This window comes from Anomaloglossus baeobatrachus, chromosome 3, assembly GCF_048569485.1.
Source record: "Anomaloglossus baeobatrachus isolate aAnoBae1 chromosome 3, aAnoBae1.hap1, whole genome shotgun sequence".
Taxonomy (NCBI): domain Eukaryota; kingdom Metazoa; phylum Chordata; class Amphibia; order Anura; family Aromobatidae; genus Anomaloglossus; species Anomaloglossus baeobatrachus.
The window spans coordinates 667,138,724-667,282,902 of record NC_134355.1 but is presented as its reverse complement, the minus strand read 5'-3'; positions in this window follow the sequence as shown (position 1 = coordinate 667,282,902).

Sequence of the window (144,179 nt, the reverse complement as noted above, 5' to 3'; positions counted from 1 at the left end):
AGGACTCCAAGACGGGACTCCAAGCTGTATCTTGTTTGTACCGGCAGAGGCGTGGGAGCAAGAGGCCTAATCCTGCAGGCATTCTCTGTTTTATTTTTAAAATTGAAGTGCCAGGCCATATCCTGTGTGTTTCATGAACCATACCTCACTGCTGTGCAAAGACACTATGGGGGAATGGGGGAGGAAAGCCTGCTTAATATATGGGATGCATGTCTCCAGAAGCATAAGCTGGTCGCAATCTATGGGCACAACATCGTACTGGCCACTACAATGTACTGGGGACTACAATGGCAGATATGCAATTTTCACTAAGCAACATCCATTGCTGCTTGTTTCTGAAAAACACTCATGATGCCAAGATCATCACTACACCTGTAGATAAATTCCTAGAAGGGTAAATTTCCAAACTGAGGTCATTTGAGGGAAATTCTGGTCTCCTGGCACTTTGCGGCTTTGTATGTGGAATCCGTAAACGTTTGTATGAAAATTTGTACTCGAATAGCATTCCTTCCCTCTTGAGTCTCACCGTGTGGCTAAGCAGTACTGTACAGCAACGTGTGGGGTATTGCCACATTCAGCAGAAATTGTGTATCAAATTTCTCGGCCATTTTTACTAATTTTCCTGTGTATAAATGTAAAATCTGGGGGTAAAACAAATTTTTGCGGGTAAAAATGTAATTTTTCCTTTGCCGCCTTGTGGTAAAAAATTCTTTGACACATCTATGGTGTCTATATTACCACTACATCCCTAGTGAATTCAATGAAAGGTGTAGTTTGCAAAAGGAGGTCACTTATGGGGGGTTCTGCTGTTATGGCACCTCAGAGGCTCTACCAATTTGACATGGCACACACAAGCAATGACAGCAAAATCTGTACTCTAATATAGCTTCTTTTCCCTTTTGATCTATGCATTGTGTCTGAAAAGTTGTTTTTGAACACATTGGGTTTTTACATACTTCAGAGAAATTGCAAAACAAATTAAAAATTAAAAATATAGGCCAAAGCAACATTTTAGTGGAAAAAAATTGTACCCTTCATTTACCAAGTCCAATCAATTTTATACTATTCTGTGAATTGACTCAGGATTAAAAATGCACACTAATCCACTAGATTAATTCAAGGAGAGGCATAGTTACCAAAATAGGGTTACTTGTGGGGGTTTCTACTGTTTTGGAATGTCAGGGACTCTTCAAAAGTGACATGGCATTTGCAAGCCAAAATTGTGCTCCATCCCTATTGAGCTGTACCATGCAGCCAAACAGTAGTTTTCCATCACATATGGGGTATGGGCATATTCAGGAGAATTGGCACAAACATTGCATGCTACATTTTCTCCTAATACCCTTGTAACATTGCAAACTTTTGGGCTAAAACATCATTTTTTTAATTTCACGGCTCAACGATATAAAATTCTGTGAAGCACCTGAGGGTTCAAGGTGCTCACCACACATCTATATAAGTTCCTTTAGGGTTTTAGTATCCAAAATGAGGTCACTGCTGGGGGTTTTCCACTGTTTGGACACATCACAGACTGCAAAAGAATCTATCGATTCCAACCAATTTTACGTTTCAAAATTCAAATAATGCTCCTTCCATTCTGAGCACTGCCTTGAGCCCAAACAGTAGTTTTCCACCACATATGGGTTATCTCTGTACTCAGGAGTAGGGATGAGTGAACTCAAACGGTAAAGTTTGGGGTCCATACCAGACACCATTTGTTTTGTGCTGAACCCCAAACACAGACTTTTTACTGTACAGTTCCTGTTCGGGATTGTCACCGAAATAAACCTGTCGAAAGGTTGCAGAGCAGCCAATCAGCAAGTTTTTAGGCTGTGAGCACTTCCGGAGCCATTGCAGCTATCCCAAGTATTGTCAGGGATATTACTGTAAAAAATGACTTGGGCTAAAAATGGAAGTTAAATGGTAGTAAGAACAGAATAGTTACACAGTACATACCGTGTTTCCCAAAGGATCACCCTGCAGTCAGGCTCTCTTCTGAACCCAGTAATTAGCTGCAGGCTGGTAATCTTAGGCTGAGAAAAGCCAATATCCATGGTTTCCTCCAACCTAACAATAATAGCCCCCACCCATCTGCTTTACCACGGCTGGTAATCAAAAATGGAGAGAACCCTATGACTTTCTTTTTAGTTACTTATTTAAATAGTAAAAAATGCCTTAGGATCCCATCTGTTTTGATATTTAGCCATGGTAAAGCTCACAACACTGGCTATCAAAATATGGTGGGAGCCTGCACCATTTTTTTAAACTATTTATTTTTACACTACTATACAGCAAATTGACTGCAACCAATCAGAGACATGAACACGGGGTTGGGGGGCGTGTTTAGCAGTCTGCAACCAATCACAAACACTTCACTGAAGGAGGGCGTGGAAGCAGTGAATATTGATGAACCTTAATTAGTGGCTTGGAACAATGTCTGACTGCAGTGTGATCCTCCAGGAAACACGGAATGTATAACTATCCTGTTCTTATTACCTTTTAACTTCCATTTGTAGCCCCAAAGTGCTTACTACGACCATTTTAAAGCCCAGAACTTTTCGTCTCCATTGACTTGATTTGTATGGGGTTCGTTGTCCAGGATCAAGTTTGGTTGCTGAACCCTTTTTTTAGTCTGTGCTGGTTTGGTGAAGCCGAATATTCATGGGTTTGCTCATCACTACTGAGGAGCAATTGCACAATTGCATGGCGAAAATTCTCTTATTACCCTTGTGAAAATGCAAAATTTAGGGCCAAAGTAAATTTTTCCTTCCACATTGTTTTAGCCTCTATAAGCACCTGAAGGGTTAATAAACTTTGTGAATGTGATTTTGAGGAGTTTGAGGTGTATAGTTTTTAGAATGGTGTCACTCTGGGTATTTTCTGTCATATAAGCCCCTCGAAGTCACTTCAAATGGGATGTGATCCTTAAAAAAATGGTTTTGTAAATTTTTGGAACAAATGAAAAATTGCTGCTAAACAGTTTTAACCTTTATTACAGATGGGCATCTAGTTAAATATTCAGGTTTTCATTTTCAGTGCTGAATAATTTTAATTATTCGTAAATAACAAATCTAATGCAACTCTGACAATATTTTGGGGCTGTTTTAAAAAGATTTTGACCCCCTACTCTAGTAAAGACTATACACTCAGTTTAAGTCCCAGGTTAACCACCTTCATGAGCTTGAACGTAACCAATTTGCGCAATCATCGTCTAGCGTTTTACCAAATCAAGTCCATGTTAGCATCAGATAGTTGATAGATCTAGATTAGGTACAGTAAAAATATACTGTTATAATCACTGTCTGCTACCGTATTTTTTACTGAATCAAGTCAGAGATATAGATGAGCGAACCTTTCAAAGTTTTATTTGCCAACCTTTGGCGAACTTCCTGATGTTCACCGAATGGTTCGACAAACAATTTTGAACTCCTTTAGATTCAATAGGAGGCCAAACCTAAGGCAGAGAAAACACCATTTGGGGGGTTAAACAGCTCCCAAATCATTAAAAATACATTTTATAGTGCATACCCACTGTTTTGCATTGCCATTAGCTTCCTAGACTATTGACATAAGATATATTGCTGGGCATTAGAGACAGATGTAGGGCTTATTCTCCCATACCCCTGCCAGTACAGTCAAGACACAACTTGGAGACCAATATTGTATTTGTGGTATTTAAACACATTTCAGGAAGAGAGCAGGACAGTGGTATCAATTCCCCCCCCCCACACACAACATTTCCCCATAGTGTCTTTACACAGCAGTGAGGTATGGTTCATGCAACACCCAGGATGTGGACTGTCATTTCCATTTTTAAAAGTGAGCACAGAGCGAACGTGTCTTCTGCAGCATAGCATCCAAGCTGGGATAGTGGCATATAAATTGCTTTACAACCAGATTGAGGACATGAGCCGTGCAAGGCACTTGTGTGATATCGCCCCGACATAGGGCCGCCACCAAGTTTGCACCATTATTGTACACAGCATTCCCTGGCTCCAGGTTCAGTTGAAACAGCCATTGATCAAATTCACCTGAATAGTGGTCCACAAGTCTGCAGCTGTGTGACTGCATTCTCCAATGCATATTATTTTCAGCAATGTCTGTCTAATTGCATTGAGCCCTGGCTGAGCTGTACAGAGGTGGTGGGTTTCTCTCTGCATTTTTGGAATGCGTGTTACATTAAGGGAATGATTGAGGGTGCAGGTGGAGGTCATAGAGGAAGTGGAGGAAGCAGAAGCAGTAAAGGAAGCAGTGGATCCAGAGGTTTGTTCCGGAAGCTTTGGGGATTTTAAGACTTGGGGAGCAGCCCTTTCCCCTCCTGCCCCCACAGCCACCAGAGTAACCCAGTGCCCAGTCAGTGAAATTGTAACGCTCCAGGCCATGCTTGCTTGTCCAGGTGTCAGTGGTGAAATGCACCATGAAAGAAAGAGTTTTCAAGCAAAAAGTGATGTTGTCTACAACACGATGGTGTAGTGCAAGTACAGCTTTATTAGGGAAGTAATGGCGACTGGGCAACTGGTACTGGGGGACTGCCACGGCCTTCAACTTTCAGAAACCCCCTGTATCCACGAGGTGAAAATGCCACATTTCCGTGGCCAACAGATTGGATATGGTGAAGTTCAAGTTCTTTCCATTGGCATGTGTTGGAGGAAATAATCTCCGTGTCTGTGTGGAAAGCACCTCATCTTCCTCCTCCATCTCCTCTGCTGATCTAATCAGCTGCGTGAATCTGGGTTCACACCAAGTGGCATCTACAACTTTATTGTCATTCTCTCTGTTGTCCCACTCCTCACCCTGACAGTCACCACCTCCTCTTCCTGACCTGACATCACAGTATAGTATGCGTGAGCCTCAGGTATGTGAGTCTCATCATTATCCCCTCCACCCCCGGGGGTTAACATGTGTTGACAAGGGTCTGGATCCTGCTCGGATTCAACTTCGTCCAGTCCTGGATCCAACTGACAAAGAATTTCTGCATCGGTGCAGATGCTTTCCTCCTCTAAAGTCTGTGAATCTGATGCCCATGGGATAGAATATATGAATAACTTGCTCATGTGTGATTCCTCACAGTCAGTTGGGTGGTTGGAGAATTGTAAAATGGGGCCAATAAGTTGTAATTGGGGTGGCACCTCAGAAGTATGAACTGTATATGATATTGAAGTGCAGGAAGAGGAGGAGAGGCTACTTGATGCAATGCTTGCCATCCACTCTAGCGCATGCTGTTTCTGGCCCTCATTTACAAGTTGAAGCAATGTGCAGCTGCCAGAGAAATGGAGTCAAGTAGATCGTCCAGTAATGGAAGTTGTTCCCAGTTCTCTTGGGATAGGACAAGCCGATGTTTGCTCACTAGAGCTTTGACTAACATTAGAACGTCTCCCATGTACAGTTTGAACACCCCACCTATTCCCCCTTCCACCATGACCTTGTGATTTACCACTCAGGTTTCATGTACTCTTCCTCTTTCAGACAGATGTTTTGCAAACCTTGGCCCACACCTGCCAGACACCTGACATAAAAGTAAAATTCTGTATTTCTTATCTGACATGACAATATTGGGATTGCCTACAGAAGTACAAATACCTAGTTAGATGGTTCACTGGCAAATTTTATCAGCCACTAACAAGTAGCAATACCTATTGAGATGGTTCACTGCCAAATTTGTAGCAGCCACTAGAAAGTAGTAATACATATAGGGATGGTTCACTACAAACTTTTAGCAGCCACTAAGAAGTAGCAATACCTATTGAGATGGTTTACTTGCAAATTTTTAGCAGGCATTACAAAGTAGTTATACTAATTGAGATGGTTGACCGTCAAATTTTTAGCAGCCACTAATATGCAGAAATACCTATTAAGATGGTTCACTGTCAAATTTTTATCAGACACTGAAAAGTAGCAATACCTATTGTGATGGTTCACTGTCAAATATTTAGCAGCCACTGAAAAGTAGCAATACCTATTGAGATGGTTCGCTATCAATTTTCAGCAGCAACTAAAAAGTAGCAATATCTATTTAGATTGTTCACATGCAACTCTTTAGTAGAGATGAGCGAACCGGTCGCGGTTCGGCTCGAGGTTGGTTCGCCGAACGGACCTCCCGTTCGAGTTCGGTTCGTCGAACGTTCGACGAACCGAACTCGAACTGCATAGGAAACAATGGCAGGCAATCACAAACACAGAAAAACACCTAGAAAACACCCTCAAAGGTGTCCTAAAGGTGACAAACAACTCAAACACATTGGAAAGTGACAAGGACATATACTCATGCGAAAACAAAACAGCTGGACAAGGAAAAAGAGGAGGACACACAGATATAGGCATGGCACGCCCTTCTAAAATCATGTAAAACACCGCAAGGTGACTCCAAGCGGAGTCTCCCTTTTTTCCAAAAATTGGGCCCCACACACACCCACCCCTTCAGTGGCAGCAGTTGTGCCCTAGTTGTACACTTCACAGCTACATTTGCATCAAGCACATTCAAAAATACGCCATTCTTATCCGTCCCCAGGATGACACCGGGGTAGGTAGCAAAGTCTTTCCTGATCCCAGCTCTGTTCATCTTGGCTTCTTTTAAAAACACAGCAAGCAAGGGTTACTCCAAGCGGAGTCTCCCTTTTTTTCCAAAAATTGGGCCCCACACACCCACCCATTCAGTGGCAGCAGTTGTGCCCCAGTTGTACACTTCACAGCTAGATTTGCATCAAGCACATTCAAAAATACGTCATTCTTATCCGTCCCCAGGATGACACCGGGGTAGGTAGCAAAGTCTTTCCTGATCCCAGCTCTGTTCATCTTGGCTTCTTTTAAAAACACAGCAAGCAAGGGTTACTCCAAGCGGAGTCTCCCTTTTTTTCCAAAAATTGGGCCCCACACACCCACCCATTCAGTGGCAGCAGTTGTGCCCCAGTTGTACACTTCACAGCTAGATTTGCATCAAGCACATTCAAAAATACGTCATTCTTATCCGTCCCCAGGATGACACCGGGGTAAGTAGCAAAGTCTTTCCTGATCCCAGCTCTGTTCATCTTGGCTTCTTTTAAAAACACATCAAGCAAGGGTTACTCCAAGCGGAGTCTCCCTTTTTTCCAAAAATTGGGCCCCACACACACCCACCCCTTCAGTGGCAGCAGTTGTGCCCTAGTTGTACACTTCACAGCTACATTTGCATCAAGCACATTCAAAAATACGCCATTCTTATCCGTCCCCAGGATGACACCGGGGTAGGTAGCAAAGTCTTTCCTGATCCCAGCTCTGTTCATCTTGGCTTCTTTTAAAAACACAGCAAGCAAGGGTTACTCCAAGCGGAGTCTCCCTTTTTTTCCAAAAATTGGGCCCCACACACCCACCCATTCAGTGGCAGCAGTTGTGCCCCAGTTGTACACTTCACAGCTAGATTTGCATCAAGCACATTCAAAAATACGTCATTCTTATCCGTCCCCAGGATGACACCGGGGTAGGTAGCAAAGTCTTTCCTGATCCCAGCTCTGTTCATCTTGGCTTCTTTTAAAAACACAGCAAGCAAGGGTTACTCCAAGCGGAGTCTCCCTTTTTTTCCAAAAATTGGGCCCCACACACCCACCCATTCAGTGGCAGCAGTTGTGCCCCAGTTGTACACTTCACAGCTAGATTTGCATCAAGCACATTCAAAAATACGTCATTCTTATCCGTCCCCAGGATGACACCGGGGTAAGTAGCAAAGTCTTTCCTGATCCCACCTCTGTTCATCTTGGCTTCTTTTAAAAACACATCAAGCAAGGGTTACTCCAAGCGGAGTCTCCCTTTTTTCCAAAAATTGGGCCCCACACACCCACCCATTCAGTGGCAGCAGTTGTGCCCCAGTTGTACACTTCACAGCTAGATTTGCATCAAGCACATTCAAAAATACGTCATTCTTATCCGTCCCCAGGATGACACCGGGGTAGGTAGCAAAGTCTTTCCTGATCCCAGCTCTGTTCATCTTGGCTTCTTTTAAAAACACAGCAAGCAAGGGTTACTCCAAGCGGAGTCTCCCTTTTTTTCCAAAAATTGGGCCCCACACACCCACCCATTCAGTGGCAGCAGTTGTGCCCCAGTTGTACACTTCACAGCTAGATTTGCATCAAGCACATTCAAAAATACGTCATTCTTATCCGTCCCCAGGATGACACCGGGGTAGGTAGCAAAGTCTTTCCTGATCCCAGCTCTGTTCATCTTGGCTTCTTTTAAAAACACAGCAAGCAAGGGTTACTCCAAGCGGAGTCTCCCTTTTTTTCCAAAAATTGGGCCCCACACACCCACCCATTCAGTGGCAGCAGTTGTGCCCCAGTTGTACACTTCACAGCTAGATTTGCATCAAGCACATTCAAAAATACGTCATTCTTATCCGTCCCCAGGATGACACCGGGGTAGGTAGCAAAGTCTTTCCTGATCCCAGCTCTGTTCATCTTGGCTTCTTTTAAAAACACAGCAAGCAAGGGTTACTCCAAGCGGAGTCTCCCTTTTTTTCCAAAAATTGGGCCCCACACACCCACCCATTCAGTGGCAGCAGTTGTGCCCCAGTTGTACACTTCACAGCTAGATTTGCATCAAGCACATTCAAAAATACGTCATTCTTATCCGTCCCCAGGATGACACCGGGGTAGGTAGCAAAGTCTTTCCTGATCCCAGCTCTGTTCATCTTGGCTTCTTTTAAAAACACAGCAAGCAAGGGTTACTCCAAGCGGAGTCTCCCTTTTTTTTCAAAAATTGGGCCCCACACACCCACCCATTCAGTGGCAGCAGTTGTGCCCCAGTTGTACACTTCACAGCTAGATTTGCATCAAGCACATTCAAAAACACGTCATTCTTATCCGTCCCCAGGATGACACCGGGGTAGGTAGCAAAGTCTTTCCTGATCCCAGCTCTGTTCATCTTGGCTTCTTTTAAAAACACAGCAAGCAAGGGTTACTCCAAGCGGAGTCTCCCTTTTTTTCCAAAAATTGGGCCCCACACACCCACCCATTCAGTGGCAGCAGTTGTGCCCCAGTTGTACACTTCACAGCTAGATTTGCATCAAGCACATTCAAAAATACGTCATTCTTATCCGTCCCCAGGATGACACCGGGGTAGGTAGCAAAGTCTTTCCTGATCCCAGCTCTGTTCATCTTGGCTTCTTTTAAAAACACAGCAAGCAAGGGTTACTCCAAGCGGAGTCTCCCTTTTTTTCCAAAAATTGGGCCCCACACACCCACCCATTCAGTGGCAGCAGTTGTGCCCCAGTTGTACACTTCACAGCTAGATTTGCATCAAGCACATTCAAAAATACGTCATTCTTATCCGTCCCCAGGATGACACCGGGGTAGGTAGCAAAGTCTTTCCTGATCCCAGCTCTGTTCATCTTGGCTTCTTTTAAAAACACAGCAAGCAAGGGTTACTCCAAGCGGAGTCTCCCTTTTTTTCCAAAAATTGGGCCCCACACACCCACCCATTCAGTGGCAGCAGTTGTGCCCCAGTTGTACACTTCACAGCTAGATTTGCATCAAGCACATTCAAAAATATGTCATTCTTATCCGTCCCCAGGATGACACCGGGGTAGGTAGCAAAGTCTTTCCTGATCCCAGCTCTGTTCATCTTGGCTTCTTTTAAAAACACAGCAAGCAAGGGTTACTCCAAGCGGAGTCTCCCTTTTTTTCCAAAAATTGGGCCCCACACACCCACCCATTCAGTGGCAGCAGTTGTGCCCCAGTTGTACACTTCACAGCTAGATTTGCATCAAGCACATTCAAAAATACGTCATTCTTATCCGTCCCCAGGATGACACCGGGGTAGGTAGCAAAGTCTTTCCTGATCCCAGCTCTGTTCATCTTGGCTTCTTTTAAAAACACATCAAGCAAGGGTTACTCCAAGCGGAGTCTCCCTTTTTTCCAAAAATTGGGCCCCACACACCCACCCATTCAGTGGCAGCAGTTGTGCCCCAGTTGTACACTTCACAGCTAGATTTGCATCAAGCACATTCAAAAATACGTCATTCTTATCCGTCCCCAGGATGACACCGGGGTAGGTAGCAAAGTCTTTCCTGATCCCAGCTCTGTTCATCTTGGCTTCTTTTAAAAACACAGCAAGCAAGGGTTACTCCAAGCGGAGTCTCCCTTTTTTTTCCAAAAATTGGGCCCCACACACCCACCCATTCAGTGGCAGCAGTTGTGCCCCAGTTGTACACTTCACAGCTAGATTTGCATCAAGCACATTCAAAAATACGTCATTCTTATCCGTCCCCAGGATGACACCGGGGTAGGTAGCAAAGTCTTTCCTGATCCCAGCTCTGTTCATCTTGGCTTCTTTTAAAAACAATGTAAGCAAGGGTTACTCCAAGCGGAGTCTCCCTTTTTTTCCAAAAATTGGGCCCCACACACCCACCCATTCAGTGGCAGCACTTGTGCCCTAGTTGCAAACAGGATGTTTTGATTTGCATCAAGCACATTCCAAATCAACAAGCATTTACTCTCCCCAGGATGACACAGGGGTAGTAAATTCCTTCTGGATCCATGACTTGTTCATTTTGATGAACGTCAGTCTGTCCACATTGTCACTGGACAGACGCGTGCGCTTATCTGTCAGCACACACCCAGCAGCACTGAATACACGTTCAGAGACAACGCTGGCAGCTGGACACGACAAAATCTCCAAGGCGTAAGTTGCGAGCTCTGGCCATTTTTCTAGGTTTGAAGCCCAAAAGGAGCAAGGCTCCAGTTGCACAGTCATGGCATCGATGTTCATTTGGAGATACTCCTGTATCATCCTCTCCAGCCGTTGACTATGTGTCAGACTTGTTGTCTCTGGTGGCCTTGCAAAAGAGGGTCTAAAAAAATTATGAAAAGATTCCATAAAATTGCTGTTACCGGCACCAGATACGGTCCTACTGGTACGGGTAGACTGTTGAAGATGACGAGACCGTCCCATGTTTGTCAAGTTACAACTGGGAGATTCACTCCCTGCACCTGCACGGTTGTTTGGTGGAAAAGCCGAGCTAAGATCTAGTAACAGCTTCTGCTGATACTCCTGCATACGTGCGTCCCTTTCTATGGCTGGAATTATGTCACAAAATTTGGACTTGTACCGGGGATCTAATAGTGTGGCAATCCAGTAGTCATCATCACTTCTAATTTTGACAATACGACTGTCATGTTGGAGGTAGTGCAACAAAAAGGCACTCATGTGTCTTGCGCAGCCATGCGGACCAAGTCCACGCTGTGTTTGTGGCATAGAGGTGCTACCCGTTCTTTCTTCCTCTGACATCTGACCCCAACCTCTTTCAACTGAAATTTGACCAAGGTCTCCCTCATCCGCTGAGTCTTCCATGTCCATGGACAGTTCGTCCTCCATTTCTTCATGTTCTCCTGCACCTTGCTCAACATTTCGCCTGCTACTATGCGCCCTTGTCGATCCCTGTCCCCCTTGGTCCCATGCCTGCTGCGTTGGTGATGATGAACGTCTGGACCTTGGTGATGTTGTTGTCCCTTGCGCATATGAATCCTCCTGTAGTTCCTCCCCTTCATGTTGTCCCACCCCCTGACTCCGAATAGTGTTTAGCGTGTGCTCCAGCATGTAAATGACTGGAATCGTCATGCTGATAATGGCATTGTCAGCGCTAAACATATTCGTCGCCATGTCGAAACTGTGCAGAAGGGTGCATAGGTCCTTGATCTGAGACCACTCCATCAGGGTGATCTGCCCCACCTCTGCATCTCGTTGGCCCAGGCTATACGTCATGACGTATTGCACCAGGGCTCTGCGGTGCTGCCACAGTCGCTGTAACATGTGGAGAGTTGAATTCCAGCGTGTCGCCACATCGCATTTCAGGCGATGAACCGGCAGGCCGAAAGACTTCTGGAGCGATGCAAGTCGCTCAGCTGCGGCGCTTGAACGGCGGAAGTGAGCAGACAGTTTTCGTGCCCTGTTCAGAAGGCCATCTAGGCCGGGATAGTGTGTTAAAAATTGCTGCACGACAAGGTTCAACACGTGAGCCATACAAGGTACGTGTGTCACCTTGCCCAGGCGAAGGGCCGTACCCAGGTTTGCAGCATTGTCGCACACGGCCTTACCAGGCTGCAGGTTGAGTGGAGACAACCATTTATTAAACTCGGACCGCAGAGCTGACCACAACTCCTCAGCTGTGTGACTCTTATTACCAAGACATGTCAAGCTAAAGACCGCCTGATGCCGTTGCGCTCTGCTGCCAGCATAGTAATGAGGGGTGCGTGATTCCTTCTGCGCAGTGAGAACGCTGGTGGCCTGACCAGGCAGGCTTGGGGCGGAGGTGGAGGACCCAGATGAGGTGGAGGATGCAGAAGCAGTGGCGGAACTTGGACAGACAGAGGATTGACACACAAGTCGTGGGGACGGCAAGACTTGTGCAGCAGACCCTTCAGCATCTATCACCATAGTTACCCAGTGCCCAGTCAGCGACATGTAACGTCCCTGTCCATGCTTACTGGTCCAAGTATCGGTGGTGAAATGCACCCGTTCACACACAGAGTTTCTCAAGGAAGCGGTGATGTTGTGTGCGACATGCTGGTGTAGCGCGGGCACACCTTTCTTAGAGAAGTAGTGGCGACTAGGCATCTGGTACTGGGGCACAGCGACAGACATAAGGTCTCTAAAATCCTGTGTGTCCACTAGGCGGAAAGGCAGCATTTCGGTAGCCAACAGCTTACAGAGGGATAGAGTCAACCTCTTAGCTTTGTCATGGGTCGGAGGAAGTGGCCTTTTATTTGACCACATCTGAGGGACAGAGATCTGGCTGCTGTGTGTAGACGGTGTTGAGTAGGGTGTCCCTGGAAAAATGCAGGTTTGTGAGGAAAGTGCAGGCGGAGACATGATGTTGCCGTCATCCAACATTGGTGCTATCGATGTCTGAGAGAGCTGTACACACTCACTTGTTTCCCCTTCCAAACCAACTGACGACCTTACAAGCAAACTGCCTGTTGCGGTTACAGTGGTGGAAGTTTTGCGTGGAAAAACAGGTGTGACAGCTGTCCCCACAGTCCTAGAAGATGAAGAGCGCGCGGATGCACTGGAAGGGGCGGGCGGTGGATGGTTCGCTCCGCTAGGCCGCATTGCAGCACGGTGAGCTTCCCACCGGGACTTATGATATTTAGTCATGTGACGATTCATGGAAGAAGTTGTCAAACTGCTGAGGTTTTGACCTCTACTAACAGAATCATGACAAATGTTACATATCACATGAGTTGGGCGATCTTTTTTCGATGTGAAAAAAGGACCAGGCTAGGCAAGGCTTAGAGGCCATGCGACCTGTTGATCCACCCCGAATAATGCTCATAGGCAGAGTGGTTGGCTGAGGATGCAGTTGTAGACGTGCTACCCAGTGCTCCGACTCTGTCCAGGAAGGCGCAAGGTAATTTCGTCGTCGGTTTGCATCCCTCCTCCACCGCCTCTGTTGACCTCCTCGAGTGCCTGACTGGGGGTTGACAGTAGGTGGGATCTAGAACGTCATCATCAATTGTTGTGTTTGCACTCCCCTCCCCCTCAGACCGAGCCTCTTCTTGCCCTGACCGAATATTTAAGTTGTCATCCCAATCGGGTATCTGCGTCTCATCTTCATCAGTATGTTCCTCATTGTCTATAACCACAGGTGTTACAGTTTGTGACAAAGGGTCAACATTATGCTCAGAAACTTGGTCCTCACGGCCTGAATCAGAGTCACAAAGGTTCTGGGCATCACTGCAGACCATTTCCTGTTCTGTACTCACTGTAGCTTGGGAGCAGACCTCTGATTCCCAGGCTATAGTGTGACTGAACAGCTCTGCAGACTCAGCCATCTCAGTTCCACCATACTGTGCAGGGCTGATGGAGACTTCAGAGCTGGGAGAAATCAAGTGTGATTGGGATGACAACTCAGAGGACTGGTGTTTTTTGGATGCGGTACTTGAAGTGGCTGAGAGGGCACTTGTTGGACCACTTGAGATCCATTCAAGCATTTTCCTTTTTTGCCCATCATCTACCTTTGTTCCTCTTGTTCGTGTCCGTAAAAAAGGGAGCACATCGGATTGTCCACAATAAGTAGTAGACATCTTACTTTTGCTAGTAGATGGTCTATCTGCAGCAGATGATAATGGAGCTTTGCCACCTTCCCCACTGACAAAACCTTTTTTGCCTTTTCCACCACGCCTCTTCCCCTTTCCACCAGCATCTGTCATTTTGCCACTCATGTTGATTGCGACAAGATTGTGGACTGAAAATGTGGTAGTAAAAATTGAGAGGTGGTGAAGATTGCAGTGGTGGTCTAGCTTTATTAACAGCAGAATAATAAAGAATAAATATCCCTGACAATGTAACTTAGTTATAATTAGTTGGAGTGTGCAACGCAGGCAGACGTGCTGCAAATGTCTTGGCACTAGTGGGACTATAGCAAAGTCCAATAGCCACGTATAGGATGCCACTAGGTACACTGAGTGTGTGCTAGTATAATGGCTTAGTTATAATTAGTTGGAGTGTGCAACGCAGGCAGATGCGCTCTGCAAATGTCTTGGCACTAGTGGGACTATAGCAAAGTCCAATAGCCACGTATAGGATGCCACTAGGTACACTAAGTGTTTGCTAGTATAATGGCTTAGTTATAATTAGTTGGAGTGTGCAACGCAGGCAGATGCGCTCTGCAAATGTCTTGGCACTAGTGGGACTATAGCAAAGTCCAATAGCCACGTATAGGATGCCACTAGGTACACTGAGTGTGTGCTAGTATAATGGCTTAGTTATAATTAGTTGGAGTGTGCAACGCAGGCAGATGCGCTCTGCAAATGTCTTGGCACTAGTGGGACTATAGCAAAGTCCAATAGCCACGTATAGGATGCCACTAGGTACACTGAGTGTGTGCTAGTATAATGGCTTAGTTATAATTAGTTGGAGTGTGCAACGCAGGCAGATGCGCTCTGCAAATGTCTTGGCACTAGTGGGACTATAGCAAAGTCCAATAGCCACGTATAGGATGCCACTAGTTACACTGAGTGTGTGCTAGTATAATGGCTTAGTTATAATTAGTTGGAGTGTGCAACGCAGGCAGATGCGCTCTGCAAATGTCTTGGCACTAGTGGGACTATAGCAAAGTCCAATAGCCACGTATAGGATGCCACTAGGTACACTAAGTGTTTGCTAGTATAATGGCTTAGTTATAATTAGTTGGAGTGTGCAACGCAGGCAGATGCGCTCTGCAAATGTCTTGGCACTAGTGGGACTATAGCAAAGTCCAATAGCCACGTATAGGATGCCACTAGGTACACTGAGTGTGTGCTAGTATAATGGCTTAGTTATAATTAGTTGGAGTGTGCAACGCAGGCAGATGCGCTCTGCAAATGTCTTGGCACTAGTGGGACTATAGCAAAGTCCAATAGCCACGTATAGGATGCCACTAGGTACACTAAGTGTTTGCTAGTATAATGGCTTAGTTATAATTAGTTGGAGTGTGCAACGCAGGCAGATGCGCTCTGCAAATGTCTTGGCACTAGTGGGACTATAGCAAAGTCCAATAGCCACGTATAGGATGCCACTAGGTACACTGAGTGTGTGCTAGTATAATGGCTTAGTTATAATTAGTTGGAGTGTGCAACGCAGGCAGATGCGCTCTGCAAATGTCTTGGCACTAGTGGGACTATAGCAAAGTCCAATAGCCACGTATAGGATGCCACTAGGTACACTAAGTGTTTGCTAGTATAATGGCTTAGTTATAATTAGTTGGAGTGTGCAACGCAGGCAGATGCGCTCTGCAAATGTCTTGGCACTAGTGGGACTATAGCAAAGTCCAATAGCCACGTATAGGATGCCACTAGGTACACTGAGTGTGTGCTAGTATAATGGCTTAGTTATAATTAGTTGGAGTGTGCAACGCAGGCAGATGCGCTCTGCAAATGTCTTGGCACTAGTGGGACTATAGCAAAGTCCAATAGCCACGTATAGGATGCCACTAGGTACACTGAGTGTGTGCTAGTATAATGGCTTAGTTATAATTAGTTGGAGTGTGCAACGCAGGCAGATGCGCTCTGCAAATGTCTTGGCACTAGTGGGACTATAACAAAGTCCAATAGCCACGTATAGGATGCCACTAGGTACACTGAGTGTGTGCTAGTATAATGGCTTAGTTATAATTAGTTGGAGTGTGCAACGCAGGCAGATGCGCTCTGCAAATGTCTTGGCACTAGTGGGACTATAGCAAAGTCCAATAGCCACGTATAGGATGCCACTAGGTACACTAAGTGTTTGCTAGTATAATGGCTTAGTTATAATTAGTTGGAGTGTGCAACGCAGGCAGATGCGCTCTGCAAATGTCTTGGCACTAGTGGGACTATAGCAAAGTCCAATAGCCACGTATAGGATGCCACTAGGTACACTGAGTGTGTGCTAGTATAATGGCTTAGTTATAATTAGTTGGAGTGTGCAACGCAGGCAGATGCGCTCTGCAAATGTCTTGGCACTAGTGGGACTATAGCAAAGTCCAATAGCCACGTATAGGATGCCACTAGGTACACTGAGTGTGTGCTAGTATAATGGCTTAGTTATAATTAGTTGGAGTGTGCAACGCAGGCAGATGCGCTCTGCAAATGTCTTGGCACTAGTGGGACTATAGCAAAGTCCAATAGCCACGTATAGGATGCCACTAGGTACACTGAGTGTGTGCTAGTATAATGGCTTAGTTATAATTAGTTGGAGTGTGCAACGCAGGCAGATGCGCTCTGCAAATGTCTTGGCACTAGTGGGACTATAGCAAAGTCCAATAGCCACGTGTAGGATGCCACTAGGTACACTAAGTGTTTGCTAGTATAATGGCTTAGTTATAATTAGTTGGAGTGTGCAACGCAGGCAGATGCGCTCTGCAAATGTCTTGGCACTAGTGGGACTATAGCAAAGTCCAATAGCCACGTATAGGATGCCACTAGGTACACTGAGTGTGTGCTAGTATAATGGCTTAGTTATAATTAGTTGGAGTGTGCAACGCAGGCAGATGCGCTCTGCAAATGTCTTGGCACTAGTGGGACTATAGCAAAGTCCAATAGCCACGTATAGGATGCCACTAGGTACACTGAGTGTGTGCTAGTATAATGGCTTAGTTATAATTAGTTGGAGTGTGCAACGCAGGCAGATGCGCTCTGCAAATGTCTTGGCACTAGTGGGACTATAGCAAAGTCCAATAGCCACGTATAGGATGCCACTAGGTACACTGAGTGTGTGCTAGTATAATGGCTTAGTTATAATTAGTTGGAGTGTGCAACGCAGGCAGATGCGCTCTGCAAATGTCTTGGCACTAGTGGGACTATAGCAAAGTCCAATAGCCACGTGTAGGATGCCACTAGGTACACTAAGTGTTTGCTAGTATAATGGCTTAGTTATAATTAGTTGGAGTGTGCAACGCAGGCAGATGCGCTCTGCAAATGTCTTGGCACTAGTGGGACTATAGCAAAGTCCAATAGCCACGTATAGGATGCCACTAGGTACACTGAGTGTGTGCTAGTATAATGGCTTAGTTATAATTAGTTGGAGTGTGCAACGCAGGCAGATGCGCTCTGCAAATGTCTTGGCACTAGTGGGACTATAGCAAAGTCCAATAGCCACGTATAGGATGCCACTAGGTACACTGAGTGTGTGCTAGTATAATGGCTTAGTTATAATTAGTTGGAGTGTGCAACGCAGGCAGATGCGCTCTGCAAATGTCTTGGCACTAGTGGGACTATAGCAAAGTCCAATAGCCACGTGTAGGATGCCACTAGGTACACTAAGTGTTTGCTAGTATAATGGCTTAGTTATAATTAGTTGGAGTGTGCAACGCAGGCAGATGCGCTCTGCAAATGTCTTGGCACTAGTGGGACTATAGCAAAGTCCAATAGCCACGTATAGGATGCCACTAGGTACACTGAGTGTGTGCTAGTATAATGGCTTAGTTATAATTAGTTGGAGTGTGCAACGCAGGCAGATGCGCTCTGCAAATGTCTTGGCACTAGTGGGACTATAGCAAAGTCCAATAGCCACGTATAGGATGCCACTAGGTACACTGAGTGTGTGCTAGTATAATGGCTTAGTTATAATTAGTTGGAGTGTGCAACGCAGGCAGATGCGCTCTGCAAATGTCTTGGCACTAGTGGGACTATAGCAAAGTCCAATAGCCACGTATAGGATGCCACTAGGTACACTGAGTGTGTGCTAGTATAATGGCTTAGTTATAATTAGTTGGAGTGTGCAACGCAGGCAGATGCGCTCTGCAAATGTCTTGGCACTAGTGGGACTATAGCAAAGTCCAATAGCCACAGATAGGATGCCACTAGGTACACTGAGTGTGTGCTAGTATAATGGCTTAGTTATAATGAGTTGGAGTGTGCAATGCAGGCAGACGTGCTCTGCAAATGTCTTTGCACTAGTGGGACTATAGCAAAGTCCAATAGCCACGTTTAAGATGCCACTAGGTACACTGAGTGTTTGCTAGTATAATGGCTTAGTTATGAGTTGGAGTGTGCAGAGGACAAGAGGGTACAGTGGCAGGATTGTGGTGCTCTGGGTAGAGGAATGGAAGCCTGCCTTTCTATTCCCTCCTAATGGTGAAATGCAGGGAGGAAATCCCTGACCTTGGCTGCACAGACGCTGGCGCTGTTTTCAGGACCTGTCACCTTAACTCTGACCCTGCCGGTTTGAGCCCTTAAAAGGACTGCTATAAAGTGCTCTCCCTATGCTGTCTAACGCTGTGTATGGAGCACATACAGCTGTATCGGCTATAGGACTCAGGAGGACGGAGCTGCGACAGTGATGTCTGACACCAAAGACGCAGAAGGCAGATAATGGCGTCCGTGAAGAAAATGTCCGGTTTTATAATGCAGGGACATGTGACATGCAGATCCTATCACACATGCCGTTGCTTCTCTGGCTCAAAGTCCACTTAGCTGTGTGTGTGTCTGTGATTGGCTGACATGCTGGCCCGCCCCACAAGACGCGCGCGCTTAGGGAAGGAAGACAAGAAAAAAAAAAAAAAATGGCGATCGCCATTATAGAAACAGCAGTGATCTGAAGGCGCTGTTCACGCACACTATACACTGAAATGTGATAATAGTTTGATTCACAGAGTGACTTACACTATTACAGCAGAAACCAAGCTAGGATTTAGCTGTTTTTTGGCTGCTAGAACCGTTCTCGAACGTTTCTAGAACTATCGAGCTTTTGCAAAAAGCTCGAGTTCTAGTTCGATCTAGAACATGCCCCAAAATCACTCGAGCCTAGAACTGGAGAACCACGAACCACGAACCGCGCTCAACTCTACTCTTTAGTAGGCACTCAAAAGTACCAATACCTATTTATATAATTAAATGCCAATTTGTGGCACACAACAAGTCCCTATTCTACACTATTGCTCTCCTATCCATCTCAACAACCTATGATTACACCCCTAGCTAAGCTGTGTAGCAGCAGTGGAAGCACCACCTTCCGTAAGCTTTAACCTTCACAAAATGGCGCCAACACCACATGTCCTCATTTTATATACAGAGGAACATGTGACTTAGGCAGCCAATGACACAAGCCCTTATGTATTAACCTTGTGGATGTTTTCTGCACAGTGATTGGCTGCAGGAACATCCACAAATAAGGTTAAGAAAAAAAAAGGTTTGCTGCTCCTCTGGCCGCTCCTCACCTCCTCCTGTTATGAAACACATCCCCCCATTCACTATACAACACCACAATCCTATCCAAAAGCATCATATGTTATTAGAAAAGCATTTTAGAAAATGAACATAGTGGTTCATTACTGGTTTTTCCCAAAAATGCTGGGGCACTTGACCTAGAACCAGATAGGGAAATACTCATAATGAATTTGAAATTGGTGAATACGAACCAAACAAGTTTGCTCATCTCTACTTAGCAACACTAGTATACGGAATGCAACCACAGTAACCTTTCCACAGTATAATTCCTTCCACTAGGCAATGGTTCCTGTCTACATGTAAACTTAACCCATCTATCAGGGAGGCCTCAGTGTCACTCCACTCATCACTATTGTCGGTTTATCTAAACAATACTGTTTGGGAAAGGAATTAATCACAAATATCTGCCTGGATGTCAATCCTCATATAAGTCTATGGGGACCCAAATAATGCTTTTTAAAATCGTGGTATAAAAAGCTAGGGGGAGTAGAGCAGTCACATTATACTTACCTAGTCTTCTGCCTGGTGGTAACACTACTTTCGAGGCCGCTCATTAACCTTCATACGTATTCACTGCTTCCCTGACCAACCAGCAGTCCCAGCGTCTGTAATTGGTTGCAGTCAGACTGCGCCTCCACCCTGTATGACAGCGTGTCTGATTGCTTGGAATCATACACGCTGTCTATGTATCTATAGTGGTGTAAATATAAATAAATAAATTGGCATGGCCCCCCCATATTATGATACCCAGCTCAGATGAAGTAGACGGCTAAAGCTTCCACAAGCTCCCAATTTGTGAACTGAGAACAAAAAACACATGTTCTGTGCCCAAGTGCTGTGACTTTGGTATGTATGCAGCAGACCCGGTATTGTCGTGGGACCTTGTATGGATTATGTAAGAACTGGATGTTTGGGGTTAATAAAAGGGTGAAATAGGGTGTTTCTTTTGTTTGTTTTGGGTTTTTTTTTCAAATAAAGGATTTTTTCGGTGTTTGTGTTGATTTCTTGTCACTTACAGATAAGTAATGAGGAGCTCTTATTGACACCTCCCATTACTAATCTAGTGCTTAGTGGCAGGAATGTTTCGGAGCTCAGGGATCAGTTACAGGTGAGTATGTGGTGGTGACCCTTGTCCCTATCACCAGGGTATTCCTCTAAATCTTTCCTGGCTTTCACCCTTGCCGGACATTCCCTTGCCCCAGTGTGACAACAATTCTTTTTATAAAAAGGAGGATAATTATTTAAAAATAGAAAAGGAAATGATCCAAAATCAAGAAATTCAACTGTGACTGCCTCTTTCACAAAAGAGGGGAGGGGGGGCATTTTTTTTTTGTTTGATAGTTTTGAACCTATCCAGCACTTTTTAGCACATCTTTTTGGAAAAGGGTTGAACTTTGTAAAATAGAAAACAAAAAAGTTTAAAAAAATGTAGACAATTTATCATGCCTGTAAATGTTTGCACAACTCTTTTACTAATCTAATTTTACAACGATACATGTTATACTTATACTGTGGCCTGCTGCCATGTTCTGCTTTCTCTATGTGTACTGTATAAATGACATTTCTTGTTGGGTCCTTTTTGGCAAGAGTTAAGTTTTTGGGTTGAAAAAATTGCCATAAGCTATAGTGTTGTACAAAATATACAGTAAAAGAAAAAGTGGCAATGGCAATCGACTGGCCAACTGGTTAATGTAAAGGAAAAAAAAACCAAAAAGAACATGGGAGCTGCCAGCAGCAGTAGAAGCACCACTAACAACCACTGGTACCTGTGTCCTCAGGCACCTCTACTACCATACTATTAAAGCACATTAATTACCAGGATATTCCTACATAACCTAGAGCCAGTGCTATATCGTACACTATCAGGCTGATTCTATACATACCTGTAGTGGTCAGCTCGGATGTATAAGTTTTGAATTCTATAAAGTAAAGTTTATAAAATCTGCAGCTGCTTGAGTGACAACAGCTGAGGATCAAATAATATCTGGGGGGGGAGTATTCATAGTCCCCTTCCCCTATTAGAATTAGCATAAGTATTATACAATCGATGTAACTTTTCTCTTTCAGGACCTGTGGTGAGGTCATACCCATGTTACTAGAAAGGGCGAGGCCTCAGCCAATAGGAAACTGTTGCTTTGGGGTATCAGCTTTGCTGGCTGAGGCCCTGACCCTTCTGGTCACATGGATATGACCTCACACAAGTCCTGGAAGAGAAAAGTTACATCGATTGTACAATACTTGTTCTAATTCTAATAGGGGGAGGGGATAAGTATGACTACCCCCCTAGCAATTATCTGAGCCTCAGCTACTGTCACTCAACAAGCTGATGATTTAATAAACTTTACTTTCTTGGATTTCAAAACCTATACATCCGAGCTGACCACTAAAGGTATGTAGATGATCAGCCTGATAGTGCCAGTATAGCACTGGCTTTAGGTTGTATACGAAAATCCTGGTGATTGGTTCCCTTTAAGTGCAGATGGCATTATGAAATATATGGCACATCACTCATCTCATTCACAGCAGAATGATGTTACCTCTGACAGCGACACTGTCTGTTGGAGCCAGTGTTCTGCATAGAAGGTCTGCCTGAGCCATAATTTAGAACCACTCTTTAGTTATGAAAGATAAAAAGTTGATCAGTGCACTTTGTTACTAAATGGTCCACTTAATGATTGTAGTTTTTGATCTACTTTAAATTACATATCTATGTGTCAGTCTATTATTCCATCCATCTTACATGCCCAGCTCTAGCGCCGGGGGTACTGGGGACTGGGTCGGACTAGTCCGGTGATGTTGCGTCGACGTGGTCCGTTTCCGTGACCCTGGCAGTGTCTTTCAATAATAAAGGGATGATGATTATGATGATGGAGTTGTAGTTAAAAGTAAAGGTTCGTGACACCACCTGTGGTACTGCGGCTATATGGGCCACCTCTGCGCTGTGTTTTCCTTGGGGCAGATGATGATGGCACATCTGAATTGATCTTGCTCCCCACAGGTGGAGCAGGACCCCGGGGCAACTGTTGGAGAGTCTATTTTTGGGCAACTGGTGGGCTTCAGGGTGCAGGGCCAGGAGTGTGGACAATAACGGACAAGGATTGCAGTTTTTTTACCTTTCACTTTACTTGTTAACCGGTGAGGGTGTCTTGGGAGACTGGTACAGGTGGTGATGATGGTAGTCCGAATAGCCTGGAAGCAGTTGGGGAAGCTTCCTTGGCCAGGTGTGTGTGAGACCTACCTACCCGCTACGCTCTTTCCTGGTTTTCAGGGCCCCCGCTGTGTTAGCTAGGCTGAGGCCCTCTCCTCTGTCACTTGTGGTAATTCTACCACCCGTATGGCAGGCTGCGCGAGCCATCGCAGGTACCGCTTTACTGACAGCGGCTCCCGGTCCCTAATCTGTGGCTTTGCCTTCAGGTGGTCGGTGGGGCCAAGGGGACTTGTAATCCTCCTGCCCTCTAGATTTAGCTACCGGGGTTCGAGTACCCGAGCAGCCACGGACTCTGGAGTCCGGTTTCTAGCATGCCCTTCTGGGGTGAGCCGGCTTAGCTCGAATCCCAGGAGTCTTCCTCCTTTTTGCCTTTCTGTCAGACTCCATTTTCCTGGGCCAAGCTTCTCTCAGCTCCCTGAACTCAGGAGAAACGAGTCTGCTCTCCTCAAACTCCTGGCTCCAACTCCAACAGTCAACTCCCAACTGTCACTCCTCTAATTCCTCCCCCCAGGTCAGAGCTCGGGGAAGCTCCCCAGAACACCAGGTTTGGAGCTCCCTCTGCTGGCCCGGAGTAGCAACTGTGTTGAATGGGAGTACTTACTGACCAAGGGACCCTTTGCTTGCTTCCAGGCTTAGTATTAACCCCTATGTAGGGGCAACACTACTGTGACAACCAGGCCACTGGGGTGCCACACATCTATTTCAATCATTGAGTTTTCTTACAAATAACATAATGCACAAAATAAATTCATCACTCTTTAAAATGAAAAATATGTAAAAGTGATTGTGAGGTAAATCCTGGGATATGAAGAGGAATTATGACTAGAAGTCATAATTGCTCTCATCACTCCCTGGCAGTGCCCCCCTCCCTTCTTGTGCTCAAATGTCCAGCATCTGTGAAGGTGTCACATCCCACTTACACCTCCAACAGCCATCTCCTCTGATATGGAGATGAGATGATGTGAGGACAATGGACCCAGGATGACTCCCTGCCGTCACCCTGTAACAAGAGTTGTATCTCATTAGCAAGGCTTGGAAGTAGCCAGACAGAACGACTCCAGTAAAAAATGGTTCATATCTCGCAAGCCATATCTCCGATAAATATGGCAACCATAAAAATGGTGTTTGCGCAGGCGGACGATGCTGGCACACCTTTTTTATGGAAGGGGGAGCTTGGGAAATGCCCCAGGCGTGATATCAGCCATATGGGAACTCGTAGACAGGTCATGAGTCCCCTCGTTCTGTAGCTAAATTCATAACTGTCACAATGAGAGCATTGGCGTCCGCCTACGACGCTCCCAGGCAAAGTTATGGCCAATATCCCCTTTGCTGGATAATTCTGATCCATGCAGGGGGAGTGGCAGTGCTTCCCTGTGAGGTCACTAAGGTAGGAGGGGACCTGGATCTGCCCAGGTTGATAACCCTACTTCGGCCATTTTCCAGTGTTCTTCTGCTCGGGGGCCTGGTTGGGAAACATCTGTGGGAAGAATCCTAGAAACCTGGTCTACAGCGCCCCCCTGTGGCCAGACACACAAGGTAACTGATGTAATTGTATACCTGTTTGTAACCCATGCTTTATCTGTAACTGTACTCTGACATATGTATATTCTGTAGATTCCCTATTGTATATATTGTAGTTCTAGTGTGCTTTAGGCTGATTAAAGTATATAATTAATCTTGAGCTGTTCTGTTATCTCGATCTCGAATCCCACGTCTGTGTGTTCGGCTAATAGTTACCGTAAATCGGTTGGTGGCAGCGAGTTGTGCCAAGGATTATTGTGGGGAGGCCAGTGAGATTCGGGAAGATATTATATATTCCGCCCGCGGAGGTCGGGGGAATATATACCTTACTCTCACCGGGGACCCTTCAATAATCGGCATAAGTAGTATAGCGGCCTCCTTTCTTATTGTCGGGCAATTCCATAATTGGCCTGACTATAAGAGGGGCGCTAGAGAGCGCGTCACGTGCTCTGTCTGTCGGTCGGGAGGTATAAAGTAGGGGTGACCCCCACTTGTTACCCCCCGATTGTGACGTACTGGTAGCCAGCGCGGGGGATTTCTGAGTGACCCCCCCCCGGTGGTTTGTGACATATTGGTGGCAAGCGGTGGGATCGAGATAATAGTGTGTGTGAGTGTGAGACCCATACTCCCAGACACTAAAGACTGCCTGCAGCAGCTGTGGCTGCTGGGGTCTTCAGACCAGCTCAACACTAGAGTGTCAGAGTGCAGATACTGTAAGGTGTGTGGAGGCATCAGGTGTCAGTTCTGTGTCAGTGACCAAAGTCTGCAACAATGGCTGATAGCACCAGGAGCAAAGCCAAAGGAATGGCCGATGCTCAGGCCAGAGACGATGAGGAGGTTGTCCACGAGCCCTCCAGGAGCTCGACGCCAGAAAGCCGTTCTGCCGAGGACATTGCACAACCTGGCACTGCTGGACAAGATGAGGAGGAGCTCGCCCAAGGTTCCTCAACGAGCCAGATGCCAGCCCTCCGCTCTGCAATGGACAGTGAAGCACCAGGCTCCGCAGCGGGCCGCCGATCACCACGTGCCATTCCACCGAGCCTGGGAGGCTCGGATAGCCTTCTTCAAATGGCTATGGCCCTTCTCCAGGCTGGAGACCGGGATACCTACGAGATACTCATGGCAGAGCGCAGGGCAGAGCGGCAGGCAGCGCGTGAAGAGCGCCAGGCAGAGCGTGAGGCTGCGGAGCGACGGCAACAGGCAGACCGTGACCACCAGCTGCAGCTAGCTCAGCTCCGGCCCTCATCAGCCACACGTGACCTTCAAGACACCAAACTTCCAAAGGTCCGTGTTGAGGACTTCCCAGTGCTGGAGAAGGATGGAGACTTGGACTCTTTCTTGACTGCTTTTGAGCGGACTTGCTTGCAGCACCATCTGAACAAGGACCAGTGGGCCAAATACCTGACCCCCCGTTTAAGGGGTAAGGCCCTGGATATCCTTGGGGACTTGCCTGCTGAGGCAGATCAGGGCTACGACACCATCAAGCGGGCCCTGATCCAACAGTACAACCTCACCCCGGAGTCCTACCGCAAGAAGTTCCGGAGCCTACAGAAGGGACCAAAGGACTCCTGGGCTGACCACAGGCGGGCACTTGCCCGAGCTGCCGACCACTGGACCCAAGGCCTGCAGCTTTCCACCGGACCGGAGATCCTGGACTTGTTCATCACGGAGCAACTCTTGTGGAACTGCCCTGAGGATCTCCGCCAGTTCATCCGAGACCAGAAGCCAAAGGGGTCCACGGCTACAGCTGCCCTTGCCGATGACTACACCAACAACCGGGCCCCTGAGGCCAGGAGAGCGGCCACCAGCAGCACCTGGAGAGGGGGTAAGATGAATTCTGCGACTGCCCCACCTGCCCCTAGACTGCAGGGGGTGTCCCCCTCAACTCCCCTCTCCAGGCCCGTGGCAGAACCAAGACGGTGCCACCAGTGCAACCTACCTGGACACTTCAAGGCCATGTGCCCTCAGCGTCCCAAGACCCCGGCTCCGTCCCCGTCCCAAGGGCCGCCCAAGGTGTATTGTGTGGGTGGGGGTGGTGGTAGGTCCCTGGACAGCTTCCAACCTGTCACCGTCGGCCAGTCTGTGACCATAGGACTGCGAGACAGCGCCTCGGAGGTGACTCTGGTGCGGCCTGAGATGGTGTCCCCCCAAGACTTGATCCCTGGAAAAACCCTCGCTGTCTCCGGGATTGGAGGCACTGACCCGGCGCTGCCTGTTGCTGACATTTATGTGGACTGGGGCGCAGGGCGAGGGGTGAGGGAGGTGGGGGTAACTGATCGGATCCCTGCAAACGTGCTACTTGGGACAGATTTGGGGCAAATAACCTCCCAGTTTGGCCCCGCCCCAAAGGCTGAACCTTCAGCCAGTGCTGACGTGCCTCCGGACAATGTTAATGTGTTATCTATGAATGATGTAAGGGAGGAGGGAGTGAACTCTGATATTTCTGCTTGCATAGACACCATAGACACACACTCAGCTGCAGCTGTGACAGGGGAGGGGGTCAGAGGAAGGTGTGACCATGCCTCTACAAGTAACCAGCCTGTGAGCTGGGATCTGTTGCCCTCTGCAGGGATAAGCAGAGAGCAGGGTGCTGCAGGGGGAGGACCAGTGTGTGGGGTGGGGGCTACCACAGCAAATGTGGGGTCCCCAGAGATTTCACAGCGGGGTTCTGTTGCTGCAGAGGGGGAACAGGCAGGTGAGATTGGGGCCGGTCCAGGAGCGGAAGTGCTCCCAGGTAAGATCTCGGTGCAGGGTTCCCCCACAACCGGGGTGTCAGGAAGCCAGGTAGGTCTGCCTGAACCGGCGACTTGGTCAGGAACGGAGGAGGAGCAGGCACGACCCACGGTCGCAGCGGCTGTGGCCGCTGTCACCCGCAGTGGGAGTGCTGGAAGCCAAGGGGCCTCCCGGAGGTCCGATAGCTCTTCCCCTTCTGACCAAGTGGCAGCCGAGTCAGGTGGAGGCCAGGACACAGGTCCCGGGGTACTGACCGAAGATGTGACAGTCTCGTCGATTCTGGCCACATCTGGTCAGGGGTTTCAGGCAGCGTTAGAAGCTGACGACAGCCTGAAAGCTCTAAAGGAGCAGGCGGCACAGCCTCCCTCGGACTCGGACCCGGAGCGAGTGGTCTGGGACCAAGGACGGCTGTACCGGGCCACGGTCCAGCAGGGTTCACCGGAGGCGTGGCCCAGGGACCGACAGTTGGTGGTACCCTATCCGTTCCGGACGGAGTTGTTGCGGATCGCACATGAGATTCCGATGGCCGGACACCTAGGGATCGCTAAGACCAAGGCCAGGTTAAACCAGCATTTCTACTGGCCAAAAATGGGGGCCGATGTGGCTGCCTACTGCCGTTCGTGTGAAACCTGTCAGAGAGTGGGGAAGGCGGGGCCACACCCCAAAGCCCCACTAGTATCTCTGCCAATCATCGATGAGCCTTTCAGGAGGGTGGCTGTGGATCTGGTCGGCCCGCTGGCCATCCCCAGCAGCTCCGGGAAACGCTTCATACTGACGGTAGTTGACTATGCCACCCGGTACCCAGAAGCAGTGGCCTTGTCGTCCATTCGGGCTGACAAGGTGGCCACCGCATTGCTGGAGATTTTCTCCCGAGTGGGTTTTCCCCAGGAAATGCTCACCGACCGGGGGACCCAATTCATGTCCCAGCTGATGGAGACCCTCTGTAAGCAAGTCCAGGTGCGACATCTGGTGGCCAGCCCGTACCATCCACAGACTAATGGCCTGTGCGAGCGGTTCAATGGCACCTTAAAGCAGATGCTTAAGATGTTGGTCGACTCCCATGGGCGTGACTGGGAGCGGTATCTCCCACACCTGTTATTTGCTTACCGGGAGGTTCCACAGGCCTCAACAGGATTCTCACCGTTTGAGCTCCTGTACGGGCGACGTGTGCGGGGCCCCCTGGCTCTGGTGAAAGAGGCTTGGGAAGGGGATTTGGCCACCCCTGGAGTGTCGGTTATCGAGTATGTCATGCGCTTCCGGGACAAAATGCAGGCCTTGACGCAACTGGTACACGACAATATGGCTCAAGCCCAGGCCGATCAGAAGCGTTGGTACGACCAGAACGCTTGTGAGAGGACCTACCAAGTGGGTCAAAAGGTGTGGGTACTGGTCCCCGTACCACAGGACAAGCTTCAGGCAGCCTGGGAAGGCCCATACCTCGTGTACCAGCAGCTCAACCCTGTAACGTACCTGGTCACCCTGGACCCTGCCCGTGGAAGGCGGAAGCCCTTCCATGTGAACATGATGAAGGCACATCATGAGCGGGAGGCATGTGCGCTCCCCGTGTGCAACCTGCCCGAGGAGGGAGAAGCGGAAACCCTCTTGGATATGCTAGCCCAGGTTAGGGCAGGCGGATCCATTGAGGATGTGGAGGTTGGCCACCAGCTCTTGGAGGACCAACGGTCCCAGCTGTGGGCCACCCTACACCCCTTCCGGGGGTTGTTTACCAACCAGCCCGGAAGGACTGACTTGGCTGTCCATCACGTGGACACTGGGGATCATCCCCCGATCCGGCGTTCAGCATATCGGGTCTCCCTGGAGGTGCAGCAACACATGCGCCAGGAGATTGACGAGATGCTGAACCTGGGGGTGATCCAGGCATCCAACAGCGCTTGGGCCTCGCCTGTAGTCCTCGTCCCTAAGAAGGACCGAACCACTCGGTTCTGCGTGGACTACAGGGGGCTCAATGCTGTCACGGTCGCCGATGCGTACCCAATGCCACGCATCGATGACCTGCTCGATCAGTTGGCCGGGGCTCAGTACCTGACCATCATGGACCTGAGCCGGGGATATTGGCAGATCCCCCTGACTCGCAAGGCCAGGGAACGCTCTGCCTTTATTACCCCATTTGGACTGTACGAGTCCACGGTGATGCCATTCGGGATGAGGAATGCCCCTGCCACTTTCCAGCGGATGGTCAACACCCTGCTCAAGGGACTTGAAGGGTACGCGGCCGCGTACCTGGATGACAGTGCCGTCTTCAGTCCCACCTGGGAGGACCACCTAGAGCATCTAGCACAGGTGCTCAGGCGGATCCACCGGGCAGGTTTGACCATCAAGCCGGGAAAGTGTCAGCTGGCCATGAGCGAGGTCCAGTACCTCGGTCACCGGGTAGGTGGGGGAACGCTGAAGCCCGAGCCTGAGAAAGTGGGGGCCATCGCATCCTGGCCCACCCCCAGGACCAAGAAGCAGGTGATGTCCTTCTTGGGGACCGCTGGGTACTATAGGAGGTTTGTTCCACGCTATAGTAGCCTGGCAAAGCCCTTGACGGACCTCACCAAGAAGAAGCTGCCCTCTGCAGTCGATTGGACAGTGGACTGCGAGACAGCCTTCCGGGCCCTAAAGGACGCCCTGTCCAGCCCGCCCGTGCTACAGGCAGCCGACTTCACGCGGCCGTTTGTAGTACAGACCGACGCCAGTGACTTCGGCCTCGGTGCGGTGCTCAGCCAGGTGGACTCTGCGAGCCAAGAGCACCCAGTCCTGTACCTGAGCAGGAAGCTGTTACCAAGGGAAGTGGCCTATTCTACAATGGAGAAGGAGTGCCTGGCCATAGTGTGGGCCCTGCAGTGTCTGCAACCCTATCTATACGGGCGCCACTTCATCGTGGAGACGGACCACAATCCCCTCAGCTGGTTGCGCACCGTCTCTGGGACGAATGGGCGATTGTTGCGATGGAGCCTTGCGCTCCAGCAATACGACTTCACCATTCGCCACAAAAGGGGCCGTGACCACGGTAACGCAGACGGGCTGTCCCGACAAGGAGAGGTCGCGGACGGGCGCACGGGGGAACACCGGAGTGTGCTGCCCCCTAGCGCCCTCAAAAGGGGGGAGGTGTGAGGTAAATCCTGGGATATGAAGAGGAATTATGACTAGAAGTCATAATTGCTCTCATCACTCCCTGGCAGTGCCCCCCTCCCTTCTTGTGCTCAAATGTCCAGCATCTGTGAAGGTGTCACATCCCACTTACACCTCCAACAGCCATCTCCTCTGATATGGAGATGAGATGATGTGAGGACAATGGACCCAGGATGACTCCCTGCCGTCACCCTGTAACAAGAGTTGTATCTCATTAGCAAGGCTTGGAAGTAGCCAGACAGAACGACTCCAGTAAAAAATGGTTCATATCTCGCAAGCCATATCTCCGATAAATATGGCAACCATAAAAATGGTGTTTGCGCAGGCGGACGATGCTGGCACACCTTTTTTATGGAAGGGGGAGCTTGGGAAATGCCCCAGGCGTGATATCAGCCATATGGGAACTCGTAGACAGGTCATGAGTCCCCTCGTTCTGTAGCTAAATTCATAACTGTCACAATGAGAGCATTGGCGTCCGCCTACGACGCTCCCAGGCAAAGTTATGGCCAATATCCCCTTTGCTGGATAATTCTGATCCATGCAGGGGGAGTGGCAGTGCTTCCCTGTGAGGTCACTAAGGTAGGAGGGGACCTGGATCTGCCCAGGTTGATAACCCTACTTCGGCCATTTTCCAGTGTTCTTCTGCTCGGGGGCCTGGTTGGGAAAGACCTGTGAGGGAGTTCCTGGAAACCTGGTCTACAGCGCCCCCCTGTGGCCAGACGCACAAGGTAACTGATGTAATTGTATACCTGTTTGTAACCCATGCTTTATCTGTAACTGTACTCTGACATATGTATATTCTGTAGATTCCCTATTGTATATATTGTAGTTCTAGTGTGCTTTAGGCTGATTAAAGTATATAATTAATCTTGAGCTGTTCTGTTATCTCGATCTCGAATCCCACGTCTGTGTGTTCGGCTAATAGTTACCGTAAATCGGTTGGTGGCAGCGAGTTGTGCCAAGGATTATTGTGGGGAGGCCAGTGAGATTCGGGGAGATTTTATATATTCCGCCCGCGGAGGTCGGGGGAATATATACCTTACTCTCACCGGGGACCCTTCAATAATCGGCATAAGTAGTATAGCGGCCTCCTTTCTTATTGTCGGGCAATTCCATAATTGGCCTGACTATAAGAGGGGCGCTAGAGAGCGCGTCACGTGCTCTGTCTGTCGGTCGGGAGGTATAAAGTAGGGGTGACCCCCACTTGTTACCCCCCGATTGTGACGTACTGGTAGCCAGCGCGGGGGATTTCTGAGTGACCCCCCCGGTGGTTTGTGACAGTGATATAATATCTGCATTTTATACATTCTCTAAGTGACATAGAAATCTTTATTAAAATAAGCAATGAGGATCACGGTAAAGGAAAGCTGTTGAAATTCCATTTACAATCTAGTATTTAATTTTTCTTTCAACTGATGCCTCTGTGGCGGATTGTGGCAAAGTGGTAAAAATATATGTTTATGGAAAAAAACCCTAATATATATATATATATATATATATATATATATATATATAGCACCTAAGCAGCCTACAAAAGTTAGTTTTTGTCGAAAAAACTGCAAAGCAATGTATCATGAAATATAAAGTGGCGATACCAGAGAGCTGTCAGTCAGCCCATCCATCTATCTGACTAATTGGCTTCTTACCATCTTCCCATCCTGTATTTTTTCTATTACTGGTCGCCTCTGGCTAAAATGCAAATTCCGAACAATAGACACCTAAAAAAAAAAACGTTCCTGCTTTCTTAATTATCTGTCAGACCGTAAGGACCAGTGGACCCTCGGCCTTCACAGTAGCGGTATGCTAAGCAGCGCGGCATCCTGGGAATACCGGTGACAGCTCATTCTCTCGCTGCGGTTTTTCTAGGTACGAATGACAATGCAGAAATCTGGGTTTTCCCACAGTTCTTCAGAACACCTGGGCTATTGCTCCTGGGAGCACAAAGCCCGAACTGTCACTCTCCAAGACATGGCCTTATTGCCGCCACTGTGACAGGATTGTTGACAAATGCCAGCAGTCATCTCTGTATCTGGGGAAATGTCTGCCATGATTGTGTCAACAGACTGACAGGAATAGTTAATGTTTAAACTTTCCGCAGCGGCAGAATCCTGTCTCGCTGATGGTATTTGTCATATGAGACTCAATCTTTGTCAAACTTACTTAAAAATTAACACTTCGTCTCTTTCCTTTAGCGGGGAACGGGCTGGCGGTGTATTTTTAACGCCACCAATTCCAGGTAATGTCACCTATAAGTGGTGGCTGTAAACAAGCCTTAATGTAAAGGACATTACAAATTTATGACATTTTTGTCCTTTTGACCTTTTGCTACAGCGATAATTATGGTTTTACTTTTCGGACCAGTTTTTTTGCCCTAGGTGTCAAAATCTTGAATAATTCAAGTCATGTAAGGAAGGAATATTTCACCCTGGAATAAGGGATGGATAGATAGATAGATAGATAGATAGAGGGATAGATAGATAGATAGATAGATAGATAGATAGATAGATAGAGGGATAGATTGATAGATAGATAGATAGATAGATAGATAGATAGATAGATAGATAGAGGGATAGATTGATAGATAGATAGATAGATAGATAGATAGATAGATAGATAGATAGATAGATAGATAGATAGATAGATAGATAGATAGAGGGATAGATTGATAGATAGAGGGATAGATAGATAGAGGGATAGATAGATAGATAGATAGATAGAGGGATAGATAGATAGATAGAAAGAGGGATAGATAGATAGATAGAAAGAGGGATAGATAGATAGATAGATAGATAGATAGATAAATAGATAGAGATAGATAGATAGATAGATAGATAGATAGATAGATAGAGGGATAGATAGATAGATAGAGGGATAGATAGATAGATAGAGGGATAGATAGATAGATAGAGGGATAGATAGATAGATAGATAGATAGATAGATAGATAAATAGATAGAGATAGATAGATAGATAGATAGAGGGATAGATAGATAGAGGGATAGATAGATAGAGGGATAGATAGATAGATAGATAGAGGGATAGATAGATAGATAGATAGAGGGATAGATAGATAGAGGGATAGATAGATAGATGATAGATAGATAGATAGAGGAATAGATAGATAGATAGATAGATAGGTAGAGGGATAGATAGAGGGATAGATGATAGATAGATAGAGGGATAGATGATAGATAGATAGAGGGATAGATGATAGATAGATAGAGGGATAGATAGATAGGTAGATAGATAGATAGATAGATAGAGGGATAGATGATAGATAGATAGAGGGATAGATAGATAGGTAGATAGATAGATAGAGGAATAGATAGATAGAGGGATAGATAGATAGATAGATAGATAGATAGATAGATAGAGGGATAGATAGATAGATAGATAGATAGAGGAATAGATAGATAGAGGGATAGATAGAGGAATATAGATAGAGGGATATATAGAGGGATAGATGATAGATAGATAGAGGGATAGATAGATAGGTAGATAGATAGATAGAGGGATAGATAGATAGATAGATAGATAGAGGGATAGATAGATAGATAGATAGACAGATAGAGGAATAGATAGATAGAGGGATAGATAGAGGAATATAGATAGAGGGATAGATAGAGGGATAGATAGTTAGAAAAGATAGATAGATAGATAGATAGATACTAGTGATGAGCGAGCATGCTTGTCACTACTCGGTACTCGCACGAGTATCACTGTACTCGGGCTGCTCGGCGGGGACCGAGTAATCTCGCGATACTCGTGCTTTACTCGTGGTCTTCATTTCTGCATGTTGGCGCTCTTTTGAGAGCCAGCCCTCATGCAGGGATTGGCTGGCAGACCACTGCAATGCCACAGCCCTGTTAGTTGTGGAATTGCAGTGATTGGCCGGCCTGCACAGCGTCACCGAGCCTTTATATCGGCCGGCGCGCTGTGCTCTGCTCACAGCTATTCTGACAGTGAGTGTAGGGAGAGTGTCGCTGATTCAGGGAAAGCTTTGCGGCCCTTTATAGCTTTTTCAGTTGCAGGGCTGCAAACAGTGTGACCAAAAGTCCTTCTCAGGACTATTCTAGTTGTATACAGGCAGGCAGGGTATAGCCAGGTCGGCGTACAGTAGCAGAGTCCTTCTCAGGACTATTGTTGCTATATACAGGCAGGGTATAGCCAGGTCTGAATACAGGCTAGTGACCAAAAGAGTCCTTGTCAGGACTATTGTAGCAGTATACAGGCAGGCAGGCAGGCAGGGTAGTGGTGACCGTATACCAGCCTTCATATCTGGGGCTGGTGTACACAGTGTAAAACAGTCCAGATAGTGTCTGACTTGTCTGTACTGTAATTGTCGCTCCCCAAAAAAACCTGTTAGTAGGTTATTATTGCGTCCGTGCTTGGTTTTTAAAACCGCACGTGTGTGCCTGTTGGTGGCAGCGTACAGGTGCACTGGTGTGCGTTTACCAAACTATTATATAACGCACAAGTGTAGTGTATAATACACGTCAGTCAGCAGTGGCTGATAGTGTCAGAGTTCTTAATTTTTGCTCCTAAAACCTGTGTTAGGTTATTATTGCGTCCGTGCTTGGTTTTTAAAACCGCACGTGTGTGCCTGTTGGTGGCAGCGTACAGGTGCACTGGTGTGCGTTTACCAAACTATTATATAACGCACAAGTGTAGTGTATAATACACGTCAGTCAGCAGTGGCTGATAGTGTCAGAGTTCTTAATTTTTGCTCCTAAAACCTGTGTTAGGTTATTATTGCGTCCGTGCTTGGTTTTTAAAACCGCACGTGTGTGCCTGTTGGTGGCAGCGTACAGGTGCACTGGTGTGCGTTTACCAAACTATTATATAACGCACAAGTGTAGTGTATAATACACGTCAGTCAACAGTGGCTGATAGTGTCAGAGTTCTTAATTTTTGCTCCTAAAACCTGTGTTAGGTTATTATTGCGTCCGTGCTTGGTTTTTAAAACCGCACATGTGTGCCTGTTGGTGGCAGCGTACAGGTGCACTGGTGTGCGTTTACCAAACTATTATATAACGCACAAGTGTAGTGTATAATACACGTCAGTCAGCAGTGGCTGATAGTGTCAGAGTTCTTAATTTTTGCTCCTAAAACCTGTGTTAGGTTATTATTGCGTCCGTGCTTGGTTTTTAAAACCGCACGTGTGTGCCTGTTGGTGGCAGCGTACAGGTGCACTGGTGTGCGTTTACCAAACTATTATATAACGCACAAGTGTAGTGTATAATACACGTCAGTCAGCAGTGGCTGATAGTGTCAGAGTTCTTAATTTTTGCTCCTAAAACCTGTGTTAGGTTATTATTGCGTCCGTGCTTGGTTTTTAAAACCGCACGTGTGTGCCTGTTGGTGGCAGCGTACAGGTGCACTGGTGTGCGTTTACCAAACTATTATATAACGCACAAGTGTAGTGTATAATACACGTCAGTCAGCAGTGGCTGATAGTGTCAGAGTTCTTAATTTTTGCTCCTAAAACCTGTGTTAGGTTATTATTGCGTCCGTGCTTGGTTTTTAAAACCGCACGTGTGTGCCTGTTGGTGGCAGCGTACAGGTGCACTGGTGTGCAATTTCCAGAAACTTTGATATAACGCACAAGTGTAGTGTATAATACACGTCAGTCAGCAGTGGCTGATAGTGTCAGAGTTCTTAATTTTTGCTCCTAAAACCTGTGTTAGGTTATTATTGCGTCCGTGCTTGGTTTTTAAAACCGCACGTGTGTGCCTGTTGGTGGCAGCGTACAGGTGCACTGGTGTGCGTTTACCAAACTATTATATAACGCACAAGTGTAGTGTATAATACACGTCAGTCAGCAGTGGCTGATAGTGTCAGAGTTCTTAATTTTTGCTCCTAAAACCTGTGTTAGGTTATTATTGCGTCCGTGCTTGGTTTTTAAAACCGCACGTGTGTGCCTGTTGGTGGCAGCGTACAGGTGCACTGGTGTGCGTTTACCAAACTATTATATAACGCACAAGTGTAGTGTATAATACACGTCAGTCAGCAGTGGCTGATAGTGTCAGAGTTCTTAATTTTTGCTCCTAAAACCTGTGTTAGGTTATTATTGCGTCCGTGCTTGGTTTTTAAAACCGCACGTGTGTGCCTGTTGGTGGCAGCGTACAGGTGCACTGGTGTGCGTTTACCAAACTATTATATAACGCACAAGTGTAGTGTATAATACACGTCAGTCAGCAGTGGCTGATAGTGTCAGAGTTCTTAATTTTTGCTCCTAAAACCTGTGTTAGGTTATTATTGCGTCCGTGCTTGGTTTTTAAAACCGCACGTGTGTGCCTGTTGGTGGCAGCGTACAGGTGCACTGGTGTGCGTTTACCAAACTATTATATAACGCACAAGTGTAGTGTATAATACACGTCAGTCAGCAGTGGCTGATAGTGTCAGAGTTCTTAATTTTTGCTCCTAAAACCTGTGTTAGGTTATTATTGCGTCCGTGCTTGGTTTTTAAAACCGCACGTGTGTGCCTGTTGGTGGCAGCGTACAGGTGCACTGGTGTGCGTTTACCAAACTATTATATAACGCACAAGTGTAGTGTATAATACACGTCAGTCAGCAGTGGCTGATAGTGTCAGAGTTCTTAATTTTTGCTCCTAAAACCTGTGTTAGGTTATTATTGCGTCCGTGCTTGGTTTTTAAAACCGCACGTGTGTGCCTGTTGGTGGCAGCGTACAGGTGCACTGGTGTGCAATTTCCAGAAACTTTGATATAACGCACAAGTAGTGAATATACACGTCAGCAGTGCACAGCATTGCAAAATGCGCAAGGGCATTGGCAAGGAACAAGGAAGTGGACGTGATGGTGGTGCAGGCAGAGGCCGAGGTCGTGGGCAAGCTCTAATTTCGCCACAACAAAGGGCCACATCTAGTCGCTCGCACGTCCTGTCCCAAATTCTTGGGGACCGCAGCAGTACACCGCTCTTGAACCAAGACCAGTGTCAACAGGTTGTTAGTTGGATAGCGGATAATGCTTCCAGTCAGATTGGCACCACCACAAACACTCTGTCTTCCACACGGTCAAGTGTCAGTAGCCGTGATACTGCACCGCACATTTCTGAACCTGATCCTCCTTCCTACCACCAGGCTGAGTACACGTCCTCCTCGGACATTAATGATCCCACACTTGGACACTCGGAAGAGCTGTTCACGTTTCCATTCACACATTCTGGCCTCTCGCCAGCTCATATTGAAGTGGGTCATGAGGAGATCGTCTGTACAGATAGCCAAATATTTGAGCAGCCACGTTCTCACGAAGTTGGCAACGTGTCTCAACAAGTGGTGGACGATGATGAGACACAATTGTCAGCAAGTCAGGAGGAGGAGCAGGGTGCGGAAGAGGAAGACGACGTGGTGGATGATCCAGTAACTGACCCAACCTGGCAGGAGGATATGCAGAGCGAGGACAGCAGTGCACAGGGGGAGGGAGGCGTAGCATCACAACAGGCAGTAAGAAGCAGGGTGGTGGCCCCAGGCAGAAGTCAGGCAACCGTTCCCCGTAACAACACGACGACACCAGGTGCCTGTACAAATGTTAGGTCTTCACGAGTCTGGCAGTTTTTTAAGTTGGATCCAGATGATTCAAAAAAGGCCATTTGCAACACCTGCCGTGCCAGCATCAGCAGGGGTACCAAAACTAGCAGCCTGACCACCACCAGCATGATCAGGCACATGTCAGCCAAGCACCCGACTTTGTGGGAAGTACAACAGAGTCGAGGAGCAGTGCTTGCTGATGTCACTGCTACGTCTTCGCTGGTTGTGCATGCGAGCCAATCCTCTGTCCATGCTGCCTGCGAACAAGCCTCCTCCACTCCTGCACCTGCAGTTGCCTACGCAGAAAGAACACCATCATCAAGCACGTCCTTGTCCCAGCGCAGCGTTCAGTTATCCATTGAGCAAACCTTTGAACGCAGGCGCAAATACACTGCCAACACCCCACATGCCACAGTTCTAAATGCTAACATTTCGCGACTGCTTGCGCTGGAAATGTTGCCTTTTAGGCTGGTGGAGACAGAAGCATTCCGTGACCTGATGGCGGCAGCTGTCCCACGTTACTCGGTCCCCAGCCGCCACTATTTCTCCCGGTGTGCCGTCCCCGCGTTGCATAACCACGTGTCACAAAACATCACACGTGCCCTGAACAACGCTGTTTCACCCAAAGTCCACCTAACCACAGACACGTGGACAAGTGCTTGTGGGCAAGGCCGCTACATCTCGTTGACGGCACACTGGGTTAATATTGTGGAAGCTGGGACCCAGTCTGAGCGAGGGACGGAACACGTCCTTCCCACACCAAGGTTTGCAGGCCCTACCTCAGTCAGTGTTTCACCCACACTCTACAGCTCCGGAATGTCATGCTCTTCAGCCTCCTCCTCCTCCTGCGCATCCTCATCCACTGTGCCCTCCACACCAGTCACAAGCTGGAAGCACTGCAGCACTGCCTCGGCGAAGCGGCAACAGGCTGTGCTGAAGCTAATCTGCATAGGTGACAAACCCCACAATGCAGAAGAGCTGTGGACAGCTCTGAAACAGCAGGCAGATCACTGGCTCACACCTCTGAACCTAAAGCCAGGAAAGGTCGTTTGTGACAATGGCCGGAACCTGGTGGCGGCTTTGAGGCGAGGCCAGCTGACACATGTTCCATGCGTGGCCCATGTGCTCAACCTCGTGGTTCAGCGGTTTATAAAGTCATACCCAGAGCTGTCTGATCTGCTGGTAAAAGTTCGCCGCCTGTCTGCACATTTTCGAAAGTCACCTACTGCTTCAGCCGGCCTTGCCGGCTTTCAGCGCCGTTTGCATCTTCCGGCTCACAGACTGGTGTGTGATGTCCCCACGCGTTGGAATTCAACTCTGCACATGTTGGTCAGGATATGTGAGCAGAAGAGGGCAGTTGTTGAGTACCTGCATCACCTAAGCCGTCGGGAAATGGGTCAAACTCCACACATAACACCTGAGGAGTGGAGATGGATGTCAGACCTATGTACCATCCTCCAAAACTTTGAGGACTCCACCAAGATGGTGAGTGGTGATGACGCCATTATTAGCGTCACCATACCGCTACTCTGCCTTCTAAAACGGTCCCTGCTGAAAAACAAACATGATGCATTGCAGGCGGAGCGCGATGAGTTGCAGCAAGAAACAGTAGTGGGTGTGGGTGATAACACACAGCCCAGCCTCGTCTCATCACAACGTGCAGTGGAGGACTATGACGAGGAGGAGGATGAAGACATGGAGCAACTCTCCGGCCAAATTGAGGATATGACATGCACACCAGTCATATCCTCGATTCAGCGTGGCTGGCCAGAGGACAGGGTAGATGAGGAGGAGGAGGAGGAGGAGGAGGAGGAGGAGGACAGCATGTTCAGTCATCTTGTTGGTCAGGCTACTGAAGTCCTGGCTGTTAAGAGTCTGGCGCACATGGCTGACTTTATGGTAAGCTGCCTGTCTCGTGACCCTCGCGTTAAGAACATCTTGGCCGACAATCATTACTGGTTGGTAACACTGTTAGACCCACGCTACAAGGAGAACTTTTTGTCTCTTATTCCCGTGGATGAGAGGTCAACCAAAATGCAGCAGTTTCGGAAGGCCATACTCACGGAAGTAGGCAAAGCATTCCCCTCACAAAACGCTAGCGGCATAGGTCAGGAATCAGTGGACAACCGAGGCGTACAGCCGAGAGAGGCACAAGTCCAATCCGCCAGAGGTAGGGGAACAGTCTTTAAGATGTGGGACAGTTTTCTCAGCCCCTCACGTACCACAGCCCCTGAGGTGCGGGGTAGTGCCACAAGAAATCCTAAGTTTGCCCAGATGCTGAAGGAGTACCTTGCAGATCGAACAACTGTACTCCGACATTCCGCTGTGCCTTACAATTATTGGGTATCCAAGCTGGACACGTGGCATGAATTGGCTCTCTACGCCTTGGAAGTCCTGGCCTGCCCTGCTGCTAGCGTTTTGTCAGAGCGTGTTTTTAGTGCCGCAGGTGGAATCATTACAGATAAACGCACCCGCCTGTCAACTGAAAATGCTGACAGGCTGACTCTGATAAAGATGAACAAGGGTTGGATTGGGCCAGACTTCACCACACCACCAGCAAATGAGAGCGGAATTTAAAGTTTGCCATGTACCTCCACTCACCCATGGGTACACTTCTCGACTTTGGATAATCGCTGGACTGCTCCTCCTTCTCCTCATGCGCCATCATGCTGACCGTTACAATAGTTAGGTCTTTGTTTCAGGTATACCCCCAGTGGTAAATTTTTTCGCCCATTCTTTGCAGAATGGACATTACAACGACAGGAGACCCGCTCCTTTGCAATGGGAACAATGTTTTGAGGCCCTCATGCACGTCTCTACCCAGGGACAACGTGTAGCCTCCCAATTTTTGGCTGCCCTGCCTAAGGGCTATACTGAAATACACCCACTTCCTTAAAATGGACACTTAATGTTTTGAGGCCCTCATGCACGTCTCTACCCAGGGACAATGTGGAGCCTCCCAATTTTTGGCTGCCCTGGCAAAGGGCTATACTGAAATAGACCCACTTCCTTACAATGGGCACTTCAGGTTTAAAGGCCATCATGCACGTCTCTATCCAGGGACAATGTGGAGCCTCCCAATTTTTGGCTGCCCTGCCTAAGGGCTATACTATAATACACCCACTTCCTTAAAATGGACACTTAATGTTTTGAGGCCCTCATGCACGTCTCTACCCAGGGACAATGTGGAGCCTCCCAATTTTTGGCTGCCCTGGCAAAGGGCTATACTGAAATAGACCCACTTCCTTACAATGGGCACTTCAGGTTTAAAGGCCATCATGCACGTCTCTATCCAGGGACAATGTGGAGCCTCCCAATTTTTGGCTGCCCTGCCTAAGGGCTATACTATAATACACCCACTTCCTTAAAATGGACACTTAATGTTTTGAGGCCCTCATGCACGTCTCTACCCAGGGACAATGTGGAGCCTCCCAATTTTTGGCTGCCCTGGCAAAGGGCTATACTGAAATAGACCCACTTCCTTACAATGGGCACTTCAGGTTTAAAGGCCATCATGCACGTCTCTATCCAGGGACAATGTGGAGCCTCCCAATTTTTGGCTGCCCTGCCTAAGGGCTATACTATAATACACCCACTTCCTTAAAATGGACACTTAATGTTTTGAGGCCCTCATGCACGTCTCTACCCAGGGACAATGTGGAGCCTCCCAATTTTTGGCTGCCCTGGCAAAGGGCTATACTGAAATAGACCCACTTCCTTACAATGGGCACTTCAGGTTTAAAGGCCATCATGCACGTCTCTATCCAGGGACAATGTGGAGCCTCCCAATTTTTGGCTGCCCTGCCTAAGGGCTATACTATAATACACCCACTTCCTTAAAATGGACACTTAATGTTTTGAGGCCCTCATGCACGTCTCTACCCAGGGACAATGTGGAGCCTCCCAATTTTTGGCTGCCCTGGCAAAGGGCTATACTGAAATAGACCCACTTCCTTACAATGGGCACTTCAGGTTTAAAGGCCATCATGCACGTCTCTATCCAGGGACAATGTGGAGCCTCCCAATTTTTGGCTGCCCTGCCTAAGGGCTATACTATAATACACCCACTTCCTTAAAATGGACACTTAATGTTTTGAGGCCCTCATGCACGTCTCTACCCAGGGACAATGTGGAGCCTCCCAATTTTTGGCTGCCCTGGCAAAGGGCTATACTGAAATAGACCCACTTCCTTACAATGGGCACTTCAGGTTTAAAGGCCATCATGCACGTCTCTATCCAGGGACAATGTGGAGCCTCCCAATTTTTGGCTGCCCTGCCTAAGGGCTATACTGAAATACACCCACTTCCTTAAAATGGACACTTAATGTTTTGAGGCCCTCATGCACGTCTCTACCCAGGGACAATGTGGAGCCTCCCAATTTTTGGCTGCCCTGGCAAAGGGCTATACTGAAATAGACCCACTTCCTTACAATGGGCACTTCAGGTTTAAAGGCCATCATGCACGTCTCTATCCAGGGACAATGTGGAGCCTCCCAATTTTTGGCTGCCCTGCCTAAGGGCTATACTATAATACACCCACTTCCTGACAATGGACACTTAATGTTTTGAGGCCCTTATGCACGTCTGTATGCAGGGGCATTGGTGAACCTCACAATTTAGGACTGCCCTGGCAAAGGAAAATACTACAAAGACTCACTTCCTCAAAATGGGCACATTAGACTCAAGAGGCCTTCATGTACGTCTCTTCTCAGGGACATCGGAGTGCCACACAATGTTTTCACGTAAAATCTTTCATGTATTGATCTCAAAAAGTAACATACACCAGCTCTATCTCACTATTGGGTATGTGCCCTTAACATTTCCGCCATGAAAATTCATTTTGGTGTCATTTTGGAAGGTTTTCTGGTGAGTCCGTAAAAATGGCGTAAAACGCGGACAAAATTGTTCACAGCTGTGACTTTTGAGTGATAAATGCTTCAAGGGGTCTTCCCCATGCTGTTGCCATGTCATTTGAGCACTCTTCTGAGACTTTTGTGACATTTTTAGGGTTTCTCCATGCTGCCGGGAGGTCATTTCACAAAAATACTCGGGTCTCCCATAGGATAACATTGGGCTCGTTGCTCGGGCCGAGTACACGAGTATCTTGGGAGGCTCGGCCCGAGCTTCGAGCACCCGAGCTTTTTAGTACTCGCTCATCACTAATAGATACGCAAAGATAGATAGACAGATAGATAAATACATACATAGATATATACGCCAAGATGGATAGATAGATAGATAGATAGATAGAGGAATAGATACATAGATAGATAGGTGGATAGATAGATAGATAAGCAAAGATAGATGGATAGATAATAGATAGATAGATTAGATAGATAGATAGATAGAGGGATAGATAGATAGATAGATAGATAGAGGGATAGATAATTGATGATAGATAAATAGATCATAGATAGATAATAGAAAGGAGATAGATAGACAGATAGAAAATAGATGGACAGATAGATTAAAAGGCAAAGATAGATTGATAATGTGACTCATTAGTGTTACAAGATGTCAGGTATGAATGAAGGGGGGGCAGGTGTGTTATGTCGCGGGCGGGGAGGAGGGTGTCAGCACTGCGCTCACCCCTCTGCTCGGGTCCGACTGCTGCTGCTCAGTGGTGGCTCGAGCGGTGGGCCGGATCCCGGGGGTTCTCGAGCGGCACTCCTCGCCCGTGAGTGAAAGGGGATTGGGTTTTGGGATATAGTCTATTGTCCGTGACGCCACCCACGGTTGTGGTGATTTGTTAACACCACCGCTGCTCGGTGTGGGGATCCCGGGAGTGATGGTGTGAAGCAGCAAGTTGTTGTGTTGCCCCTCCGTGGGTAGGGGTTGGTGATCCCGGGGCCCGGTGATGAGGTGAAAGATGCAGGGCTTGGTGGGCGCAGGGACGCGGGGGGCAGCGCTGTGCCTTGCGGCACTGTGGTACTCACTCAGCCTGAGACGATGACACAGTTCTCGGTAAAACACACGGCTGGAAAGACGGTTCCTACGGACGGCTGCACTTGCTTTCCCCAGTAGGTGACGGTGATGTCCCTTTGTCCTGCACCTATGTTGTTGGTGGTTTCGATGGGTTCCCACCGGTAACCCGCTCCCCGGCTTCAAGCTGGACCGGAGGAGCTCTACTCTTTGCCCGCAGGCGCTAGCCCTCAGAAACTGGGGCCCTGGCGGTGTCTCTGTTTTAATGGTTGGGCTGTTGCCTTCAATCGGGACTTGGTTGTTGGGAGACAGCTGTCCCCTTCACTGACGGATTTGGCAAATTATGGCGACTCCTAGCCTTGCCGGGGTCCGAGAGGCCCCTGCCCTGGTGCTGACTGTCCTTTGTACACTGCTCCAGACCGCCGGGTCACCACCCGTCCGCGGTCCTTCCAGGAACCTCCGAACAATCACCCCTCCAGACAGTCACCGCCGTCTGCTGACCTTGCTGTCTCAGTCCGGGGCACACACCCGGACCAGCTTCAGGCTTTCTTACTGTCACTTTTACTCCTTTACTCCAGTTTTCTCCTTTGCTCCTCTACCACTTCACTTCCTTCTACTTTCACTTGACTACTTGTTTACTCCTCCACGTCCCTCACTGGACTGTTCTCAAGCTCTTCCCTGAGCTGACTGCCTGGTTCTTCCTGCCTCCAGGGCTGTGAACTCCTCGGTGGGCGGAGCCAACCGCCTGGCCCACCCCCTGGTGTGAACATCAGCCCCTGGAGGAAGGCAGCAAGGATTTTAGTAGCTTTGGTGTTCCTAACTGGGGTGTAGGGTGTGGTGGTGTCATGACCTGTGACCCCTGGCTTGCCCAGGGCGTCACATTCCCCCTTAGCAAAATGCAGACCGTCCGCGGGCTGCCCGTCCAACACCGGTTTTATTTTTCTGAAAATATATAAAAGTAAAACGGTAACATATATACATTTTTATTACTTCTTCCCATAACGGGAGGCACTTTACTTAAACATTGCAAAACGGTTCACGGTTACGGTTTCCGCTCTCTCCCACCCAAGCAACCTGGCCCTGATGCTGCCCCTAAAGCCCAGGCAGCACCCCTTGTCCCCAAGTCCAGCACACGTTACCCGAGCGGGATCTGTCCTTCCCCTCCAGAGGGTAGCCACCGGTTCCTTTGGTGGCTGGGCCCCAGCCTGCTCTGCTGAGGGCCCTCCCTCCAACCTGCCTCTCCGGAGGCGGCATTGCGGAAAACGGTAACGGTAAACAACTTATTTACAAGCCACTAACGTTTGTGGTTGCCCTGCAAGTTCACGGGCTTGTCCATGGATAGTCCTCCATGCAACTTTTTAAACGGTCCCCACAGGGACAACGGTGCCGGCAACGGCCGGTTTTCCAAATCACGGTCAATCAGGTTACTTCTTCAGTTATCATTGCTTCCATCATTTTTACAAAACTTTCAAACTTTTCAAACATAAATTCACACAGTGGTGGTCCCAACGGGGACTGGACAACGGTGCTCCGCTGCCCTAGTCCGGATATGCAGCGTCATCCGAGGGAGGGGGTGCAGGACTCACTCGGCTCTCTTGGCTGCCCCTCAGTTTGGCATCCAGGGCGAACCACCCCCTCTCTCCACAGTGCCGGGTATACTGGACAATGTCACCCGGCATTAGGTTGCGGCCGGGATGCTCTTCAGGCAGGTGGGCATTTACATCCCGCCGGGCTACAAACACTTCGGCCTCCAGGCCCGGTTCATAAATAAACCCATAGCCCCGGCGGACATCAAACCGCCTCACCTGCCCCTCGTACAGCGGACCCCGGACACGGAACGTGGCCTGGCGGAGATTCTCCTTCTCCCTTATCGCTCGGGCCACCAGCTCGGCCTTCTTCCTTTCCCATTCACCGATCTCCAGGCCCAGCGGTACCGGCTCCCTATCCCAATACGGTGCTGCTGCGAGCTCCGGCGCATGGGTCGGGCCCCGCGGGACATTCTGGATGTTGCCCACTGTCAGGAATCTGGGCGGCGGGTCCCACGGTGTCTTGGCCTTGGGCGCTGCCTTACAGCTACAACCCGGCGCTACCTCAGCCGAGGTGTGGGGGATGGGCACAGGGGCTTTCCGCTGCTGGGCCTTCGGCTCGGAGCGGGTCATCAGCTCCGGCTCGGGGGACTTTTCAGGGGATGTCTCCGGTTCAGTCTTTGGGGCCTTCCATGGCAACACCTCCGGTCGACTACGGGCTCCGGCTACAGGTCGGCCCGCCTGGGCGGGGACGCTGGGTATTGCTACCGGTTGCGGTGGTAGCAGGCCTAGTGGCGGGGTCACGGCCTCCGAGACGGGTGGCGAGGGAGGCGGCGGGGGGGAGAGGGCTTGGACCGGGTCCCGCAGCCGCGATGACAGACCCTTCCAGGGCATCGGGGCGTGGGTCACTCACCCTCCCTTCCTCCGCTCCCTCCTCGCGTCTCCGCACGGCTGCTATAACGTCCGCCATGTCGGCCTCCCACTCCTCCATGAGGAGCTGCATCTTGACCTGCAGCCGTTGGTAGAGCTGCGCGGTCCGGATCTCCACCCACGCCGCGGTTTCATTCGCGGGGGCTACGGTGTCGCGGGACGGCATCCACATGATGACTTCTTCCAGGAACAGGGTCACTGCAGAGTCCTGGCGTCCCTGCTTTTATAGCTGCGCTTACATGCAGCAAGCCGCCATCGCGTCCCCCTTAGCTCTTTCCGGCCCCTCCTCTCTTGGGGCGGAGTTTTGGCCTTCGCGCCTCCACTACTCGAGAAGACGCTCGAGCGGGAACTTTTCACGCCAAAGATGGCGACTTCCGAAATTTTTCAGCCGGATACCTCCGGCGGTAACAAGGCGCACCTCTACCAGATGGCAGAGCGGTAAGATCCTGTTCGTGACGCCAAGTTGTCGTGGGCGGGGAGGAGGATGTCAGCACTGCGCTCACCCCTCTGCTCGGGTCCAGCTGCTGCTGTTCAGTGGTGGCTCGAGTGGTGGGCCGGATCCCGGGGGTTCTCGAGCGGCACTCCTCGCCCGTGAGTGAAAGGGGATTGGGTTTTGGGATATAGTCTATTGTCCGTGACGCCACCCACGGTTGTGGTGATTTGTTAACACCACCGCTGCTCGGTGTGGGGATCCCGGGAGTGATGGTGTGAAGCAGCAAGTTGTTGTGTTGCCCCTCCGTGGGTAGGGGTTGGTGATCCCGGGGCCCGGTGATGAGGTGAAAGATGCAGGGCTTGGTGGGCGCAGGGACACGGGGGGGCAGCGCTGTGCCTTGCGGCACTGTGGTACTCACTCAGCCTGAGACAATGACACAGTTCTCGGTAAAACACACGGCTGGAAAGACGGTTCCCACGGACGGCTGCACTTGCTTTCACCAGTAGGTGACGGTGATGTCCCTTTGTCCTGCACCTATGTTGTTGATGGTTTCGATGGGTTCCCACCGGTAACCCGCTCCCCGGCTTCAAGCTGGACCGGAGGAGCTCTACTCTTTGCTCGCAGGCGCTGGCCCTCAGAAACTGGTGCCCTGGCGGTGGCGGTGTCTCTGTTTTAATGGTTGGGCTGTTGCCTTCAATCGGGACTTGGTTGTTGGGAGACAGCTGTCCCCTTCACTGACGGATTTGGCAAATTATGGCGACTCCTAGCCTTGCCGGGGTCTGAGAGGCCCCTGCCCTGGTGCTGACTGTCCTTTGTACACTGCTCCAGACCGCCGGGTCACCACCCGTCCACGGTCCTTCCAGGAACCTCCGAACAATCACCCCTCCAGACAGTCACCGCCGTCTGCTGACCTTGCTGTCTCAGTCCGGGGCACACACCCGGACCAGCTTCAGGCTTTCTTACTGTCACTTTTACTCCTTTACTCCAGTTTTCTCCTTTGCTCCTCTACCACTTCACTTCCTTCTACTGTCACTTGACTACTTGTTTACTCCTCCACGTCCCTCACTGGATTGTTCTGAAGCTCTTCCCTGAGCTGACTGCCTGGTTCTTCCTGCCTCCAGGGCTGTGAACTCCTCGGTGGGCGGAGCCAACCGCCTGGCCCACCCCCTGGTGTGAACATCATCCCCTGGAGGAAGGCAACAAGGATTTTAGTAGCTTTGGTGTTCCTAACTGGGGTGTAGGGTGTGGTGGTGTGATGACCTGTGACCCCTGGCTTGCCCAGGGCGTCACATGTTACATTCGGTGTTATCGCTCACACACTCTCTCATACTGGTCATTGGAAGCTCCACATGGCTCTGTAGCGCCCCTGAGGCTTCCGTCGCCACAGAGACATTGCACCTCAGCCAGAGGTCTGATGTCCCATCCTAGGTGAGGACAAGGGTACATACCGGTTCACAGGCAAATCTGCACAACACTCATTGTTAGTCACATACAGGGACCAGAGTTAGTGGCAGCTACCCCCGTGCTGTAGTCCGGGGGGCCGTAAGACCCATCTCAACTCCCATAGGGTGGGGGCCTAGCAACAAGGAAAGTGGGAGGAGACAACTAGAAAGTAAGAGTAGAAACAGGAAGTTCAAGGTCAGTTAGTGAAGAGTCTAGTCAATAGGAGGGAGAAGGATAGGGAGGTAGTTACCTCAGCAGAGTGAAGAGAACGTGAAAGAGAGAGAAGGTTCCTGGTGGAGATCCTGGGGCCCGGCTAGGCCCAGGTGACACCACAGACAGAGAAGAGAGGATCCCAGGGCCACGGAAGGGCATATTTGTTCATGGCATGCTCCACAGGAAGATCGGGTGGAGGGATCTGGCTGCATTCGGGGACGGTCCCCAGACAGAGGGAAGAAAGACATTTCCTCAAGAAGTGACACGAGGCCCAGGGTGGTTGCAAGCGCCCAGGGCCACAACCTGCCGTAGATCCCCTGGGAAGAGGGCAAGATTCCAGTCAGGCAAGCCCCCTTGACCAGATTCTATGGTAGAGGCCAAGACAAGTTCATCTATCAAAGTCAAGGCTGTGAAGTCAGCCAAGGAAAGAGACATAAAAGTGGTGCACCGGTATTAACCCTAAGAATTACCTGGGATTGGCGGAGGCACTGGACAGTGGATCCCAGCTTACCATGGGCAACCGGACAGCTGCCGTGTTAAAGAATACAGTGAGTAAACATCTGAATTGCAATCTCTGGTGTCACAAACTTTATTATTGACCATTGCCCCCACAGCCGCCATATTAATTGACCCTGTCAGGGTCACAGAGTCGGGACCCTCCACCGCTGACTACCTGGGACTAGTCCGGCCCGGCACCGGGTCACCCAAAGCCCTGGGGTGGGTGAGTCAGCTCCTCCGGGCAAAGAATTCTCTGGGGATTTAAAAATAAGAATTGTTGCTCTACATAAAGATGGCCGAGGCTATAAGAAGATTGCCAACACTCTGAAACTAAGCTGCAGCACAGTGGCCAAGACCATACAGCCGTTTAGCAAGAGAGAGTCCACTCAGAACAGGCCTCGCCATCGCCGACCAAAGCAGTTGAGTGCACGGGATAAGGGTCATATCCAGAGGATGTCTTTTCAAAATAGACATATGAGTGCTGCCATCATTGTTGCAGAGGTTACAGCAGTGGGGGGGTCCGCCTGTCAGTCCTCCGCCCATATGCTGCACACTGCATCACATTGGTGTGGAAGGCAGAAGGAATCCTCTTCTAAAGGTAAATGAACAAGAAAGCTTGCAGACAGTTTGCTAAAGACAAGCAGAATAAAGATATGGATTTCTGGAACCTTGTCCTGTGGTCTAGTGAGACCAAGAAAAACGTACTTGTTTCAAATGGCATCATGTGTGTATGGCGTCAACCAGTTGAGGAGTACAAAGACAAGTGTGTTCTGCCTACAGTCAAGCATGGTGGTGGGAATGTCATGGTTTGGGGTTGCATGAGTGCTGCCGTCTGTGGGGGAAAAGATCATTGAGGGAACCATGAATGACAACATGTACTGTGATATAATAAAACAGAGCTTGATCCTCCCCCTTTTGAAACTGAGCCGCAGGGCAGTATTCCAACATGATAACGATTGCAAACACACCTCCAAGATGACTGCTGCCTTGCTAAAGAAAATGAGGGTAAATGTGCTTGACTGTCCAGGCAAGTCTCCAGACCTAAACCCTTTGGAGCATCTGTGGGGCCTCCTCAAATGGAAGATCATAGTATCATAGTATCATAGTATCATAGTTTTTAAGGTTGAAGGGAGACTCTAAGGGCGGCTTTGCACGTTGCGACATTGCACGTGCGATGTCGATGGGGTCAAATCGAAAGTGACGCACATCCGGCGTCGCAGTCGATATCGCAACGTGCAAATCCTTTTTGATACGATGAACGAGCGCAAAAGCGTTGTTATCGTATCATCGCTGCAGCCTCCGACATTTCCATAATGCTGGTGCAGCGACAGGTACGATGTTGTTCCTTGCTCCTGCGGCAGCACACATGTGTTTGAAGCCGCAGGAGCGAGGAACTTCACCTTACCTGCCGCCGGCTGCAATGAGAAGGACGGAGGGGGGCGGGATGTTTACATCCTGCTCATCTCCGCCCCTCTACTTCAATTGGCCGCCTGCCGTGTGACGTCGCTGTGATGCCGCACAACCCGCCCCCTTAGGAAGGAGGCGGGTCGCCGGCCAGAGGGACGTCGCACGGCAGGTATGTGCGTGTGAAACTGCCGTAGCGATAATAATCGCTACGGCAGCTTTCACTAGATATTGCACGTGCGACGGGGGCGGGACTATCGCTGCAGCATCGGTAACAGATTGTTACCGATGTCGCAGCGTGCAAAGCCCGCCTTAGTTCATCTACAGTTAGGTCCAGAAATATTTGGACAGTGACACAAGTTTTGTTATTTTAGCTGTTTACAAAAACATGTTCAGAATTACAATTATATATATAATATGGGCTGAAAGTGCACACTCCCAGCTGCAATATGAGAGTTTTCACATCCAAATCGGAGAAAGGGTTTAGGAATCATAGCTCTGTCATGCATAGCCTCCTCTTTTTCAAGGGACCAAAAGTAATTGGACAAGGGACTCTAAGGGCTGCAATTAACTCTGAAGGCGTCTCCCTCGTTAACCTGTAATCAATGAAGTAGTTAAAAGGTCTGGGGTTGATTACAGGTGTGTGGTTTTGCATTTGGAAGCTGTTGCTGGGACCAGACAACATGCGGTCTAAGGAACTCTCAATTGAGGTGAAGCAGAACATCCTGAGGCTGAAAAAAAAGAAAAAATCCATCAGAGAGATAGCAGACATGCTTGGAGTAGCAAAATCAACAGTCGGGTACATTCTGAGAAAAAAGGAATTGACTGATGAGCTTGGGAACTCAAAAAGGCCTGGGCGTCCACGGATGACAACAGTGGTGGATGATCGCCGCATACTTTCTTTGGTGAAGAAGAACCCGTTCACAACATCAACTGAAGTCCAGAACACTCTCAGTGAAGTAGGTGTATCTGTCTCTAAGTCAAAAGTAAAGAGAAGACTCCATGAAAGTAAATACAAAAGGTTCACATCTAGATGCAAACCATTCATCAATTCCAAAAATAGACAGGCCAGAGTTAAATTTGCTGAAAAACACCTCATGAAGCCAGCTCAGTTCTGGAAAAGTATTCTATGGACAGATGAGACAAAGATCAACCTGTACCAGAATGATAGGAAGAAAAAAGTTTGGAGAAGAAAGGGAACGGCACATGATCCAAGGCACACCACATCCTCTGTAAAACATGGTGGAGGCAACGTGATGGCATGGGCATGCATGGCTTTCAATGGCACTGGGTCACTTGTGTTTATTGATGACATAACAGCAGACAAGAGTAGCCGGATGAATTCTGAAGTGTACCGGGATATACTTTCAGCCCAGATTCAGCCAAATGCCACAAATATGATCGGACGGCGCTTCATAGTACAGATGGACAATGACCCCAAGCATACAGCCAAAGCTACCCAGGAGTTCATGAGTGCAAAAAAGTGGAACATTCTGCAATGGACAAGTCAATCACCAGATCTTAACCCAATTGAGCATGCATTTCACTTGCTCAAATCCAGACTTAAGATGGAAAGACCCACAAACAAGCAAGACCTGAACGCTGCGGCTGTAAAGGCCTGGCAAAGCATTAAGAAGGAGGAAACCCAGCGTTTGGTGATGTCCATGGGTTCCAGACTTAAGGCAGTGATTGCCTCCAAAGGATTCGCAACAAAATATTGAAAATAAAAATATTTTGTTTGGGTTTGGTTTATTTGTCCAATTACTTTTGACCTCCTAAAATGTGGAGTGTTTGTAAAGAAATGTGTACAATTCCTACAATTTCTATCAGATATTTTTGTTCAAACCTTCAAATTAAACGTTACAATCTGCACTTGAATTCTGTTGTAGAGTTTTCATTTCAAATCCAATGTGGTGGCATGCAGAGCCCAACTCGCGAAAATTGTGTCACTGTCCAAATATTTCTGGACCTAACTGTAGTTCAACCTGTAGCCTAACATGTTGATCCAGAGGAAGGCAAAAAAACCCCAATGTGGCAAACAAGTTCCAATGGGGAAAAAATTTCCTTCCTGACTCCACATCCGGCAATCAGACTAGTTCCCTGGATCAATACCCTGTCATAAAATCTAATATACATAACTGGTAATATTAAATTTTTCAAGAATGGCATCCAGGCTCTGCTTAAATGTTAGTAGTGAATCACTCATTACAACATCATGCGGCAGAGAGTTCCATAGTCTCACTGCTCGTACAGTAAAGAATCCTCGTCTGTGATTATGATTAAACCTTCTTTCCTCAAGACGTAGCGGATGCCCCCGTGTTCCAGTCGCAGGCCTAGGTGTAAAAAGATCTTTGGAAAGGTCTCTGTACTGTCCCCTCATATATTTATACATTGTGATTAGATCCCCCCTAAGCCTTCGTTTTTCCAAACTAAATAACCCCAAGTTTAATAACCTGTCTTGGTATTGCAGCCCCCCCATTCCTCTAATAATCTTCGTCGCTCTTCTCTGCACCCTCTCCAGTTCAGCTATGTCCTTCTTATATATCGGTGACCAGAATTGTACACAGTATTCTAAGTGCGGTCGCACTAGTGACTTGTACAGAGGTAGAACTATATTTTTTTCATGAACACTTATACCTCTTTTAATATATCCCATTATTTTATTAGCCCTGGCAGCAGTTGCCTGACACTGTCCACTAAAGTGAAGTTTACCATCCACCCATACACCCAAGTCTTTTTCTGTGTCTGTTTTACCCAGTGTTCTACAATTAAGTACATAATCATAAATGTTATTTCCTCTACCCAAGTGCATGACCTTACATTTATCTACATTAAACTTCAATTGCCACTTCTCAGCCCAATCCTCCAATTTACATAAATCTCCCTGTAATATAAAATTATCCTCCTCTGTATTGATTACCCTGCAGAGTTTAGTATCATCTGCAAATATTGAAATTCTACTCCGCATGCCCCCAACAAGGTCATTTATAAATATGTTGAAAAGAAGCGGGCCCAATACTGACCCCTGTGGTACCCCACTATGAACTGAGACCCAGTCCGAGTACGTACCATTAATAACCACCCTTTGTTTCCTATCACTGAGCCAGTTTCTAACCCAGTTACACATATTTTCCCCTATCCCCATTATTCTCATTTTATGTACCAACCTTTTGTGTGGCACCGTATCAAAAGCTTTTGAAAAGTCCATATACACAACATCCACTGCATTTCCCTGGTCCAGGCTTGAACTTACCTCTTCATAGAAGCTGATCAAATTAGTTTGACAGGATCGATCCCTCATAAACCCATGTTGATACTCTGTCATAAGGTTATTTTTGTTGAGATACTCCAGTATAGCATCTCTCAAGAAACCCTCAAGGATTTTACCAACCGTAGAGGTTAAACTTACCGGCCTATAATTTCCCGGCTCAGTTTTTGTCCCCTTTTTGAATATTGGCACCACATTTGCTATGCGCCAGTCCTGCGGTACCGACCCTGTTATTAAGGAATCTGAGAAGATTAAAAATAATGGTCTATCTATCACAGAACTCAATTCTTGTAGTACTCTGGGGTGTATGCCATCCGGGCCCGGAGATTTGTCAAGATGGAGGAGTGCAAGGTCTCTAACATCCACCAGCTCCGTGATGATGTCATGGAGGATGGAAGTGGATTCCAGTGACTGGACCATCACCTCCAGGAGTCCTGGTTGTTTTTTATACTGAAGATTGTTCTTAATGGCATTGGTTGTATGATTGTGGTTGTTGGCCTGCGACAGAATATGTTTGGAGCCAGACACCTTCTTGATGTTTTTTGCACGATAGATTTCATTAATCTTGCTCAAATCCCCAATTCCACAAATTTCCAGAAATTTAATTCCTAACTTCCCAGGAACCTTCATCATGTTTCACTGTTGCTTGTCTACATTATTGTACTATTCCTCAAGAAAAAAAGCTGCCTTTCTGTTATAGTCAAATTTTTCACCCACCCATCAGTCCAGAGCACCTGCTGCTATTTTCTGCACTCTAGTTTCTATGCTTCATACACAATTAGGTTGCTGCCCTTTTGTCCATGTTGAAGGTAAGAGTTGTTGGCCACAATCTTTCCACGAAGACCACTCCTCGCCAAACTTCTCCGAATAGTAGATATATGTGTTTCCAGTTCTGAGTTGATGGCACTGCTGGACATCGTCCCATCTCAAAGTAAATTAAGCATGATGTGTCTTTCTTTTGTTGCAATGAGTTTCCTTGTTTACTATCATCAATAGTTCCCATTTCTTGTTGCTTCTGAACATCTTAAAATCTAGACTGGTTGGAAATCTTTGCCTGCGAGAGACCTTGCTAGTGTAGTATAACTACCTAGTGTCTTGTTGCTATTCTCAGTCTTTCCATAGTGTATGGGATACTTTGCACACTACGACATCGCAGGTGCAATGTCAGTGGGGTCAAATCGAAAGTGACGCAAATCCGGCATCGCTGTCGATATCAGAGTGTGTAAATCGTTTTTGATACGATTAACGAGCGCGAAAGCATCGAAATCGTATCATCGGTGTAGCGTCGGTCATTACCATAATTTCGGAAAACCGATGTTACGATGTTGTTCCTCGTTCCTGCGGCAGCACACATCGCTGTGTGTGAAGCCACAGGAGCGAGGAACATCTCTTACCTGCTTCCTGCAGCTAACGGCGGCTATGCGGAAGGAAGGAGGTGGGCGGGATGTTTACGTCCCGCTCATCTCTGCCCCTCCGCTTCTATTGGCCGCCTGCCGTGTGACCTCGCTGTGACGCCGCACAACCCGCCCCCTTAGGAAGGAGGCGGGTCGCCGGCTAGAGCGACGTCGCAGGGCAGGTAAGTGCGTGTGAAGCTGCCGTAGCGATAATGTTCGCTACAGCAGCTATCACCATGATATCGCAGCTGCGACGGGGGCGGGGACTATCGCGCTCGGCATCGCAAGCATCGGCTTGCGATGTCGTAGTGTGCAAAGTACCCCTATGACCTGTGACATCAAACTGTCTTTACATCCTCACATTTGTAACAAAATATGTGTTTCATATCGCACTGAAGCCAATGGAGTGAAAAGAGGGAGAGATATTCGGTTTCATTCTATACTTGCTACAGTCTCTTTGACTGTGGTAATTATCACCCATGAATACCATTGTACAATAATCAAGAAATATCTCTCCAATCATCACATAAAAGTAACACAAAGTCCAACATAACCAATAATATAACCATAAAATGGCAAAATACCAGGACTACAAAGGAGCTTTGAAGAATATAATTATGCTGTAAATTTAGGACAATTAATATAATGCAAAATAAATCTAGTCTCTCACAAAGTACATCTTCGCTCAGTGTAGATTTTTGCTTAACTTTTTATCTCCATCCAACCCTGACCACCATGACAACTTTTCCAAACAAAAAAAATCATCTTTGCAGAATTTGCTATGCTCCAGATGTCTATAGTTTTTTACATTATTATCGTTCTACCTACCTTTACAAAAACTTTCTGCTGCCCCCCTTTATCTGTATCCTACTGCTGCAACAATAGTACCACACAGATAGCACCCATTAACATAATTTTGGAAAGGTACCACCAATATTGTCTGGACCACTTTTTGAGCTTTGTGTGAAATTATGTCCAATTTGTTTTTATTTTTCTCTGAATTTGTTGTGTAGTTCCAATGCACATAAAGGAAATAAATATGTGTGTAACAAAACATGTGTAATTGCAATAATTTTCTTGGAGAAATATTTCATTTTCTGGAACAATTTGAAGAATACCAACACTTTTGGCGATGACTGCTTATGTCCAGTAGGATGAGGTATCGGGATGTAGCGTTCTCCCAGGAGTGAATTCAGAACTAGCAACGTAGTTTTCCAACAGGATTTACTAAAAAAGTGATCCAAACCTTGGTGGATCAAAGCCAATGGAGGTTAAAATACATAGGTAATAAAATACAACACATTTCAGCCTTCTTCAGTTATACAATGATTCAGTTGCAAATAGAGGATCACATGCTACAGGTTTCCAATGCAGAAAAAGTAGTGAAAGGGCGTCTGCCAGTAAGTTCAACTTTCCTAAGTGGTTCATTTGGGCATCTAGGTCATAGAAAGCTGAATAAAATGAAACCTTGATATATAGTTACATACTTACATAGGTTTGAAAAAAGACCTAAGCCCATCTAGTTCAACCTTCCTCCACCAATCTAATATATAAAGCTCAGTGTATGTGTGTGTGTGTCTGTCCACTAAAGGAATCCACACCGTCACATGTACAATCACGAAATTTTGCACAGACGCCTCAAGTGACCCAGGGAGCATCATAGACTATGTTTTGACGGGAAAATATAACCCCACGCTTTACAGTTACACTCCAAAAAACATGCCTCCATTTAACTGAATGGAGGTGGGAGCTAAAGGTCATTATTAGCAACTGTCAGTGGTTGCTATAGAAACAAAATAAACTGTTAGTATAAGAAGCTTATGTGTGAAGTAATATGATGTCAGTGGTGAGACGGATAGAGAGAGACAGAGACAGACAGACAGAGACACAGACAGACAGCCCTGGAAAGAGACAGCCCTGGAAAGAGACAGCCCCTAAAAGAGACAGACCTGGACAGAGACAGCCCTGGAAAGAGACAGACCTGGAAAGAGACAGACCTGGAAAAGAGACAGACCGGGCAAAAAGACAGACCGGGCAAAAAGACAGACCGGGCAAAAAGACAGACCGGGCAAAGAGACAGCCTTGGAAAGAGACAGCCCTGGATAGAGACAGGCAGGCAAAGAGACAGCCGGGCAAAGAGACAGACCGGGCAAAGAGACAGACCGGGCAAAGAGTCAGACCGGGCAAAGAGACACACCTGGAAAGAGACAGACCTGGAAAGAGACAGCTCTGGAAAGAGACAGCCGGGCACAGAGACAGCCGGGCACAGAGACAGGCGGGGAAAAAGACAGCCGGGGAAAGAGACAGACCTGGAACGAGACTGACAGACATATAGAGAGAGACAGACACAGAGAAAGAGAGAGACACAGAGATAGAGAGAGACAGACAGAGAGACTGATACAGACACAGACAGAGAAACTGATACAGACAGAGACAGAAACTCGAAGAGAGACAGTTACTATCCCTGGCAACGCCCGGGTACTACAGCTAGTTCTACAATATATGTGACCCAATATTTTATTCCAGAGAAATCCACATTTTTTTTAAAAATATTTAAATGAGCTGTTAAGATCTATGGGACGAGATCTAACTGAGAATCTGCCTCCATAGCTTATATTAAATGAATGGTAGAATTACCAATGTGAGACATAAAAAGACTGACAGTCTGCTCTCCTGATCTACATGTCTAAAGCCTGCTTTACACCTTGCAATTAAGCATACGATATCATATGCGATCGTACCCGCCCCCATCGTATGTGCGGCATGTTCTTTTGTTGAATGTGTTGCACAAACGAAGAACACCCCCCGTCACACGTACTTACCCTTCCATACGACCTTGCTGTGGGCGGTGAACATACACTTCCCGGAGTGGGAGGGACGTTCGACGTTACATCGACGTCACGTGGCAGCTGGCCAATAGAAGCTGAGGGGCGGAGATGGGCGTAACGTATCCCGCCCACCTCCTTCCTTCCGCATTGCCGGCGGGAGCCGCAGGACGTATGTAAGATCTGTTCATCGTTCCCGTGGTGTCACACACTGCGATGTGTGCTACCCCGGGTACGATGAACAACCTGACGTTCAATTTTTAGGAATTGAACGACGTGCATGCGATGAACGTTTTACCGTTCAATCGCAATCGCACGTAGCTGTCACATGCTACAATGTAACTTATGATGCCGGATGTGCGTCACTTACGACTTGACCCCACCGACACATTGTAAGATATATTGTAGTGTGTAAAGCGCCCTTTACACTGGAAGGGCTCCCTTTCATTTATAGTAAACGCTGGACTAGATTCTCAGGGAGATATATGTCCGGCTCATTGTTCAATTAGTTTAATTACCGTATTTTTAATTACCGTATTCAGGAGGCAGAGGCTGTGCTGGCAGCGGCGGCATGTTAGTGCTCGCACCTGGCGGGTCAGTGCTCACAGTGGCAGCTCAATGCTCGCGGCGGTGGCGGGTCAGTGCTGGTAGCAGCGGCAATGGCGCGTCACTGCTGGCAGCGGTGGTGGCGGGTCACTGCTGGCAGCGGAAGCTGTTGCGAGTGTCCCAGATGCTCTGTCGGGGGTCCGGGCTTCAAAGAAATGGTGCCCAGAGCGGTGTGTGCACAGATGGAGCTCTCATCCAAGACCTCCATCTGCGCACGCACTGACTCCAGGTGCCATCATTTGAAGCCCGGACTGCAGGCAGATCATCTGGGACACTGTTACGGGGGGCTGTCTGATAATAACCTAAAGGAGTATCAGACAGTCAGGGTCCACCGTGCAAAGACTTTGCTGCAGACTATGGCAGAGTGCAATACCTCTGTTAACTCACAGAAGGATATAATAAGTAAGTAAAGCAATTCCTCCCTTACTTGGAGGGTGTGTGGAATGATCTCTGTTAATAATCACAGAGACAAAGGCAATGTGTGCGAAATGGCACCTACCTAGGTCCGCTCTTCTAGTGGTGCAAAAGAGACGAACAGCAGCGTAAGCCGCACAAAGCTCCTACCTGCGTTCGCTCCACTAGTGTGCGAGGACACGAACCACTAGATATGGCACCTGCCTAGGTCCGCTCTTCTAGTGGTGCAAAAGAGACGAACAGCAGCGTAAGCCGCACAAAGCTCCTACCTCTGTTCGCTCCCCTAGTGTGCGAGGATACGAACAACTGCCAGACGCAGTATAAGGAACGTTACCCTAGCGGCAACGTCCACCTACGAGTCGAATCACAAGGCCCAGCTAGACCATGTGCCTCAAGCACCTGCCTATGTCCACTCCCCTAAGAGGTAAGGATACGGACAGCAGCCGAAGCTGTAAGGTATAAGAACGCTACCCTGCCGGTAGCGCTCACCTAGCATAGACAGAGGAATGCCTAGAGGAACGCGCACAGAGCATCTACTCTTATGCATGAACCAAGAGGACTGAGCGCCATGCGGCGTGTGTCAGGGTCTTATATAGACTCTGTGCCTCATCCAATCCGCTGCCAGAATGACAGGAGTGACGTCATGCTGGCCTATCACCGAGCAAGGCGTCACAAGCACATGACCAGCGACCAATCGGCATAGAAGGTGTCAGAGACATGTGACCTCGTGTCAGCGATGATGTCACCCGCACATGTGCAATGGCTCCAAGATAGGACTTAGTCTCCGGCGCTCGCACATGTGCAGTAGCAAGAAATCTGGACTTAGTTTCCAGCGCTCGCACATGTGCAGTAGCAAGAAATCTGGACATAGTCTCCAGTGCTCGCAGCAACCGTAACAGACGCCCGCTGCACAGCCACCACAGTCCACACAGCCAGCTGGCCGCCTGCACAGAGTGGCAGCCAGCAGACCGACTGCCCACCCACACAGAGAGGCAGCCGGTCGTCAAAGACAAAGAGGCAGATGCCCGCATGCACCAATAAGCACCTGGCCGCCTGCACAGACAGTCACCTGGCCGCCTGCACAGAGAGCCGCACAGACAGGCACCCGGCCGCCTGCACAGAGAGCCGCACAGACAGCCACCACCAATACTTCACCTCCCGGTAAGCTATATTTGTATTTTAAGATGCACCTCTCATTTTCCTCCCTGTGATCTATATGCCCCAGCCCCTCCTGTAATGTATATGTCCTAGCCCGTACTATGATTGCTCCCAGCCCTTTCTGTGATGTATATGGCCCAGCCCCTCTTGTGATGTACATGCCCCAGCCCCTCCTGTAATGTATATGCATACCTCCCAACCGTCCCGGATACAGCGGGACATTCACGCTTTACGTTGTTTGTCCCGTTGCCACGGGCGGGACGGCCGGCTCCCGGGCTCCGCCCACCCACTCTCTCTCCGCCTCCCTGCTTTTCCCTCCTACCTCCCAGTAAGACGTGGCATAACACAGTCAGAGAGGAGCGCTGCTGCTGGTACAGTAACATCTCCTCCCCGGCGCTGATTTCCCAACCCTCCCCCCCCCCCCCCCTCACCCCCGGCCGGAGCCTGTCTGTGCGGTCGGCCGGCCGCCTGTCTGTGCGGTCGGCCGGCCGCCTGTCTGTGAGGGCGGCCCGCCGCCTCATTGTGCGGGCTGCCGGCCGCTTCTCTGTGCGGGCTGCCGGCCGCTTCTCTGTGCGGGCGGCCGGCCGCTTCTCTGTGCGGGCGGCCGGCCGCTTCTCTGTGCGGGCGGCCGGCCGCTTCTCTGTGCGTGCGGCCGGCCGCCTCTCTGTTCCGGCGGCCGGCCGCCTGTTCCCCCAGGCAGAGCATCTCACCCTCTCTCTCCCCCTCCCCATTCCCACAGGCAGAGCATCGCACCCTCTCTCTCCCCCGGCCCCTCCCCATTCCCCCAGGCAGAGCATCGCACCCTCTCTCTCCCCCTCCCCATTCCCCCATGCAGAGCATCGCACCCTCTCTCTCCCCCTCCCCATTCCCCCATGCAGAGCATCGCACCCTCTCTCTCCCCCTCCCCATTCCCCCATGCAGAGCATCGCACCCTCTCTCTCCCCCTCCCCATTCCCCCATGCAGAGCATCGCACCCTCTCTCTCCCCCTCCCCATTCCCCCAGGCAGAGCATCGCACCCTCTCTCTCCCCCTCCCCATTCCCCCAGGCAGAGCATCGCACCCTCTCTCTCCCCCGGCCCCTCCCCATTCCCCCAGGCAGAGCATCTCACCCTCTCTCTCCCCCTCCCCATTCCCACAGGCAGAGCATCGCACCCTCTCTCTCCCCCGGCCCCTCCCCATTCCCCCAGGCAGAGCATCTCACCCTCTCTCTCCCCCTCCCCATTCCCACAGGCAGAGCATCGCACCCTCTCTCTCCCCCGGCCCCTCCCCATTCCCCCAGGCAGAGCATCGCACCCTCTCTCCCCTACCAATAGGCAGAGCATTTCAAGTAGTGCTGCACACTATTGCACCCAGAGACGTTGACCTACAATCCCTTTTTATTTCCCTTGAAGCTCACACATACCTCCCAACCGTCCCGGATACAGCGGGACTTTCACGCTTTATGTTGTTTGTCCCGTTGCCACGGGCGGGACGGCCGGCTCCCGGGCTCCGCCCACCCACTCTCTCTGCCTCCCTGCTTTTCCCTCCTACCATCCCAGTAGACGTGGCATAACAGAGAGGAGCGCTGCCTGTGCTGCTGCTGGTACAGTAAAATCTCCCCAGCGCTGATTTCCCTCCCTCCCCCCCCCCTCACCCCCGGCCGGAGCCTGTCTGTGCGGTCGGCCGGCGGCCTGTCTGTGCGGTCGGCCGGTGGCCTGTCTGTGCGGTCGGCCGGCGGCCTGTCTGTGCGGGCGGCCGGCGGCCTGTCTGTGAGGGCGGCCCGCCGCCTCATTGTGCGGGCGGGCGGCCGCATCTCTGTGCGTGCGGCCGGCCGCCTCTCTGTTCCGGCGGACGGCCGCCTGTCTGTGCGTGCAGCCGGCCGCTTCTCTGTGCGGTCGGCCGGCGGCCTGTCTGTGCGGTCGGCCGGCGGCCTGTCTGTGCGGTCGGCCGGCGGCCTGTCTGTGCGGGCGGCCGGCCTCCTGTCTGTGAGGGCGGCCCGCCGCCTCATTGGGCGGGCGGCCGCTTCTCTGTGCGTGCGGCCGGCCGCCTCTCTGTTCCGGCGGACGACCGCCTGTCTGTGCGTGCAGCCGGCCGCTTCTCTGTGCGTGCGGCCCGCCGCCTGTCTGTGCGGTCGGCCGGCCGCCTGTCTGTGCGGGCGGCCGGCGGCCTGTCTGTGCGGGCGCCCCCCGCCGCCTGTCTGTGCGGGCGCCCCCCGCCGCCTGTCTATGCGGGCGCCCCCCGCCGCCTGTCTGTGCGGGCGCCCCCCGCCGCCTGTCTGTGCGGGCGCCCCCCGCCGCCTGTCTGTGCGGGCGCCCCCCGCCGCCTGTCTGTGCGGGCGCCCCCCGCCGCCTGTCTGTGCGGGCGCCCCCCGCCGCCTGTCTATGCGGGCGCCCCCCGCCGCCTGTCTGTGCGGGCGCCCCCCGCCGCCTGTCTGTGCGGGCGCCCCCCGCCGCCTGTCTGTGCGGGCGCCCCCCGCCGCCTGTCTGTGCGGGCGCCCCCCGCCGCCTGTCTGTGCGGGGGCCCCCCGCCGCCTGTCTGTGCGGGCGCCCCCCTGCCGCCTGTCTATGCGGGCGCCCCCCTGCCGCCTGTCTGTGCGGGCGCCCCCCTGCCGCCTGTCTGAGCGGGCGCCCCCCGCCGCCTGTCTGTGCGGGCGGCCCGCCGCCTCATTGTGCGGGCGGCCGGCCGCCTCTCTCTGCGGGCGGCTGGCCGCCTCTCTGTGCGGGCGGCCCGCCGCCTGTCTGTGAAGGCGGCCGGCCGCCTGTCTGTGAAGGCGACCGGCCGCCTCACTGTGGCTGCCTGCGTGTCCGTGCTGGAGGCCCGCCGGCTGCCTGCGTGTCCGTGCTGGAGGCCCGCCGGCTGCCTGCGTGTCCGTGCTGGAGGCCCGCCGGCCGCCTGCGTGTCCGTGCTTGAGGCCCGCCGGCTGCCTGCGTGTCCGTGCTGGAGGCCCGCCGGCTGCCTGCGTGTCCGTGCTGGAGGCCCGCCGGCTGCCTGCGTGTTTGTGCTGAATGGGTGTGGATGGGGAGTGGATATGGGCGTGACTGTGAAATGGGTGTGGTTAGGGGGCGTGGCCTAAAAATTTGCCGCGGCGCGCTGCGCGCGCCGCAAACTTTGTCCCTATTTTCCTTCTTTAAAAGTTGGGAGGTATGTATATGTCCTAACCCCTACTATGATTGATTTTCTCCCAGCCCCTTCTGTGATGTATATGGCCCAGCCCCTCCTGTGATTTATGTGCCCCAGCCCCTCCTATGGTGTATATATGCTCCCAGCCCCTTTGTGATGTATGTGCCCCCACTATCTCCTATGTGATGGGTATGATTTATCAATCTTATTATCACAAAGAGAATACTGAGCTGCACACAAAGACAAACCTGACAAAGCAGTCGTGAGTGGCAAAATGAACACAGTGGCACCAAAGAGAATCAGCTCCAGCCCCCACAGTAGGGGTGAGTTCATTAATTGTTTGACCAAATATAGCAGGGCAATATTAAAGTGGCCTCCGAAGGTGGGTGGAAATTTCCAAATAGCCCACAGCAGAAAAATGGTTCCTCACCCCTGGTGGACAGATTGTATATTTGTGTAAAAATCGTATGCCCTCTAAATTTCTCAACACAGTCATTAATGTCAAAATAGCTGGCACCAAACGTTAGTACACCCCTAACTGAAAATGGCCAAATTATGCCAAAAGTATCACTATTTTGTATGATCAATGTTCAAGCACCGCCTTAACTCTCTTGGGCATGAAGATCACAAGAGCTTTCCAGATTGCACCCGGCATGCTCTTCTAATGGATGTTAGAGACCTTGTGCCTCTCCACCTTCCATTTGAGGATGCCCCACGGATGTTCAAAAAGGTTTAGATCTGGAGATGCTTGGCCAGTCCAGCACCTTTACTCTCAGTTTTTTTAGGAAGGCAAAGGTAGTCTTGAAGTAGTGTTTGTGGTTTTTATCATGTTGGACTACTGCCCTGTGGCCAGGTTTCTCAAGGGAGGGGATCATGCTCTGCTTCAGTTTGTCACAGTAAATGTTAGCATTCATGGTTTCCTCAACGAACTGTAGACCCCCCACAACTGGCACCACTCCTACAGCCCCAAACCATGACATTCCCACCACCATGCCTGACTGTAGGCAGGTCACACTTGTCTTTGTTCTCCTCACATGGTTGTCACCACACATGCTTGACACTTTCTGAACCAAATAGGTTTATCTTGGTCTCAGTCATAAGCCCACAACACATGGTTCCAGTAATCAATGTCCTTAGTGTGCTTGTCTTCAGCAAACAGTTTGCAGATTTTCTTGTGCATCATCTTTAGAAGAAGCTTTCTTCTAGGATCACAGCCATAGAAACAAATTTGATACAGTTTGTGGCATATGGTCTGAGACTCAACAGGCTGACCTCTAACCTGTTTAAGCTCTGCAGCAATGCTGACAACAATCATATATCTTTTTTAAAAAAAATAACCTCTGGATATGACGCTGAGCAAGTGCATTCAAGTTTTTTGACTTCTACAAATGCATAAAGACCCTAAATACATGTGAAAAATCACAATAGACCTCAAAAGGAGGCACAAGCTGATGGTTTCACAATGACCCTCACAGTCCCCTGATCTGGGTATCAATGAAAATCTGTGGCTAGACCTCAAAAGAGCAGTGAATGCAAGACAACGCAGGAATCTCACAGAACTGGAAGACTTCTTCAAGGAAGATCAGTGCATGCAAGACAAGCCAGGAAACTCATAGAACTGGAAGACATCTCCAAGGAAGAGCAGTGCATGCAAAATGAGCCAGGATTCTCACAGAACTGTAAGACTTCTCCAAGGAAGAGCAGTGAATGCAAGACAACCGAGGAATCTCACAGAACTGTAAGACTTCTCCAAGGAAGAGCAGTGCATGTAAGACAAGCCAGGAATCTCACAAAACTGGAAGACGTCTCCAAGGAAGAGCAGTGCATGCAAAATGAGCCAGGAATCTCACAAACTGAAAGACTTCTCCAAGGAAGAGCAGTGCATGCAAGACAACCCAGGAATCTCACAGAACCATAAGACTTCTCCAAGGAAGAGCAGTGCATGCAAAATGAGCCAGGAATCTCACAGAATTGGAAGATGTCTCCAAGGAAGAGCAGTGCATGCAAGACAACCCAGGAATCTCACAGAACCAGAAGACTTCTCCAGGGAAGAGCAGTGCATGCAAGACGACCCAGGAATCTCACAGAACTGGAAGACTTCTCCAAGGAAGAGCAGTGCATGCAAAATGAGCCAGGAATCTCACAGAATTGGAAGACGTCTCCAAGGAAGAGCAGTGCATGCAAAATGAGCCAGGAATCTCACAGAATTGGAAGACGTCTCCAAGGAAGAGCAGTGCATGCAAAATGAGCCAGGAATCTCACAAACTGTAAGACTTCTCCAAGGAAGAGCAGTGCATGTAAGACGAGCCAGGAATCTCACAGAACTGTAAGATTTCTCCAAGGAAGAGCAGTGCATGCAAGACAACCCAGGAATCTCACAGAACCATAAGACTTCTCCAGGAAAGAGCAGTGCATGCAAGACGACCCAGGAATCTCACAGAACTGGAAGACTTCTCCAAGGAAGAGCAGTGCATGCAAAATGAGCCAGGAATCTCACAAAACTTTAAGACTTCTCCAAGGAAGAGCAGTGCATGCAAAATGAGCCAGGAATCTCACAGAACTGGAAGACGTCTCCAAGGAAGAGCAGTGCATGCAAAATGAGCCAGGAATCTCACAAAACTTTAAGACTTCTCCAAGGAAGAGCAGTGCATGCAAAATGAGCCAGGAATCTCACAGAATTGGAAGATGTCTCCAAGGAAGAGCAGTGCATGCAAGACAACCCAGGAATCTCACAGAACCAGAAGACTTCTCCAGGGAAGAGCAGTACATGCAAGACGACCCAGGAATCTCACAGAACTGGAAGACTTCTCCAAGGAAGAGCAGTGCATGCAAAATGAGCCAGGAATCTCACAGAATTGGAAGACGTCTCCAAGGAAGAGCAGTGCATGCAAAATGAGCCAGGAATCTCACAGAATTGTAAGATTTCTCCAAGGAAGAGCAGTGCATGCAAGACAACCCAGGAATCTCACAGAACCAGAAGACTTCTCCAGGAAAGAGCAGTGCATGCAAGACGACCCAGGAATCTCACAGAACTGGAAGACTTCTCCAAGGAAGAGCAGTGCATGCAAAATGAGCCAGGAATCTCACAGAATTGGAAGACGTCTCCAAGGAAGAGCAGTGCATGCAAAATGAGCCAGGAATCTCACAGAATTGGAAGACGTCTCCAAGGAAGAGCAGTGCATGCAAAATGAGCCAGGAATCTCACAAACTGTAAGACTTCTCCAAGGAAGAGCAGTGCATGTAAGACGAGCCAGGAATCTCACAGAACTGTAAGATTTCTCCAAGGAAGAGCAGTGCATGCAAGACAACCCAGGAATCTCACAGAACCATAAGACTTCTCCAGGAAAGAGCAGTGCATGCAAGACGACCCAGGAATCTCACAGAACTGGAAGACTTCTCCAAGGAAGAGCAGTGCATGCAAAATGAGCCAGGAATCTCACAAAACTTTAAGACTTCTCCAAGGAAGAGCAGTGCATGCAAAATGAGCCAGGAATCTCACAGAACTGGAAGACGTCTCAAAGGAAGAGCGGTGCATGCAAAATGAGCCAGGAATCTCACAAAACTTTAAGACTTCTCCAAGGAAGAGCAGTGCATGCAAAATGAGCCAGGAATCTCACAGAATTGGAAGATGTCTCCAAGGAAGAGCAGTGCATGCAAGACAACCCAGGAATCTCACAGAACCAGAAGACTTCTCCAGGGAAGAGCAGTACATGCAAGACGACCCAGGAATCTCACAGAACTGGAAGACTTCTCCAAGGAAGAGCAGTGCATGCAAAATGAGCCAGGAATCTCACAGAACTGGAAGACTTCTCCAGAGAAGAATTGATGAAAAACCCTCAAACAAGAATTATAAGACTCTTGGCTGCTGCAAAATGTGATACTTGCCAAAGGGGATGCTACTAGGTACTGACCATGCAGGGTGCGCAACCTTTTGTATCTGTCCGTTTACCTTTTTTGTCATTTAAAAATGTAAAATATGAAAATATATATATTTGCCTAAAATAAAATGGGAATGCGTAATCTATAACGTTATACCTTCAGAGAGCATTTCACAGTAACAGTAATATTGACCAGGTTGCCCAAACTTTTGCATGGCACTACGTATGCCAGGATGGGGAACATTGCTACATAAGGGATGGGGATGGGGGCAACACATATGTTTTTTTAAGATTTAGAACCCAACAAGGGCTATATATCTGACCAACAGATGGTGGGGGGGTGGGGGGTGCAGTTCCAAATTTTGCACCGGGGGCCATCAGTGTAAAGTTAGACAATTTGGATTTTCTTCTACTTTCCCAGAATATAAACCTGAGTTGCAATGATTGTTTTTTTTTTTTTTTGTTTCTTTGCCCCAGGCTTTAAAATGTTTGTCATCATACTGGAGCAAGGATTAGCTGAATCCTTAAAAATATACTGTCATTTGCCTCTGCATTTAATGGCTTATGACCTAACAGCCAAACCAATTGTGTTGTTTATTTGACCATAGAATCTTTCCTATTTAATATCTTTTTACATTGTGTTTTATTTGCGTTTTATGGCTTAATTTTTATATTTTATTTTTTTTTAGAGAGCAATGATTTGAATTCTTTTTAGCAGAAGTATCAGATTGAGATGTTACATTTTGACAGGAGAGATATATTTACATGTGAACATTGAGTTACTTTATATATTGTGCTTTTTCCATTTGTTTGGTTCATCTTTTATTCAGCTTGGTGGGAATGCAGAATCTTTACAAATGTGGCACATACATGTGAATTCCTTCATTAAGTTAAACAGATGATATCAGTATATAGTGTACATAAATAATGCTTCTGTATGGAACAAAAAAGTAAACCTGCGATATTGTTCACATTAATAATGCAGTCATACTGTATACCAGAAGTCTCAAACTCGTGGCCGGCGGGACGCATGAGGCCCCTGAGGCTGCTTCTTGCGGCCCACAGTCACCTAGACCCCGTCACGATTGCAGCCGGGTACATACATGGGCCCGTCGCTGTCAGCACTTTCTTTCAGGTGAATATATTTGGCGGCACTGCGCAGAGAAGCTCGTCTCTACACATATTCACTAGCGCCAATCAGAGGCCAGCAGCTAACATGGGTGTATTCTGATTGGCCAGCGGCTGCCGTAAGTAAAGATGTGAGAAGAGCACTGCCGCAAATCGTTTCCCAGAAGGAAAATGCCGATGGCGGTGGCCCCGTGTACCAGACAGCAATCGCCAGGGGGTTCTAGGTGCCTGTGGGCTGCAAGAGGTAAGAAGACACCGAGGGAACGGAGGACAGGTGAGAAGAATCTTTTTTTTTTCTTGTATGTGAACAACGTCATAACAGGGGATATTACTACAAGATGGGACATTACCACAGGGGACAATATGGACACATTACTACAAGGGGACAATATGGGCATATTATCACAGGGGACAATATGGGCACATTACTACAAGGGGACAATATGGGCATATTATCACAGTGGAAAATATGGGCACATTACTACAAGGGGACAATATGGGCACAAAACCACAGGGAACAATATGGGCACATTATCACAGGGAACAATATGGACACACTACTACAAGTGGACAATATGGGCACAATACTACAAGTGGACAATATGGGCACAATACCACAGGGGGACAATATGGGCACATTACTACAAGGGGACAATAAGGGAATATTAAAACAGGGGGAAATATGGGCACATTACCATAGGGGACAATATAGGCACATTACTACAGGATGGGGATTTTACTAAAAGAGGAGAACCAGAATAGAAATATTACTACAAAATGTTGGCCAAAATTACTTTTTGGTGGTAATTGTAAAATGATATTACTTACAAGAAGGGGATAAAATGGAAAAAAAAATGTAAATATATAAAAATAAAGAATTATTTTTTTCCCATTAAAATACTTTTTTATCAATACACAAATAAAAAAGTGCACATTTGTTATAATAAACATGGAAAAATTTGATCCAAAAGGTGTATACAAAAAATATGTGATCACTAAAAATGTCACTGGGTCCAGGAAAGAATGCGGCTTCACCAAATAATTTTTTTTCTACACTACAGTTCAAAAGTTTGGGGTCACCCAGATAACTTTGTCTTTTCCGTGTAGAATCCTACTTTTATTTATAAAATGAGTTGCATAATGAATAGAAAATATAGTCCAGACATTGACGAGGATAGAAATAATGATTTTTACTTGAAATAATTTTCTCTTCACACTTTGCTTTCAGTACAGAATGCTCCTTTGCAGCAATTCCAGCTTTGCAGACCTTTGCCATTCTAGCTGTTAATTTGCGAAGGTAATCTGGAGTTATTTCGCCCCATGCTTCCCCCCCACAAGTTGGATTGGGTCGATGGGCAGTTTTTGCACCATACGGTCAAGCTGCTCCCACAACAGCTCTATAGGGTTGAGATCTGGTGACTGGGCTGGCTACTCCATTACAGATAGAATACCAGCTGCCTGCTTCTTCCCTAAATAGTCCATGCATAATTTGGAGGTGTGCCATTGTCATGAGTGCCATGAGGTCATTGTCCTGTTGTAGGATGAAATTGGCTCCAATCAAGTGCTGTACACAGGGTATGGCATGGCATTGCAAAATGGAGTGATAGCCTTCCTTATTCAAAATCCCTTTTACATTGTACAAATTTCCCACTTTTTCAGCACCAAAGGAACCCCAGACCATCATATTACCTCCACCATGCTTGACAGATGGCGTCAGGCATTCTTCCAGCATCTTTTCAGTTGTTCTGCGTCTCACAAATGTTCTACTGTGTGATCCAAACACCTCAAACTTTGATTCGTCTGTCGATAACACATCTTCCTCTGTCCAATGTCTGTGTTCATTTGCTCATATTAATCTTTTCCTTTTATTAGCCAGTCTCAGATATGGCTTTTTCTTTTCCACTCTGCCCTAAAGGCCAGCATCCCGGAGTCGCCTCTTCACTGTGGCTGTTGACACCGGCGTTTTGCGGGTACTATTTAATGAAGCTGCCAGTTGAGGACCTGTGAGGCGTCGATTTCTCAAACTAGAGACTCTAATGTACTTGTTTTGTTGCTCAGTTGAGCAGCGCGGCCTCACACTTCTCTTTCTACTCTGGTTAGAGCCTGTTTGTGCTCATCTCTGAAGGGAGTAGTACACACCGTTGTAGGAAATCTTCAGTTTCTTGGCAATTTCTCCCATGGAATAAACTTCATTTCTGAGAACAAGAAAAGACTGTTGAGTTTCACATGAAAGTTCTCTTTTTCTGGCTTTTGTAATCAACAAAACTGTTTTCAGCTGTGCTAACATACTTGCACAAGGGTTTACAAGGGATTTCTAAACATCCATTAGCCTTCTAACTAACACAGTTAGCATACACAATGTACCATTAAAACACTGGAGTGGTGGTTGTTGGAAGGGGGCCTCTATACACCTATATAGATATTGCATTAAAAACCAGACGTTTCCAGCTAGAATAGTAATTTATTACCACATTAACAATGTATAGAGTGTATTTCTATTTAATTTAATGTTGGCTTCATTGAAAAAAATGTGATTTTCTTTCAAAAATAAGGAAATAGCTAAGTGAACTTTTGAACTGTAGCGTGTGTGCGGCCCATGATCCAGCCAAGTTTGAGACCCCTGCTGTACACTGTATTTTTCAGATTATAAGATGCACTTTTCCTCCCAAAAATTAGGAAGGATAATGAGGGGTATGTCTTGAAATCCAAATGTAGCTTACAAGGAGGTGGAGAATGGGTGCTGACTGGATGCGAGGGACTGTGCTGGCTGAGGTGGGGGCTATGCTGGTGGCTGGCTGGCTGTGGTGCTGACTGCAGTGCTGGCTGCAATGCTGGCGGTGTGGAGCACGGTGGTGCGGCAGGTGTCCCAGATGCTCTGTCGGCATTGCAGGCTTCAAATAATGGCGTCCAGAGTTAGCGCATGCACAGCATGCCATTGTATGTAAAGCGCTGTGGAATTAATAAATGATTATTAATTATTATTATTATTATAGATAGAGCTCTTGGATCAAGATCTCATCTGTGCATGCACCGCCTTTGGCTCATTTGTCTCCCAACAGCGGATTTAAGGAAAATGGCGCCTGGGGGTGGCGCTTGTGTCGCGGGCGGCGGGGCGCTGCGCTCACCACGCTCGGGTCCGGCGCTGCTGCTGCTGCCCGGTGGCTCGAGCGGTGGGCCGGATCCGGGGACTTGAGCGGCGCTCCTCGCCCCTGAGTGAAAGGGGTGGTTTGTTGGTGTTTGGGATGTCGGTTTGTGACGCCACCCACGGTGTGTGGTGAGGTTGGGGCACCACCGCTGCTCTGTACGGGGATCCCGGGAGCGATGAGAGGGAGCAGCTGGGATGTTTCTCTCCCCTCCGTGGGTAGGGGGATTTTGGTAGTCCCGGTGCCCGGAGTTGTTGTCTGTTTGGTGGATTGTGGGGCTTGGCCAGGTGCAGGGTCGCGGGGCAGCGCAGTGCCAGACGGCACGGTGGTACTTACTCAGCCAGTAATGCACACGGAGTCTCTGGTGAAACAAACGGCTGGATGGACGAGTCCCACAGATGGCTGCGACGGTCATTCCCGGTAGATTGGCGGTAACTGTCTCCCCCTGCACCGGTGTTATGTTCTCGGCCCCGATGGCTTCCCACCGGTAACCCGCTCCCCAGCGGTGTGTTGGCTAAGGGAGCCCCTTTTTCCCCGCAGGCTCTGGCCCTGGGAGCTCTAGCTCTGGCAATAGCTTTATCTCCCTCACGGTTTGGTCGGTTGCCTTCAGTCGGGTGTTTACTGCTGGGAAACCCCGGAGGTTCCCGTCGCTGACGGATTTGACCTGTTTAACGGTGACTCCTAGCCTGGTCGGGGTCCGTAGGCCCTGCCGGATGGTGCTGGCTTCTCTTTGCTCCCCGATCTGGTACTGGCGGGCCACTGCCCGTCCCCGGTCCTTACGGTTGTGCGTCAAGCAGCCTCTCCTGCAGACGGTCACCACCGTCTGCCAACCTTGCTCTTAGGTGCCCGGGCCACGTACCCGGACACGGTCAGTCTGCTCTTACTCCTTTCACTTTCCCTCACTCTCCAACTCCTTTTCACTATCTGACCTTCTTTCCCGCCTCCAGGACTGTGAAATCCTCGGTGGGAGGAGCCAACCACCTGGCTCCGCCCCACCTGGTGTGGACATCAGCCCCTGGAGGGAGGCAACAAGGATTTGTGTCTGACTTGGATATTCCTAACCGGGGTGTGGGGTGTGTTGTTGCAGTACCTGTGACGTCCTGGCTTGTCCAGGGCGCCACATTCCCCCTTGGTTAAACGCAGACCGTCCGCGGGCTGCTCGTCCATCACCGGTTTTATTTTCACAACTGAAAAAGGTAGAAAAACGGTAAAACATGTAAAATCACAGACATTTTATAAACTTCCCATAACGGGAGGCACAGTGCTTTAACGTTACCAACATTTTATTAACGGTACGGCTTCCGCTCTCCCCCCGCCCAAACAACCTGGCCCTGATGCTGCCCCTAAGAAGTGGGCAGCACCCCTTGCCCCAGTCCAGAACCAAATTTCCCGAGCGGGTACAGTCTCTTTCAGGGGACCCACGTCCATGGGGGACCCCTGACCCCTGGAGGATTGCCACCGGTTACGGTAGTGGCGGGCCTGGGCCATCCCTTTCCTCCAGGCCCATCCTCCCAAATCAGCCTCTTCGGAGGCGGTCACGGTAACAAGCCAACATTTTTATTTACACGCCACAAGTTTGTGGTTGCCCTGCGAGTTCTCGGGCTTGTCCGTAAGTAGTTCCTTACGCACGGTGCAAGGGGTCCCAACGGGGACTAGTTGCCGGCAACAGCCGGTTTAATCTCGGTGCTAATCTGGTCACAGTTCGGTTGATTACTTCTTCTTATCATTCGGTTACATTCAACAACATCAAGAACATCACACGGTGCTTGTGGTCCCAACGGGGACACTTGCGGCGGAGGACCGCTGCCATCACTTTAGATCCACTCCATCTGGCGGGGGAGGGGGCTGTGTCTGTGCCTGATGCTCCTGGCCTCCTCTCAGCCTAGCGTCCAGGGCAAACCAGCCCCTCTCCCCGCAGTGCCGGGTATAGGTGACAAGGTTGCCGGGGAGCAAGTTGCGGCTTGGGTGATCCTCCGGCAGGTGGTCATTTACGTCCCTCTGGACTATAAAAACTTCGGCCTCCAGGCCCGGTTCAAAAATGAAGCCGTAGCCCCTACGGATGTTGAACCTCCTCACTTGCCCCTCGTACCTCGGGCCCCATACTCGGAAAGTGGCCCTGCGGAGGTTCTCCTTCTCTCTTATCGTGCGGGCTACCAGCTCCGCCTTCCTCTTCTCTCTCTCCGCGATTTCTTGGCCCAACAGTGTCGGCTCCCTGTCCCAGTAAGGGGCGATTGCGGGCCCCTACGCACGGGTCGGGCCCCGCGAGACCTCCTTTACGCTGCCTATTACTGGCGCTCGGGGAGGGAGGTCCCGCGGTGTCATGGCCCGGGGTACTGCCTTGCAGCAACGACCCGGCGCAGCCTCAGCCGAGGCATGGGGGATGGGTGCAGGGAGCTTCTCCCGCTTGACCTCCGTCTCCTCTTGCACGGGGCAGGCTGCCGGAGTCGGTTCGGGCCTAGGCACGGTCACTGGGTGTGCCTCCGGGGCATCTCCGCTAACGGGCTCGGATTTTGGTATCTTCCAGGGGAGCGGTTCCGGACGGTCACGGGCCCCGGCTGCAGGCCGGTCCGCCTGGGCGGATTGGCAGGGTACCGCTACCGGTTGCGGTGGTAGCGGGCTTAGTGGCGGGGCAGCAGCAGCCAACACGGGCAGCGGGGGAGGCAGCAGGGCGAGCGGGCGCAGACCGGGCTCCTCAGCCACGATGGCCGACCCTATAGGGCTACAGTGGCGTGCGTCGCTTACCCGCTCTTCCAATTCTTCCTCCACCTCGCGTCTCCGTATGGCCGCCACCACGTCCCCCATGTCGGCCTCCCACTCCTCCAAGAGGAGCTGCACTCGGATCTGCAGTCGGCTATGCAGCTGAGTGGTCCGAACCTCCACCCACGCCGCGGTGCCGGGCGCGGGGGTTACGGTGTTGCTCATCGGACGGTGTGCATCGTTGCGGTGGCCTCCTCCAGGAACCAAAAGATGGCCGCAGGGTCCTGGCGTCCCTGCTTTTATAGCCGTGGTCTACATGCGGCCAGACGCCATCCGTGCCCCTTTCGTGTCTCTCTGGCACCTCCTCTTCAGGGGCGGAGCTTCGACTTTCGCGCCTCCACTGCTCGGGAAGACGCTCGAGCGGGGAATTTTCGCGCCCAATATGGCGGCTTCCGAAAATTTTCGGCCGGACACCTCCGGCGGGACACAAGGCGCACTTCTACCAGGCGGTAGAACAGTAGGATCCTGTTCGTGACGCCAAGTTGTCGCGGGCGGCGGGGAGCTGCGCTCACCACGCTCGGGTCCGGAGCTGCTGCTGCTCGGTGGCTCGAGCGGTGGGCCGGATTCGGGGACTCGAGCGGCGCTCCTCGCCCGTGAGTGAAAGGGGTGGTTTGTTGGTGTTTGTGATGTCGGTTTGTGATGCCACCTATGGTGTGTGGTGAGGTTGGGGCACCACCGCTGCTCTGTACGGGGATCCCGGGAGCGATGACAGGGAGCAGCTGGGATGTTTCTCTCCCCTCCGTGGGTAGGGGGATTTTGGTAGTCCCGGGGCCCGGAGTTGTTGTCTGTTTGGTGGATTGCGGGGCTTGGCCAGGGGCAGGGTCGCGGGGCAGCGCAGTACGGTGGTACTTACTCAGCCAGTAACGCACACGGAGTCTCTGGTAAAACAAACGGCTGGATGGACGAGTCCCACAGACGGCTGCAACGGTCACTCCCGGTAGGTTGGCGGTAACTGTCTCCCCCTGCACCGTTGTTATGTTCTCGGCCCCGATGGCTTCCCACCGGTAACCCGCTCCCCAGCGGTGTGTTGGCTAAGGGAGCCCCTTTTTGCCCGCAGGCTCTGGCCCTGGGAGCTCTAGCTCTGGCGGTAGCTTTATCTCCCTCACGGTTTGGACGGTTGCCTTCAGTCGGGTCTTTACTGCTGGCAAACCCCAGAGGTTCCCATCGCTGACGGATTTGACCGGTTTAACGGCGACTCCTAGCCTGGTTGGGGTCCGTAGGCCCTGCCGGATGGTGCTGGCTTCTCTTCGTTCCCTGATCCGGTACCGGCGGGCCACCGCCCGTCTCCGGTCCTTACGGTTGTGCGTCAATCAGCCTCTCCTGCAGACGGTCACCACCGTCTGCCAACCTTGCTCTTAGGTGCCCGGGCCACGTACCCGGACACGGTCAGTCTGCTGTTACTCCTTTCACTTTCCCTCACTCTCCAACTTCTTTTCACTATCTGACTTTCTTTCCCGCCTCCAGGACTGTAAACTCTTTGGTGGGAGGAGCCAACTGCCTAGCTCCGCCCCACCTGGTGTGGACATCAGCCCCTGGAGGGAGGCAACAAGGATTTGTGTCTGACTTGGATGTTCCTAACCGGGGTGTGGGGTGTGTTGTTGCAGTACCTGTGACGTCCTGGCTTGTCCAGGGCGCCACACATGCGCAGATGAGATCTTGGCTTGTCATTGAACTGAGAGCTCAGTCTGCCCACGTGCCGACTCTGGACACCATTTCTTTAAAGCTCGCACTGCCAACAGGGCATCTGGGATACCTGCCGCACCGCACTGCTCCCCACAGCCAGCACAGTCTTCGCAGCCAGCACAGCCCCCACTGCTGCCAGCACAGCCACCACCCCACACCTTGAGCATCGGCCTACTCCAGCACTGCTCCTGCCTCCTGTGACCGTTCTCCACCACCGGTGCCATCCACCCTCTGGTAAGACAACACTGGAGTATAAGATGAACCCCATTTTTTTTTTTTTTTACATTTTTTATCTCTAAACTTGGGGTGTGTCTTATGTGGCGCCCCTGCGGCCTCAGGTACCACAGGGTACTGTATGAAGCCCCCGTGCTCACCTGCAGGCCACCTCTGGGTCTTCACGTGTTGGGAATCTTCTGGCCACAGGTTAGTCAGGTTAACTTCAATGGGAATCATGACGCCACTCTCGGTAATTGCGGTCAGGGGGTGACCGACACTGCAGTTTAGAGAGCTTCTGGGGCTGATGGTAAATGCAGTCTGGTGTTATTGCCTTCCAAGAGTGATGCTGGCCCAGGGGCTCAGTGTAAACGTGTAGTACCAAAAGTCGCAGAAGAACTCAGGCAGCAATGTCTTTCAGGGTTTTTACTCACTTTTCTGATGGTAACGTGAGACAACCCGGGCAATACTATGATGAACTAGGTGGAACCAGGTATCCTTCAGGCTTATCCAGGGGTGACTGCTGACTCGCCTTCCTAGCCCTTCTTGTTTGGGGTGACCCCTGACTTGTAGTACTGCGGGAATCACCCAGGGAAGTCGCAACTGACGTTCTCCCCTTTTTGGCCCGTTTGCTGACAGCGTGGACCAAATAATGCTGGCTGCTTGCCTTCTCTTACTTATGGGCCCCCTCGTTGCTGTTGATGCTGAGGACTCTGTGTTGTTCGGTGAGGTACATCCAGCACCCTCACCAGCAGGTTTAGCAGGTCGAGTAGATGGGTTCCTGCTCTGGGGACCTGTTCTGGCCTACCGGTAGTCTTCTTACTCAGCCACCTCTTCACTAGGTGGTTTTCAGGCATCCCCACTGGGTAGCCACTCTCCCCCGCCAGCAGCCACTACAGGTGCAGGGTCTAACAGTCTCCTGCTCTTCTGCACTACACCTCAGATGTGGCTGCTCCACTCCTACTCCTTTGACTGCCACTGCACAACTCTCTAGCTTCCAGTCCCACTACCCACCACTAGCTGGGATGCAACGGCTACGCCCGCTCCCTGGGTCTGCCCAGGGGTCCCCTCTAAGCTGTGTGTGTGTCCTGGTTACTACGTGTCTGTGTGTGTCCACACCCTAGTCAGCCTTTGGGATTACCTGTTTGTACTCACTCAGGTGTGGGTGCAGTACTCAGTGGTGCCTGACCAGGTCAGGTAAACCACAACTGCACCTCACCCGAGTTGCTGTATTCATCATGGATACGGAGGAGGTCGTCGCCAGTACAACCTCAACCACACTCAACCAACACATAACACGGGGATTCTGTTACTGGGACAGAGCTAGGGTAGGTGCTGTGGTGGGACCTCATGCCCATTAGTTCAGGGACCCGCGAGTCAGGACACCCACAGGTGAAGTCAGGAGCCATCTGATACACTCTGAGCAGTTAGTGCCGGACAGCGTCTGAGTCAGGTCAGACTCTCGAACAGAAAAGCAAGTAAAGAGGTGAAAAGTTCCGAGCCCGTGGTCTGGAGCCGGAGATTCAACCTGGGTTCTGAGGAAAAAAAGAAGAATCCCAGGGTTCGAGGGAAGAGCAGAAGGCACCCGTGACCCGTTCCATGGCCCAGGAGCTGGAGTGGACGGAAACCATCGAAGGAAGGAACCACCGACCATGACCTCCGAAGTATCCGGGATCGGCTGACGCCCATCACAATGTAGCCCGCTACTCCAACGGCAGTGTGTGACCAGTGAGTAAAAGACCTTGAACTGTTCCACCTGTGTCGTCCTGTTGCTGCTGTAAAGTATAGAAGCACGGTCTGATAGAGCGCTAAGGAGGCCACAGTATTAGATTAATTTTTTTTAGAATTTATTGTTTTCTATCAGCCACAACGCGTTTCGATATACACAATATCTTCATCAGGTGGATATCCACCTGATGAAGATATTGTGTATATCGAAACGCGTTGTGGCTGATAGATTAATTTTTTTTAGAATTTATTGTTTTCTATCAGCCACAACGCGTTTCGATATACACAATATCTTCATCAGGTGGATATCCACCTGATGAAGATATTGTGTATATCGAAACGCGTTGTGGCTGATAGAAAACAATAAATTCTAAAAAAAATTAATCTAATACTGTGGCCTCCTTAGCGCTCTATCAGACCGTGCTTCTATACTTTACTGCTGATCTTCCCCCCTGTGGGTTCACGGCAAGAGCTGCTTGATACGGAGGTCAGATTACCAGAGACGCCCAGTGATCTGTCATGTGACCAGCTCTTCAGGAATTTGCTTCCCTGGATGGACATCGTGGGCTAACAGGTCAGAAGATCACTGACTCCACACTCCTGCCTTATACCGTAGTTGTGCGAGGGCTGCACAACCACATCAGGTGAGCAGATTCCTTTTCTTCTCCTCACCGCTATCTCCCAGAACCTTCACATGCGCTCCCTTGTTTAATTTTTATCCAGTCCTGTTGCTGCTGGCGCCCTCCCCATCATGCCGCTGTACCATCAGCGCCTGAGAGACTACTACCACCACCATCCTCCCTGGGCCCATAGCTCTGCCTGTGGAGAGCTGAACCATGCAAGTGTACCGCCCCGCGGCCTCAGCTGCGGCTGCCGAGCCACTCGGATCCGTGCTCGCGTTCTACGGGTGGTGGCTCGAGCCTCTCACGGACCCAGGGGTCACGTCGCTCTGCAAAGGGGTTGGGGTTACACACGAGGGATGCGGGTATTTGGTTTTGGGATGATTGTTCGTGACGCCACCCACGGGTTGTAGTGATGGTGGACACCACCACTGCGGTGAAGGTACGGGGACTCCCGGGAGCGGAGTTCCCGTGAGTAGGTGATGTTGGTCCCGGGGCTTGGTCGGGCTGTGGGCAGGGGTGCAGGGCGCAGTGTTGCGGTGCAGCGCGGTGCGGTGCCTGATGGCACTGTTGTACTCACGATTAAACCACACAGAGTCAATGATAAACCAAACGGAGGAAAAAACGGGGCCCGCAGCCGGCTGCAGCTTCCTAGTTGGGTTGGCAATGTTCGCCTTTCTCCTGCACCTGTGTTTGTAGTGTGACCACTGTGCCTGGGCACTCGTAGTCCACTCCCCATCGTATATGTGTCGTAGGAGCCCCTTTTGCCCGCAGGCGCTGGCCCTTGGATCTCTGGCCTTTGGCGGTGGCTACTATCCGGATGGGTTGGGCTGTTGCCTTCAATCAGGACTTTGGTGGGAATGACATCCAGACCAAAATCAGTTAATTCGACTATGGTGGTGGCATATAGCCTAGTTCGGGGTCTGAGTACCCTGCCTGGTGCTCCGGTATCCTGTTAGCTCCCCGGTTCGGTTCCGGTGGCCCACTACCCTGTCCCGGTCCCTCATGGTTCCGCAAGTCGTATTCCCGGTCTCCTGCAGGCGGCCACTGCCGTCTGCCTGCCTGACTGAACTGGGGTCCTAGGCTCCAGCCCAGGCCCCCAGCAGCACTGTACTCCACTACTCTCCACTCCACTGTACTGCACTGAACTGTTTACTGTTTTCCTGCCTCAGGCCAGCAGACTCCTCAGGGGGCGTGTCTTTCTGCCTGACTCCGCCCACCTCGTATGCCTGTCTAACACTGAGGGAGGCAATCAGGTCTTTGTGGTTGACTGATAGTACCTTTCTAGTGTGGGGGTATATGTGGTGAGTGTTGTGACCTGTGACCTCTGGGGTCCAGGGCGTCACACAAGCAGCATTGTCATCTGCCCCAGCAGAGAATTCCCGCAGTGGCGGCTAATTCTGGCCGCACACCACAGGTGGCATCACGAGCAACTACCAACATCATCCCCATCCCCGCCTTTTATTGACACCAGGGGTCACAGAACTGGGCAAGGCCACCGCGGTGTCCCAGAAGAAGCACCGCGGCCCATCGACAAGTAAATCCCGACCACGTGGGCGCGTCACGTATAATCCGGTTCGTCTTCTAAAACAAAAATACGGTATAAAAGTAATGTCACCATACATTGTTCATAAGTAATGCTGTAATTATTTACTAATGTAAAAATAAAGAATCCCCCATACAGTACACTCAAAAAATGATATATCTATTATTTTTAATAATCTGTCTTTTTGATGCCAATACTTTTTGTTTTGCATTCAGGCAATAATGAAGTAGGATTTACAGTGTACGCTAAATATTACTCATAGATCATCTTTAAATTCACCCTGCAATTTCAGGAAAGTCAGGGTCAGCTCCATAGTGCAGTATATAGCGTATTTAATAATGTACGGTATATGACATCTTGACAGTCAGGGCTGTGTACAAACTACAGGGGCCTGCTGGCATATGACCTTTGGATACACAGACTTTCCCATAAGGTATTTTCTTTTTCTTTAACAGGATGACATATTTTCAGCTGCATAAACTTGGAAAAAGAGATGGATTCCTTCTGTCATTTTAAACGTATATACAGTATATATATATATATATATATATATATATATATATATATATATATATATATATATATATATACATACACACAGAGAACAAAAGTTTGGACACACCTTCTCATTCAAAGAGTTTTATTTATTTTAATGACTCTGAAAATTGTAGATTCACATTGAAGGCATCAAAGCTATGAATTAACCCATGTGGAATGAAATACTTAACAAAAAAGTGTGAAACAACTGAAAATATGTCTTATATTCTAGGTTCTTCAAAGTAGCCACCTTTTGCTTTGATTACTGCTTTGCACACTCTTGGCATTGTCTTGATGAGCTTCAAGAGGTAGTCACCGGAAATGATTTTCACTTCACAGGTGCGCCCTGTCAGGTTTAATAAGTGGGATTTCTTTGCCTTATAAATGGGGTTGGGACCATCAGTTGTGTTGTGCAGAAGTCTGGTGGATACACAGCTGATAGTCCTACTGAATAGACTGTTAGAATTTGTATTATGGTAAGAAAAAAGCAGCTAAGTAAAGAAAAACAAGTGGCCATCATTACTTTAAGAAATGAAGGTCAGTCAGTCCGAAAGATTGGGAAAACTTTGAAAGTTTCCCCGAAGTGCAGTGGCAAAAACCATCAAACGCTACAAAGAAACTGGCTCACATGAGGATCGCCCCAGGAAAGGAAGACCAAGAGTCACCTCTGCTGCGGAGGATAAGTTTATCCGAGTCACCAGCCTCAGAAATCGCAGGTTAACAGCAGCTCAGATTAGAGACCAGGTCAATGCCACACAGAGTTCTAACAGCAGACACATCTCTAGAACAACTGTTAAGAGGAGACTTTGTGCAGCAGGCCTTCATAGTTAAATAGCTGCTAGGAAACCACTGCTAAGGACAGGAAACAAGCAGAAGAGACTTGTTTGGGCTAAAGAACACAAGGAATGGACATTAGACCAGTGGAAATCTGTGCTTTGGTCTGATGAGTCCAAATTTGAAATCTTTGGATCCAACCACCGTGTCTTTGTGCGACGCAGAAAAGGTGAACGGATGGACTCTACATGGCTGGTTCTGACCGTGAAGCATGGAGGAGGAGGTGTGATGGTGTGGGGGTACTTTGCTGGTGACACTATTGGGGATTTATTCAAAATTGAAGGCATACTGAACCAGGATGGCTACCAAAGCATCTTGCAGCGGCATGCTATTCCATCCGGTTTGCGTTTAGTTGGACCATCATTTATTTTTCAACAGAACAATGACCCCAAACAGACCTCCAGGCTGTGTAAGGGCTATTTGAGTAAGAAAGAGTGATGGGGTGCTACGCCAGATGACCTGGCCTCCACAGTCACCAGACCTGAACCCAATCAAGATGGTTTGGGATGAGCTGGACCGCAGAGTGAAGGCAAAAGGGCCAACAAGCACTAAGCATCTCTGGGAACACCTTCAAGACTGTGGGAAGACTATTTCCGGTGACTACCTCTTGAAGCTCATCAAGAGAATGCCAAGAGTGTGAAAAAAACGCAAAAGGTCGATACTTTGAAGAACCTAGAATATAAGACATATTTTCAGTTGTTTCACACTTTTTTTGTTAAGTATTTCATTCCACTTGTTTTAATTCATAGTTTTGATGCCTTCAGTGTGAATCTACAATTCTCAGAGTCATGAAAATAAAGAAAACTCTTTGAATGAGAAATATATATATATATATATATATATATAAAATGTCCAACAATGTAGACCAGCTCACTCCTGTGAATCACCTGGAACCTCAGCTGACCTGGTTAACTCCGTTGTGCCCGGATCAGGATGTAAGAGTCCATCCATACACCAGATCGTGAAGAAGGCGGATTTTACCGCTGAAACGCGTAGTCCTATCTGCGCTATTTTCCTGTGATAATGCTGTTCTGAATTGCTTGGACCACTGTATTTTAATGGATCTATGAATAAAAAGAAAGAAATTTTTTTTTAACAGCATCCTGGATTGCTCACGTTATTGCTGGACTCTGTTTTGCCGTTGTTCATATATATATATATATATATATATATATATATATATATATATATATATGTAGATATATACAGTATATATACATCTAGATATGCATCTATCTATGAAAACAGTGACAAAATATTGACACTTTGGGCCCAATATGATCATTTTCACTAAGGGGTGTACTCACTTTTGTTACCAGCGGTTTTCACATTAATGGCTGTGTGTTGAGTTTTTTAGAGAGCACATCAAATTTGCACTGTTATAGAAGAAACTGACTACACAGGTATGCAAAATATGGGTTTATCGAAAAAAAAAATTCAATCCAATGGTGGAATGTTATTTTTTTTATGCCCTGATATAAATAATCACTTAAATTTTTAAACTTCAAATATGGATTTTGCGCATAATGCACATGAAGTAACGTACAAGTGAGATGAACAAGAAAAATCTTTATTGTAGCTAAAACTGTACACAATATTTTATATATAAATTTATTAAACATTCATTCCGCAACTTTATTGGAAAATATTTCTTGAACCGTTTCCTTTCCTTGTCCCTTTTCTCTTATCGAAGGCTTTGGATCTTCTCTGTGAAGCCTCCAGCAGTCATCTCTCATCCTGTTCACAGTCCATCCTCCTTTGTATCATCATTCCAGCTTCTTGATATCCTTATGAAATAATTTTCCTTGCTCTTTGCTAAAATCACCAAGGTTTTCAGGAAAGTTGTCCAAATGGAAATGTAAAAAATGTAACTTCAGATTCATCAGACAACCCAAGGCTTTGAAACATTTTAGTATGCTCTCCACGATACCTTTGTTGTTACCTAGATATTTTTTCACGACATCTTTAAAAGAATCTCAAGTAGGGATGAGTGAACCCGAACTGTAAGGCTCGAGGTTCATACCTAATGCCATGTGTCCAGTCCTGAACCCCAAGCACCAACCTTTTATTGTACATGCAGTTCCTCTTTGATTTGTTATCTGAATAAAGCTAGTTAATAGGGTTCAGCACAGCCCATCACCAAGCTTTTAGGCTGTGGGCACTTCCGGAACCATCACAGCCATTGCAAGTATTGTGATTGGCCAGTGCACCCCGCGACTGGGCCTGTATAAAAGGCAGATCACGGGTTGTGCAGACATTTTCCTTTGACTAGTTTCCTCGCTATGGATCTAGAATTTCAGTGTTTTGTTCATTGAGCTGCTTAGTTATCACTTTTGCCTTGTGACATGGTTTCCATCAAGCTGGAGAAGTCATTGTTAAGCATGCAATAGCTCCTTGTTCCATAAGATAAGTTGCTCTTGGAGGATATTTAAATCTTATTCTTTTTTTATAGGAAAATTGTGACTACGTCTTCTTCCTTGGATGAAAAAGCAACCTTACATATGAAAAGTAGAGATGAGCGAACCGGTCGCGGTTCGGCTCGAGGTCGGTTCGCCGAACGGAGGTCCCGTTCGAGTTCGGTTCGTCGAACGTTCGACGAACCGAACTCGAACTGCATAGGAAACAATGGCAGGCAATCACAAACACTAGAAAACACCCTCAAAGGTGTCCAAAAGGTGACAAACAACTCACAACACAACACAAACACATGGGAAAGTGACAAGGACATATACTCATGCGAAAACAAAAGAGCTGGACAAGGAAAAAGAGGAAGAGACACAGATATATGAGTATATGCAAGGAAACATCGATGCCATTACTGTGCAACTTGAGCCCTGCTCATTTTAGGCTTCCAATCTGGATAAATTGCCTGAGCTTGCCACGTACGCCTTGGGGATCTTGTGTCCTGCAGCCAGCCTTCTCTCGGAACCTGTCTTCAGTGCTGCTGGGGGTCTGCTGGCAGATAAGCACACGTGTCTGTCCACTGACAATGTGGACATGGCTCTCAGAGGACTTTTCTTCCCCTTGGTCATCCAGGGGAGGTGAAAGGCACGCGTATTTTTGAGAGTGCTTCATGCAAAGCATCTGTTTCATTTTGAAAAGGGGGATCAAGTGATGCCAGTCAAGTGCGGTGTGTGTGGCCCAATTAGTGGAAACGAGGGAGACTGTGGTTGGAGTCCCCTCGCTTTTGAAAAAAGAACCAAGATGAACAAGTCATGGCTCTCAGAGGACTTTTCTTACCCTGGGTCATCCAGGAGACGGGAAAGGCACGCGTATTTTTGAGAGTGCTTCATGCAAAGCATCTGTTAAATTTTGAAAAGGGGGATCAAGTGATGCCAGTCAAGTGGGGTGTGTGTGGCCCAATTAGTGGAAACGAGGGAGACTGTGGTTGGAGTCCCCTCGCTGTGTTTTACATGATTTTCGAAGGGCATGACATGCCTAAGAGGTTGAGTTTCATCATCTGCAACTTGTTGGCAACAGAAAGGCTGCCTTTACACCCTTTTGAGACCGAGGATTTTCGAGACCTTATGCCCATTGCAGTGCCCCAAGAGCCGATGACCAGTCGTCACTCCTTCTCCAAGGAAGGCGTGCCCGTGCTACCACAGCAGGTCGCACACAACCTCACTGATTCCTTGAGAAACTCTGTGTGTGACAGGGTGCATTTCACCACAGATACTTGGACCATTAAGCATGGACAGGAGAGTTACATGTTGCTAACTGGGCACTGGGTAACTATGGTGAGAGATGGAGAAGGGTTTGCTGTACAAGTCTTGCCGTCCCCACGACTTGTGTGTCAATCCTTCCTCTGTATGTACAAGTTCCTTCACTGCTTCTGCCTTCTTAACCTCGTGTGGGTCCTCCACCTCGGCCCAAACCCTGTGTGGTCAGGCCACCCTTCCTTGTAACTGCGCCCAAGGAATCTCATACACCTCCTTACTATGCTGGCAGCAGACCTCAAGGCCATCAGGCGGTCAAATGTTTACTTTGAAATGTAGGGGAAATGTGAGACACCGCTGAGGAATTGTGGACGGTTAGCTCTGGGGAGTGAGACCGAGTTTCAGCAATGGTTGTCTCCACTCAACCAGCAGCCAGGGAAGATCGGGTGCGGCAATGATGCAAACCAGTCTGCGACCCTTCTTCAGGGCAATGTGGCACACGTGCCTTGTATGGCTCACGTGTTGAACCTGGTTGTCCAGCAATTTTTAAAACACTATCCCGGCCTACATGGCCTTCTGCAGAGGGCACGGTGTAACGCCTGCCTGGATCGACACACTCAGATGGGCTGTAAAGGATAGGCTAGAGGCAAGCCACTCACCAAGCTGGACACCCAGAACCCTGAAACCCTTTAACCCATATGCAGTGATTTGGAATTACACAGGGCCCAAGTTGATCAATACCTGTGGAAGGCTGCAGTTCCAGAGAATAGTAGTCATGCAGGGTCAAAAACATTAATTGAGGAAGAGGAACAGAATGGGATGGCCAGGACTTAATCAGAAAACAAGCAGAGGTGAAATGCGGATCGGCCAATGAGGTACATAAACAGCAAGCAGGAAAAGTAGTCAGGTAACAAGCACACAAACTCATAAAACTGAACTGGGAGTAACAGTAACAAGAGGTTCATAGCATTGTCTGGCAGTGGTCTGCAGACAGGAGGGGCCTAAAAAAGGGTGTGGTGTCTTCCCATTGGTTGTAGCTGAATGATGGTACTTCATCTGTGAGATACCCACCACCTACATTCAGCCTGTGGTTCTCTATCTGTCAAGGTAACGCAACCCAGTGGGTGACCATAACCTGCGTCCACCTGCGCCGCTGGCATCGACTCCTTTCCCATCATCAGCACTATGCACGAAAGGAACACGTTGTCACCTGGCGACAGGAGTACAAATTGATTGAGTGGACTACGTTGGTGACTTAACAGCCGTGTGCGGCAATGATGCAAACCTGTCTGCGGCCCTTCGTCAGGGCAATGTGACACACGGGCCTTGTATGGCTCACGTGTTGAATCTGATTCTCCAGCAATTTTTAAAATACCATCCCGGACTACATGACCTTGTGCAGCGGGCACGCTGCTATTGTCGCGGGCGGAGGAGGGGACGCCGCGCTCTCCCACTGCTCGGGTCCGGCTGCCGCGGCTGCTGTGGCCTGCCGCTGCTCGGTGGCTCGAGCGATGGGCCGGATCCCGGGGACTCGAGCGGCGCTCCTCGCCCGTGAGTGAAAGGGGTTTTTTGGGTGTGGGGATTGTTTATTGTTTGTGATGCCACCCACGGTTGTGGTGAGTTGTTAACACCACCGCTGCTCTGTATGGGGAGCCCGGGAGTGATGGTATGGAGCAGCCAGTTGTTGATGTGCCCTCCGTGGGTAGGGGTTGTGGTGCTCCCGGGGCCCAGTGATGAGGTGAGTGATGCAGGGCTCGGTGGGGTGCAGGGACGCGGGGGCAGCGCTGTGCCTTGCGGCACTGTGGTACTCACTCAGCCTGAGACGATGACACAGTTCTCGGTAAAATACACGGCTGCAAAGACGGTTCCCACGGACGGCTGCACTTGCTTTCCCCAGTAGGTGACGGTGACGGTCCCTTTTCCTGCACCTAAGATGATGATGGTTGCGATGGGTTGCCAGCGGTAACCCACTCCCCGGCTTGGATATGGGCCGGAGGAGCCCTACTTTGCCCGCAGGCGCTGGCCCAGAGAAACTGGTGCCCTGGCGGTGGCGGTGTCTCTCTGTAACAGTTGGACTGTTGCCTTCAATCGGGACTTGGTTGTTAGGAGACAGACGTCCCCTTCACTGACGGATTTGGCAAATTCTGGCGACTCCTAGCCTTGCCGGGATCCGAAAGGCCCCTGCCCTGGTGCTGACTGTTCTTCGTATACTGCTCCAGACCGCCGGGTCACCACCCGTCCGCGGTCCTTCCAGCAACCTCCGAGCAGTCCCCCTGCAGACTATCACCGCCGTCTGCTGACCTTGCTGTCACTGTCCGTGGCTCAAACCCGGACTAACTTCAGGCTTTACTACTCTCACTTTTACTCCTTTACTCAAGCTCCTCTACCACTTCACTTAACTTAACTCTACTCTAGCCCTCAGCTAGACTTCAACTGCCTGATTCTTCCCGCCTCCAGGGCTGTGAACTCCTCGGTGGGCGAAGCCAACCGCCTGGCCCACCCCCTGGTGTGAACATCAGCCCCTGGAGGAAGGCAACAAGGATTTTTGGTTAGCCTAGATGTTCATAACTGGGGTGTAGGGTGTGGTGGTGTGATGACCTGTGACCCCTGGCTTGCCCAGGGCATCACACTATGTGCTCACTTTCATCCTTCGCACCCATCAGCTCAACAACTTTCATCGCTCCTGAAGTCTTAGGGTCTGGCGGTTAAACGCCGGAAATGCGATGTTCCGACACGCAGGAATTGGAATCTGCACATGTTGCAGCGTCTGTGGCAGCACCGCAGAGCCCTGCTGAAATATGGTATGACGTATACCCTGGGCTAACTTGATCCAGAGGTGGTGCAGATCACGCTGCTGGAGTGGTGTCAGATCAAGGACCTATGCACCCTTCTACACAGTTTACAAATGTCGACGAAGATCTTTAGCACTGGCAATGCCATTCTCAGCGTGACAATTCTGGTCATCTACAAGATGGAGCACACTGTATGCATTATTCGGAGTCAGGTGTTGGTCCAAGAGGAAGGGGAGGAAGTACAGGAGGAGTCATATGCAGAAGGTATAATAAGATCTACAAGGTCCAGACGGTGAGCGGCACCTAGGCGGAAGTCAAGGGACGGTGGGGGAGAGGGATTAACAAGGGCGCATAGTATCAGCAAAAATTGTTGAGGAAGGTGCAGGAGCCCATGAAGAAATGGAGGACGAACTGGCGATGGGCATGGAAGACTCAGCAGATGAGTGAGAGCTTGCTCACATTTCGGTTGTGCGAGGTTGGGGGGAGAGGGCAGAGGAAGGAGGCACGATTCTCACCCCTCTGCCACCAACACACCAAGGACTTGGTCCTCCTGGATGCACAAGACACATGAGCGCCTTCTTGCTGCACTACCTACAACATGACCCTCGGATTGTACGAATTCGAAGTAATGCTAACTACTGGGTTGCCACACTGTTAGATCCCCAGTACAAGACAAAATTTGGCGAAATAATTCCTGCCATAGAAAGGGACGCACGTATACAGGAGTATCTGCAGAAGGTGGTACGCAATCTTAGATCTGCTTTTCCACTAAACACCAGTGCTGCACAGAGTGAATCTCAACACTTTGTCATGGATAGGAGGAAATGGTCTTTTACTTGTCCACATCTGAGGGACCGAGGGCTGGCTGCTGTGCTGAGATGGCATTGAGTACGGTGTCCCTGCAGAGTTGCACTTTTGGTCATATACCAAATGAGGTGAAAAAGGACAGATGCTGGTGGAAAGGGGAACAGGTGTGTTGGAAAGGGGAAAAAAGTTTTTGTCCGTGGGTTTGTTGGTTAAGCAAAAGTAACATTTGATGAAGAAACACCATCTGTTACGGTGGGACTGGCAGATTTGGATAAGGTGGTATATACTATGTTAACGCTATATAACGAAAATTAATAAGAAAAGAAAGGGAAAGGTATATATCCAGATGGAAAAGGAGAGGTTGGCAACTGGAAGGTTCGGTGGAGGATACAGATCTGTGTGGCTATGAAACTAATAGTTGCCTAAACCGAGTTAGACGCCACTCGGATCTTGAGACTGGGAGCCCTGTTAGCGTCACAGGGTCCACATGCCCACCCAGCCCAGGAACTCCCTGTTAACATCACAGGGGCCATTCAGTACGCTGACCGTGTGCATTGGGGCCACACCTGTGGACAGCAGGCGCATCAGCAGCAGCAGGCCTGTTAATGCCACTGGGCTGCACAAGCAGGACTGGTAGGACAGGAGCTGGTCTTAACCGTTCTGCGTTACCAACTGTGGTGGCGGCCTGCATCGATGCCCTATCCCTGCCTACCTCTGGCCTAAAGCCGCAATGGGTTCAACACATGGAGGTGTGCTCTTTTGGAGCATAATAGAAGACTGCGCACCTCCTTGTTGGTTCCAGCCCGTTTTATAACCCGAGTCCGCCCCAAACCAGGGTGGACCACAATGCACCTCCTGGAGACAAAAGCAGAGTGACACGTCATGAGTGGCATAACTAGCGTCCTATTTGGAACCGCAACTTCAATAATGACCTCATGGCTGCCACGACACAAACACCTCACCAGTCATCGTCTGACCATCAATAATGAGGTGACAAGTCATAGAGGTGGGCCTCTGCAAGCCATTTGGGAGTGGCCTGGCCACATCGTCAGGACACCTGATGCCCTGTGGTCTATATGGGCCCCCCCACATCAGGGGCAGGGCCAGAGAGTTCAATACCGGACCTAGTCTCTGATGCAGTAAGTGCCTGAGCATGGTCAGTTGCATGAAATAGAGTCTCTGAAAAAAGACTATCAGCTTTAGCATGGTGTCTAGGCACAAAACAGGACTTAGACCCGGCACGGAATGCAAGTACCTGTGCAAAGAGGCTTTTCACACTAAGTGTGGGAGCATGCGCTGTATCCCGAAATGAAGACTTAGCCTCAGCAATGGCACAGTCAGGCTGAGCATACTCACTAGGCGAAACACTGGAGTTAGGCTGCGGCTGGGGTAAATCGGCACACGCATGCGCACTAGCTGCCTCTCCACACTTACACGTGGAGGAGAAATTGCTCTTCGGGTGTGGACTTGGAGATGCTGTCTATGAACAGAAGGAAAAGCTAAAGGAAGCCTCACTTTCTATCCCTCCGAATTATCAAATGCAGCAATGAATTCCCTGAGTTTGCTATAACATTAGCGTAGCAAAATGTGCATGAGGGTGTCATGCAGAGGTACTAGAAATAGCTTGGCACCAGTGGGGCACTAATGGAATACAACAGCCAGTTCTTGTATGCCACTAAATGGCAATATTTTTTGCTATCATTATAGCTTATTAAAAACAGGGCAGGAGGGTGTCATGCAGAGGTGCTGCACATAGATTTGCACCAGTGGGGCACTAATGGAGTACAACAGCCACTTCTTGTATGCCACTAAGTTTACTCAATTTTTGGTATTATAATGTATTAGTAAGTAACAATGAGTTGGAGTGTGCAATGCAGGCAGACGTGCTGCAAATATCTTTGCACTAGTGGGACTATACAGAAGTCCAACAGCCACGTTTAGGATTCCACTAAGTTCACTCAGTGTTTGCTAGTATAATGGCTTAGTAACAATGAGTTTGAGTGTGCAATGCAGGCAGATGTGCTGCAAATATTTTTGCACTAGTGGGACTATACAGAAGTCCAGTAGCCACGTTTAGGATGCCATGAAGTTCACTCAGTGTTTGCTAGTATAATGGCTTAGTAACTATCAGTTTGAGTGTGTAAAGGGTAGGAGGGTACAGTGGCAGGGTTGTGGGTCTGGGTAGAGGAATGGAAGCCTGCCTTTCTATCTCTCCTAATGGGGAAATGCAGCGAGGAAATCCCTGACCTTAGCTACACAGACGCTGTCATCTTGTGTAGCTGTTAAACTCTGTTTTAAACTCTGTCACCTATGGCTCTGACCCTGCCGGGATTAGCCCTTAAAAGGACTGATAGAAAGTGCTATCCCTATTCTGTATAGCGCTGTGTATGGAGCGTACACAGCAGTATTGGAGATAGGAGCTACGCCAGTTATGTCTGACACCAAGGACGCAGAAGGCAGATAATGGCGTGCTGGAGGAAAATGTCCGGTTTTATAATGCAGGGACATGTGACATGGACATCCTATCACACATGCCGTTGCTTCTCTGGCTAAAAGTCCACTTAGCTGTGTGTGTGTCTGGGATTGGCTGACATGCTGGCCCGCCCCACTACACGCGCGCGCTTAGGGAATGAAGACAAGGAAAAAAAAAAAAAAATGGCGATCCACCATTATCCATACAGCAGTGATCTGAAGGCGCTGTTCCCGCACACTATACACTGAAATGTCATAATAGTGTGAGTCACAGAGTGACTTACACTATTACAGCGGAAAGCCAGCTAGGAATTAGCTGTTTTTTTTGCTGCTAGAACCGTTCTCGAACGTATCTAGAACTATCGAGCTTTAGCAAAAAGCTCGAGTTCTAGTTCGATCTAGAACAGCCCCAAAATCACTCGAGCCGTGAACTGGAGACCCACGAACCGCAAACCGCGCTCAACTCTAATGAAGGGCCTCAGGATGCTTTACTGTTGGCATGACATAAGACTCATGGTAGCGCTCAACATTTCTTCTCCAGACAATCATTCTTCTAGATGTCCCAAACAGTCTGGAGGAGGTTTCATCAGAGAACATAACTTTACCCCGTTCCTCTGCAATCCAATCCTTGTCTTCCTACAGAATGTAAGCCTTTCATTGATGTTTCTTTTGGAAATAATATTTATTGAATCTTCTCAGTGAGAGGAACAAAATTACAATCTTGTGATACCTTTTAATGGCTAACTAAAATAAAATAAAGTGATGTTACTGTGGCGCCCTGGACAAGCCAGGTCGTCACAGGTACTACACCAACACACCCCACACCACGGCTAGGCACACCTAGGTCAAACACAGACTCCGTGTAAATTACTGGCTGAGTGAGTACCACCGTGCGGCACAGCGCTGCCCCCGCGACCTTGCACCTCACCAGGCCCCGTAACCTGCCTGTCATCCCCAAACCCTCACCGGGGCCCCGGGACAACCAACCCCCCTACCCACGGAGGGGAGAACTAACATCCAGGCTGCTCCCTGTCATCGCTCCCGGGATCCCCGTCCAGAGCAGCGGTGGTGTCACAACTTCACCACAACCGTGGGTGGCGTCACGGACAATATCCCCAAACCACACACCAACCCCCCTTTCACTCACGGGCAAGGAACGCCGTTCGAGTCCCCGGGATCCGGCCCACCGCTCGAGCCACCACCGAGCAGCAGCAGCAGCAGCGGCCGGACTCGAGGAGTGGGTGAGCGCAGCGTCCCCTCCTCCGCCCGCGACATTACAAAGCAAGCTTTCGAGACATCTCAGGTCCCTTCATGAGGCATGGTATGACAAAATATCTGAAGAAATACAAATATAAGCACAAACAGAGCAGAGGGATGGATAATAAAAGACATTTAAATAAACAAACACTGAGCTTAGAAAGTGAATCCTTAATTAGCTTTGATTAGTGGTGTGAGAGTTTTATTGTCCCAATATCCATATAGGATCAGAGGTCTAGTGCCCTCAGTCTCTGGAATAGACTCCTCAGATTTTGTAATGGGCCATAAATCCTTCTGACAGGATGAGTCCTGTGTCCACAGAGTTAAACATTTTAATGACTTTGTATTCCCAGACCCTTCAATGGCTCTGTGATCTGAAGTTGCCTTTTAATATGACAACTTTCACATGCTTTATGTTGTGTCCTGAAGCACAGAAATGTTTGGCCACAGGTAAATGGATTTTTTTGTCTGTAATTGTGTGGCGGTGAGATCTCATCCTTGCTCTCAGTCTCTGTCCTGTTTCTCCAACATAGAGGCCCCCAATAGGACATATAGTGCACAGGATTAAGTACACCACGTTGGAAGAGGAACATGTGAATGTCCCAGGAATTTTATAGCCCTTCTGTGTGTTAGGGATCTGTATCCGGTCTTTGGTCTCTACATGAGAGCAGGTTTTGCAGCTCTTTACATTGCAAGGATAAGTTCCTCTTGGTGTGTCTGAGGGCATAGAACTTCGGATCATGATGCTCCTTAAATTAGGAGTTGCCTGTAGCACTTTTTTGGCTTTCTTGGGTGTCCTGAATAGAGTTGAGCGTGGTTCACGGTTCGTGGTTCTCCAGTTCGCAGTTCGAGTGATTTTGGGGGCTTTTCTAGATCGAACTAGAACTTGAGCTTTTTGCTAAAGCTCGATAGTTCTAGTTTCGTTTGAGAACGGTTCTAGCAGCAAAAAGCCAAGCTAATTACTAGTACTAGTTATTACTAGTAATAGTGTAAGTCACTCTGTGACTCACACTATTATGAAATTTCAGCGTATAGTGTGCGGGAACAGCGCATTCAGATCACTTCTGCTGGGATAATGGCGATCGCCTTTTTTTCTTTTTTCCTTGTCTTCCTTCCCTAAGCGCGCGCGTGTAGTGGGGAGGGCCAGCATGTCAGCCAATCCCAGACACACACACAGCTAAGTGGACTTTTAGCCAGAGAAGCAACGGCATGTGTGATAGGATGTCCATGTCACATGTCCCTGCATTATAAAAACGGGTATCTGCCCGTCCGGACGCCATTATCTGCCTTCTGCGTCTGGGTGTCAGTCACCGCAGGTGCAGCTCCTGTCTCTGATACTGCTGTGTATGCTCTACACACAGCGCTATACAGAATAGAGATAGAAGTTTCTATTAGCCCTTGTAAGGGCTAATAACAGCAGGCTCAGAGCCATAGGTGAGAGTCAGGTCCGTGGAAACAGATTTTAACAGCTACAGATAACAGCGTCTGTGTAGCTAAGGTCAGGGATTTCCTCGCTGCATTTCCCCATTAGGAAGGATAGAAAGTGAGGCTTCCTTTCCTGTACACTGAGCCACAACCCTGCCACTGTACCCTCCTGCCCTTTGCACACTCAAGCTCATTGTTACTAAGCCATTATACTAGCAAACACTGAGTAAACTTAGTGGCATCCTAAAAGTGGCTGTTGGACTTCCATTAGTGTCCCACTAGTGCAAATCTATTTGCAGCACCTCTGCATTGCACACTCAAACTCATTGTTACTAAGCCATTATACCAGCAAACACTGAGTAATCTTAGTGGCATCCTAAAAGTGTCTGTTGGACTTCCATTAGTGTCCCACTGGTGCAAAGCTATTTGCAGCACCACTGCATTGCACACTCAAACTCATTGTTACTAAGCCATTATACTAGCAAACTATGCTGCCAGTTTAAGGGCCGTAGTTGCATTGTCAGGGATAGTTATTGTTGTTTATTCTGCTGTTAATAAAGATAGACCACCGCTGCAATCTACACCACCTCTCAATTTTTACTACCACATTTTAAGTACACAATCTTGTCGCAATCAATATGAGTGGCAAAATGACAGATGCTGGTGGAAAGGGGAAGAGGCGTGTTGGAAAAGGAAAAAAAACGGATTGTCCGTGGGGAAGGTGGCAAAGCTCCATTAACATCTGCTGAAGATAGGCCATCTTCCAGCAAAAGTAAGATGTCTACTACTTACCGTGGACAATCCGATGTGCTCCCTTTTTTACGGACACGAACAACTGGAACAAAGGTAGATGATGGCCAAAAAAAGAAAATGCTTGAATGGATCTCAAGTGGTCCAACAAGTGCCCTCTCCGCCACCTCAACTACCGCATCCAAAAAACACCAGTCCTCTGACTTGTCATCCCAATCACACTTGCTTTCTCCCAGCTCTGAAGTCTCCATCCGCCCTACACAGTATGGTGGAACTGAGATGGCTGAGTCTGCAGAGCTATTCAGTCACACTATAGCCTGGGAATCAGAGGTCCGCTCCAAAGCTACAGTGAGTACAGACCAGAAAAATGGTCTGCAGTGATGCCCAGCACCTTTGTGACTTTGATTCAGGCCGTGAGGACCAAGTTTCTGAGCATAATGTTGACCCTTATTCACAAACTGTAACACCTGTTGTTATAGACAATGAGGAACATACTGATGATGATGAGACGCAGATACCAGATTGGGATGACAACTTAAATATTGGTTCACGTCAGGAAGGGGCTCGGTCTGAGAGTGAGGGGAGTGCAAACACAACGCTTGATGAGGAAGTTCTAGATCCCACCTACTGTCAACCCGCAGTCAGGCACTCGAGGAGGTCAACAGAGGCGGTGGAGGAGGATGCTACTGACGACGAAGTTACCTTGCGCCTTCCTGGACAGAGTCGGAATACTGGTAGCACGTCTACAACTGCATCCTCAGCCACCACTGTGCCTCTGAGCACTAGTCGGGGTGGATCAGCAGGTCGCATGCCCTCTAAGCCTTGCCTAGCCTGGACCTTTTTTGACATAGAAAAAGATCGCCCAAATCATGTGATATGTAAAATTTGTTGTGATTCTGTTAGTAGAGGGCAAAACCTCAGGAGTTTGACAACTTCTTCCATGAATCGTCACATGAATAAATATGATATGTCCCAGTGGGAAGCTCACCGTGCTGCAATGCGGTCTAGCGGAGTGAACCATTCACCGCCTGCCCCTTTAAGTGCATCCGCGCGCTCTTCATCTTCTAGGACTGTGGGGACAGCTGTCACACCTGGTTTTGCACGCACAACTTCCACCACTGTAACCGCAACAGACAGTTTGCTTTGGTAGGTCGTCATTTGGATTGGAAGGGGAAACAAGTGCGTGTGTACAGCTCTCTCAGACATCGATAGCATCAACGTTGGATGAAGGCAACATTATGTCTACGCCTACACTTTCCTCACAAACCTGCATTTTTTCACGGACACCCTACTCACCACCGTCTACACACAGCAGCCAGATCTCTGTCCCTCAGATGTGGACAAATAAAAGGCCATTTCCTGCGACCCATGACAAAGCTAAGAGGTTGACTTTATCCCTCTGTAAGCTCTTGGCTACCGAAATGCTGCCTTTCCGCATGGTGGACACACAGGATTTTAGAGACCTTATGTCCGTCGCTGTGCCCCAGTACCAGATGCCTAGTCGCCACTACTTCTCTAAGAAAGGTGTGCCTGCGCTACACCAGCATGTCGCACACAATATCACCGCTTCCTTGAGAAACTCTGTGTGTGAACGGGTGCATTTCACCACCGATACTTGGTCCAGTAAGCATGGACAGGGATGTTACATGTTGCTGACTGGGCACTGGGTAACTATGGTGATAGATGGTGAAGGGTCTGCTGCACAAGTCTTGCTGTCCCCACGACTTGTGTGTCAATCCTCTGTCTGTCCAAATTCCGCCACTGCTTCTGCCTCCTTCACCTCGTCTGGGTCCTCCACCTCCGCCCCAAGCCTGCCTGGTCAGGCCACCAGCATTGTAACTGCGCAGAAGGAATCACGCACCCCTCATTACTATGCTGGCAGCAGAGCGCAACGGCATCAGGCGGTCTTTAGCTTGAAATGTCTTGGAAATAAGAGTCACACAGCGGCTTAGTTGTGGGCAGCTCTGGAGACTGAGTTTAATAAATGGTTATCTCCACTCAACCTGCAGCCTGGTAAGGCCGTGTGCGACAATGCTGCAAACCTGGGTGCGGCCCTTCGCCTGGGCAAGGTGACACACATGCCTTGTATGGCTCACGTGTTGAACCTTGTTGTCCAGCAATTTTTAACACACTATCCCGGCCTAGATGGCTTTCTGAACATGGCACGAAAACTGTCTGCTCACTTCTGCCGTTCAACCACCGCTGCTGAGTGACTTGCATCGTTCCAGAAGTCTTTGGGCCTGCCGGTTCATCGCCTGAAATGCGATGTGCCGACACGCTGGAATTCGACTCTCCACATGTTACAGCGACTGTGGCAGCACCGTCGAGCCCTGGTGCAATACGTCATGACGTATAGCCTGGGCCAACGAGATGCAGAAGTGGGGCAGATCACCCTGATGGAGTGGTCTCAGATCAAGGACCTATGCACCCTTTTGCACATTTTCGACATGGCGACGAATATGTTTAGCGATGACAATGCCATTATCAGCATGACAATTCCAGTCATTTACATGCTGGAGCACACGCTAAACAGTATTCAGAGTCAGGGGGTGGGACAACAGGAAGGGGAGGAACTACAGGAGGATTCATATGCGCAAGACACAACAACATCACCAAGGTCCAGACGTTCATCATCACCAACGCGGCAGGCATGGGACCATGGGGGACAGGGATCAACAAGGGCGCATAGTAGCAGGCGAAATGTTGAGGAAGCTGCAGGAGAACATGAAGAAATTGAGGACGAACTGTCCATGGACATGGAAGACTCAGCAGATGAGGGAGACCTTAGTCAAATTTCTGTTGAAAGAGGTTGGGGGGAGATGTCAGAGGAAGAAAGAACGGTTAGCACCTCTATGCCATAAACACAGCGCGGACTTGGTCCTCATGGCTGTGCAAGACACATGAGCGCCTTCTTGCTGCACTAGCTCTAACATAACCCTCGTATGGTCAAAATTAGAAGTGATGATGACTACTGGCTTGCCACACTATTAGATCCCCGGTACAAGTCCAAATTTTGTGACATAATTCCAGCCATAGAAAGGGGCACACATATGCAGGAGTATCAGCAGAAGCTGTTACTCGATCTTAGCTCGGCTTTTCCACCAAACAACCGTGCAGGTGCAGGGAGGGAATCTCCCAGTTGTGACTTGACAAACATGGGACGGTCTCGTCATCTTCAATAGTCTACCCGTACCAGTAGCACCGTATCTGGTGCTGGTAACAGCAATTTTATTGAATCTTTTCATAATTTTTTTAGACCATCCTTTGCAAGGCCACCAGAGAAAACAAGTCTGACACATAGTCAACGGCTGGAGAGGATGATACAGGAGTATCTCCAAATGAACATCGATGCCATGACTTTGCAAATGGAGCCTTGCTCATTTTGGGCTTCAAATCTTGAAAAATGGCCAGAGCTCTCCAGTTACGCCTTGGAGTTTTTGTCGTGTCCAGCTGCCAGCATTGTCTCTGAACGTGTCTTCAGTGCTGCTGGGTGTGTGCTGACAGATAAGCGCACGCGTCTGTCCAGTGACAATGTGGACAGACTAATGTTCATCAAAATGAACAAGTCATGGATCCACAAGGAATTTACTACCCCGGGGTCATCCTGGGGAGAGTAAATGCTTGTGGATTTTGAATGTGCTTGATGCAAATCTAGCTGTGAAGTGTACAACTGGGGCACAAGTGCTGCCACTGAAGGGGTGGGTGTGTGTGGTGCTCAATTTTTTGAAAAAAGGGAGACTCCGCTTGGAGTAACCCTTGCTTACATTGTTTTTAAAAATGATCCAAGATGAACAGAGCTGGGATCAGGAAAGACTTTGCTACCTACCCCGGTGTCATCCTGGGGACGGTTAAGGATGGCATATTTTTGAATGTGCTTGATGCAAATCTACCTGTGAAGTGTACAACTGGGGCACAAGTGCTGCCACTGAAGGGGTGGGTGTGTGTGTGGCCCAATTTTTGGAGAAAAAAGGGAGACTCCGCTTGGAGTAACCTTGTGGTATTTTACATGGTTTTAGAAGGGCATGCCATGCCTATATCTGTGTCTTCTCTTTTTCCTTGTCCAGCTTTTTTGTTTTCGCATGAGTATATGTCCTTGTCACTTTCCCATGTGTTTGTGTTGTGTTGTGAGTTGTTTGTCACCTTTTGGATACCTTTGAGGGTGTTTTCTAGGTGTTTTTATGTGTTTGTGACTGCCTCCCATTGTTTCCTATGCGGTTTGAGTGGTTCGCCGAACCGAACTCGAACGAGACATCCGTTCGGCGAACCGAACTCGAGCAGATCAGCGACCGGTTCGCTCATCTCTAGTCCTGAAGCCTATTTAACAGTAACTGAACCTCTCTCTTTGAAGGTTTATTTTTTCCAACAAAGGGATACATAGTTAATTTAGGGCCAATCTTATAAGCAGCAATGTCTTTACCTGTAAACCTCTTTTGATTCAAAACAATGATGACGGAAGTAACCATGGTTAACATAATAAAAATGATGTCAAGAATCAGCCTTATTTTTAAAGCAACCAGTCTGCTCTTATAATTCAATCAGCATGACAGAGTGATATCAGCTGTCTTGTTCTTGTTAAATGTAATGTTTCGCACTACGGAGTAGTGTGATACCAGTCACTAGGTGGCGCTGTATGAGAAGCTAGTCACTATGTGACATAGTATGAAGTAGTAACTAGATTGCACTGGAAATGTATAGAGAGAGATGAAGGAAAGTCAGACTAGCAGACTAGCCAGAATCAGTAATCAAGAGGACAAAACAGAACACGGGAGTAGGCAGAAATGAGGTCTAGATATAGGACAAGGATCAGGACACCAGGAGAGCACATATGGGATGCAAGGAGCAGGTGGGGACGTGGTCAGGAGGAGGTCGGATGTCAGAAGCCACTGTGACGCCTGCCTGGAAGCACATGCTCAGACTGGCTGTAATGGACAGTGTCATGAGGTCCTTCTCCCAGATCATACAATCAACAGAGCGAGAGATGGCTGTACAATCCAAGGAGCATTTATTCCAAGCAAATCAAAATGGTCATAACATAATCCACAAAACAGATGGTAAAATTAGTCCAGTAACACAAATATAGTCCGGTAAGCGATAAATGTCCAGGTCTCTCTGAGAAGCCAGTTTCTCCCAGAGGTTCAATCTTCCTGCTTCACTCTTGAAGTTCTCAAACAGACTGACAAATCTCCCAGGTAAGCAGAGAGTTTACGGTAGGTTGATTCCACACCCCCTCCCCCGACTTAGGAACAAAAGCCTGGCAGGGGAGGGATTAAATCTGCATACAGGACAACGTACACACAAGGAATACAGAATGGACAGTGAACCATACCTAAAATAGAAACCTACCGCAGACCCGCCGACTGCCAGACCGCAGACCCGCTGACCGCAGACCTGTCAGTCGCAAGCCCGCAGACCCACCGACCGCCAGCCCGCCGACCGCAGACCCACAGACCACAGGCCCCGCCGACCATAGGTCCGTCGACCGCAAGTCTGTCGACCGCATGTCCGCCGACCACAGACCAGCCGGCCGCAAGCCTGAAGACCCACAAACCACAGGCCCTGCCGACCGCAAGCCTGCTGACTGTAAGTCTGCCGACCGCAAGCCCGCAGACCCACAAACCACAGGCCCCGCCGACCGCAAGCCTGCTGACTGCAAGCCCGCTGGCCGCAAGCCCGCCAACCACAGACCTGCCGGCCGCAAGCCCGCAGACCCACAAACCACAGGCCCCGCCAACCGCAAGCCCGCCGACCGCAAACCCGCCGGCCACAAGCCCGCCGGCCCGCCGACCGCAGGCCCGCCGACCACAGACCTGCCGGTCGCAAGCCCGCCGGCCCACCGTCCGCAGGCCCGCCGACCACAGGCCCCCCCGCTTCAGGCCTGCCGACCCCTGCCCCTGTCTTGCTTCAGCTAGATCAGGGGTGGGAAACCTCCAGCCCATGGTCTCATGCCTCGCTGCTGTGAGCCTCCTGCCTCCCTGCTGTGAGCCTCCTGCCACTCTGCTGTGAGCCTCCTGCCACTCTGCTGTGAGCCTCCTGCCACTCTGCTGTGAGCCTCCTGCCACTCCGCTGTGAGCCTCCTGCCACTCTCCTGTGAGCCTCTAGCCTCTCCCCTGTGAGCTTCCTGCCTCTCCCCTGTTAACCTACTGCCTCTCTGCTGTGAGCCTCCTGCCTCTCTGCTGTGAGCCTCCTGCCTCTCTGCTGTGAGCCTCCTGCCTACCTGCTTTGAGCCTCCTGCCACCTTGCTGTGAGCCTCCTGCATTCCTGCTGTGAGCCTCCTGCCTCCCTGCTGTGAGCCTCCTGCCTCTCTCCTGTGAGCCTCCTGCCCCTCTGCTGTGAGCCTCCCTCTGCTGAGAGACTCCTGCCTCTCTCCTGTGTGCCTCCTGCCTCTCTCCTGTGAGCCTCTAGCTCTCTGCTGTTGTCGCGGGCGGGGAGGAGGGTGTCAGCACACCGCGCTCACCCCTTCTGCTCGGGTCCGGCAGCCGCTCCTGGTGGCTCGAGCTGTGGGCCGGATCCCGGGGTTTCTCGAGCGACACTCCTCGCCCGTGAGTGAAAGGGGGTGTTTGTTGGGTGTGGGAATTGTTATAGTTCGTGACGCCACCCACGGTTGTGGTGATTGCACCACCGCTGCTCAGTGTGGGGGTCCCGGGGATGGTGATGCGGAGCAGCCAGGTGTTGTGTTGCCCCTCCGTGGGTAGGGGTTGGTGATCCCGGGGCCCGGTGATGAGATGTAAAGTGTAGGGCTTGGAGGGCGCAGGGACGCGGGGGCAGCGCTGTGCCTTGCGGCACTATGGTACTCACTCAGCCTGACACACGGACACAGTTTGTACGGTAAACCAACAGCTGGTAGGACGGTCCCACAGACGGCTGCACCTGCACTCCTGGTAGGTGACGGTGATGTCCCTCTTCCTTGCACCTGTGTTGACTGATGGTAGCGGTGGATTCCCTCCGGTTACCCGCTCCCCGACTGCAATCTGGGCCGGAGGAGCTCTACACTTTGCCCGCAGGCGCTGGCCCTGAGAAACTGGTGCCGTGGCGGTGGCGGTGTCTCTCCAATACGGGTTGGGCTGTTGCCTTCAATCGGGACTTGGTTGTTGGGGGATCTGCGTCCCCGTCACTGACGGATTTGGCAAATCTGGCGACTCCTAGCCTTGCCGGGGTCCGAGAGGCCCCTGCCCTGGTGCTGACTGTCCTTCGGAACACTGCTCCAGACCACCGGGCACACAGCCAACGGGGTCCTTCCAGGAACTTCCAAACGGTCCCCCTCCAGACAGTCACCGCCGTCGCTGACCTTGCTGATCTGGCCCTCACAAAGCTGGACCCTTCAGGCTTCTTTCTTCACTGTCACTTTTCTTGCTTTCCTCCTTTTCTACTTTCACTTTCACTTTCTTAACTCCTCTACTTAGCTCCTCAACTTCACTCTTGCCCTCCCTGGGCTAATCTGCTGTTACTCCTTCCACTTCCTCCTCCTGGACTCATCTGCCTGGTTTCTTCCTGCCTCCAGAGTTGTGAGCTCCTTGGTGGGCGGAGCCAACCGCCTGGCCCACCCCCTGGTGTGCATCATCAAACTCCTGGAGGAAGGCAACAAGGATTTGTAGGTTAGCTGTGATGTGCCTACCTGGAGTGTGGGGTGTGGTGGTGTGTGACCTGTGTCCCCTGGCTTGCCCAGGGCGACACATTCCCCCTTAGCAAAATGCAGACCGTCCGCGGGCTGCCGTCCTACACCGGTTTAATTTTTCTGTAAAAAGGGGATAACAGGGTTAAGCAAACATAAATACATTTTTAATCAAAACTCTTCCCAAGACGGGAGGCACATTTACTTAAACGTTGCAACGGTGTACGGTCACGGTTTCCGCTCTCTCCCACCCAAGCAACCTGGCCCTGATGCTGCCCCTAAAACCCAGGCAGCACCCCTTGACCCACAGTCCAGCACAAGTTACCCGAGCGGGATCTGTCCTTGCCCTCCAGAGGGTAGCCACCGGTTCCTTTGGTGGCTGGGCCCTAGCCTGCTCTGCTCAGGGCCCTCCCTCCAACCTGCCTCTCCGGAGGCGGCATTGCGGAAACGGTAACGGTACCCAACATATTTACAAGCCACTTAACGTTTGTGGTGCCCTGCAAGTTCACGGGCTTGTCCATGGATAGTTCCCATGCAAAAACTTAAACGGTCCCCACGGGGACAACGGTGCCGGCTCCTGCCGGTTCAATCACAAAGCAAATCTGGTGAAGTACTCGGTATCATTTCACTTATCATTCTTTCAACAACTTTTTCAAAACTTTTTCAAACAAACAACTTCAGTGATGGTCCCAACGGGGACGGTGCAACGGGCATCCGCTGCCCTACTCCGGTCCTTTTGCTGCTCCATCCGAGGGAGGGGATGCAGAGCTCACCTTGCTCTCAGGGCTGCCCTTCAACTTTACATCCAGGGCAAACCACCCCCTCTCTCCGCAGTGCCGGGTGTAACGCACCATGTCCCCCGGTATAAGATTGCGGCCAGGATGCTCCTCGGGCAGATGGGCATTCACGTCCCGCCGGGCCACAAACACCTCGGCCTCCAGGCCCGGTTCGTATATGAATCCGTAGCCCTGGCGGATATCAAATCGCCTCACCTGCCCCTCGTAGAACGGGCCCCGGACACGGAAGGTCGCTTGCCGCAGGTTTTCTTTTTCCCGAATGGCTCGGGCCACCAGCTCGGCTTTCCTTCTCTCCCTCTCCGCGATCTCCAGGCCCAGCTTCGTCGGCTCCCTGTCCCAGTATGGCGCTGCTGCCAGCTCCGGCGCACGGGTTGAGCCCCGCGGGACATCCAGCACGTTACCCACTGTCAGGAAGGTGGGTAGCGTATCCCGCGGTGTCATGGCCTTGGGCGCTGCCTTGCAGCAACAACCCGGCGCCACCTCAGCCGAGGTGTGGGGGATGGGCACAGGGGCTTTCCGCAGTTGGGCCTTCGGCTCGGAGCGGGTCATCGGCTCCGGCTCGGGAAGCTGCTCGGGGACTGTCTCTGGCACAATCTTCGGGGCCTTCTAAGGTAATGCCTCCGGTTTGTTACGGGCTCCGGCTACAGGTCGGTCCGCTGGGGCGGACGGGCTGGGTATCGCTACCGGTTGCGGTGGTAGCGGGCCTAGTGGCGGGGTCACGGCCTCCGAGACGGGTGGCGAGGGAGGCAACGGGGGGAGAGGGCTTGGACCGGGCCCCACAGCCGCGATGACCGGCCCTGCAAGGGCATCGGGACGTGGGTCACTCACCCTCCCTTTCTCCGCCTCCTCCTCGCGTCTCCGCACGGTGGCTACAACGTCCGCCATGTCAGCCTCCCACTCCTCCACGAGGAGCTGCATCTTCACCTGCAGCCGTTGGGAGAGCTGCGCGGTCCGGATCTCCACCCACGCCGCGGTTCCAGGCGCGGGGGGTACGGTATCGCGGGACGGCATCCACATGGTGTCTTCACTGTTTGCTTCCAGGAACGGTATTCTCGCAAGGTCCTGGCGTCCCTGCTTTTATAGCCGCAGCTACATGCGTTCAGCCGCCATCGCGTCCCCCTTAGCTCTTTCCGGCCCCTCCTCTCTCGGGGCGGAGTTTTGGCCTTCGCGCTTCTACTGCTCGAGAAGACGCTCGAGCGGGAACTTTTCGCGCCAAAGATGGCGGCTTCTGAAATTTTTCTGCAGGATGCCTCCGGCGGTAACAAGGCGCACCTCCACCTGACGGCAGAGCGGTAGGATCCTGTACGTGACGCCAAGTTGTCGCGGGCGGGGAGGAGGGTGTCAGCACACCGCGCTCACCCCTTCTGCTCGGGTCCGGCAGCTGCTCCTGGTGGCTCGAGCTGTGGGCCGGATCCCGGGGTTTCTGGAGCGACACTCCTCGCCCGTGAGTGAAAGGGGGTGTTTGTTGGGTGTGGGAATTGTTATAGTTCGTGACGCCACCCACGGTTGTGGTGATTGCACCACCGCTGCTCAGTGTGGGGGTCCCGGGGATGGTGATGCGGAGCAGCCAGGTGTTGTGTTGCCCCTCCGTGGGTAGGGGTTGGTGATCCCGGGGCCCGGTGATGAGATGTAAAGTGTAGGGCTTGGAGGGCGCAGGGACGCGGGGTCAGCGCTGTGCCTTGCGGCACTATGGTACTCACTCAGCCTGACACACGGACACAGTTTGTACGGTAAACCAACGGCTGGTAGGACTGTCCCACAGACGGCTGCACCTGCACTCCCGGTAGGTGACGGTGATGTCCCTCTTCCTTGCACCTGTGTTGACTGATGGTAGCGGTGGATTCCCTCCGGTTACCCGCTCCCCGACTGCAATCTGGGCCGGAGGAGCTCTACACTTTGCCCGCAGGCGCTGGCCCTGAGAAACTGGTGCCGTGGCGGTGGCGGTGTCTCTCCAATACGGGTTGGGCTGTTGCCTTCAATCGGGACTTGGTTGTTGGGGGATCTGCGTCCCCGTCACTGACGGATTTGGCAAATCTGGCGACTCCTAGCCTTGCCGGGGTCCGAGAGGCCCCTGCCCTGGTGCTGACTGTCCTTCGGAACACTGCTCCAGACCACCGGGCACACAGCCAACGGGGTCCTTCCAGGAACTTCCAAACGGTCCCCCTCCAGACAGTCACCGCCGTCGCTGACCTTGCTGATCTGGCCCTCACAACGCTGGACCCTTCAGGCTTCTTTCTTCACTGTCACTTTTCTTGCTTTCCTCCTTTTCTACTTTCACTTTCACTTTCTTAACTCCTCTACTTAGCTCCTCAACTTCACTCTTGCCCTCCCTGGGCTAATCTGCTGTTACTCCTTCCACTTCCTCCTCCTGGACTCATCTGCCTGGTTTCTTCCTGCCTCCAGAGTTGTGAGCTCCTTGGTGGGCGGAGCCAACCGCCTGGCCCACCCCATGGTGTGCATCATCAAACTCCTGGAGGAAGGCAACAAGGATTTGTAGGTTAGCTGTGATGTGCCTACCTGGAGTGTGGGGTGTGGTGGTGTGTGACCTGTGTCCCCTGGCTTGCCCAGGGCGACACACTGTGAGCCTCCCTCTGCTGTGAGCCTCCTGCCTCTCTCCTGTGAGCCTTCTTCTGCTGTCAGCCTCTAGCTCTCTGCTGTGAGCCTCCCTCTGCTGTGAGCCTCCTGCCTCTCTCCTGTGAGCCTCCCTCTGCTGTGAGCCTCCTGCCTCTTTCCTGTGAGCCTCCTGCCTCTCTGCTGTGAGCCTCTTGCCTCTCTGCTGTGAGCCTCCTGCCTCTCGGTGCTGTGAGCCTCTTGCCTCTCTGCTGTGAGCCTCCTGCCTTTCTGCTGTGAGCTTCCTGCCTCTCTGCTGTGAGCCTCCTGCCTCTCTGCTGTGAGCCTCCTGCCCCTCTGCTGTGAGCCTCCTTCCTCTCTGCTCGGAGCCTCCTGCCTCTCTGCTCTGAGCCTCCTGCCTCTCTGCTCTGAGCCTCCTGCCTCTCTGCTGTGAGCCTCCTGCCTCCCGGTGCTATGAGCCTCCTGCCTCCCGGTGCTGTGAGCCTCCTGCCTCCTGGTGCTGTGAGCCTCCTGCCTCCCGGTGCTGTGAGCCTCCTGCCTCCCACTGCTGTGAGACACCCTCCCTCCCACTGCTGTGAGCTACCCTCCCTCCAGTGCTGTCTGTGCTCCCTCAGTCCTGTTCATGTCTTTTAGTCCTGTTTGTGCCCCTTTAGTGTTGTCCGTGCCACCGCCAGTACCGTCCGAGTCCCAGCCCCTCCTGTGATGTGTATATGCCCCCAGGCCCTCCTGCTGTGATGTGTGTATATGTCCCCAGCCGCTCCTGTGAGGTATATACATGTCCCCAGCCCCTCATGTGATGTATATATATATGTCCCTAGACCCTCCCGTGATGTATATATATGGCCACAGCCCCTTCTGTGATGTACGTGCCTTCAGCGTCTTCTACATGATGTATATGATTTACCAATCTGTTGACATATATGCCAGGAGGAGGACTTATTCACCAGAAAGAGTCAGAAATCAGGCTGGGAACATATATACCCGCATGTGCCCAGGGGGTATATATATATATATACATATATATATATATATATATATATATATATATATACACACACATACACATGTTTTTGCAAAAGTGGCAGTGAGAATGTGGAAGGTTTCAGGGGTGGAGGCAGAGCTGGGTTGGAGCCTGGGCGGAGTCCCAGGGGGGCCCAAAAATGTTGCCATTATGGGGCCCTGAAATTCCTAGTGGCGGTCCTGTGTGTGAGACCTGATTACTATGTGCCTGTGTAGTCACACCTCGGTCAGCCTTCTGGATTACCTGTATTGTACTGCCCCCAGCATGAGTGCAGTACTCAGTGGTGCCTGACCAGGTCAGGGGTGCCACACTGTGAAGTGCCAGGAAAACCCAGCCTAGTGGATGAGCGGAGCCAGCGCCCACCAGAGTCACCAGCACCGACTCCTCCCCCATCACCATCACAGTCCACAGCAAAAATAGGGCGGTACCTGGTGACTGGAGCAGAAGTGGCAGGAGCAGACTCTGGTGAGGACGTGACAGCCAGAAGGTAATGACTAGGTCCAAGGGGGCAGGTAGAGCAGAGTCAATAACAGTCAGATGTGAGTAGCCGAGATCAGATAACAAGGCACAACGGAAGCTAAACACTTATTGCAGAGCAGGAAATATGACTGGTATCATTACGGCTGAGAATGCTCCCTAATAAAGCAGCACAATCACCTGGAATGCAGAACATTTGAACAAGCCCCTACCGGCACCAACGTAGGACCTGATGCAGGGAAGCAACCCGTCCACAATAGTGCAAGACAGCAAAGCATCAAGGCAAAATGCTCTGAATGGAGAAACAGGCAAACACCTGATGCGCAGGAGAGCATAACAGAACCTCACAGCACAAAAGATGCACCGCAAATCAAAACCGTGACATTAAGGCTATCTGCGCACGTAGCGTTCTGTCCCTGCAGAAATTTCTGCAGCGATTTGAACAGCACACGTGCGCTTCAAATCTCTGCAGAAAGAGTCCGTAATGAAAAAAAAAAGCCGATTTCATGCACTCTGATTGCAGCCCCTCCCATAGACAGAGCGGGGGATGCATGCACAGTGCACGGAATAAGTGACATGTCACTTCTTAGAACGAGCGCTTCGGGCAGCAGCCGAAGCGTTGCACTCTAATACGCCACGTGCGCACGTCTCCTGTATAATCTTCATAGATTATGCTGGGGACGCAGGACGCACGCAGTTACGCTGTGCTGAAGATCGCAGCGTAACTGCATGCAAATATGCAACGTGCGCACATAGCCTAAGGGCGGCTTTTCACGTTGCAACATCGCACGTGAGATGTCGGTGGGGTCAAATCGAAAGTGACGCACATCCGGCATCACTTTCTTCGACATCGTAGTGTGTAAATCCTAGATGATACGATTAACGAGCGCAAAAGCGACGTTATCATATCATCGGTGTATTCTCCGACATTTCCATAATGCCGGTGCAGCGACAGGTACGTTGTTGTTGCAGCAGCACACATCGCTGTGTATGAAGCCGCAGGAGCGAGGAACATCACCTTACCTGCGTCCCGGCGGCTATACAGAAGGAAGAAGGTGGGCGGGATGTTTACATCCTGCTCATCTCCGCCCCTCCGCTTTGATTGGCCGCCTGCCGTGTGACGTCGCTCTGACATTGTTCCCCTTAGGAAGGAGGCGGGATGCCGGCCAGAGCGACGTCGCAGGACAGGTGAGTGCATGTGAAGCTGGCGTAGCAATAATGTTCGCTACGCCAGGAATCACAAGGTATCGCTGCTGCGACGGGGGCGGGGACTATCGCGTGCGACATCGCAGCATCGGCTTGCGATGTCGCAACGTGCAAAGCCCGCCTAACACTTTTGCTTGAACCAATCAGACAATAATTGAAGTGATGTAAACAGGTAATTTTATGGCAGGGCTGAAATTCTGTTTAAATGAGGCTCTTGTTAATAGGTTAATTTTCATAGCAATGAATGACTTTGGAATTTTTTGCAATTCATGTGAAGACTCTTCATAACAGTCCAGAGATAATGCATGCTGCCACAATGGAAACTGAAACAGGAAATTTTGTGAAAATCAAAATATGTGTCAATCGCAATTCTTTTGGCCACAACTACAGTATCATATTATGTATTTATGCACCAAGGTTAAAGGTTTTTTAAGGATAACATGTTATCTTAGATAAACATTTAACTATAAACTATTTCACTTTGCTAAAACTACAAGTATATGCATGGATTAAGAAGGAGACACACATGAATTCTCACAATGTCATCCTTTCCTCCATACTGTATAAACACTTATATGCTATAATTTCATTATGTAATAACCCAATAAAATTCCTGCAAGACATAGTAAATGAAATTAGCATAATGTTCTTCTATATACAGTGGTGTTTTCTTCCTCCTGATTTTTTATTCTTTTAGATGTTTGTCACACTTCAATGTGTCAGATCATGAACCAAAATTTAATATAACAAAGACACATAGCAATAATATATAGCAAATATATAGCAAAGAGAACACAAATAAACACAAAATGTAGTTTGTAAATGAAGGTTTTTATTATAAAAGGAAAAATAACTAAAAATCTACAGGGCCTTGTGTGAAAAAGTGATTGCCCTCCACCCCCAAAACATAAATTATCTGCGGTTTATCACATCTTTGGGAAACTGAGCTGACTTTCCATAACCACATCAAGGACTGTTTACTGCCACACCTGTTCTCAATCAAGAAATCACTTAAATAGCACCTGCCTGACAAAGTGAAGTAAACCAAAAGATCCTCAAAAGCTAGACATCATGCCACGATCCAAAGAAATTTAGGAACAAATGAGAAAAACAAAGTAGATATATCAGTCTGATAAAGGTTATAAATCCATTTCTAAAGATTTTGGATTGTGGTGAACTACAGTGAAAGCTATTATCCACAAATGGTGAAAACATAGAGCAGTGGTGAACCTTCCCAGGAGTGGAAGTGACCAAAATCACCTCAAAAGTGCAGTGACGACTCAAAGAGCTCACAAAAGACCCCACAACAATATGCAAAGAACTGCAGATCTCACTTGCCTCAGTTAAGGTCAGAATTCATGACTCCAGCATAAAAAAAAAAAAGAGACTGGGCAAAAATAGCCTACATGGCAGAGTTGCAAGACAAAAAACACTGCTAATCTAAAAAAGAACATAAAGGCAGGTCTCTGTTTTGCCACAAAACATCTTGATGATTGTCAAGACTTTTGGGAGAATACTCTGTGGACTGATGAGACAAAAGATGAACTTTTTGGAAGGTGTTTGTCCCATCATGTCTGGTGTAGAAGTAACACAGCATTTCAGAAAATGAACATCATACCAACAGTAAGTCATGTTGGTAGTGTGATGGCCTGGGGCTGTTTTTCTGCTTCAGGACATGGAAGACTGGCTGTAGTAAATGTAACCATGAATTAAGTTAGCTAAGTTTGAGACAGAGAGACTAATTGCAAGAGAAAGTAAAAATAATCCTAAAATATTCTTTAACTACATAAACAGTAAAAAACTGAAAAGCGATAGTGTTGGCCCCCTTAAAAATAGTCTTGGTGAAATGGTAGAAGGGTTTGAGGGTAAAGCCAACCTGCTGAATGAATTTTTTTCTACGGTTTTTATACAAGAAAATGCCATGGCAGATGACATGACCAGTGATGCCATAAATTCACCCTTAAATATTACCTGCTTAACCCCGCAGGAAGTACGCCGCCGCCTCGAAATCACTAAGGTTGACAAATCTCCGGGCCCGGATGGCATACACCCCAGAGTACTACAGGAATTGAGTTATGTGATAGATAGACCATTATTTTTAATCTTCTCAGATTCCTTAATAACAGGGTCGGTACCGCAGGACTGGCGCATAGCAAATGTGGTGCCAATATTCAAAAAGGGGACAAAAACTGAGCCGGGAAATTATAGGCCGGTAAGTTTAACCTCTACGGTTGGTAAAATCCTTGAGGGGTTCTTGAGAGATGCTATACTGGAGTATCTCAAGAAAAATAACCTTATGACAGAGTATCAACATGGGTTTATGAGGGATCGATCCTGTCAAACTAATTTGATCAGCTTCTATGAAGAGGTAAGTTCAAGTCTGGACCAGGGAAATGCAGTGGATGTTGTATATATGGACTTTTCAAAAGCTTTTGATACGGTGCCACACAAAAGGTTGGTACATAAAATGAGAATAATGGGGATAGGGGAAAATATGTGTAACTGGGTTAAAAACTGGCTCAGTGATAGGAAACAAAGGGTGGTTATTAATGGTACGTACTCGGACTGGGTCTCAGTTCATAGTGGGGTACCACAGGGGTCAGTATTGGGCCCGCTTCTTTTCAACATATTTATTAATGACCTTGTTGGGGGCATGCGGAGCAGAATTTCAATATTTGCAGATGATACTAAACTCTGCAGGGTAATCAATACAGAGGAGGATAATTTTATATTACAGGGAGATTTATGTAAATTGGAGAATTGGGCTGAGAAGTGGCAATTGAAGTTTAATGTAGATAAATGTAAGGTCATGCACTTGGGTAGAGGAAATAAAATGTATGATTATGTACTTAATTGTAGAACACTGGGTAAGGCCCCCTTCACACGTCCGTGAAACACGTGCGTGTTTGGTCCGTTTCAGTATATACCGGAGACACGGACAAACGTGCACCAATGTTATTCAATGCTTGCAGTTACACGTGCGTTTTTCCATACGGTCCGTGTGTCCGTGTGCGTGACACGTATGTGTATGCGTATCTCACGGATGCATGTCCGTTTTCTGCACGGATCACGCATACACGCACCCAATGTAAGTCTATGGGTCCGTGAGTACACGTACGTGTCACGGATGCATCTCCGTGTTGTCCGTGTCCGTTTTTTAATCATTTATGGCAGCGATTGCTTCAGTTGGAATCAGGTGGCTGTAATGTGATACTTGCTGTTATTACCGTTCATTTAGCTGCCCACACCCAGTGTTGGAAGGAGTGTTTACCTAATTCTCTGCTGGATTTTTGTTCCCATTTGGATTCTAATCTTTTTGATCCATGGGTCCACGTGTTGATACTGAGAAAATAATTTCTGTGGTTGAGTGTCACCCAGAATTATGGGACACTCGATCTGAAGGCTACCGTGATCGGGCAATTGTTGACAGAACATGGAAGGTTGTTGCTGCAGAACTTTACCCCAACAATGGATGGGACCGTTGTTCACCAGGGAAAAAAACACGATTTGGTGAGTGTTTTTTTTTTTTTTTAATAAATAATATTTTATATGTTAAAAATAAACAAATACATTTTAAGGCATTAGGATTTATTTGTAAATTTAAACATATAACTTATTCATAAAACTAAAAAGTTAATTGAAAATGGAAGTTAATTTCCTTACAAATATGTTTTATTTAATTTATTCATAGTAATATTTTAAATTACTTCATTAAATTAAAATAATTAAATTTAAATTAAATTAATTTAAACATTCAAAAAATAGCATTGTGAGGTGTTTTTTTTTCATTTTTTTTTTTTATTATAAAACATAAAAACCACAAAAAAAATAGTTGATTTAGTACGACGCCGATGGAGATCTGCCCGGGATCAGTATAGACGCGAGTTCAACCCAATTCCATCAACATCAGCAAATCCACGAAAGAGAAGATATGTTTATTTTGAAAAACTAGAATTCCTACGACCAATTATGGAGGTGACTCAGTAAGTATAATTTGTTAATTATACTAATGACATTGTTTTTGAGTTTTGTTTTATTCTGAAATAGTTTTTTTTTTATCCTTTTTAAAAAAAAAAAAAACAGGACTGACGACAACATGGATGAATCAGATGAAAACCCATCAGCTGCACAATCAGCTCCTGCAACTTCTGCTTCTGAGGTGGACCAGCCACATCCCACTGCAGAAATACCACAAACACAAAATGAACATACAGAACAGGTATCCAGTGAGGCTGATACTGAGACAATAACAAATCCAACACAAACCCAAACACAATCTTCATCTGTTAATGTCCAACCATCATCTCTATCTAATTCTGGCCAACGTTTTCAAACCAACACATATCGGGCACGTCGGATAAGACGTCCTGAAGATTTAAGATCACTGCCAGAAATTATTGACACAAGAGTCATGTCAATTATGAATTCCTTATTGCCGGAAAATGACATCGAAAGATTCTGTCGCTCACTAGCACCATGTTTGGCCAAAGTTGATTCCGACCACCAGGAACGCTTAAGGGCAGCCATACTCACTTTAATCTCAGCTTGCCAAACACGCCCATTGCCAAACCACGTACTATTAACAATCGAACAGTGGAGGACAAACTACAATGCTTCTAATACTGATGCTTCGTTACCCAACATAACCCAACATATGACAAACCAGACATCATCATCAGTTGTAACCAACATTGCCCACCAAACTGCACAAAATATTGACACAACCAACATCATTAATAGACCTATCACAACAATTCCAAATATAGTGTCAGGACAAATCAACAACATGATGACTCAGATGTCTCAACATCCAAGTCAAAATATCCCAATAAATTATGTGGCGCCCCTGACCTGGTCAGGCACCACTGAGTACTGCACCCATGCTGGGGACAGTACAATACAGGTAATCCAGAAGGCTGACTGGGGTGTGGAACACAGGCGCATAGTGACCAGGTCTCACACATGTACCTTTGAGAGGACCCCTGGGGATCCCAGGAGGGGGAAAAGCCTTGACCTTCACTGGAATAGTGGAGGGGGCCAAAAGCCTCCATCTCCTCTCAAGGGGTGTGGTGGAGAGTCTGGTTGCTAGGTGGCGTAGGCAAGAACAGGAGAGGAGGAGCGGTGAGTCAGTTAGAGAGAACTCCAGAGGGCTCGGTGAGGAGCAGACCTGTGGGGTTGATGCTGTCTAATAGCGCCCGCGCAGTGGCTACTGACGGGGGAGAACGGTCAACTAGGAGTGCTACCTGAAAGCCAGCTTCAGCTAGAGAGAAAGCACGGAGTGGGAAGTAAGGGGACTGCTAGAGAGCACCAGGCCCAACCGGGCGGCAGATCCCGAAGCGAAGATAGATCCAGCTTTCTTCTGCTAAACCTGCCGGTGTGGGGCTCTCAAAGCCCACACCACAACACCACAAAAGCCGCAGCCACGTAACCGCAGTGAGGGCCCATAGGTCACAGGAGGCAAGCAGCTGGAGTGGCCTGGTCCGGGGAACAAGCAAACGGCAAACAAAAGGGGGAGAGAGGCTGCAGCATCTTCCCTGGGTGACCCCCATAGGGACTCAAAGTCGGGGTCACCCCAAACCACCAAGGGCTAAGGAAGGCGAGTCAGTAGTCACCCTCATAAAGTCAGCCTGAAGGATACCTGGTTCCCATCTGGTTCATCCCAGCTACGCCCGGGCTACTCACCCTGCCATCAAATGTGAGTAAAGCTCTTGAAAGACATTTCTGCCTGTGTGAGTCATTCTGCGACTTGTGGTACTACAAACCTACACAGGGCCCTGGGGCTTGCCTCACTCTCAGGAGGCTACTACATCCGACTGCACCCACCATCAGCCCCAGGCGTCCCCTAACCTGCAGTGGCGGTCCCCACTGACCGCAATACTGAGAGTGGCGTCACGATCAAAACCGAAGATTCCCTACCTGTGACCAGCACCAGCTACGTGGAGTCCCTGAAGGTATGCACCGATACAACACCTGCGGGGCTTCACATCTGGCGTCACGAACAGGATAAGGACTAGACCTGTTCAGACAGGTGACCATGTGCCTGGGCGGTCCGCTTGGAAAATTGGAAGCGCCGCCATATTGCCACCATGAAAAGCGCGCTGAAAAACAACAGCAGCCCGCGCTGGGAGAAGTTACCGCCCACGAAGAGGTGTGGCTACCCAGAGATCCCCCGGGGAGTTCTGAGCTTGCCAGCGAAGAGAGCGGAAGCGTCCGGAGACGGCGGAGCAGAAGAGAAGCCAGCAGCTTGCTAATGAAGATGGCGTCTGAGAGCAGAGATCCGGAGCCAGGCTCCGCTGCCTGGTGGTGTCGGGAGCTTGCCGAGTTCTGCGATCAACTAGAAGCCAGGGTCGGAAGGCTGATCAGAGAGGGACGCGAGGAGTTTCTATGGATGACCGCGGCGGTTCGGGCCTACGAGGAGAGAGCCGCGCACCGAGTGCCAGATCGGGCGGTGACAACTCAGACCCCGATGCTGCCAACGGAGGGTGAGTCGAGTGATGCCCCGGCTAGCGCCAGTGCCCCGACCCCTGCTGCCACGCCCGCGGTCCCTGAAGAGGCGCCCGGCGCGGCGACGCTGAGCCAGGCCGCAGCCACGCCAGGTGCGGCCCGCCAAGCCCAGGCCGCCGCAGCGATGCCCTGCTCGGCCCGTCAAGCCCCGGACGCCGCAGCGATGCCCTGCCCGGCCCGCACAGAGCCCCCTGCAACAACGACACTGATCCAGGCCGCCGCCATGCCAGGCGCGGCCCGCCAAGACCAGGCCGCCGCCATGCCAGGCGCGGCCCGCCAAGACCAGGCCGCCGCCATGCCAGGCGCGGCCCGCCAAGACCAGGCCGCCGCCATGCCAGGCGCGGCCCGCCAAGACCAGGCCGCCGCCATGCCAGGCGCGGCCCGCCAAGACCAGGCCGCCGCCATGCCAGGCGCGGCCCGCCAAGACAAGGCTGACGTACCATTTACCCCGGCCTGCAAAGCCAGAGCAGACAAGGCTCCCCAGGTTCAGGAAGTCCCTGCTAGGCAATCCCTGGTAGGTGAGGACTCCGCATACTGGCAGCTAAAAGCCGACCTGGAAGCTAAGTTCCCACGGGAGATGGTGGAGCGGTACATGCTCCCTCCGCACACCCCAAAGAGTATCCCGACAACTCCTGCAGCAACCACGGCAAAGAGTTCCCCACCTGGGCCGGCAAAACGAGGTCCATCCCCAGCACTGCTACCCAAGGAGTGCCAGGAAGAACTAAGGGGGGGAGGAGGCCAGGAGGTTGAGAGGCTGACTCCAGAGCCATACCCAGAGCCCGAGATGCTGCCTTATTCTCGCTGGGATGAGGACGACCCGATACCCTCGGCTGAGGAAGAACTGCCCAAAAGCCTTACCTGGGAGTTTGTGAGCTGCACCCTACAGAATCCAGCTCGTAAGACACACCGCAACAGAACGCAACTATCCCCTGCACCGTCATCCCCAGAGCAGCGGGAAGTCACCGCCAGAGACCTGCAAGAAAAACGAGCCCTGAGAAGGTCCAAAGCCCAGGCCAGAGGACCCCTTTTCAGAGGAATAGTGGAGGATTTTAATCTGAGAAGTGGATATGGATTCATCGTAGCACCTGGTATCAAGGATGGGATATTTGTCAACAGAAGAGATGTGAAAGCTCATCTGCCTAGAGGACACCCTGGCAGAAATCTAAAGATGGGAGATTCAGTCCAGTTTACTATGCATCAAGGCGAAAGAGGATTGTATGCTCTGGACGTAACACAAAGTCCTAAAGAAAGAGAAGGAAGACAAAGCAGAGAAAAAGAACCTACGGATGAGACGACCACAGACGACGACAAAGAGCAGGAAAGCAGCAGGTGCCACCGCCATACAGGCTCAAGCCCTGGAAAAGAGGAGTAAAGTGAAGAAAGAAGTTACCAGATGAAGTTTTGAAAAGTTTTGGTTTGCAACGTTCTCAAGTTCAAGTATGTGCCCACAAAAACTATTGTGAGAAAACCATAAACCTTAAGGCTATGAACTGGCTATAGCCACAAACTCTCGCAGTGTAAATAGTTACACCAGAGGCACCACCACCAGAGCCAGCCTGTTTAGGGGCTTGGCTCGTCTGCAACCAGGAGGAGCCCGTCCGTATATAGGGCCTTGGCTCGCCTGCAACCAGAGAGCACGCCTGTTTATGGGGCCTTGGCTCACCACCACAAAGAGGGTACCTGGTCAGCACCAACTGTGGAGGCCGCCTCTGCATCCTGCCAGAAGAGGCTGAAGGCGCGGATCCACCAGGCCAGGTATGCCCTGGAGACCACCAGCCCATGAAAGCCGCCTCTACATCCTGCCAGAAGTGGCTGAAGTCGCGGCCAACGTGAAAGGGTTTATGGGTGGGTTAACGGACTTGTGGGTGGAGGGGGGTGATGTCTGATACCTGGTGGTTTTAAAAATGTTTTACATGTTTTAATGTTTTATGCATTTTAAAATGTTGTCTTGCAGCCCGAGGACGTGCTGGTGATAACTAAGGGGGAATGTGGCGCCCCTGACCTGGTCAGGCACCACTGAGTACTGCACCCATGCTGGGGACAGTACAATACAGGTAATCCAGAAGGCTGACTGGGGTGTGGAACACAGGCGCATAGTGACTAGGTCTCACACATGTACCTTTGAGAGGACCCCTGGGGATCCCAGGAGGGGGAAAAGCCTTGACCTTCACTGGAATAGTGGAGGGGGCCAAAAGCCTCCATCTCCTCTCAAGGGGTGTGGTGGAGAGTCTGGTTGCTAGGTGGCGTAGGCAAGAACAGGAGAGGAGGAGCGGTGAGTCAGTTAGAGAGAACTCCAGAGGGCTCGGTGAGGAGCAGACCTGTGGGGTTGATGCTGTCTAACAGCGCCCGCGCAGTGGCTACTGACGGGGGAGAACGGTCAACTAGGAGTGCTACCTGAAAGCCAGCTTCAGCTAGAGAGAAAGCACGGAGTGGGAAGTAAGGGGACTGCTAGAGAGCACCAGGCCCAACCGGGCGGCAGATCCCGAAGCGAAGATAGATCCAGCTTTCTTCTGCTAAACCTGCCGGTGTGGGGCTCTCAAAGCCCACACCACAACACCACAAAATCCGCAGCCACGTAACCGCAGTGAGGGCCCATAGGTCACAGGAGGCAAGCAGCTGGAGTGGCCTGGTCCGGGGAACAAGCAAACGGCAAACAAAAGGGGGAGAGAGGCTGCAGCATCTTCCCTGGGTGACCCCCATAGGGACTCAAAGTCGGGGTCACCCCAAACCACCAAGGGCTAAGGAAGGCGAGTCAGTAGTCACCCTCATAAAGTCAGCCTGAAGGATACCTGGTTCCCATCTGGTTCATCCCAGCTACGCCCGGGCTACTCACCCTGCCATCAAATGTGAGTAAAGCCCTTGAAAGACATTTCTGCCTGTGTGAGTCATTCTGCGACTTGTGGTACTACAAACCTACACAGGGCCCTGGGGCTTGCCTCACTCTCAGGAGGCTACTACATCCGACTGCACCCACCATCAGCCCCAGGCGTCCCCTAACCTGCAGTGGCGGTCCCCACTGACCGCAATACTGAGAGTGGCGTCACGATCAAAACCGAAGATTCCCTACCTGTGACCAGCACCAGCTACGTGGAGTCCCTGAAGGTATGCACCGATACAACACCTGCGGGGCTTCACAATTACATACAACAACCATCACAAGGCCAAAATTTCATCAATACCTCAACCTTTCAAACAAGACAGCCAGTTAGCCAATTACAAACATACCCACAATCTGTCATTTTTGCCCAAAATGCCAATCAACCGTTTCTACAAGCTCAACATTATCCAACAAATATATCATACTCACATCAGCCACAAATGCAGCAGCCACTAATGTTTTCACAAGCTATCCCACAAGCCATGTATGCATCTTCAAACATTTTACAAACTACAGCTACTCAGGAACCCAATATAGCAACATGCGCCACTAAAACTAATACCAGTACATTAATTGTCCAAGCAATCCCAGAACATGATTCTAATATTCCATCAGCACAGGATACAGTTGAAAGTCTAGAGGACTTAATTGATTAGTTTTTTTTTTTTTTATTTGTTTTTAAAATAAAAAAAAAAACAAAAAAAATTTTAATAGACACAACATTTCCTAAAGTTACATTCTAATAATATAAATATAAATAATTGAAAACTAAAGGTGTAAATTATTTGTATTATTGCCACATAATATGCAAAATAAAATTATGTATTAAAAATTTCATTTTGATATAAAGGGTATATTTTTTTTTTTACTTTACCATTTATAAAAATATGTTGAACACAAATTAGTCAATATGGTAAATGATATAGCTAAGAAATGTTGTTGACCATTATGTGTGTGCATACTAATAGAAAAAAAGGCTAACTTTGTTCTGCGAGTGGTATTTTTTTTTTTTATTTGAAGAATTTGCGTGGAAATAACACATTTGTTTTTGAAAAATTACATGTTTATGTTCTATGATTGTATATCAACAAATATCAAAATTGTGTTCATTTTTTAAAGACTTTCATTTCAAAAATTCAGGACATGTATCAATAAAGAGGTTTTTTTCATGAAATTTTTGTGCTTTATGTTTCAAAATTAGATTAATATCTTGAAAATTTATGAATACAAATACAATATATATTATGCATAAGCAATAAAAAAATTTTTTTGGGTATCCAAAATTAAATAATAAACAAGTTTATTATCATATTTGACTGAAAGAAAAATATGTATTGATGACATACCTTATTTTTAATAAACATTTTGAACGTATTTATTAATTTTTAAACACATATGGTTTTTTGCAATAAAAATTCGAAAACACAAATTAATGATCAACAAAATAACGCATATAATTATTTCTTATTTGCAAACCAGACAAAACTGGTTGGGTATTCTCCATTTGAAAATTTGAAAAATTAGCTACATAATGGGAGTTCAAAGGGTCTAACAGGACATTTTCCTCATGAATTCTACAAAAATTATGTAAAACTAATGTAGCTTTGATTACTGATTGCACATTCGTTGGGTTTAGCTGTATTGTTGTTTGATATATGCGCCATTTGGAGGCTAAAATACCAAAAGAACATTCTACATAACTACGGGCTGTTTTTAAACGACTATTGAATTGGCTTTTTAAATCATCAATTCCACGCCGAGGAAAAGGTCTCATTACATGTGGTGATAAGGCAAAACCCTCATCTGCAACCATCACAAAAGGTACTGTTGGTCCAGAAGTACCAGGCAGTGGTGATGGAGTAGGTAAATTTAAGTCCATTGAAATCATACGTCTGGCCAATCTAGTTGAGCGAAAAATCCGTGCATCGGAAGCACTCCCATATGCACCAATATCTACATAAATAAATTTATAATTAGTGTCAACTAATGCTAATATTACAACTGAAAAATATTTGTGAAAATTAAAATATCTAGATCCTGAATTTGGTGGCTTCCGAACCCTAATGTGTTTACCATCCAATGCCCCAATACAGTGTGGAAATTTAGTGACTTCATGAAATCCATGGGCTATTTGAAGCCATTTTTCGCAAGTTGGTTGTGGCATAACTTGATTTTTAAGATGTAACCATAAGGCATCACAAGTCAGACGGACAATTCCACAGATGGTTGACGTACCAAGGAGGAAGTCGAAATGTAGAGCTCCATATGACATGCCTGTAGCCAGAAACCTAAAGATTGTGTAAGTGTATCCCAAATGAAAAAAAAGTACCGTTATTTTTTGTAAACATTTTTAAGAAATGTTGAATGTTAATCCATAAAATAGAATCATAAATAATAATTTTATGATGTATATTTTAGTCTAATGATATATATTTAAACATTATAAAGTAAAAACATTATTTTAATACAAAATGTTTAAAAGAAACCCACCTTAATGTAACAAGCAATCTTTGTTCAGGTGAGATACATTGGCGCATGCTTGTGTCCTGGAGTTGGAGATGAGGCCTGAGAGTGTCCAAGATTGTATCAAACATATCAACTGTTAATCGGCAATATGCCTGAAATTTTGCAGGATATCGCCTTAATTCACCATATAGACAATGAAAATGTCCATGAGTTTGACGCATTTGAACAATTGGATGCACCCACATTCTTCTTTGAGACATTTCTGCTGAAGGAATCATAAATCGCCTTACACCAAATCGTCTAGAAACCATCCATGCCAGAAAAAGCAGAGCCTCATTTGATATGGACATTCTCAACTAAAAATCACACACCACTATGTCAAAAGGAAAAAAAAAACCACGCACAGCATTCATTTATCCAAAAGGTAGTGAAAAGTCAATTACTGCCAGCAGTAACACATTAACAAATTAATGTGATGACTAACCACAGCAAAACGCAATCAAAAAACGGATTGGAAGCGCTAGTGGCACGGATCACACACGGAGGTAAAAAACGTACAAACGGAAGTAAAATACGGAATCACGGATATCACACGGAACTTAAAAACGGATGTAAAAACGTAACACGGACAAGAAAAACGGACAACAAAAAACGCACGTGTTTTTCACGGACGTGTGAAGGGGGCCTAAAACAGACACAGAAAAAGACTTGGATGTATGGGTGGATGGTAAACTTCACTTTAGTGGACAGTGTCAGGCAGCTGCTGCCAGGGCTAATAAAATAATGGGATGTATTAAAAGAGGTATAAGTTCATGAAAAAAATATAGTTCTACCTCTGTACAAGTCACTAGTGCGACCGCACTTAGAATACTGTGTACAATTCTGGTCACCGATATATAAGAAGGACATAGCTGAACTGGAGAGGGTGCAGAGAAGAGCCACCAAGATTATTAGAGGAATGGGTGGGCTGCAATACCAAGACAGGTTATTAAACTTGGGGCTATTTAGTCTGGAAAAACGAAGGCTTAGGGGGGATCTAATCACAATGTATAAACATATGAGGGGACAGTACAGAGACCTTTCCAAAGATCTTTTTACACCTAGGCCTGCGACTGGAACACGGGGGCATCCGCTACGTCTTGAGGAAAGAAGGTTTAATCATAATCACAGACAAGGATTCTTTACTGTACGAGCAGTGAGACTATGGAACTCTCTGCCGCATGATGTTGTAATGAGTGATTCACTACTAACATTTAAGCAGAGCCTGGATGCCTTTCTTGAAAAATGTAATATTACCAGTTATGTATATTAGATTTTATGACAGGGTATTGATCCAGGGAACTAGTCTGATTGCCGGATGTGGAGTCAGGAAGGAAATTTTTTCCCCATTGGAACTTGTTTGCCACATTGGGTTTTTTTTGCCTTCCTCTGGATCAACATGTTAGGCTACGGGTTGAACTAGATGGACTTAGAGTCTCCCTTCAACCTTAAAAACTATGATACTATGAATTCTGCTGTCTATTAAAAAATCCTGAATGAGAATGTCTGGCCATCTGGTTGTGACCTTAAGCTGAAGTGCACTTGGGTAATACAGCTAGACAATGGCCGAAAAACACACCAGCAAGTCCACCTCTGGCTTAATAAAATCAAAAATTAAGACTTTGGAATGGCCTAGTCAAACTTCTATCCCTAATCCGATTGAGATGCTGTGGCATGATCTTAAAAAAGCGGTTCATGCTCGGAAACCCTCCAATGTGGCTGAATTAAAACAATTCTGCAAAGATGAGTGGCCAAAATTTCTCAAGAGCGTTGTAAAAGTCTCATTGCCAGTTATTGAACACTCTTGATTGCAGTTGTGCCCTAACCAGTAATTAGGTTTAGGGGACAATCACTTTTTTACACAGTGTCCTGTAGGTTTGGATTTCTTTTCACTTAATAATAAAGACCTTCATCTATAAACTGTAATTTCTGTTTACTTGTTTTACCTTTATCTAATATTTAAATTTGTTTGGTGTTCTGAAACATTTAAGTGTGACAAACATGCAAAAGTATAAAAAAATCAGAAAGGGGGCAAACACTTTTTCACACCACTGTATATACACAGACCACACAACATCTCAGCGAGGAACCCCTATTTTTTGTATGTTTGCCGTACCCAGATTTTCAGTTATGTCTTTACTTTCTGATTGAAAGGGATATACATAGCTCATGTTTTGAAAAAAACCCCAAAAAAACAGATTCTTCCTATATCTTGAAGGACTAAATAAACATCACCTTCTAAGTATCTTGTCTTCTAGAGTCCGCCCAGTCTTTTGTGTCTTGTGTCTCCAGCTCTCAACTAGATCTTTATTGTCCTATGGCTGCAGACCATGTGCCCACAGTGCTTTTTTTCAGCACAAAAGAGCTGATTTTTTGTGCTTCTTTTCATGCTTTCATGTTTCTTTTCATGCTTCTCTTCACACTTTCATGCTCTTTTCATGCTTCTTTTAATGCTTTTTTCATGCTTCTTTTCATGCTTTTTTCTTGCTTCTTTTCATTCTTTCATGCTTTTTTCATGCTTCTTTTCATGCTTTCATGCTTTTTTTCTTGCTTTCATAGTTTTTCTCATGTTTCTTTTCATGCTTCTTCTTATGCATTGAGATAGGGAACAAAAGCTGGAAAAAAAGCAGAAAGAATTGACATGTCACTTCTTTTTTTCAGCAACAAAAAAGCAAGGAAAAAAGAAGCACTGTGGGCACAGTACGTCACGATTCTCATAGACTTTGCTGGGATGTATTTTTCCTTGCTTTTTATCAGTTAAATAAAGCAAGGAAAAAAAGCATGAAAAAAGCCCTGTGGGCACAAGGCCAAGACAGTGCTTTTTTAAGCACAAAAAAAGCTGCTTACTTTTTTTCATGCTTTTTTCCTTGCTTTTTTTAACCGATAAAAAGCAAGGAAAATGCATCCCAGCAAAGTCTATGAGAATTGTGATGTGCTGTGCCCCCAGTGCTTCTTTTTTCCTTGCTTTTTATTGCTGAAAAAACAAGCGACATGTCAATTGTTTCTGCTTTTTTTCCTTCTTTTTTCCCTATCTCAATACATAAGAAGAATCATGAAAAGCAGCATGAAAATAAGCAAGAAAAAAAGCATGAAAGCATGAAAAGAAACATGAAAAGAAGCATGATAAAAAGCATTGAAACATGAAATGGAAGCACAAAAAGCAGCTTTTTTTGTGCTGAAAAAAAGCATTGTGGGCACATAGCTTGTGCTTCTTTTCATGCTTACATGCTTTTTTCATGCTTCTTTTCATGCTTTTTTTCGTGTTTTTTTCATGCTTGTTTTCATGCTTGTTTTCATGCTTGTTTTCATGCTTTCATGCTTTTTTCCTGGTTTCATGCTTTTTTTCATGCCTCTTTTCATACTTCTTTTCATGCTTCTTCTTATGTACAGGTAAAATATATCTTTGTACCGTGTTAGGCCTCTGCCACACTCACGTGAAAATCACGCATGTATTTTCCCTGCGTGTTGCGTGTAGGTAAGTACGTGTCTCCGGTACGTGCGGGCCACGTGTGTTCTCCATGTGCTATCCGCGATAACACACAGAGAACCGGTAATTTGCATACTCACGTGGTCCTTCCTGCTGTCCAGGGTACTGATCTTCGGCTCCAGCCCTGCCGACTCCCCGCTGCTGCTGCTGCCGGCCGCAGTGAAGTGAATATTAGATGAGTATAATGAGCGGCGGTCGGCAGCAAGTGAGAGCAGCTGCAGAGACAGGAGGGCTGGAGAAGGTGAGTAAAGATTTTTTTTTTCTTCTCTGACACGTGAGTTTTCTACGGCGCATGTCACATGGGACCGCATCTACACTACATCCGTGTGGTACGTGTGCGGGCCGTGTTACACCCCTGCTGCCAGAGAAAAACGGACATGTCAGCGTGTTAGAAAACGCACACACATACAAACGGACACGGACACACGTTCCATGTGGTTTTACATGTGTGTGCCTGCTACCATAGGGTAGCATTGGTGTACGTGTCTCCGTGCCGCCGGTACGTGCAAAAACGTACCAAAAACGTACTGGCGGTACGGATGTGTGTCGGAGGCCTTAGCCACTAGAGATAAAAAAAAGTTTGTTTAAAAGAACTGAGAGTCCTCAGACTCTTCAGATTTTGTCTTATACTGAGTCTGATGAAGACACTGGAGTAGTCTTGAAAGCTGCTATTATTACCATCTTTTCAGTTAGCCATTAAAAAGTATCGACTACTGAGGACTTCAGTTCTTCTTATGTATTGAGATAAGGAAAAAAGCAAGAAAAAAGCAGAAACAAAATTGACATGTCGCTTGTTTTTTCAGCAACAAGAAAATCTAGGAAAAAAGAAGCACTGTGGTCACAGCATGTCATGATTCACTTAGATTTTGCCATGAGATTCACGAGATCGCCAGCGAGTGTACCCGCTCCCGTCAGTTGTGCAACACGGGCAAATCGCTGCCCGTGGCGCACAACCTCGTTAGTCCCCGTCACACAGACTTACCTTCCCTGCGACGTCGCTCTGGCTGGCGAACCGCCTTCTTTCTAAGGGGGCGGTTTGTACGTGTCACCGCAACGTCACTAAGGAGCCGTCCAATAGAAGCGGAGAGGCGGAGATGAGCGGGACGTAACATCCCGCCCACCTCCTTCCTTCCGCTTTTCCAGTGGAGGCAGGTAAGGAGATGTTCGTCGCTCCTGCGGTGTCACACATAGCGATGTGTGCTGCCGCAGGAATGACGAACAACATCGTAACGGCAGGAGCAATGATATTAAGGAAATGAACGACGTGTCAATGAGAAACGATTTTTCACGTTTTTGTGCTCGTTGATCATCGCTCATTGGTGTCACGCTGCGATTGTCGGTAACGGTGCTGGATGTGCGTCACTACCGACGTGACCCCAACGATATATCGTTACCGATATCGCAGCGTGTAAAGCACCCTTTAGTTTACATGCAGCATTTTTCCAGCTTTTTTGCTATGTTTTTTATGCAAATTAAACGCTGCTTTTTACAGCACCAGCATAAGCTATGAACTTTCAAAACACACATTTTTTTTCCTGACTGAATTTGGGAACTGCAGCATTTAATTTGGCAGCGTGTCCAGTGTTTTATTTCTCCCATAGAAAACAATGAGAAAGTGGACAAATTCTCTAAAAAGATGCAACAGTATTTTTTGCTGCATTTTCACTGTGTTTTGGAATAATACAAATTTTTATTAAACAGTATACTGTAATCAAAATTGGATTATTAAAGAAAAGGTTTTTTTTACAGGGGGTTGGAGCCGCTTATCTCATTGATGCACAGATCATTGTTTTTCCGGCACCTGGGACTTGAATAGCACAGATTTTTCACAATGGAGCCTTGCAGAGGATTCAGAAAAAATGATAAGTGACACTTTTCAGCTGGGTAGTGCCACATTATGTATGCTATTTTTCTTCTGGAGGTGATTAAAGATTGGATGATTAACATATAGGGAAAGAGACTGTCTCCCTGCTGTTTTAAGACTAGTGACCTCCTTAGGACCGGAACCTCCCATCTCCATCTTTACTCATTTAAATGAAGTTTCCTTTCCTTTGGCGTCTCATGAGTTAATTTCAGGTTTTGTTGCCAGCAGCTCTGAGAAGGGCAGGTCAGCTGTTGTTGATTTGGGCCCATGCCCATTTAGGTTAAATACTGGAGCCTTCCCAGCAGTCCTTGCTGCTGTTAGAATCATTTCTACTTTGGCCAGCCTGGTGGAAGGAACTGCTGAGGTTTTCTCCTGTGGCTATACACCCACTACCGTAGAGTTTGTCTGCTACGGTGAAGTTTGGTGCCTTGTATCCTTCTGTTTATTTTCCCCCCATCAGTCTTTTCTTTTTCTCTGTATTTATTAGTTGAAGGGCGAGTCTTGTGTACTCGTGGGCCTACTCACTAGACAGGGTGAGATTGGGGCCAGCAGAGGAACCCAGGTATTCTGCTTGCTGACAAATTCGCCAAAAATTGAAAGTATTTGAAGAGCGATCATTTAGATGAATGTATTAAAGATCCATATGCAGTCCATAAGCAAAACGGAGAGCATACTGACCAAGTCAATATGGTAGTTCATACAGGATCAGTTTGAGTCAAAGTGGAACCCTGACAAACTGCATCATCACATTGAAAGATTTAGGTTTATGAGCTGTTTTCAGACCATTAAACGAGAGCAATCGACTATATTAAAGTCACTCTGTGCTTGTTTATTGGTGTCTTTACACAGGCTGACAAACAATAAAAGGGGAAGAATGATTCTGTCCCCATACTGGATGTCATCTCTTGCTTATACTGGACAATGTGCTGCCAAGAACAATTACTGTTGTTTTAATATTGCTATGACTGGTCCCTACCACTCAAATGTGGATAGGCAAAGTAGGAGAGGTGTGAACCCCGCAATTCACAAGTCCATAGTGAGACTAGGAGAAGCCCTAACTCTGAGGGTGATTTGTGTTTGCCTGACCACAGAGGTTAGCAATCTAAGATGACTCAATGGCGCCATCACTTGACTATTGTTTTTAGTTGAGTGTACAGTTAAGGACACTCAGGGTCAGCCAAAGCGTAACATGAAATGCCAAAAATTAAGTAATTGCACACAAGTAGCGGTTGAGACACAGGGTGAAGGATGTGTTCACACAGTCATACAGGGAAGATAGAGACAAACGGAAAAGCCCTAAAGTCTTACAGAATAAGTGAAAGAAACAAACAAATCCAAAATGTAACAGAATGAGAAGAATGCTGGGAAGGGACATTCACAAAGAAACCAAAGGGAAAGCAATACAGATAATTCCGTAAGAGCTGTGACGTCAATTTTGGAATATAGTCAGCGAATAAAGCTGCTGAAAAACAAGTATAACTAGCCCCACCTGGGATGTGATAGGACAGAGACAAAATAAGCAAGTGAGAACAACTAATTGTAGACTAAAGGAAGCACAGATAAAAGAACCATCAACATTTGCACAAAGACTGACCAGTGTGTGGCTCAGCAGAGAAGGAAACTGAATACACAGTAAAAGAACACTGGATCAAGTCCCAAAACTATAGCATGGCATGCGTAAATACAATCATCCAAAAGAATGAGCTGCATTTTGCTCATTCATTCGATCATTGTTGATCTGATTTCCCCACTGAGTAACGATGAGTGAACCCATGGATATTTGGATTTTCCGAACCAGCAAGGAAAAAAAAAAAAAGATATCGGGTTCGGCAAGTGAACTTGACCCCGAACAATAAACCCATTACAAGTCAAAGGGGATGAGATGTTCGAGGCTGTAAAATGGCCGTAGTATGCGATAGGGGGCTGCAAATGGAAGTTAAATTGTAGTAAGAGCAGGATAGGTAATAATATAGTATTTAATGGAAGATCACGCTGCAGTCAGACTCTCTACTAGGCCCACTAATTAAGGTACATCAATATTCACTGCTTCCCCCTCCCACTCTCTGTGCTGGTGTCTGTGATTGGTTGCAGACTGCTATACATGCCCTCCCACCCTCTAATCTGTGATTGGTTGCAGACAGTTTGCTGTATAGTAGTGTAAAAAGAAATTAATAATAATTAAAAAAATGACATAGGCTCACATCATATTTTGATTATCAGCACAGGTAAAACAACAGCACCAGGCTGCAGTCCCCATCTGTGAGCTTTACCAAGTCTGGATTTTAAAATAGAGGGGGAAAAATGTAGGGCCCCTCCCATTTTTTTTTTTAAATCCAGCCACGGTAAAGCAGACAGGTGGGGGCTGGTATTATCAGGATAGGATGAGCCATGGATATTGCCCCCCCAGCCTAAAAGTACTAGCCTGTCGCTGCCCAGAATTGGCAAATCACATTAGATGTGCCAATCCTGGCACTTTATCTGGCTCATCCCGATTGCCTTGGTGTGGTAGTAACAGGGGTAATATGAGGGGTTAATGACAGCTATTATTTGTCAACAAATGACAGCTGCCATCAAACCCTAGATTAGTAATGGGAGGCATGTAAGACACTCCCAGTGCTAATCCTGTAAGTGAAAAGAAATAAAACACAAACACCAAAAAAATCCTTTATTTGAAATAAAATACACACTCCCTCTTTCACCCCTTGCAGATCCAAAGTAATCCATATCAAGTCCCATGATGATCCTCATCTCTGCTACATCCAGAACCTGCAGAGAGCAAAAACATGGAGTTCGAAAATGAGAGACTTGATCCAGAGGAGGAGGGATGGGAGGAGGTCATGTGGTCAGATGAGACCAAAATAGAACCTTTTGCTGTTAACTCCACTTGCCGGCACATTACACCTGATATTCCCTTCTCACCCCTCTTAATCATGGGTATTCTGTGACTGCTATTTTAAGAAGTTTGATTAATCAAGTGCCACTTATCTCATTGACACATAGTCTATAGTCCCAACTTTAACTTTCTCTGACCCTACTCACTATGTTATTGTCATGATTCAGTTTGAACGCTGCTGTTGTAGAGTTGTATTTGTCACCTGGTCCTGTGGTTGTTTTTTCCCTGTGCTTGGCATGTGGGAGGAGCCTATCCTTCTGTACCTCGTTCCCGGGATCATGCCGTTTTATCAGGTTGTCTCCTCCATTGGTGCAGCACCAGTTATAGCCCGGCTCTGCAGCATGCGCACCTGGATCCTGTAAGTTCCCTTGATTCTGCCTGCTACCTCATCCAACCTCCCTGACTTCCTTCCTCCGCATTTAGTCTGGCTTCCCTGACTTCCGTCCTCCCCATTCAGTCTGACCTCCCTGACTCCTGTCCCCTCTGTCTTGTCTTACCTTCCAGTTTTCCTCTCCTGCTCCTTGTTTGCTGTTCCATTCCTGCACCCCACTCCTACAGCTTGTTCTCCTGGTTCCCGACCTCCGACTCTCTCTTGACACTGACTCCGCCTATTCCCTTGTACTGCATGAACCCCCGTCTCTGACCCTGCTTGTACAACTTCTTTGAGTAATCAGTTTGTGATTACTCCTGTGACACCTTGTGTATCCATAGTCCTGTTACATACACCAGGGTTCCGGCTCCCCCTAGTGGTGACTTTACAGTTATACTGTGCAGAACTCAGCTTCCTAACAGAACAGTGCACAACATTATACAAACACATTACTACACATTATTAGGCATCACAGTTCACATGACACATTATTTACAATGACGAAAGCCATAAAGTACATTATATTACAATAACGCTATTGCTGTCTTCAGGGAAATTAACGCAACAGCAGCCTCTTTAAAGTACAATGAATTTAAATCTCAAAATTCAGCATTCACTTATTTTTAATGGCATAATTCACCTAAAACCTGTGAGTTTGACCCAGTTTTGTAACAATAGTCACAGTCTTGGTACACTGAAATCAATATTTTGCACTTTTATTTAAATATCTGGCCCTTCTCATAGTGCCAGAAAAGCAACGAGCAGCATTCAGTCGATTTCAAGCAATACCTGGATGATTGTTTGTTTAAGGAGCTGTTCCTTTTGGTTAAACATTTGAGCTGGACATCGGCCAATTTAATAATGTTGTGTCCGGATACACATCATTTTCATATACGTGTCAAATCATAACATTATCAAAAAATAGTTTGATGCTGCTTATATCCATCAATTAAAAAGTAAAAATTCAGACAGGTAAAATCTTTATATAATGTAGCAGGATATATTTTTTGAAGCAGATTTTTTTTTTACCATTGAAGCCTGGACACTCAGTTATTGGGTTATTGCTGTCATTATCATCACAGACACTTTACAAAATTAAAAAGCATAAAGCATTTATTCTTCTAAAGGCCGCTTTACACACTACGATTTATCTGACGATATGTCGTCGGGGTCACGGCTTTCGTGACACACTTCCGTCATCGTTAGCGACGTCGTTGCGTGTGACACCTACGAGTGTCCCTGAACGATCACAAATAGGGTGAAAATCATTGATCATTGACAACTCATTCAGTTTCAAAATATTGTTCGTCTTTTGGAACGCTGCAGACATATTGCTACATTTGACACCCTGCCAACGACGAACAACATCCATACGACCACCTTGGTCAAACAATATATCGCTGAACGATGTAGCGTCATTTGTGAGATGTGTACGTGTGACCGCTACAAAACGACCTATGAGCGATCTCGGGAAATCGTAACAACGACCTGGGCGTGTCATATCGCTAACGAGATCGCTAGCAATATCGTTCGTTGTGTGTAAAGCAGCCTTAAGGCTTTGTTCACATGACCGTATTTTTACCTTGAGTGCTACCTGTGGTAAAAACTTACCTCAAATGGACTACACTTAAGCAATGTTTTAACAGTGATAAACTACCTCAGGACCATAACTTAGCCAATGAACTGTAAAGATCGGTAAAAAAAAACAAAAATCAATGATCTTAGATACCTGAAATATTAGTGGCTCATGTATTAAGACTGATTGCAGAGCTATGGGAAAAGGGGCTCCCAAACCAACACATTTTAACAGTGATTTGTGAAACAGATTATGAATATTGTACGATGCCGGTAACAAAAGGCAAAAAGCCAGTGGATTAATGAAGGCAGTGATTCTGAACAGACCAATAAACCTTAAGCTTAATGTTTCTAGTGGACAACCACACCAGATCACCCACACACAGGTCCGGACTAAGCACATGTCTAAAGTCAGCCGCACGCTTATACTTAGAACTCATGTCACGCAAATGCTGCTGAACATTCCCCCATGTAGACGACAATGCTGAGACCAACTTATCCTCCCCAAGTACCCCTGATGAGTGCCCATTTTGAAATGTACAGAGAAGGGGACAACAACCTTAAACACACAAAAAAGTAGAAACCCCAAAGAATTCATGGCGGCGATTATTGATACCAAATTCGTCGAGAGGAAGGAATGAGGATCACTTCTCCTGATTATAAGAAATAGAACAGCGCAAATACTGTTCCAAATTTTGATTTATGCGTTCAATTTGTCCATTAGACTAAGGATGAAATGCCAACACATGAGAAAGTTTAATCCATAATGAAGAGCGGAAAGCCTCCCAAAAGTTGACAATAAACTGAGTCCCTCTATCACAAACAATATTAGAAGGGACTCCATGGAGTCTGACAATCTCGCAAACAAACACCTGGGCTAAAGTCTTAACATTGGGTAACTATAGTAGGTCAATAAAATGTATCAGTTTAGAAAACATATCCACCATTACAAAAATGACCGAATTACCAGTGGAGGAACCTTCATTCCGTAATAAAGTCCATGGAAATGTCTGTACAAGGTTGACTAGGAACACTCACAGACTGCAGATATCCCGAGAAACCTTAGAGTGTGCACAGTTGGCACATGGAGACACATAGGATACCGCATCACTCCGGATTTTGTGTCACCATAAGTGATGTTATATGAGTGCCAGAGTACTGTGCTCCCCAGTGTGACCAGCCAGAACGAAATCATGATGCTCTCCTAGAACCGCAAGGTGAAGATTCAGGGGAAAAAATGACTTGCTAACTGGATCATCGGATGGTGTCTCACTTTGAGCCTCGGCAATCTCAGATTCAACATCAGTACTAAGCACTGACACCACAACTCCCTTATGAAGGATGGGGGCAGGATTCTCACAGGGTTCCCTCTCCGTTTTTCCCAGAACATTCCTGGAAAATGCATCGGTTTTAATGCTCTTAGAACCAAAGCGATAAGTTACAAAAAAAATAACCTATGAAAAACAATGATCACCAAGTTTGTCTTGGTGTAAGACGTTTAACTGACTGAAGGTAGAGAAGATTTTATGTTCGGTAATTAGTGTAAAAAGACATATAGCCCCCTCCAAAATGTGTCACCATTCCTCAAACGCTAATTTGTTAGCAAGTAATTCCCTGTTACCAATATCGCAATTATGTTCAGCCAAAGATAATTTCTTAGCAAAGAAAGTGCATAGATGCAGTTTACCAACAGATGGACGATGAGACAACACAGCTCCCACCCCCACTTCTGATAAATTAACCTCCATCGTAAAAAGTTGACAAACATCAGGCTGAATCAATACAGGTGCTGACAAGAAGCATTTTTTCTTTCATACAGTCAAATGTGTACAAAGCACACTCAGACCAGTTTGAAAAGTCTGTACCTTTTTTTAGCCATGCTAGTCAGAGGTCTTGCTATGGGAGAGAATTTTTTAATAAAATTCCCGTAATAATTAGCAAACCCTAAAAAACATTGCAGAGCTTTAGGCTTATGCGCATGTTGCGTTCTGTTTTGACAGCAAAACTGCAGCCTCTTTACAACTTTAAACACTGCGTTTGACAAAAAAAGCGGTCAAAACGCATGCGTTTTGACCGTGTTTTCACTGCGTTTTCATTGCGTTTTGGCCGCATTTTGGACATTGTGTTTTGAGATTGAGAAGTCAATGGGTGGAAAATGCAACCAAAATGCAATGAAGTGACATGCTGATTTTTTTTACGCAATCATTTTGACAAATATTTGTCAAACAAAACGCTGCCTAAAAAAAAAGCAACGTGCGGATGGGAATTCTGATTTCTCATAGACTTTGCTGGGGAAAGCAAAATGCATGCATTTTGTCATTGACACAGTGCAGTTTAAAACACAAACAGAAAGCAAGAAAAAAGCAAACATTCGCAGATAGCCTTAAGATTTTCAGGGAAGTCCCATTTCAGTACAGCTTGTAATTTAGAGGGATACATCGTAAAATCAGAAGCAGAAATTATGTAACCCAAAAATGGAGGTTTCTAAACGGTGAAGATACACTTTCTAATTTTGCGTACAACTTATTAACTTGTTCATTGATATTATAAGGCATCTAAGCATTGCCCCAGTTCTGCCTCAGGAACACTGCAAAATATTTCTGGATAAATAAAAGCATTTGGATATCATAGAGTGTTGTACTCTGATTGGGACAATGCTCTGGTAAGTTGGCACATCTTTGCATTGTATGCATAGTTTGCCAGCAATATTGTCACAATAAATTATGGAGATAGCAGGAAACTGGGGACCCAAACTTACCCTCAGACTAGGGGGACCTGTGCTATCCCTATTCTAAATGATACCACTGATGGATGTCTGAGTCTCTTTTCAGGTCCTGCTCCTGACCATCCCTGATCTCATAAGCAAAGTGTGCACAGCATTTCAGAATTATCATTGATTTTGCTGTCATACCTGGCATGAAGATAGACATACAGATTTGGGACAAAATCCACAGCAAATCTGAACCAAATCTGCAACCAAAAAATGCACCCTGTGCAAACAGCGTAACAAAGTTTCCAAGATGTCATGTCAAACAATCTTTGTTTCCATTTCAGATACATTTGGCAGGGACTGTAAAAGAAGATAACCTGTTACTCACATGTTATGGCACAAGCATTGGATGTGGCTCCCTTCTATAGACACCTTTGATTTCAGTAGTCAACAACAGGTTTATCAGGTGACTCAACAGAATGTATCCAGTTTGATTATACTTCATTGCACGATAGAATTCACCATTGTCTTGCTGGAAGATTCAAGACTGAATTTATTTTTGTTATATTACTGTTATTATCAAATTGTCACTTGAGCAGCTCACAATTCTACAGTCTCCTTACTTCCTGGTATGAGGCAGGGTGGGCACTCCTCTTTCAGAAACAATTCTGATGAGCAGCAGACGTAGCATTAGCGGGACTATAGATGTAAGCACATGTACTACTTGAAAATGGTTTTTGCTGAAGTCTACCTTGTTATCATTGAATTAAGATGTAGAGATAACAGTGCATCAAAACAAGCACACTGGGCTGCTACAACAGGACTGGAGCGATAGGAGGGGAAGCGCGGCGCCTGACCCTAGCATGCTGAGCCACAAATCTTGGTGTGACGGCACAGGACGCCTAACCCTACCTACCGCTTCCAGAACTAGTGGCTGTAGACCACAATGTGGCTCAAACAATAGGACTTGGATGACCATGTGTGAAGACTGCGCACCATGGTGTGCTCTCCAAGGCCTTTTATCACCTAGGGTCCACCCCAAACCCAGAGTGAGCCAAAATGGCACCTCCAGGTGCCAATAGCAGAGTGCCACATCATCAGGGATGTCACTAGCGGCCTATCCAGAACCACCACGTCACTAATGACACATGGGCAGCACTGCCCCAAACACCCTACCAGTCATCGTCTGATGACCAATGGTGGGGTGCCAGGTCATAGGGGCGGGCCTCCATGAGCCAGTCTGGAGTGGCCACATCATCAGGACATCTGATGCTATCCAGCCTATCAGGGCCTGCCACCTCACGAACATGCCCAGTGAACTCCTTACCAGACTTAGCCTCCAATACACTAAGTGCCTGAGCATGCTCAGTAGCCTGAACCACAGACTTTGTCTCAGAAATGAAACTATCAGCCTGCACATGCTCAGTAGGCACAACACAGCACTTGGACACAAAACGGAGTCCAAGTACCTGAGTAAAGAGGCTTTTCGCAATAAGTGTGGGCGCATGCTCAGTAGCCTGAACTGAGGACTTAGCCTCATAATCAGGCTGCGCATGCTCACTAAGCGAAACACTGGACATAGGCTCTTTCTGGGGCAAATTGGCACGCGCATGCGCCCTAGCTGCCTCTCCACACTTAGACGTGGAGGAAGAAGCAGCCAGCTGGACGACTTGAGGCAAAGCCAAAAATGGCGGCCGATGGCTGGGCGTAGCAGGAACCGCAGCAGGCAGCTTGTGGCTACGGCGGCGCCGATTTGTAATAACACCCTTCTAATTCCCCCTCCTGTCTGCTGGTCGCTGCCTGATATAGTCTTGTAGTTCACTGCTGGACTCTGGTTCTTGCCCTGCTCTGTATGTTGATTCCTGTGTTTTGATTCCTGCCTGCTCTCTGACTACTCTCCAGCCTGCCATTTCTGTACGTCACTGCCATCTCCGGTTTTTGATCTTAGCCTGTTTCCTGATAACGCTCTTGTCTGCCAATTTTGTCCCTTTTCTGTATCTCCTGGTTTGATCCTGCATGACAACTACTCTTCTTGGAATTGCTGCACAGGTGATGATCACCGAGTGATCTCCGGGGCCCTGTAGTAATTCCACATCCCTGTATAGGGGTAAAAAGGTTTTGGGGTTCTCAGGATCCTGCTTAGTGAACAGCTTCCTGAGACTATGGTTCCAGGCAGACGACACATTAATTTTGAAATATTAATAACATCAGCTTGTCTGGACAGTACATTTGAACAAGCAAATGATCAGCAAAGTGAGATCTGTGATTAGAAGAACTGCTCTGGAAGCAGCTGATAATGGGAGTTAGTGATATTGCAGTATTTATAACAGCAGCTTGTCAGGAGCTAGGAAGTAGGAGGAGAGAGGTGAGCAGATAACTGCTATATTAACATCAATGTGCTAAAGAAATGTAGCTGAGATTTTAGGAGTTAAATCTTCTTCTGGAATGTAACTTCAGTACATACTTGGCTAGGCATTGGTCCATTGAAACAAGCTAGACACTATGTAAGGTAAAAGTTCTCAGAGCAGGAGAATGACAGTGTAGCATCCCTGAGGCATCATCTGTCACTGGGTATTGCATCTCTTTTAAGGTGCAGTACCCATCCCGGGTAAGAGGGGGTTAACCGCTGGTGTTTATCACTTACACAACATTCACATAGACATCCAGCCAGTTACACAACTCAGGGAGCCAGCCAGCCGGGGAAATTCCCGGTTGCTGGGACAACCACTAGTGAGTCATCAAGAAGGTGGGGGCCGCACTGAAGGGATAAGGAACACACAGACAATTTTTACTTCACAATAGCCTGGGACACAGAACAACATGGTCGTAGAAGAGAGTGCTTCAGAGCTTCTCCTGTTAGAACCAGCCCGGCCTGAAGGAGTAGGAGTCGACTGGTCGAGCCAGTGAGACAATGGAGCAACAAGGTAGCTGAAGGGTGAGCCCCAACAGCCCCTTTGGGACCGGCACAAGGCAGGGTGAAGAGCCCTTTGGTGGTGTATACTCTATGTTATGCCACCAGAATCTGCAGGGAAGAGGTATTTCACGTCCCATTGCCCACCATAAAGATCCCGGGGCACAGCAGCATATAGAGACAGGCGTCAGGACCACGGTCAGGCCCATAATTGTTTTGCACTGCCTGCGAACAGGACGGGAAGTAAAGCCAAGGACACTGGGGTTTCCAAGTAGCTTCCCGCCACGGGAAGCCACACTACAAAGCACCAGGAGAAAAGGTCTCACACGCTCCACAACACTGTGTTAAAAATATACTCTTAAATATATTTTTCTTTAAATACGCGATAAGACGCATGAAAAATAGACTACAAAATGTGTAAAAAATAAATGTAGTTTATATCTGATAAAAATGATTGCTAAATTATAAAGTTGCAGTTAAGTTACAGAAAAGGAAAAAAACTATACTGCATAAGCTTACGTAAAAGAGTTCAATTAGTCTTTCTTGAGTTCCTGAGAGAGCAACTATATCTTGCTTCGTCTTGGGTGAAAGTAGGATCAAAGGAACAGACAGACATGCTTCTTAGAGGCTGGATGGATGGGATGGATCTTCGACATGTGTGGATTGACTCTCGGAGCAGGAGTGAGCAGCCACCCCCTCCCATCGTGTGTTATATGACAACTGTCCAATCCATATAGGGTGTTTCAACTAAACTCAGTTACACATGACATAATCACTAGAAGCTTCCAGAAGGAAGGATATATATAAATAAGTACCATGCTATGTCAGCATCTATCCATACTTAATACAGATACCTTATTATTTATTCCTTATAAAAACTTTATCAATAAGCTATGCCCTTCCAATATAGACAAAACTGTGAAAACATATAATATGTCCTACTATAAAATGTTTGATAACTAGATGTATTAATTTTAATGTTTTTACACACTGGTGGTGGCCCCCTAAATCATCCGGGACCGGCTTTGGCCCATCATGGTGGTGACTGTCACTCCTCGAGTGACATATGGATAGTAAGTAAAAGACCTTGAACCACAACCGCTGTGTCAGCCCTTTGCTTGCTAGCGCCGCCGCCCCGTGCTTGGGCACCAATGACCCTTCCCCCGTCACCACCGTCCTCCCTGGGACTCACTCCATTTGTGGCGAGCTGGACTACCTGTGCAGCATTATCATCAGCCCTGGTGGAGAGCAACATCTCGCAGCGGCGGCTAATCCCTGGCTGCGCACCACGGGTGGCGCTGCAAAGCAACCCCCCATCTCCTATTACCCATCACCTTGCACCCACTTTTATGTAGCCGACGAGGCCACGGAGTCAGGTCAGGCAATTCACAGCAACCTCGAATACCACTTACCCGGTGAAGAGTAGCCGTGCAGGTCCCGTGGTGCGCTACAAGAACAGATAGAAAAAGCATGTCAATTGCAAAATTGCTTATTTTAATGCTGCTTACATAATATGAGAATAACATGAAAATACCCCATTAACCATTGCTCTGCTGGATGATACCAGACTACATTTACTTGTCTGTTACATTACTGCAAATAATCATTGCACCAGAAGATAACTGTATACCGTACTGCTCCTTTTCCTTTGTGGATCCACATACATGACTTTGCTTCATCTATACTACCAGCTATTTTAGTTTTCTTATTTCCCTGCATCTGTCTTGTTCCTCCTCAATCTACGCATGATCCATAGAGCCACACTTCATTGCACCACTGATTCTAGACAGTATTGCTCACCCAGACTGATGACCTAAAGAATCCACCCAGCCACGTGAGCCCATATTAGAAGTACTTCTAGATAATAGACTAAATAACAGCATGCAATGTCAATAAGATGCTTCTAAGGCCAGATGGATATTGTCATGTCATGCTGGCCTATGAATAACGGACTCGCGGGACAAAAAACGTAATATTATCACTTTACAAAGCTTTAGTGCAGCCTCATCTGGAACATTCAGTTCAGTTCTGGGCATCAGTTCATAGAAAGGATTCCCGCGAGTTAGAAAAGGTACAATGAAGAGCCACAAAACTGATAAAGATTATGATGAAAGATTAAAAGAAAAAATATATTTTTAAGCTTGAGAAGAGATGTCTAAGGGGAATGCCTAACAAGTATATAAAAGGCCCAAGTGAAAAATACTGTTTCATGAAAAACCCTACAAAAGACAAAAGTGTCCCACTGTCTCCAAAAATGAACGTTCCATTTCCATAAGAGGCTTCTTTACTAAGAGAACTACAGTATTAATCTAAGCAACAGCCTGAAGGGGCACATTTATGTTTTTTTAAAAAAGGCTTAGATGCTTTTTCCAAAGAAAATAACATAAATACTTATGTATATGTGTAACATTCTTGTTCTTTTTCTGAATATTGATCCGGCTGATAGATACTCAGGATCAGGAAACAAAAAATTTGCCTGAGCCTCATACCTTTTCATTATTTTTTTTTGCCTTTCTCTGATCAACTAGGGGGAAGCACTTTTCAAAAATGTTTACCTATGTATTCCCTTCATTAACTTAAGGGTGCTTTACACGCTGCGACATCGCTAGTGATAGCACCCACCTCCGTCGTTCGTGTGACATTTGGTCATCGCTACAGTAGCCAACATTATCGCTACGGCAGCGTCACATGCACATACCTGTATAGTTGCTGGGACCACCGAAAAATCCCTCCCTCAAGGGGGAGGTGCGTTAGGTGTCATAGCGATGTCACTGCGGCGTCAAAAAGCGTCCGCCCAATAGCAGAGGAGGGGCGGAGATGAGCGGGCGGAATATCCCGCCCACCTCCTTCCTTCCTCATTGCCGGTGGACGCAGGTAAGGAGATGTTCGTCGTTCCTGCGGCGTCACACATAGCGATGTGTGACGCCACAGGAATGACGAACAACCAGCGGCATGCCTCACAAACGATATTATGAAAAGGAGAGACGTGTCAACGATCAACGGTTTTGAACCTCAATTCACAAAAGAATTGTAAAATGTATATAAAATAAGAATGCAATAATTTGGAAACCTCTTATAGCCACATTTTATTCCAGAAATGTTAAAGGATATTCCTTGTTTCGTTTATGTTGTTGTTTTCCTTTCGTGCTCTATGAGGAAGACATTGTATGAAACGTACGTTGGGGCTGTAGGATTGGATGGACCTTCTCTATTCTAAGGCGGGCTTTGCACACTGCGACATCGCAGGTGCGATGTCGGTGGGGTCAAATTGAAAATGACGCACTTCCGGCATCGCATGCGACATCGCAGTGTGTAAAGCCTAGATGATACGATTAACGAGCGCAAAAGCGTCGTTATCGTATCATCGGTGCAGCGTCGGCGTAATCCATGATTACGCTGACGCGACGGTCCGATGTTGTTCCTCGCTCCTGCGGCAGCATACATCGCTGTGTGTGAAGCCGCAGGAGCGAGGAACATCTCCTACCGGCCTCACTGCGGCTTCCGTAGGATATGCGGAAGGAAAGAGATGGGCAGGATGTTTACATCCTGCTCATCTCCGCCCCTCCGCTCCGATTGGCCGCCTGCCGTGTGACGTCACAGTGACGCTGCACGACCCGCCCCCTTAACAAGGAGGCGGGCCGCCGGCCACAGGGACGTCGCACGGCAGGTGAGTGTGTGTGTGAAGCTGGCGTAGCGATAATTTTCGCTACGCCAGCTATCACCACATATCGCTGCTGCGACGGGGGCGGGCAATATCGCACTCGGCATCGCAGCATCGGGCTGCGATGTCGCAGTGTGCAAAGCCCGCCTAAGTGTAATTTATCATTCAGCCTTATTCATTGCACTATCCCTCCCTTATTTAGGTTTTACTGCAATGTGTAGTTTTATCATTTCACTTATCTCAAAGCTTTATCTTAACACTTTGCATTTTCCTTTCATACTGGGTTATTGCATTAGTTGCACTCTGCACTTTTTCCATTGTACTTGATGCACCTCATTAGTTATGCCCATACAGTCATATGAAAAAGTTTGGGCACCCCTAGTAATGTTAATCTTTTTTCTTTATAACAATTTGGGTTTTTGCAACAGCTATTTCAGTTTCATATATCTAATAACTGATGGACTGAGTAATATTTCTGGATTGAAATGAGGTTTATTGTACTAAGAGAGAATGTGCAATCCGCATTTAAACAAAATTTGACCGGTGCAAAAGTATGGGCACCTCAACATAAAAGGGACATTAATATTTTGTAGATCCTCCTTTTGCAAAAATAACAGCCTCTAGTCACTTCCTGTAGCTTTTAATGAGTGCCTGGATCCTGGATGAAGGTATATTTGACCATTCCTGTTTACAAAACAATTCCAGTTCAGTTAAGTTTGATGGTCGCCGAGCATGGACAGCCGCTTCAAATCATCCCACAGATGTTCAATGATATTCAGGTCTGGGGACTGGAATGGCCATTCCAGAACATTGTAATTGTTCCTCTGCATGAATGCCTGAGTAGATTTGGAGCGGTGTTTTGGATCATTGTCTTGCTGAAATATCCATCCCCTGTGTAACTTCAACTTCGTCACTGATTCTTGCATAATAAGTCACAATAAGTCAAGAATCTGCTGATACTGAGTTGAATCCATGCGACCCTCAACTTTAACAAGATTCTCGGTGCCGGCATTGGCCACACAGCCCCAAAGCATGATGGTACCTCCACCAAATTTTACTGTGGGTAGCAAGTGCTTTTCTTGGAATGCCGTGGTTTTTTTGCCTCCATGCATAACGCCTTTTAGTATGACCAAACAACTCAATCTTTGTTTCATCAGTCCACAAGACCTTCTTCCAAAATGTAAACTGGCTTGTCCAAATGTGCTTTTGCATACCTCAGGCGACTCTGTTTGTGGCGTGCTTGCAGAAACGGCTTCTTTCGCATCACTCTCGCATACAGCTTTTCCTTGTGCAACGTGCGCTGTATTGTTGACTGATGCACATTGACACCATCTGCAGCAAGATGATGCTGCAGGTCTTTGGAGGTGGTCTGTGGATTGTCCTTGACTGTTCTCACCATTCTTCTTCTCTGCCTTTCTGATATTTTTCTTGGCCTGCCACTTCTGGGCTTAACAAGAATTGTACCTGTGTTCTTCCATTTCCTTACTATGTTCCTCACAGTTGAAACTGACGGTTTAAATCTCAGAGACAACTTTTTGTACCTTCCCCTGAACAACTATGTTGAATAATCTTTGTTTTCAGATCATTTGTGAGTTGTTTTGAGGAGCCCATGATGCCACTCTTCATAGGAGATTCAAATAGGAGAACAACTTGTCACACCTTAAATACCTTTTCTCATGATTGGATACACCTGCCTATGAAGCTCAAAGCTCAATGAGGTTACAAAACCAATTTAGTGCTTCAGTAAGTCAGTAAAAAGTAGTTAGGAGGGTTCAAATCAAGAAATTGATAAGGGTGCCCATACTTATGCACCGGTCAAATTTAGTTTAAATGCGGATTGCACATTTTCTATTAGTACAATAAACCTCATTTCAATCCAGAAATATTACTCAGTCCATCAGTTATTAGATATATGAAACTGAAATAGCTGTTGCAAAAACCCAAATTGTTATAAAGAAAAAAGGTTAACATTAATAGGGGTGCCCAAACTTTTTCATATGACTGTATATATTTGATCAATAGATAGCACTTTGCATATTTTTTACTGGGCTCTTTACACTAGTCAGTATATAACTTATCCATTAGACAATGATAAATAGAGCTCTGCACTTTCTTTTGACTATTATATTATATATCTACTAGTTTTAGCTTATTTATGGATTGGTGCAATATTCACATTTGGCGATCTTTGCACATATGCTTTGATTTTGTAAGAGATTAGTGCAATTTTTGGCTCCACATATCATATTTTTGTTCTGTCAGATAATACTCAGTTTCTTCTTGAAAATGATTGTATTATTATCTTCATTTATTTTGCTTGCAATGGAAAAACACAAAAGAGAATGAAACAAAACTCAAATTTTTGATCATTTCACACAAAACTCCAAAAATGTGCCAGACAAAAGTATCGGCACCCTTAGCCTACTACGTGGTTGCACAACCTTTAGCCAAAATAACTGCGCACAACCGCTTCCGGTAACCATCAATGAGTTTCTTACAATGCTCTGCTGGAATTTTAGACCATTCTTCTTTGGCAAACTGCTACAGGTCCCTGAGATTTGAAGGGGGCCTTCTCCAAACTGCCATTCTGAGATCTCTCCACAGGTGCTCTATGGGATTCAGGTCTGGACTCATTGCTGGCCGCTTTAGTAGTCTTCAGTGCTTTCTATCAAACCATTTTCTAGTGCTTTTTGAAGTGTGTTTTGGGTCATTGTCCTGCTGGAAGACCCATGACCTCTGAGGGAGACCCAGCTTTCTCACACTGGGCCCTACATTATTCTGCAAAATTTGTTGGTAGTCTTCAGACTTCATAATGCCATGCACACGGTCAAGCAGTCCAGTGCCAGAGGCAGCAAAGAAACCCCAAAACATCAGGGAACCTCCACCATGTTTGACTGTAGCGACCGTGTTCTTTTCTTTGAATGCCTCTTTTTTTCCCTGTAAACTCTATGTTGATGGCTTTTCCCAAAAAGCTCTACTTTTGTCTCATCTGACCAGAGAACATTCTTCCAAAACGTTTTAGGCTTTCTCAGGTAAGTTTTGGCAAACTCCAGCCTGGCTTTTTTATGTCTCGGGGTAAGAAGTGGGGTCTTCCTGGGTATCCTACCATACAGTCCCTTTTCATTCAGACGCAGATGAATAGTACGGGTTGACACTGTTGTACCCTCGGACTGCAGGGCAGCTTGAACTTGTTTGAATGTTAGTCGAGGTTCTTTATCCACCATCCGCACAATCTTGCGTTGAAATATCTCGTCAATTTTTCTTTTCCTTCCACATCTAGGGAGGTTAACCACAGTGCCATGGACTTTAAACTTCTTGATGACACTGCGCACCGTAGACACAGGAACTTTCAGGTCTTTGGAGATGGACTTGTAGCCTTGAGATTGCTGATGCTTCCTCACAATTTGGATTCTCAAGTCCTCAGACAGTTCTTTGGTCTTCTTTCTTTTCTCCATGCTCAATGTGGTGCACACAAGGACACAGGACAGAGGATGAGTCAACTTTAATCCATGTCAACTGGCTGCAAGTGTGATTTAGTTATTGCCAACACCTGTTAGGTGCCACAGGTAAGTTACAGGTGCTGGTAATTACACAAATTAGAGAAGCATCACATGATTTTTCAAACAGTGCCAATACTTTTGTCCACCCCCTTTTTTATGTTTGGTCTGGAATTATATCCAATTTGGCTTTATGCCAATTTTTTTTTTCATTGAAGACAAATTAAATGAAGATAATAATACCAAAGAATTTGTGATTGCAATCATTTTCAAGAAGAAACTGAGCATTATCTGACAGAATTGCAGGGGTGCCAATTCTTTTGGCCAGCACTGTATGTATATGTGTAATATTCTTGTTCTTTTTCTGAATGTTGATCCAGCTGATAGACACTCAGGATCAGGAGACAAAAAATTTGCCTGAGGCTAATACCTTTTTATCATTTTTTGTTGCCTTTCTCTGATCAACTAGGGGGAAGCACATTTCTAAAATGTTTACCTATGCATTCCCTTCATTAACTATTTCTCCCATTTCTTGGTTGAGCTTGATAGACATGTATTTTTGCAATCTATTATGCAACTAAGTAGAACCCCAATTCACAAAAAATTTGGGACGCTGAATAAAATGTATATAAAACAAGAATGCAATGATTTGGAAACCTATTATAGCCACATTTTATTCCAAAAGTGTTAAAGGATATTCCTTGTTTCATTTATGTTGTTGTTTTGCTTTCGTGCTCCCTGAGGAAGACATTGTATGAAACGTACGTTGGGACGGTAGGATTAGATGGTCCTTCTCCAGTGTAAGTATAATTTATCATTCAGCCTTATTCATTGACTGTTAAAGGGTATTCCTTGTTGACCATATTATGCAACTATGTAGAACCTCAATTCGCAAAAAAATTGAGACGCTGAGTAAAATGTATATAAAACAAGAATGCAATGATTTGGAAACCTCTTAAAGCCACATTTTATTCCAAAAATAATATAGAACACAAATGAAAAGTTGAATGTTGGACATTTTATCCTTTCATTTCAAAAGATCAACTCATTTAGAACTTTAGCAACACATCTCAAAATAAGTTGTGCCCGGGTTGTGTCTACCATTGGGTGGCATCCCCTCTTTTTACAACAGTATGTTAATGTTTGGGAAGTGAGTGCTGAAGTTTTGGAAGTTGAATGTTGTCTGATGTAGGATTGTCGCTACTCTATAGTCCAGGCTCTTTTTTTTTTCTTTGCATTTTTTTTCTAATTACACTTTTTGTTTCTAAATAACCAAATGTTTTCTATTACTGGGAGACTAGGATTGAACGTGACCGGTTCATCACCAGAACTCTTTTTCTGTGTTGGATGCAGTATGTAGTTTAACATTGTCTTGCTGAAATATGCAATTTCTTCCCTGAAAAAGACGTTGTCTGGATGTAGCAAATGTTCTTCTAAAACCTCTATATAACCCTCAGCATTGCTAGTGCCTTAAAAGATTTGTAAGCTGCTCCTG